General features: G+C 33.8%; 8 protein-coding genes and 1 long non-coding RNA gene across 10 annotated transcripts; 3 read left to right on the plus strand and 6 right to left on the minus strand.

The window, feature by feature from the left end:
- Positions 1 to 2,444: 2,444 nt before the first annotated feature.
- On the minus strand, positions 2,445 to 5,907 carry LOC112940681 (uncharacterized). Its single transcript, XM_069294756.1, has 6 exons — positions 5,361 to 5,907; positions 4,856 to 5,316; positions 3,867 to 4,738; positions 3,440 to 3,685; positions 2,633 to 3,386; positions 2,445 to 2,540 (listed from the first exon to the last, which is right to left on the minus strand). Exons 1-6 carry the CDS (start codon positions 5,905 to 5,907, stop codon positions 2,445 to 2,447), a joined length of 2,976 nt encoding a protein of 991 aa, XP_069150857.1.
- Positions 5,908 to 7,360: 1,453 nt separating this feature from the next.
- LOC138348963 (uncharacterized) lies at positions 7,361 to 13,138 on the minus strand. The gene is made up of 2 exons (XR_011221466.1): positions 9,773 to 13,138; positions 7,361 to 8,795 (listed from the first exon to the last, which is right to left on the minus strand). It is a non-coding gene; the product is annotated as an uncharacterized lncRNA (long non-coding RNA).
- Positions 13,139 to 37,212: 24,074 nt separating this feature from the next.
- Positions 37,213 to 38,971, plus strand: LOC101257508 (uncharacterized). The gene has a single exon (XM_004229204.5). The coding sequence runs from the start codon at positions 37,516 to 37,518 to the stop codon at positions 38,665 to 38,667; it is 1,152 nt and encodes a 383-aa protein (XP_004229252.1). The 5' UTR covers positions 37,213 to 37,515; the 3' UTR covers positions 38,668 to 38,971.
- A 10,969-nt stretch (positions 38,972 to 49,940) lies between these two features.
- LOC101257210 (phylloplanin) lies at positions 49,941 to 51,270 on the minus strand. The gene is made up of 2 exons (XM_004229203.5): positions 50,799 to 51,270; positions 49,941 to 50,412 (listed from the first exon to the last, which is right to left on the minus strand). Exons 1-2 carry the CDS (start codon positions 50,983 to 50,985, stop codon positions 50,129 to 50,131), a joined length of 471 nt encoding a protein of 156 aa, XP_004229251.1. The 5' UTR covers positions 50,986 to 51,270; the 3' UTR covers positions 49,941 to 50,128.
- A 4,121-nt stretch (positions 51,271 to 55,391) lies between these two features.
- On the plus strand, positions 55,392 to 71,225 carry LOC101256915 (eukaryotic translation initiation factor 2 subunit gamma-like). 2 transcript variants are annotated; one of them, XM_069298591.1, is made up of 10 exons: positions 55,499 to 55,576; positions 61,097 to 61,157; positions 61,694 to 61,842; positions 61,996 to 62,057; positions 67,975 to 68,087; positions 68,164 to 68,266; positions 69,186 to 69,413; positions 69,507 to 69,725; positions 69,929 to 70,189; positions 70,524 to 71,225. In XM_069298591.1, exons 2-10 carry the CDS (start codon positions 61,117 to 61,119, stop codon positions 70,824 to 70,826), a joined length of 1,479 nt encoding a protein of 492 aa, XP_069154692.1. In that variant the 5' UTR covers positions 55,499 to 55,576; positions 61,097 to 61,116; the 3' UTR covers positions 70,827 to 71,225. The 2 variants fall into 2 exon arrangements, with proteins under 2 accessions (XP_069154688.1, XP_069154692.1); XM_069298587.1 differs by lacking the exon at positions 61,097 to 61,157 and having other exon boundaries at positions 55,392 to 55,576.
- Positions 71,226 to 71,816: 591 nt separating this feature from the next.
- Positions 71,817 to 75,805, minus strand: LOC101256624 (UDP-glucuronic acid decarboxylase 4-like). Its single transcript, XM_004229201.5, has 8 exons — positions 75,365 to 75,805; positions 74,987 to 75,285; positions 74,744 to 74,891; positions 74,058 to 74,137; positions 73,471 to 73,554; positions 73,203 to 73,277; positions 73,019 to 73,111; positions 71,817 to 72,426 (listed from the first exon to the last, which is right to left on the minus strand). Exons 1-8 carry the CDS (start codon positions 75,648 to 75,650, stop codon positions 72,217 to 72,219), a joined length of 1,275 nt encoding a protein of 424 aa, XP_004229249.1. The 5' UTR covers positions 75,651 to 75,805; the 3' UTR covers positions 71,817 to 72,216.
- Positions 75,806 to 76,152: 347 nt separating this feature from the next.
- LOC101256324 (uncharacterized) lies at positions 76,153 to 78,534 on the minus strand. Its single transcript, XM_004229200.5, has 3 exons — positions 78,299 to 78,534; positions 78,121 to 78,211; positions 76,153 to 76,567 (listed from the first exon to the last, which is right to left on the minus strand). The coding sequence occupies exons 1-3, from the start codon at positions 78,363 to 78,365 to the stop codon at positions 76,432 to 76,434; spliced, it is 294 nt and encodes a 97-aa protein (XP_004229248.1). The 5' UTR covers positions 78,366 to 78,534; the 3' UTR covers positions 76,153 to 76,431.
- Positions 78,535 to 96,537: 18,003 nt separating this feature from the next.
- Positions 96,538 to 97,601, plus strand: LOC104647560 (uncharacterized). The gene has a single exon (XM_026030535.2). The coding sequence runs from the start codon at positions 96,593 to 96,595 to the stop codon at positions 97,493 to 97,495; it is 903 nt and encodes a 300-aa protein (XP_025886320.1). The 5' UTR covers positions 96,538 to 96,592; the 3' UTR covers positions 97,496 to 97,601.
- A 99-nt stretch (positions 97,602 to 97,700) lies between these two features.
- Positions 97,701 to 106,163, minus strand: LOC101256034 (putative E3 ubiquitin-protein ligase LIN-1). Its single transcript, XM_004229199.5, has 17 exons — positions 105,006 to 106,163; positions 104,620 to 104,692; positions 104,076 to 104,312; positions 103,894 to 103,964; positions 102,634 to 103,803; positions 102,078 to 102,219; positions 101,417 to 101,662; positions 100,728 to 101,022; positions 100,510 to 100,631; positions 99,647 to 99,766; positions 99,333 to 99,464; positions 99,122 to 99,244; positions 98,908 to 99,018; positions 98,679 to 98,825; positions 98,490 to 98,615; positions 98,127 to 98,243; positions 97,701 to 97,866 (listed from the first exon to the last, which is right to left on the minus strand). The coding sequence occupies exons 1-17, from the start codon at positions 105,734 to 105,736 to the stop codon at positions 97,849 to 97,851; spliced, it is 3,981 nt and encodes a 1,326-aa protein (XP_004229247.1). The 5' UTR covers positions 105,737 to 106,163; the 3' UTR covers positions 97,701 to 97,848.
- Positions 106,164 to 144,179: the final 38,016 nt, after the last annotated feature.

Consider the following 144,179-nt stretch of genomic DNA (forward strand, 5'->3'; position numbering starts at 1 on the left):
CAAAAGTGGAGCTATCATTTAATCTTTGTTGTAAGCTGACTGCTTGTTGAGAAGAAACTTTTGGTGAAATTTTGAGTAAAAACTCAAAATTTCTGCCCCAGTATGAAGATGTGACAGGAGAAATCTTGATGGAATTTTTGAGATCCTCTCAAAAATTCTGCCCCAGTTATCAATAGAATAGGGGGAAATGAAAGTTTTAGTTATAATAAGACCGAACACCATAGGAGCGCCTACGTATCCCCTCTTAAACGGGAATCAGGTCTGACGTAGTTCCAATTACAAAAAGCATGAATCAATCTCTAGATGTAATACTTTTTCACAGAATCTGAATTGATAGGTTTTGGCCAAACTTCTCCATCCATTTCTGCAAGTATGAGGGCTCCGCCTGTCAGTACTCGAGAGACTATGTACGGACCTTGCCAGTTTGGTGAAAATTTACCCTTTGCCTCGTCTTGATTTGGAAAAATCCGCTTCAAAACCAGTTGCCCAGGTGAGAAATGTCTGGGTTTAACCTTCTTGTTGAAAGCTCTGGCCATTCTATTCTGATAGAGCTGACCATGACAAATGGCGTTAATTCTTCTTCCATCTATTAATGCCAAATTCTCTGCCCGACCTTGTATCCAATCAGCATCACTCAACTTTGCTTCTTGGATGATCCTCAACTTCGGGGGGTATCACAGTTTCAGTGCCATATACTAAGAAGTAAGGTGTGGCCCCTGTGGAAGTTCTGATTGTGGTACGATACCCCAGCAATGCGAAAGGTAGCTTTTCCTGCCAGTGTTTGTGATTATCGATCATCTTGCGCAATATTCTTTTGATGTTTTTGTTTGCCGCCTCAACAGCCCCATTCATCTGTGGCCTGTATGCTGTAGAGTTTCGATGACTGATCTTGAACTTCTCACACATTGATCTCATCAAGTCACTGTTTAGGTTGGTGCCGTTGTCGGTGATGATTGACTCAGGAATTCCAAACCTACAAATAATGTTGTTTTTGACAAAGTCATCCACAACTTTCTTTGTCACTGATTTATGGGAGGTGGCCTCAACCCACTGGTGAAATAGTCAATTGCGACAAGAATGAATTTGTGCCCGTTGGATGCTGTTGGCTCGATTGGACCAATGACATCCATGCCCCATGCTGCGAACGACCAAGGTGAACTAGTGACATGGAGTTCGTTGGGAGGTACTCGAATCATATCTGCGTGAGTCTGACATTGATGACATTTTTGGACGTAGCAAATGCAGTCTGTCTCCATAGTTAGCCAATAATATCCCGATCTCAGAATCTTCTTTGCTAATGTAAAACTATTCATGTGAGGGCCACAGGTGCCTGCATGTATCTCTTCGACCAGCCTGCGAGCCTTTCTTGCTTCGACGCATCTTAGCAGTCCCAAATCGGGAGTTCTCCTATAGAGGATTTTCCCACTTAAAAAGAATTGGGTTGCTAACCTTCGAATTGTATGCTTTTCTACACTTGTTGCATCTTCTGTGTATTCACCACTCTTCAAATATCTTCTAATGTCATCGTACCAGGGCTTTCCATCAGGCTCTTCCTCAACATGGAAACAATAAGTTGGTTGTTCATGTATATGAATGTGAATAGGATCGATGTAATTGTGATCAGGGTGTCGAATCATAGAAGACAGAGTGGCTAAGGCGTCTGCGAATTCATTTTGGACCCTTGGTACATGTCTAAATTCTGTTTTGACAAACCTTTTACATAGCCTATGCACGCATTCAAAATATGGTAACAACTTTCAATTTTTGTTGCCCAATCACCTCGAACCTGATGGATCAATAGGTCTGAATCCCCTATTATTAGCATTTCCGGGACATCCAAGTCGATCGCCCGTCGGAGACCTAGTATGCAGGCTTCGTATTCGGCCATATTATTTGAGCAAAGGAATCTGAGTTTTGCTGATACTGGATAATGTTGCCCAGTGGGTAAGATCAAAACAGCCCCGATGCCGGTTCCATTCAGATTTTTAGCTCCATCAAAGAACATTCTCCATCCATCATATTCTTCAGAAACATCCTCTCCCACAAAGGCCACCTCTTCATCTGGGAAGTAAGTTTTCAACGGCCTATAATCATCATCCACGGGATTCTCTGCCATGTGGTCTGCTAATGCTTGTGCTTTCACTGCTTTTTGTGTGACATACACTATGTCAAATTCACTCAACAATATCTGCCATTTTGCCAGTTTACCTGTGGGCATGGGCTTTTGAAAGATATACTTCAAAGGATCCATCCTTAAAATCAGATAAGTAGTATGAGATGAAAGGTAATGTCGTAACTTTTGGGCAACCCATGTTAGAGCACAACAGGTACGCTCTAGTAGAGAGTATCGAGCTTCGCACGATGTGAACTTCTTGCTCATATAATATATTGCCTGCTCCTTCCTCCCTGTTTCATCGTGTTGTCCCAAGATACAACTGAAAGCATTATCCAATACTGAAATATACAGGAGGATTGGATAGATAGTCTTTGATCTTGTCAAATGCCTGTTGACATTCACTTGTCCATTTCACTGCAGCATCCTTTTTAACAGCTTGAAAATAGGTTCACAGATGACAATAGACTAAGCAATGAAACGACTGATGTAGTTAAGTCACCCTAAGAAACTCATTACCTCCTTCTTGCTCTTTGGTGGGGGAAGATCACGAATGGCTTTGATCTTCGACGGTTCCAATTCTATACCTCGACGACTGACAATGAAAACTAAAAGCCTTCCAGCAGGCACACCAAAGACACATTTTGCCGGATTCAGTTTCAGATTGTACTTATGTAGCCTGGCAAAGAATTTCCGTAAATCCTCCAAATGATTTGAACTTTCCTTTGATTTGATAATGACATCATCCACATAAACATCAATTTCCTTATGGATCATGTCATGAAACAAAGTAGTCATCGCCCTCATGTACATAGCCCCAGCATTCTTTAGTCCAAAAGGCATCACCTTGTAGTTATAGATGCCCCACGGCGTGATGAAGGCAGTTTTCTCAGAGTCGTCTTTGTGCATCTCAATTTGATGGTAGCCGGCAAAGCAGTCCACAAATGACTGAGTTTCGTGCTTAGCACAATTGTCAATCAGTATGTGTATGTTTGGTAATGGAAAGTTATCTTTAGGGCTAGCTTTATTAAGATCTCGGTAATCCACGCAAACTCTGACCTTGCCGTCTTTCTTGGGCATTGGAACGACATTTGCAAGCCAAGTTGGGTATTCTGTCACTTGGAGTATCCCAGCATCTAATTGTGTTGATACTTCTTCTTTGATTTTCAGACTCATCTCGGGCTTGTATTTTCTCAACTTCTGTTTTATCGGAGGACATGCTGGATCAGTGGCAGTCGATGGGCTACGATTGAAGTACTTAGCCCTGTCATGTCTGCGTAGGACCACGCGAAAATATCCTTATTCTCTATGAGAAACTCGGTGTACTCTTTCTTGTCTTCTTTTGTCATGTGGATGCTTACCCAGGTTTCTTGTATCACCTCTGCATTTCCCAAATTCACCACTTCTGTCTCTACCAAATTTGGATTGGGTTTTTCCTCGAACTCCTCAAACCTTTTGATTAACTCCTCGGGAACCTCATTGTCTTCGACTTCTTCTAAGTCATTAATGTTAAGTTGAGCAGTCTCATTGTATGCTATAGTCTCAGATTCGACATTTTTATAATGAATTTTGCTGGTGAGAAAAAAAGTAGCAAAAATTAAATATAAGACAAAAAATGGGGAAAAGAACTTTATTCATAAAGATTTGAAAATTTCATAAGTCCTCATTCGAAAGCAATACAGGGGATGGGAATTAAAACGTTTATTAAAACTCTTTTATTAAAACTTGATAGAAAAACATCTTCCAAGGCTACCCAGATGCTCGACGAGGTCTGGATGGAGTCAAGGTCCAGTTGCTGACGCTGATCTTTGCTTCCTTGCTTCCACTAGGGCCCCCTTTCTCCTCCTCGTTGATCACGACGTTGCAAACTTTCCCCTCTTCTTTGGTTAGTGATAACCCCTTCAAGTCGTCTGAGATCTCATCAATACTTCCTCCCATGAAATCTGCTGATCGAAATGATTGATACAATGGCGGTATGGGTTTCTTCAATGGATAGTAGTACCCATCTCTAGGTGGTCGCCAATCGAGCCATTCTTCGGTGGTGTACTTATACCCCAAACCAAAAGTGGTGGAATGTCGAACAGGCTGTATAGGTTCGACTATCCCTTGTAATTCAGCCCCCAAACCTTTCCCAAGCTTGAAACCGAACCAGGCCATCATATCTATGATTTTTTGACTGAACCAAGGTTGCAACTCAATATTACCAACAAGCTCCACTGTATGGTACATTTCGCCATCCATGTTCTCTCTTCCTTCAATCGTGTATACAGGATGCCCCTTTTCCCCATGGACTACAGCCTCTTCGTAATCCCATTCGAACTTCAGGCATTGGTGATGAGTAGATGGAACCGCTCCAGCCATATGAATCCATGGACGACCCAACAATAAGTTGTACGATGAAGGGATGTCCAAAATTTGGAAAGCTATGGGGAAAGTTACGGGACCAATGAGCATGTCCAAGGTTATCTCCCCAATAGTGCCTCTCTGAGAGCCGTCAAATGCCCTCACATTCATCTTCCATGTCTGAATTTTTGCACTATCCACACCCGGCCTTGTCAGTGTGCTCAGAGGGCAAATGTTTAAACCTGAACCTGCATCAACTAATGCTTTGTTTATCACCTTATCCTAATACTGAACCGAAATGTACAAAGCTTTATTGTGAGTGTTTCCTTCGATTGGCAGCTCATCTTTGTGAAAAGATATTTTGTAAGCCTCAAAGACCTGCCCCACCATTTGGGATACCTCTCCATGAGTGATGTTAGATGGGACATAAGCTTCACCAAGGATCTTCAGAAGGGCATCTCGATGAGTTTCGGAAGATTGCAGTAACTCCAGAATTGATATTTGGGAAGGGGTTTTACTCAGCTGCTCAATGACAGAGTATTCTTTAGCTTTAACCTTTTTCCAAATACTTTGATCCTCAAGCTCTACGACTGGTGCTTTGGATTTGCTAGAGCTTCCCTGAACCAAATTTTTAGAAGTGTAAATTCTTCCAGATCTGGTGACCCCTGTTGCAACATCTGTCTCTTCCACATTTGTTTCTTTTTTGTTGTAATCCCAAGGTACAGCATGTGTGTCACATTGTATTGGGGAGGATGCCTTATAGACAGCAAACGGTGATCTGGGTGCAGCAACTTCTACTTCAAATGGGGCGAGTCCTTGCACTATTAGTGGTGCTTGGGCAGTGGTAGACATGGCTTCTTCTGTTTCGACGGCCCAGATAGATTCTTCCAATCCCAGACATCACCAGCTTCCACCATGTTGACTTGATGGTTAGGGAGAGGATTATTCGCAACATTCGGTGTAGGATCCTTCAGTTGGATGGTTTTTGTATCAATCAACATTTGAACTTTATCCTTAAGGGCTCTGCAAACTTCAGTGGTGTGGCCCTTCATCCCAGAATGGTAGGCGCAGACCTTGTTAGGGTCGTACCATTTCGCGCAAACATCCACACGTAATGCAGGAATTGGAGAGACGTACCCAGCCTGTTTCAATCTCTCATAAAGTTGTGCTATGGGTTCAGCCAAAGGGGTATAGGTTTTTGTAGGTCTTCTTTCATAGGAAGGTTTGTTTCGGTAATTTGGTGTTTGAGTAGGTGGTGGAGTTTGGAAGTGTGTTGGTTGAACATTATAGACAGGATATGAGGTATGCAAATATTGAGGAGGAGCGTTTTGGTAATATATTTGCATGGGTTGGGGAGATATAGGGGGTGGAGCTGAGGGATGTTGAGGGTATGGGGATAGTGGTGGGTTTATTGTCTTATGCCTAAAAGGCGTTCTAGTTCCATGAGCCATCATTACAGAACCTGTTTTCTTTCGACTCTCTGTCATTCCACCAGATGCAGAGCCTTGTTGGTTGCTTGTAAAGCCTCCAAGTTGATGATAGTCCCATTCTTTATGCCTTCTTCAATTCTTTCGCCTAGTTTGATGATTTCAGCGAAACTCTTTTCAGCCACCAGCATCATTCGGTCATAGTATTGTGGTTCTTGGGCACGGATGAAATAGTCTTTCATTTTAGATTCTTCCATAGGGGCTCTGGCCCTAGCCGCCTCAGACCTCCATCTTATGGCATATTCTCTGAAGGATTCAGTTGGTTTCTTCTTCAGATTTTGAATGTAAAATCAATCAGGTGCGTTTTCAAAATTAAAACCAAACCTATTCATGAAGTTAGTTGCCATATCAACCCATTTTATCCATTTCCGCGAGTCTTGCTCAATGTACCATGATAGGGCCTCCCCAGTAAGACTCCTCATGAACAACTTCATGAGTATCCTCTCATCTCTCCCTACCCCTACAAGTTTGTCACAATACATTCGTAGGTGGGCTTTAGGATTCCCAATGCCATTGAACGTCTCAAATTTTGGGAGCTTGTAACCCTCGGGCAGTTCTACATCAGGATGCATGCACAGATCCTCACAGCTCAATCCTCCCAACTTCTTGTTTCCTTCGACGTGTTGTACCTTGTTGGTCAAGTTGTCTAATCTCTCAGTCAGGGTTTTTATTAGGAGATCTTTCTGATGGGGCTCTGATTCATGGAGGTCATGGGTCAGAGGGCAGTTTCAACGTATATGGGATTGGGATTGTTGTTCCCAAAAGTATATGGGATATTTGCGTTTGGGGTTGTCTCTGGGAAGGTTGGTTTGGTATGTTGGTAATAGTGGTGAAATGGAACTTGGGTATTTTGGGCGTGGGGTGGTGGAAAGGTATTTGGACGAGTGGGTTCAGGTGGGGATATATGGATTGGAGGATTGTTTGGCGTGGCTGTTTGGTTAGGAGGATTGTCTATGTTTTCTCCAAATTGAGTTCCAAGAGAGATAGACAACTTGGCCAAATCACGCATGTGAGCTACCTCTTCTTCCAATTGCGAAATCTTGCGCTCAAGTCTTAGGACAAGATCATTTTGAAGTTGTCCTCCCTGAGAAGCTTCTACCCTTTCAGTGGTGTTGTTGTCGTCAACCATTTTACCTTTGTCTTTGGAGCTTGCTCTTTGAGAAGAAGGAGAAGGGGGGGTCCCTTTTGATCGTGTATGTGCCAGGATGAAGGACAGATCAACCTTGGGAAATGGGAAAACAATAGAATCAAAAGAAAAGAGTTAGGGGGTTAAGATAATATCACAATATCAACACGTTATTTTGAGATAAACGCCCTAAATGCACAGAACCTCGTTGAGCCAGAGGTAGGCCTAAGCGACACATATGTGATGCATAATAATTAATTCAAGCCTTATTTGTCAATTTGGAATTTAGAGTTAGACAATAAAACGACTTTCAATTATTGAAATAATTTCTATTTATTACATCAATCTAGAGATAACTAAAGGGCTAGGGATAACACATGGGGAATAAAGAGAAATAAATAATAAAAAAAAACTTTAATCATGTTGCTCTCCAATGTTAGGCACAATCTGCTTCTTCATTTCTGGGGTAACGTCATAATTAGTGTTGAGGAGGTTGCGAGCCCACCTTCTCTCTTTTTCATTGCCAAAACCAGGAAGACCTCATTCGCTCAAATCTCTATGCTCTGCATCTTCTAAAAGCCATACATAATATTCAGGTGTGCAGAAGGGTCGGTGCTCTTGAACATCGATAGTTATCACATTCTTCCATCTTCACAGTATAATGTTCACTTGCGGTAATTCTGACCCAAAATCATATCCATAGTGGCTCATGTGGGATCGCAGAGGTATCATTTGGATCTGTTCGAATTGTCGAAGGACTCGAAGTGGTGCGTATGGTTGCACACCATTCAAACCGATAAGCTCAATGAAGTAAAGTTCATTTCCTCTTATGATGGCACGTCGTGGCTTCAACCAATAATACTTCCATTGGATTTCAACGGCTGAGCGCTCCTTTAGGTATGTGAACCAGTCCTCCGTTCCCATAGGGGAGATAAAATGTTTCATTCTTAGGGGATGGTTGATAATTTTGTTCCCCATAGTCCCTCTAACAATGTCTACTTTATTAGCTCTTTGGTAGAAATGTTCGACGGCCCAAAGTTGCAGCAGAAAGTTGCACCCCTCAAAGTATCTTTTGCCTTTGGTGCATGCAGTCAAAGCTCTTAGAATTTCTGCAAGTATCATGGGGACCAAGGTCTTCCCACCTCGAGCCAACATACGAACCACATAACACAAGCCGGTGTGGATCTTTCCTCCTTCTCTAGGAAAAACCAATGAGCCTAATAGGGCGACGGCGAATGCATTAAGACGATACCTTTCCCATTTTGCAGAAGAGCAAGCAAATTCTCTATGAAAGTTTTGATGACCTTCCTCATCCCCAAAGCGTGAATATAAGAACTCTAAAGAAATTCAACCTTCTTTCAGACAAAGTAGATTTGGATTATGACACATGCCCATTTGCTTCAGAAAAGATCTTGGACTTGGCTTGTGTGGAACAATCATTTCCAACTCTTTGTATGCGAGACCCATGAATCCTCCAACTTCTTCGATTATTGGGGTTAACTCGAAATCCTTGAATTTGAAGACTAACCTCTCAGTGTCCCAAAATTTCAACAATGCCTTGATTAAGTGACGATCTGACTCTACGGAGATCAAATCAGTGAGGCCGCCTAACAATTCATTTGCTTCTAACTCTCAATTTTTTTAAATATCCTTCCACCAAGTCTTCAAAATGGGATTAACTTTGACCACAATTTGCGTGTTGGGAAAGTGAGGGTGAGCCATGACTCTGCAAACAAAGTAACAAACAACTTCTAAACTCCATTTTGGCAATGTTGACTTGATTTAATTATTATGATCACGTTGACACATAAATATGCAATTTGTCTAAGGGTGTTGGGGCCCTTTAGACGAGAGGCTGGCTACTAATTATATGGATTGACGCCAAGGGTCAAATCACTTAGGGCTTATGCAGCATGTATGACTTAACCAGGACTTCTAAGAGTGGCTTGACACGGACTTGAAAGAGATTCTATGCGAGAGGCTCGTGGCTTCGCGGTAGTAAAACTATCCACTACGTCCACGCATATGCCGACTCTCTATAATGGGTATTTGAATAAGATGGAGTAGTTGTGAGAGGTGCAAAGGCACAACATCACGAGAACAAAATAAAAAAAAGGAAGAGGGTCCCAATTGGGGGAAGTATGAGCGGGATGCCAATTATCAAAGCAATAAACATTTAGCATTCAAATTGGAAAGCGGTAACATATAGGCAACTTATAAACAATAAATAAATAAATAAGCATGAATAAAGGAAATTAAACATATAAAGATATGAAAACTACACAAATAAAGCAGGAGAATACGAGACTAAACATGTAAGCAAATAAGGGGAAAGGGAAGAGGTGAAACATGATAATAAACAATTAAGGAAAAGGGAAAGAGTGGAACATGGAGAGAAGACAATAAATAAGGAAACATGGTAAGCACCTAACAAATAGTGAAATGACCAAAAATGAAATAAACCCCACATAAATAAGCAATTAACACGTAATGGTAAGAACCTAATATCCCCAGCGGAGTCGCCATTCTGTCGCGCCCCATTTTCGCAGAAAACGGGTTTTGTGCACGACCTAACAACTCTTTTGGGATTTTGAGTTTGGAGTCGCCACCTAACGAATTAAGGCGCGTTAGGGCACCTATCTAACCTAACTAAGTCTAAATAAGGTCAAAGAGCCAGAGAATTAGGGTAAGGGTTCAAATTACCTCGAGGGGAAGGTGTTAGGCATCCTTCGAGGTCCACAAGTGTGGGTCCCGGCCGTATCTCATGCAATCTATGTAGGGATTACAATTAGCAAACAAAAGTCACTTCATTTAATAGTTTATTTAATCTTGCTTAGTGATAACAAATACAAAACATTTAATACTATTTTTTTCATTAATTTAAGCATGCAAGGCTAGGTTATAGCAATAAATAAACAATCAAATTTTTAATTTTTTATTTAAGCATATGAAACTAAGTTATAAACAAAGTTTGTAAATATTAAGCAATTAACATATGCGAAAGTAAAGTTTTGAAAATTGAGCAAGTTTTGAATATGAATTTTTATTTTTTGAAAAAAATGTTTGTTTCTTTATAGGGATGATGCCACGATATTGTTGATCGCGCTCCTCCACCGTAGAAACAATTTTGATTTGAGGTCGGTTTTAAAAAAACAAGAGTTTATTTTTTGAAAAAATGATTAAAAGATTTAGTTTGCATATAGGCACATAAACATATAGATACACATAATTCCTTTTGAAATTCAAGGGTAGGTGGTACTTCCGAGGATGCGTCGGGTTTAAAAATTGGAACTAGACCTCGTAGTTTCTTTGACTTTCCCACTAACGATATGTTAGGAGATAGTGCTTTATAATTTATTTCAAAAAAAATAAACAATGTCATAATCAATCCAAAATTTTAAAGGAAGATTGAATAATAACTTTTTAAGCCAAGTTAAATGCATGAAATGATTCTAAATTAGTATTATTAAAAAAAAAAATTGCATCATGAATGCGGAAAACAAATAGGATTACTAGTTAAATAATATTAACTAATTTTAGGGGGAGGGCTCAAATATGCACAAACAAATTTTATTTTTTATGGATATGCTGAAAGTTTATTTACAACCCTATAGACATGATTTCTAGGTGTTAAAAAAACAAAGTAACATATATATGCATGATTTTGTAAATGATATGAACAATTTAATACTTAGGCATAGTTTCTACGTGATAAGACAAATGAAAATTTAAATTTTTAACATCTAACAACCTACTAGATTATTAGGATTTGATTTTAACATTCAAAAAATTAATGGAATCTAGTTATTATTTTTTAAGACTTATTAACGAAAGCGTCAAGCAAATTGAAAATTGATTAGATTATAACACCTACAAATATCAAATCTAGGTGGTTAAAGACAAACCTAGGCATGATTTCTAAAAAAAAAATTATAATGAACAAGTAAGCATATAAATCCCCCTCCCCTAGATGACCCCCCAAATAAATTTATATATATGATCTTTTAGAGTTACAATTGTTACAACATTCGAATAAATAAAATAGGCAAAAAAAATAAAATATATATATATACATTCAAATAAACAAATAAATCTTTCTTCAATTAATCTTCAACTTGAACTTCAAGTTTGAAACCTGTCAAAGTAATCAAATAACTATACAAGTAATCACACTTATTAGTCAAGGTGAGACAATATGCAATTATTCAATGACGAATTCTACAAAAAAAACAGACAAAAGCTTACACAAATATGTGAATGTGAAGATAGTATAAATGTTAAGAATACTAACCGGTTAAGCAAAACAAATTGATTCAACTTTTAAAGTAGCAAAATAGCGAAGAAGAACACTTGAATATTTACCGGATTCTTAATGTGTTGTTAAAGTAGCAAGAGAGCAATGAGAGAAGGGAGAGTGATGAGAGAATTTTTGGTTGAGAGTGAATGAGTGTGTGAAATAATGAAGGGAGGGGGTCTTATTTATATAGCAAAGAGGGGAAAACAAATAAGGAAAATAAATATTTCAAGGGATCAATTAAAATATAAATTATTTTCCTTATTATAAATGAGGCCCAAATCAGAAAATTTTAAAATAAATTATTACCATAATACAAACAAGTAAGGAATCAGTATGTTTATTCATAAGGAAAAATAGATCAATTAGACTTATTTTCCTTAACTAGTGGAGAGTAAAATCAGTACAATCATTTTTACCTTAATTAAATATCACTTTTCTAAAAATATAACAACTAAGAATATGAAGTCAATCAAGGTAAAAATAAAAATAAAATAATCAATTAAAATGACAATAATATTTTAAAAGATATAAGAAATCTGCAACTACTATTGAAAATTACAAGACTTACCATGACAAATAATAATCAAAGTGAAACCAATATGCATTTAGCATGTCAATACCCAAATCACATTTAGCAGACTTACAGGAACTGATTATCACACAATATTGTTTTCAACATGGCTAAAACACATGTACTTTGCAAATTTTCAAAAGAAAATCAACAAGAACAGTCCATAAGATCAAGCAAATCACAATATATTTTCATATTCATAACAAAAATTTCTGAAAAACATGCAGACATTAAACATCTAAATGAATAATAATAATAAAAAAACTAAAACAGAAACTAACCCAGACAGATCTATCGAGATCCATCTCAAACAAAAGCTCCAGCACCTCATGTGATATTGCTGATTGCCGTTGTTGTCGCCACTGGTTAAAGCTGTTGTTCGTCCTGTGTTGCTGGCCGGAGCAGCTATTGTTGTCTCGCTAGGCTGCTGCTAGCCGCTACTGCTGGTGGTTGACGCCGGGCTGCTCGTCTGGTGGCTGTCGCCGGATTGTCCTGTGACTGTTTGACCCTGCAAAAAGAAAAGAAGAGGAAGGAGAGGGGGAAGGGAACGAGCAGAACGAGAGGGAGAAGAGGAGAGAAGGAGGGGATGGCGGCTGGTGAGATGGAGGGGAGGAAGAGAGAAGGTGGGGGATGGGGGCTGGTGAGATGGAGGGGAGGAAGAGAGAAGGTGAGGAGAAGAGAGAGAAGAGCAGCGGTGCTGCGGCGGCCTCTGTCCGGCTGTCTCCTTGCCGGAAAAAATGGAGGAGAGGGAGGAGGAGGAGCGACGGGAGGGAGAAGAAGAGAGGGAGAACGACGGGAGAGAGAGGTGCGCCTGGAAGCTGCTGCTTCCGGCGGCTGCTGGTGTCTCGTCCGGCTGTCTCCCTCGCCGGAAAAATGGAGGAGGGGGAGAGAGAAGGGAGAAGGGAGGCGGCTTCTTGGAGAGGAAGAGGGGGCGAAGAGAGAGAGAGAGAGAGAGGAGAGGCGGCTTGGAGAGGGGGAGGAAGAGAATGAATTAAAAATTTAGGTTTTAGGTTCTTTTGGTGTTGAAGAAAGAGAATGGGAGATTTAATCACAACCGTCGGTTTAGATAGAGATGAAGGGTTAGGATTCGATCTAGGATTTATTAATTAAAATGGACGGATGAGATCAAAAGATCAAGTCTTGAAATTAGATGAGTTAGATATGGAATGACTAAAATTGCAATTAAAATTGGCTAGAATTTAAAGGAAGAGATGGCTATGATTGTAATAAAATTTTAATTGGAGTGGTTAGAATTGAAAGAAATTAGAAAAAATAGGCTAGAACTTAAATAATTTCTAAAATATTTTTGTATAATTGAAAATCATTTAAATTTTAAAACATTTGAAATTCATTAATAATTTTAAAAAATATAATAATATTTACAATAATTCTATAAAGTAAATGATACTAAAATATATAATTTTGAGAAAAAAATTGATTAAAACTTTAAAATACGTATTTAGTCGAATATAATCCTTAAAATGGTTAAAGGTCGGTCAAAATTGGGTGTCAACAATCAAGAAAAATAAAATAAAATAGTTACAAAATCAAGCTCATAATATAATATATAAAGAGAAGAAGGCAAGATATGGAGATGAAGAGGATGATTTTTCTTCTTATTCAAGTTTATATTCCAAATGGTGAGTGATATCCCTATTTATAGTGTTGAAATATCACTCTCAAAGGTCACCAAAGTAGCATATACATAAATTATCCCTTAAAGTTGTTATCACCTTGGAAGCACCCATACATGAATTTATTTAATTCTTGAATAAATCTAATGGACAATCTAAACAATGCTATGGATTTATAACACTCCCCCTTGAATATCCATAAATTATGTGCCTCGCTAAAACCTTATAAGGAAAAATTCAGTGAAAAAAAATCCTAGTGAAAGAATAATAATACACATACTTTTTTATACACATTATTTGTTGCCTTATTAAAAATCTTACTAGGAAAATTAGTGGGACAAAATCTCGATCAAGAAAAAAAGAGTGCAATGCATATTATACTCCCCTTAATTAAAACATCACTTAATTTCTTGAGATGATATCATCCAATCATATATACCAACTTCTTACATATTGACAGCGTCTTTGTGATCAAGTTACATTTACGAAGAAATTGCATGATTAAGCTCATCTTGATATATCATTTTCTAGTTTCATGAATATGGTGAGGCTTCGAGCTTAGCCGAATACATTCTTGAAATCACTCTATTTGTGGCTTCGTTGTTGCAAGTAAATTGTCATTCAACTTGTTCATAGAAATAATCATCTTCTGGACACTTTCATTTTGCAGTTTACTATGTTTGTACATTGTGATTGGTATATTCTTTTTCAAATAAATACTACACATTTTCATAATATGGTGTGTCATTGATCTCAATCAGACACACTATCAACTTGCTTCATAAAGAACTATTATTTCTGCATGGGGGTTACAAACGTTTGATTCATTGATTGCCAAGATATTAGTGTGCCTCAACATATAAATAAATAGTGTGTTTGAGATCGCGCTTTAAGTTGGTCAGATAAATATTCTTCATCTTCATAACGAATCAGTTTTGACTTGGATTCTCGAAATAGAATAAATCAATTTCTATGATCCTTCGAGGATATTCAAGCATGTGATTAACACCATTTCAATTTCCTTTTGTGGGGGAGGAACTGAATCTTACTAGTAAATTTATTACAAAATAGATCTTTGATCAAGTATTGCTAGCAAGATGCATTAGTGTTTTGATTACACTAAGATATGGAGTTTCATCACCGAAAAACTCTTTATCCTTCTTTTGAGATCAAAGTGAATCATTATTTATGTCAAGCGATCTCAAAATAATTGGAGTACTCAATGAATATGATTTATCTATATAAAATTGCATCAAAACTTTTTTGTGTATGTTGATCGATGGACAAATATTTCATTCGTCAAATTATCAATATGTAGGTCAAGACAAAAGTTTATCTTTCCGAGATCTTCTCATTTTAGATTCTCTTCTCAAACACTCAATAGTTGTTACAAGCTCTTTAAGAGTGCTAATAAAATTCAAGTCATCAACATATATACACAATTATTATAACAAATTCAGATCCGGACCTTTTTATAAAACATGTAATGATAATTAGGGTCTTTTTTTTAATGCTTTTCTTCCTTGATTATTTCAATCCATATAAAGATTCTTGAAGTTTTATTGAAAAAGCTTCTTTCAAACTTTTATACGCTTCTAGCACCTTGAATGCTTCAAGAATTTTTATATAACCTTCATTGTCTACCTAGACATGAGAATTATTCATTATATGCATTCAAGTTTTTCATATGTTGTCAGATGAAAACAAACCTCATTGCATCTATACACCATAGGAGAAAACATCTCCAATAATGTCAGGATATTTGCGACAAACCTTTATGCCTCAAGGCACAAGTCGTACTTGACATCTTACGATTATATCATCGCATAATAATTTATTTGTACTCCACTAACATTCCTTAATTTATGGACTATTAATCCAAAATATCATTTTTCTAAGTGGAGACAACATATACTTGAATTATGTATTTTACTTGATCAATCATTCATCTGTCCACACTACATGATAGATTTGAATTCAAAATCTTCGTCACAATTTATATCATTGAGCGTTACTTCATATCATATATAATGTCGATGGTTATTTGATATCGATTCCAATATGACATAACTTATCTAAATCTCTTCATTTTCATCATTTTTCAAGTACCTGAACCTTTTCCAAGGTTTTATGGAATGTTATATCGAGGTGCTTTATAGCACTTGCCTCATTATCATGACCATATTGATCATTTGCTCCTCTCTTTCTTCAAGAAATTTTACATTTGAAATTGATTGGTCTATTATGCTTCATGTGAATCATAGACTTTGTCCTTCAAGGAATTCTCATTGAAGCATTTGCAACTGAATTACAACATAGGATCAGTTTATTCATCTGGCAATAGATTGCAACATTATGCAAATGAACTACCACTTGAACTTCAATTTCACGTTTTCTTTTAATGATGATCTAGATAATTCATAATTAACCTCACACATAAGTTTAAGTTGTCAGTCATCTTGCCCCCTAATGGTAGGAAACTTTAACATTCATCCCCAAGTCATTTAGGAATCCATTTTTTTTCGTGGTGGAGCTATTAAATCAAATATCACACATTCAAACTTTAGATGAAAATTATTAGGTTCCTGACCCCGAACCAATTAATTATGATGGAAAACCTTGTTGGCTTGATGCATACATGTGTTGCTAAATATTAATTAAATTTATCTTATATCAAATCTTATTTGGGAGTTTTACTCACATACCGATGATTTGGTTATGATTGGAGGCATATAATTTCTTCTAAACCAACCAACATTATCATATTATTTCATCATTTGGAATTGTGCTCTTGATAACAATTCGAGCAAACAACCTAACAAATATATTTTTGTAAGTTGACAACAAAGCACATGTGACAATCCCATAGATGCATCGATCATATAGTTGCAAACAGTTCACATGACAGGTGAACGAACCCATATTCACTTTTTTTATATGTTTCAAAAAACTTCAAGAGATTACAATCTCAACTTTAGCTGGTACAATAATCATTTATCAAGAGAACAAATAACACAAGAGAATTCTTGAAGAATCTTTTATTTCTTCATCATATGAGTCACATAAATTCTCAATTACATTTGCATCACATTTAAACCAGAATGGTCAATCAGTCATGCCAACTAATCTTTATTTCAATACACTTATAATTTACTTTTGCATGTGATTTATCAGCATGTCCATGTTTGTGTGCAACAAACAAGAGGAAAAGTGGGTAATCTTTTACATAAATATTTATAACCCGCTTCGATTGTAGTAATATGAAGGTGATAAATCTTTTCATAATTATAGTCTAAATATTTCTTTTCAATTCATCCGAAACTTGAAAAAGTTTCTTTTGAGACTTACTACAACCCCAATGTATTCCTCTGATAATAACACAACTCACTAGAGCTTGCAATTAATTTTGTATACTATCACATATTCCATGTCACCATCTATATGGTGAACATCTCCTTCAATAAAAAAATTATATTGTCATTGTCATGGTCAAAATTGTTACGAGCAAGACATGTTTCTTGCTTTACTTTTGTCATATCATAGGGTACACAATTAATGACAAATTTGTATTGCCACACAATACTATTATTTTGGTTATGGCCACAACCTTTATAAGCAAGAATTGTTTCTTTATTTTGCCCTTTTGGTAGTTCACAACAAACATGCCATAATATTTTTAACGTATAAATGTACACAATCATAGGTCGTTTTTGCCAAATAAAATTTATTTATTTCTCTTAAACCTCTCGTAGAGGTGAGTTGTGACATATATCAAACCTACATGAGTATGTTTTTATTCATATTTTTTTCTTCATTTTTTGAGACACTCACTTTAAAGAATGGACAAACATTCAGGATGTTTATTACAAGTAACAATCTCATACCATAACCATTTAAACATGTCATACCTTTACACTTGATATATTCACATGATGCATCTCAACATCAATTCGAAAGATAAAGAACACCGTCGCTTTACATTATTTCTTTTGACAAAAAATTTATAAACTTATCAAATTAGGTCGCACGATAACCGCGTGTCCAATGACCTTTAATACCATTTTGATGATAAAATTATTTTTCATAGTTTGAAGGACTATTTGAAGAACTCATATTATTCTTCCTTTTTATAATAAACACAATGATAACTACGCTAATTTGTCCCTTCATGCTCCTATTCATACATTTAATCACATGTCGTCTTTCATACTTATTATTCACTGCTATCACATTCGTACTATAGAATGGGGCAATTGTGCAGATTTCAAGCTTATCGTTTACTGCTACCACATTCTCTTTAGGGAATGGAGCAAATTTAATTTCAAGATTTTTCATCAAAAATATATTATTTTGTCTTAGTCATCATTTTATCATCACTATGGTACATTGACTCAAACTCAATGTCTTACCCAAATAAGCGTGTTACGCCATAATTCTATGGGACTTGAACCCAATCATGGTGCATCAAAACTCAAATGTCTTACCCTCTTGGTTCGATAAAACATAAATATACCGTCTTATCCTCAAATATTTTTTCACTATGGTGCATCCGGACTTTAACCTAATGTACCATTTTTGGTGCGACGGGGCTTGAATCTACCGTCTTACCCTCAACCAACGGTATAATAGATCGAAGTACAACATAACTCAACCTTTGAGTATTTCAAAATAATATTCAAATAAATGCTATTAAAACTTTTATCTTATTCCATTTAAGAAACTTTATGTGGCATGTCATATATCAACTGATAGTAGTATGTCTTTGGTTCTTGATCAATATTAGTGACTGAACACTATTGTATTCTAAATCATAAAATATTTTAGAAAATACATACATGATTTATGCATATAAGACCTTGATTCTCATAAAGAGATCAACCAAAACATGAGCTAAAGAAAAACTAAAACTCACTCTTAATTGCTAGAGTCTCGTGCTAATAACGTGTTATAAAATCAAACTCATAATATAATATATAGAGAAGAAGACAAGATATGTAGATGAGGAAGATGATTTTTCTTCTTATTCAAGTGTATATTTCAAATGGTGAGTGATATCTCTATTTATAGTGTTGAGACATCACTCCCAAAGATCACCAAAGTAGTAGATACGTAGTTATCCCTTGAGGTTCTTATCACCTTGGAAGCACCTATATATGGATTCATTTAATTCTTGAATAAATCTAATAGATAATACAAGCAATGCAATGAATTTATATGTAACAAAAATGATTAAAATGAATTAAGTGATATTTTTATCTTTACATAACTTATCCCATAGTAATCATATAAATTACTAATACCTCCAAAAATAAAATATTACTAATACATCTAATACCATATAGGTTGTCATGAACTTAAATTCTTACCAAACATAATTTTAAATAACACCATACAATATTACACGAACTAATTTTCATCATACTCCCACCAAATGATCCCAAAAGGATAATGGCATAATTGAAGTAGCAAACCATCAACTTGTACGTTTACAAAATTTAAAACTATATGAAACTGAAAAAAGGCGACCAACCAGTAGCATTGTACTTATGTTTGATGACTTTCATCTTAGCATCTATTTTGTTGATTAATTTTGTTCTTTTGCTTTAATTCACTTTCTAGGAAAAAGAACAAAAAAGAAACTTGAAGTTCACGTAGAAGGCAGACTTGTCAATTCCAAATTGTAAAATAGTTTTATTACACCTATTATTAAATTAGAAGGGAGCTATATGTAATATTTGATATTTAATATATAATATAAGACAGGAATGTATTATATTTATATATAAGTCAAAAGCTTAATATTAGAGGTTAATGTAACACGATTATTAACATGTCACGACCCAAAACCGAGCCGCGACTGGCACCCACACTTACCCTCCTATGTGAGCGAACCAACCAATCTAAACCTTAACATTTCAATGTAATATCAACATAAAGTAATGCGGAAGACTTAAACTCATTAATAAAAACCAATTCAATAACTATTATTTCCCAAAATCTGGAAGTCATCATCGCAAGAACATCTACTTCAAATTGCTAAATCTAAGAGTTTCTAAGAAGCTAAAAATACATAAAAGCTAGTCCATGCCGGAACTTCAAGGCATCAAGACATGAAGAGGAAGATCCAGTCCAAGCTAGAAGCATTAGCTCACCCTGATATCCGGAGTAATGAAGACTGGCTAGAGTTACTGTTGAGTCGAAGATGACGGCACGTTTGCTGCACTCCACAAATAAACAAGAAGAAAACATAAAAGTAGGGGTCAGTACAAAACACGGGTACTGAGTAGATATCATCGGCCAACACAAAATAGAAATCAATATATACCAAGTAATATCATAAAATCAACTATGATACTCAACATGTAGCAACAGCAAGTACTATATCATTAACAATTTCCGTCAAGTGCACACATAAGGACTCAAGCCTCAATACCACACTCATTTGGGAATTATGTTCATTAGATTGAGTATACTAACATCTTTCAAGATTCATTATCTTTATTTCTCTTGTGTTGGTACGTGACACTCCGATCCCCTAAATCTACGTGTCGGTTCGTGACACCCGATCCCCTAAATCTACGTGCCGGTTCGTGACACCCGATCCCCTAAATCTACGTGTCGGTTCGTGACACCCGATCCCCTAAATCTACGTGTCGGTTCGTGACACCCGATCCCCTAAATCTACATGTCGGTTCGTGACACCCGATCCCCTAAATCTACGTGTCGGTTCGTGACACCCGATCCCCTAATCTCCTTCTATCAATTCATCAAGCCTTCTTTCTTACCAAGGCATCATCAATCTCATTATTTTAGTTCATCGCGCCTTCTTTCTTACCAAGGCATCATCATTAACAAAGAGATTAGGGTTTTGCAAGATTTGGGATTCAATAACTTCATCATGCTTATATAATCACAATTATATAATTACATTCATGCAAGCATACAATTAAGCACATAGCAGGGTTTACAATATTATCAATACATATCATTCGCTATTAAGGGTTTACTACGAATATCGTAAGAGAAATCATAACCTACCTCCACCGAAGACTAGTGATCAAGCAAGCAAATTCCCAAAGCTTTGTTCTTCTTCTCTCCCTGTTCGTTCGTTTTCTCCCTCTCTTGTGTTTTCAAATTTTCTTATTCCAACCCTCTTTCTTTTACCCTAATTAGTATATAATTAAGAATGAAAGATGGCAATAATAACCCACTAATTAACTTAAGGTTACCTCTTTTAACCCCTAAGTAATTAGACTTATTAACATTAACCCACTAACTTTATAATTAAAGCAGGAATAGTCAAAAACGTTCCTTAAAACGTATAAAGAAATCCGACCCAGACTGGGATTACGCAACCTGCGACGGCCCGTCGTGCCTGCGACGGTCCGTCTGCAGGTCGTCGCAAGATTCAGAGACTCAATTTCCACCAGAGTCTGTGACGTCCGTCACACATGTGACGGTCCGTCCTGCCATTTCGTTATGAAGTTCAGAGAGCCGATTTTCAGTACCCAATTTCAGATTTTCTAAGTGTTTTGCAACGAGACCCTGCGACGGTCCGTCGTGCCCATGACGGTCCGTCATGGGGGTCCGTCGCCTCAGCCTGTTTTCCCAGAAATAAAATCTGCTGTTCAAAACGACTAAACAGGTCGTTACATAACATTAATAGACCAAAGCAAATTAAAGGAGGAATTTCATCAAAAGAAGAAAGGACAGTTTAATTTGTTAAATATTGATTGCTAGGTCTTGAGCAAAGTACAATACAACACAACATATTCAGGAAAATTTCATAAATAAGATCTGAAGAGATAATTAAACATACAATATAATAATATTTTTTTTTAGCTTTAAACAAATTTTATTTTGATGATAGTATTCAATTGAAATTATGTTATGAAGATATATAGTTTATTAATTAAGAAATTTCCGTAGTTAATAATTAAGAAGCAAATTAAAGCATCTTCCTATAATAGTGACAAATAAAACTGAAGGTTTTAACCAAATTAAGCTATTATATAAAGTCATTCACCAAAATAATATATTTTTTTAAAATTTTACAAAACTAGTATAAACGTATTCCACAGTAACGTTTTAGGATATATTTTATTTTTTAAAAGTTAATGACGTCAGATTGATATACGTTATTCACAGTAACGTTTTACTCCTAAAACGTTACTTACAGTAACGTATATCAACCTAATGCTGTTAGTTTTTTTAAAAAAAATATATACCCTAAAACGTTACCGTGAAATACGTTTATACTAATTTTGTAAAATTTTAAAAAAATGTATTACTTTAATAAATTGTTTTATATAATGGCTTAGCTTGGTTAAAAATTCAATAAAACTCATCCGTGGATCACTCAATTTCACGTGTGCATAAGATTCCCAACTAAAGAAGAAGGAATAATTCCATGCATGCATGAATACCAACAAATTAAAGAATTTTCTTTTCTCTTCCATTATTTCTTTATTTCTGTCTTCTTTTTTCTTTATTGGTTTTACTAAATATGCTCACAGAACATAAGACAGTAATTAAGCAAGCGCATATGCTTTAGTACTTTGCCTAGTATTTTATTTGGTTTCTCATCAGGTACTTTTATTTTACATTTGTGTTTCGATTAAATTTTAATTCACACAATTAGATTTGTTTTGGGATACATTCTCAACATAATTTTCTTCAAGTTGAATCAAAAACTTCTAATTAAGGATGAAATAGTTTTACCAATACATCACAACCTGCACTATCATAAAGGTGTGAATTATATGAGGATTTTCTTGGGGATTAGTAAGAAAATTTGTAGGATAATAAGTTTCGTGCAGATTTTCATACTAATCCCAAAAAATTCTCATGTGATTCACACTTTTCTTGTAGTGTAATTGGTACTTTGCCTAATAATTATCGCAACATGAAGTGAGACTTGCATAGTTACCGCATGAATATAAAACACCTTCAGATTATTGAGGATATTACCTTAGATATACGTAGAGGACATGTATTAGCTAGAGTACTAAATTAGTATGTAGTCATGTAGTGTTAGTTTTACATAGTATGATTTGATGTTTATCGTTGTACGAATTGTATTATTATTTAGTTTCTAATATTAATTATTAATTATTAATTATTATTAATAATCTATTATAGTACGTTGTTTATTGAATGTGCTTTGGATATTCTACACTGCTTTGTTGTTGTTTTTGCACCATTCTGGTAGGCTTTGCATGTTTCTTTGTTACTTGCGACTATATTTTTTTTTAATTGTCTCCTATTTTTGTGCTTGAGCTTTGTTTGAGTCAAACATCTTTCGAAAATATTTTTTTTTTTAATTGTCTCCTATTTTTGTGCTTGAGCTTTGTTTGAGTCAAACATCTTTCAAAAATATTTTCCCTATTAGATAATATAATGATGCGATCCGTGTATATATTAATTTTCTTCGCTCCCCACTTTGTAATTTACTAGATTTATTGTTGTGGTTAGAAAATATAAAATGTCTGCTATGAAAATCATCATTTTGAGACATAGACGATATATTGCAAGTGCACGTAGTACTTCTATATAATCCTAGGGTGAAATAAAGTTACTCCTGTCCATTTTAGTCGTTCATTATAAATCAATATATCGTTTAAGAAATAACTAAAATAAAATAATATTAATATATAATCGTTTAACTGTATTAAATTTAACACTTTAAACAGTATATTAGATAATACTCTATGCACTTACAAAATTATCAAATATAATAAATAACTATTGCTAGGCATCCTTCTCTTTTATTTTCAATTACTCATCAAAAAATTACATTTAGCATGAACAGGTCGAGATGCGACATCGATCACATCGGGTGAGGCCATTCTACTTACTCAATTTAATTAATTAAAGAAGAGAAAATGAAAATAAATAAGTAGAAAAGACAGAAATCCTTGGAAGTAGGAAGAAAGATCCATTGATGTAGGCGTGTAACGTGGAGTAGTGACAAACCAATTAGCACGCACCCGGCGCAACTTAGAAATTTCTGCTTTATTCTCTTAAAGCTTCACCGTGCATCCATATCATTATTCTTTTCTCTTTTTTTTTTCTTTTTTTTTTTGGTTACAAGAGACAAAACAAAATGCACATATATCCCCATGTTCGATACAAAACTTGTGACTAAATAAAGACATTCATTCCCCTAAAAGTAGTTGTTAATACGAATAAGAGAAATCTCTATTATAGTGATTTTTATATAGTTAATGTGTCTGAAATTTAGTTCAATGTTTGATGATTATGTGAAAATCATGATAAGTTGTTCTTTTGCATTAATTTTTTTTAATTTTTTCAGATAAGTATATAATCAATCGAGTTTGAAGACGAAATAAATAAGTACATTATAAATTTATCAATAATTGTTTAGGGGGAATATATATAATTCTTCACTCTACAACAAAGTCGATGATACTTATATACATCTATATGAATTTTTCCAGCCGAGGATATATTTCGATATGCGAGTTCGAAGCCTAAAGGGTATAAACTATTAATAAAAATTTAAAACGGTATATAAAATTTTATATTAACAAAACAGCAAAAATCGCTGAATAATAGCGATTTCCTCTGCCGAAAAAATCAAAATCATTGCTACTACAACGATTTTACAAAATGTGATTTTTAAAAAATAAAATAAAATCAAATGAAGGTGTGTGCCGTCAATTTTCATGATTTTTTTTTAAAAAAAAGAAATGAATATAGTTGCTTAGGCAGCGATTTTCATAAAAAAAAAATAAAAATAAATGGTAATCGCAGCCTTAAAAAAAAATTAAAAAATCACAATTTGTAAAATCGTTGCAGTAGTAGCCATTTTGCTTTTTCCAACGAAGAAAATCCCTGTTGTTCCAGCAATTTTACCGCTTTAATCAATATAAAATTTTATATACCATTTATAAATTTTTGTTAATATTTTATACCATTTAAACTTTGGACTCTTTGAAATCCTCTAATACTTAATTAATTGGAAGAGTTCCCGGAGACTAAGCCTCAATCTACTTCAGCTTTTGGTCGTTGAATTTACTTGTTTGATCGCTCATTAATGTCATTGCTATATGATTTTGAGGTATATATGCTCGTTTAAAGTTAGATATTTTATTATTATTATTTACATTATTTTACCCTCGAGGCCTAACTCTATAACCACTTAGGTTCTGTTTAATTCCTGGACCCTTTGGGACTGTACAATTAATGATTCAAATAATTACATTATGAACTATTAACACTAAATATTTTAAATCAACGTTAATCTTGAGCTTAGCCATAAGACCATGAAAGATATGGTCTAATAGTATGTTCAATAAAATGAAATAATTTACCTTAATTGTGGATTATTTTGTTTTCAATTTGCAGATGTCCTAGGACTACAACAAATATATTGGATTAATGTCATTATATTCAAAACTCAAAATAGCGTTGATTATATGTATCATAATATTATTATTATTATTATTATTATTATTATTATTATTATTATTATTATTATTATTATTACGAAAAAGTGCCTAAAATAGCCTTAAAGTATTAAAACGGTATAAAATTACCATTCATCCACCTATTGGCTCCAAAACGCCATCTTCATCCACCTATTGGCTCCAAAATACCCTTGTCATCCACCTTTGAATACAAAATTGACCACTTATTTAATAATTTTAAATTTAAACTATTTAAATATTTTTTAAAATACTTGATGCTCAACTATTGGTTATAATTTAATTTATTTGTATCATTTATAAATCAACTCACTACCCACTCATTACTAACTAAACTCCACCCAATTAGTAATCCAACTATTATATCAAAATCGTCATAAACACTACTAAAACACGATGAAATTATGATTCCTGAAAATGATATCCAAAATTATTCGAGTCCGAATCAAAGCCACAATTAAATTTATGTTGAGCAGCTTAATTTAGGAGGACACTTTCAATAGGATTTTCTTTTAAGATTGAATTAGAAATGTATGATTAAATGTAAAGAATTAATATATCCCGAAAATTCATGCACTTTTTTAAAATATACTTTTATAAATATTTATGATTTGTTTTAAAACTTTTAATATATTATTTTAAAAAAAAGTTACATATGAAGTAACATCACGTAATTGAGACATAAGAATAATTAAGATGAACATAGTCAGACTTTTAAATTTGTCGCTAATTTTTATTTAAACACTTGAATGTATGATAATTTACTTCTATAGATATTTTCGTCTCAAATTTTAAAAAACACTCAATTGGCAGTAGATTTTCTGTTGTTGCAATAATAATGTGACGGGTTTATTAATTTGGTGGTTTTAATTAGTAATGGATGGGTAATGGATTAATTTATAAATTATACTAAATAAGTTAAATTATAACAATAGTTGAGCGCCACGTATTTTAAAAAATATTTAAATAGTTTAAATATAAAACCGTTATATAAGTGGTCAATTTTGAGCCAAAAGGTGAATGACAAGGATATTTTGGACCCAATAGGTGGGTGGGATAAGTATTTTGTAGCCAATAGGTGGATGGAGGATAATTTTATATCATTTTTAATACTTTGAGGATATTTTAGGCCTTTTTCGTTATTATTATTATTATTGAGTTTTCTATTTATTGCAGCATATATTATTGATGAATGCATTGACCAGTTTAAACATCAATCATATATATTAGCATACAAGTTTATGCAATTTTAACTTAATGTATCTAAATATGTTTTTGAACTTCATTATTTTAAAACATAAAATATTGAGCTCGTGCTCAATACGAGCCATCACCCTCTAATATATTTATATAATAAATCAAAATACGACTAATGCAATGAACAAATAAAATCTCCTCAATACGAGCCATCACCTCTTAATATATTTGTATGAATCAAAATACAACTAATGCAATGCACAAATAAAATCTCAAATAAATTAAAATAGTGTGCCGTTCAGAATATTAATTAAATTTTCCCATGACGAAAGAATTAATTGAAGTCATGAAAAGAATGCAAAACAATTCACCGACAGTTTGAACCCATTTTGTTAAATCTTTTGTCAAGCCATTGGTAGCTCCACTACTTCTGCACCTTGCGTTTTTTGACTTTTTATTTTAATATGATAACATATTAAATAAAAATAATGCAATTTTTGGTAAAACAATAAAAAAAGCGATTCCTCAAATAAGTGCGTCTTATTAAATAAAAAAATACATGCTCTAAATTATAACAAATTTAAGAAAGAATACGTGCATAGATGAAACTATTTAAAGATAAAATCATGTCTTTAAATTAGATAATCTATATGTACATAAGATTCCACGTACGTATTATATATATATATATATAAAATATAAACCATGTCGTATGCGTTGTACAGTAATATTTTTATTATTATCATTCAAGCATGTAAATCATAGGATTCCTCAAAGCTTAAAATTGTACTTCAACAATTTAGAGTAATAGTCAATGGCAATTTATTTGATGATCAGAAGAAAAGGGATCGTTTGCATATGCTATACAAAATCACGATTTAAAAATATGAAATAAAATCAAATTGATATAAAGTTAGAAATTTATTTGACTTAAGACATGTGCATTATTTTGCATATTGTAATTAAGTTGATTTTTTAATCAACACGAAAATCTTAAATTAAATTATTATTTTTCTCAAGAATCATCTTATCAAATAAAAAAAATCATAATTCACAAATGAGATGTTAAAATATCTGCAATCGCATATCTTTATATTTCTTTTATGAATAAATATTTGCGGTTGCATATTTCGAATACACTTAAATTAATAAAAATCTACTAGACAACAATAATAATTAATCAATTAATTTTTAATATAATTTTTTCACATGATACAAATACATATTCACGCTGAATATTCATATATATATTTTGTAAAATTTAAAATAATTTAAAAAAGTTACAAAATATAAATTTTTGTGTCAATTTTTTTATTTAAAAACTAGATAAATTAAAATTATATATATATCATAATTTCAAGCCATATATTCTAAAATTGATTTGAAATGATGATTTTATATGGGTATATTGTTCAAACTTGTGTCCTTTTGGCCTACATCTAGAGCTGCATTATTCAGTATTTCTTGGGACTTTGGAGAAACAATTTGACAGGTCTAAGATTCTTCTCTCTTTTCTTTTTCAGTTAAAGGCTGTATATATGTAGGACTGCACATATAAATTTGTAACCTAATTAAGTATACTCATAATAAATGTATGCACACACAAAAATTAATTAATTACTCTTTTTGTTTTATTTATGCATCATAATTTTTTATTTCACGTGTATTAAAAAATTAAATAAGTTTATTATTTTATTTTTTTTTAATTTTTTAAATCAATGATTATTAAATTATTTATTTTGCTCAATTAGTTTAATCAATGATATGAATTATTCATTTTATTTTAGGAAATGGGTTAAAAATACCCTTCAACTTTAGTTTATTATTTAACTTTATCTTCGCTGTTAAAATAAAGTTAAATTTATCCTTTCCCTTTAAAATAAAATTAAAATTACCCCTCCCATTATTAATTTCATCATAATTATTCCTCATTTAACAGAATCTTCAAAATTGACCCCAATTTTTGAATTATAATGGTGAGGGTCAAGGTTAATATGTACATTTATTTTATGAAATGATAAATTTTATGGATGGATCATTCATAATAAAGTTGACATATAAAAAGAAGCGGAGGGAATAATTAATTAATTAATTAATGCCTTAACTATGCTTTCACCTCCTACGGTAGACGTCCTTCACACAATGTAGTTCCATTTTTATTTTTACCTTGACCTATTGTGTGTCAGTGATTCAGTAAAATGTTGGAATTCTCTATTTACTTTATAATTCGAAGTGTAATAGGAAAATTTAGGTGTAAAACGTGCACGAATTATAAAATGTTATTGATAATAATATTTTATGTCTTTTTATTTTGTTAAATTTTTGTTTTTTTGTTATTAAATTTTTTTGAATAAAATATTACCTAAAACTTTATAGAGAGTTATGTTTATACTAGCTTTGTAAAGTTTCAAAAAAATGAGTCAATTTCTTAAGTGGTGATCATCCAAGTTTAGAAATTTGCTTGAAATATCACTTATATTTTATTTAGGATCAAAATATCATTTAACTATCACTATTTTCCTCCAAATATACTTAACACTTCAAAAGTTTCACTCTCTCCTAGTTGACATGACATGTCATTGAAACCTTTTTTTTAAATGATAGAATTATTTAATTCATCAAACTCATTTAACTAAAATAATGATCTTATTATTTTCTAAAAAATATATATTGATTTATTAAGAAGAAATTTTCATGCTTAAGTGTCTTTTATCATAATTAATTTTATTTTTTTTATTTATGCTATGAAGAATAATTTTTAATGATTTACTATAATGTTATCAATTTTGAATAATACATATTTCAAAAATATTGATATATGAATCACTTATGAATGTCAATTTACATCAACTAATCATATATTATATAACGAATTAATAATATTAAAAGTCAATTAATTATTTAAAATATTCAATTAGGTGCTTTTAAATTTATATACTTACGTCTTTGTTTTTTTTTAAAAAAATAGAAAGTGAATAATATTTATATTAGAAAATAAAATTTTGATCTTGATTTATCAGTATATTAATCTCCTATAAAACATATAGGCAATTCAATTAATTATTACTTGTATTTCATGAATTTGGGATGAGATAAGAATATTTATTGATTTTTAATTTTTATGAGAAGTTAAAATATAAAATAATATAGAATAAGAGAATAAAAATAAAAATTAAATTTTAAAAAGATAGATAATAATTTTCTCCCTCTTACCAATCTCTTTTTTTTTTTTTGTCAACTTTACAAACTTATTTGATACTTGTATGAAAAATTGCTCTAAATTCAAATAATTTACTTAAGAATTTTAAAAATTACCTGGTGATAGTTGCGCATAGAGATTTTTTTCATTGAATTTTGTTTGGTATAAAAATATAAAGGAATTAAATTTTTTAATTTTTTTTTAAATAATCTTCATAATTCTCATGTAATTCATATATTTGTTTTGTATTAGAGACTTAAATTTGATGAATTCGATCTATTATTTTTAAAAATAATGATTTAATGACATGACGTATTAAATAGAATAGAAAGAGACTTTTGAGGTATTTAGTTTTTTTCTTTTTGGATAAAAAGTTAATATTATTCACTTTCTATTTTTTTTTTTAAAAAAAAAGTAAGCATGAATTTCAAAATACACAATTTACATTATTTTAATAGTTAATTGAGTTTATGACTAATTGATGTAAGTTAGTATTCATGAGTGTTTGTATATTAATTAATATATTTTTTAAATATGTGTTTATAAGTATTTAAAATTGATGATATTATAGTACATCTTTAAAACTTACTCTTCATAACATAAAAAATAAAAAGTTTAATTATGATAAAAGATTCTTAAGTATGAAAATTTATTTTAAATAAACTATTTTTCTTTTATTTTTAAATAATAATATGATTATTATTTTAATTAAATGACCTTAATGAATTAAATTAATCTATTATTAAAAAAAATGACCATGTCATGCCAAATAGGAGAGGGTGGGCCTTTTGAAGTGTGAAAGTATATTTGGAGGAAAATAATGATAGTTGAGTGATATTTTGGTCCTAAATGAAACATAAATGATATTTCAAAGCAATTCTCTTAAGTTGATGACCATTTAGGGAATTGACTCCAAAAAAACATGTTATCTTGGTAAACTAGTTTTAATAATGGTTTACATTGGTGAAAAGTTCCTCAATTCTTAGGAGGCGTTTGGTAGGATATATTAAAAGAAATAATTCATGTATTAGATGTGATATAATTTAATACTGTCTTTGGTAGGAATGTGAGTTTATGTATAACTAATCCATGGATTAGTTAATACATCCCACATGGAATTATGTAATGTATTGCTAACACCTTCAATTTGGAGGTATTAGCTCTAATACCATGGACTATTCTAGGTAAAGACAAAAATACCCCTCAAATCCTTTTAATATTTAATTTATTTTTTTGATTTTATATTTTTATATTTTATATTTAATTTAATAAAGTTGTTTAAATAAATTAGCTTACAACTTTTATTATTTAGATATAATTTTTGTTTCTAAAATATGAATTACTTAATCTATTTATTATTTATAAAATATTATAATCCGACGAATATGTTAATGTTGATGTATGAAATTAAGAACAATTCATAAGTAAAATATTGTCTCTTAATGAAAGTTCATTAAACATCACACAAGTAGTCTAAAACAAGAGTCTGTGTATATATATACACACACACACATCCGAGTATAAAAATAGTTTAATTTATTTTTCTATATTTATTTTATTTTATGATAAAGAGTTTTTTAAAATTTATTGATACAAAACAAAGTTTAATAAATTTTCTCTGTAATCATTATAGTTGTGTGACCTTTTGAGTTATTAACTCTAATTTATTAAGATGACAATTATTTACTCTCAAATAATTTAAGTGAGAAAATAGTGAACATGACAATAAAAATTTTATTCTCCTAACTAGTTAAAAATATTATAAAAAAAATAATATTCTCCGTTAATTATCTACTTTGACTCAATTACATGAAATACAAAATCTCATAATAACTCTAGGGTATAATTAGAAAGTTTTTTTTTAAAAAAAAAACAAACATTTAAACCACACAAAATTAGATAAGAAACAATGAACCAAACACTTGATAAAAATAATTCCTGCATTGCTAATCCCTGCATTGCTAATCTCTGCATTACTAATCCCTGCATTATTCATTTTTGTACCAAACGACCCCTTAGTACTACCAGACCCTTATCTTTCTCACACCCACAATCCTTCTTGCTCTCAACCCCACATGCACCACTTCTTTCTTCTTCTTGAACCCCGTACCTGTTTCTCCTTTTTTTGAAACCATCATTCTGACTTTATATTTCCTCTTTGAACCCTATCCCGACCCTCTTTCTTTCTCTTCGAACTCGCCACCTCAAACACCACTTGACTTGCCTTTTTCTTTTTCTTCTTCGATGATCTTTCCATTGTCTTTCTCTTTCTTTGAAACACACTCATTTTGAACCCCCTTCCCCTTCCTTTTTTTAATCGGTAAAATGGGGTGTGATGCACACGATAAAATAAAAAAGTCAATAATTTTTATTTTGCTTTTAAATTATTATTTTTGGCAGAATTTGAATGCGATGAATTTGAAGCTTTTTAATGAAAAATCTATCATTTCTTCATCTTAAATTAATTTTTCACCCATTTTTTATTGTTTTGTTGATGTCTTCAAAATTGAATGTGTTTTCGTGAGATTGTGAGAATAGTTTTGAGATCTTGGATCAATCTAACTGAGTTTGTTTGATTGCGATTGTAGCTGAGTTGTTTTTTTAATCAAAGGGGATTGTGACTCAACAAACATGAAGTGTGAGTTAAAGTGACTATTTGTTAGTGAGAATAATAAATTTTATGTCGGTAAGAATAAATTTTTAAAAAATAATGGTGTGATTATAAATTTTATTTACATGTGAAATAAATGGTTATTAAATATAAATGTGGAGTTGTTTTAACAAAATATAAACTTTTGGATCAATTTTTATATTAAAATAACTCAAATCATGATATGATATTCCCATATGATTCCATATCATGGTTTTTGGAGAAATATAGAATCATGAGTGAAATCAACAGAAAATGACGTGTTCAAACGATGGTTCCATCTCACGTTACTATATTGTGATATGGTTTCACATGGCCAAACGCCTACTAAATTTTGCTTAAATGGTGATTTTGAGATGATTTCAATTCAGTTTTTTAAATAATTCTCACCGTGAATTTTAATTTTTTTGGATAACGTATTTTCATATTGATCCTTCATTTTTGGGTCGATTTGGTTGATTTTTTCAAATTACTTTATATAATCCAACTCAACTTAAAATCTTTTAGGCCTCGATCTATCTTCACGCTTCCAACCTATTGTTAATTATAATGTGTGTTCACTAAATCAAATAGTATTGTCTACAAATAACATATACCAATGGACTTATCATGAATTTGTAAAATGAATTCATCAATCACCTAGGGAAACAGAAATTGACTAAGCGCTAATCTCTGATACAATCCATTTCAATTGAAAAGTAGTTTGAATCTCCTGTACTGTTCTTATTCTATTAACTCCATCATACATATTTCTAATCGCTCTATTGTAAGCCATCAATACATCCTTGGATTCAAAGCATTTTTGGAGGATTGAAGTTTACTGTAGACCTTCTCCATGTTAATAAACACCATACCTTAGTCAGTCAGCTTTTTTCCCCTCTATTAGTCTCTCCAGAAGATGAATAATTTTAGTACCTGTTTGGCCCCAAGAATACTTGGCAAAAACTTCAAAAAATCTTGTGAAGTGGTGTTTAGTCATATAATTTGACAAATATTTTGTCTTGTCTATATTATTATTTCATAGGAAAAATCCTTTTGGCCAGAAAAGTTTGGTCAGAATGGTAAAATGATATGTTCACAGTATAATCTAGTTTACTTTTAGACATTTTTGCCCTTTAACTTAAATATTAAATATATTATTCAATTGTATTTTCAAGACATTGAAAATGATTAGTGAAATTAATTATTGACGATTTCTTAATTAAACATGGAAAAAGAACTAAAAAATTCACCAAACAAAATATACTTCAATTTTCCTCATTTTTACTTATTCTTTTTAGTTTATTTTTTTCATTTCTTATTCCTTAATGATAAGATTTTTTTAAAAAAAGTATGAAACAGAACTAAGGTTAAATTATCTATTTTAATTTATAATTTTTAATCGCGAAAAGATAATTTTTATCTAAATTAAAATATTAAAACTTATATAAAAATAAAAATATGAAATTAGCCGAGTTGGCTAAAGAGTTACTCTCATTTATTCAAAGGAGTTGTTGTTATACACCGATTTTCTAGGGAAAAAAATTAATGATAAAAATATATTTTATCCAATTATACTCAAAATTATGTGAGCAAAATAAGAAGAAAAGTAAAATTACCATCATATTTCCTCTATTATGTGATTATCTTCATATTTTCAATAACATATGAATCATGTCATACACAAAAAAGACTCATTAAAATTAATTTTTATTTATTATTTCAGTACTAGAGACATATACAATTGTTTTTATAAGAACTTTGATGGTGCTTCATTAAAATTTTTTAATAACATAAAAATGATAGAAAGAGTTTTTAATGATTTCAAAATAAACTTTTATAAAAAAAAAAATTGAAAGAAAAACATCTTTATAGTTCTCCGATGACAATGACAATACAAATTTAACATGAACTAGATTTAAGTTTTATCACGTATATATTTTTCTTTATTAGTATTATTTGTTATTTTATTAAAAAATGTTTGCTATTCTATGATTTGCTAAAATATTAAGTATACATAGTTGTAGTCACAATATTTTTTCTTCTTTTAAATTAATATTTGTTTTGAACGGACTAATAATTTTTGAAATTAAGTAATTTTATTGCATTTATTATATAAATAAATTTAAATTACCTATTTAAATAATTATTCAAATTACATTTTAAATATTTTATATATATATATATATATATATATATATATATATATATATATATATATAATGTAAATAATTCAATAATAACAATCAAAAGTCAAAATACTACACATAAGAAATACTAAAAGTCATATGGTTTATAAGTGTCGATCCTATTTAACAACAACCCAAGATAACTACACATTAATGTTGAAAAATTACATATTTAAAGTTTATGTTTGGTAATTATGTTTTAAAAAATTAAACTACATATTTACAAAAACATGTTTAAAAATTAAACTACATATTTAAAAAATTTAAATTACATATTTGATTACTATGTTTTAAGAAAATTAAATTATGTATTTTAAAATTAAATAAAAATTATACAAGGTATGTTTGACCCTTTCCATAGTATTTTGAGGTATGTTTGAAGAGCCAAAATCATTTTTCGCTGATGAAAGTGAAAAACATATTAAATCTTTTTAATAAAATAAAAATACAAAAGGTATATTTGACCCTTCTCGAAATATTTCGAGTTATATTTGATCTCTTCATACATGAATTTTTGTCTTTTTTATTTATTTTTTTATCTTCTTTAATTCCATGACTAATTTTGATATACTATGTTAATGATCAAATTTAATTTTTCACTTATCTTCCTGCAAAATCTATTCTAGGTGCGTCAACATTTTTACAACTACAAACTAAAATTCAATATAACCGCAAAAAAGTCATTAATTTTAGTTTGTTTTTATTTTTATTTTTTTTATTTCGTTCACTATTTCTTTTTAATTCTTTTTAATTCTCATGTTTTCTACATTAAAGAATGAAAGAGAAAAATTAAACATGAACAACAAACTCAAATACTGATAAACAAATATTCATAAGGGAGATAAGTAAGACCAAATTAGCTGTTGAATTCAAAAACTCTAAAATAGAACCACGTGAAAAAACAACCTGATTTTCCTCTATGTGATTGGTTAAATAATTAGAGTAAATAAATTAAAAATCTAAAGTATAACTTTCGTTAGTCAAAAGAGGATATATAAGTTATTTAATTTGCTCATGTAACAATAAATGTGTATGTGACATTTTCTTTACGAAATATATATTATCTCTATATCACAAAATTAAGGAGTATATCAAATCTTTTTCTCCTAATAATAATTCAACATAATTTGCACAATTTATTATCATGAAGATCAAGCAAACAATGTGATATAGTAATGAAATGTAAAAAATATTCTATATCTTATTTGATTATTCTATATATATCAATGTTAGTATTATATTAAAAAGAGAGTAGCCAACCTTGATATTAAGACAATTATATAATAAGAAATAACTTTCTAAATTCAAGGCATCACTACGAAAATTGCATTATTATTAATAGTTATTTAAACTATCTAAGTCCAAGATTATGTTATTATTTTTCTAAAAGAAAAACACACACGATGTATAAACAGTTAATTAATTGGTATAAAATTATATTAATCATTATCATTCAATTCTAAATTTCATAATCGATATTTATTTTACTTATATTGTATATTGCTGAGAATCCCTGAAAGTAACGTGTTAATGTTAATTATAGTCTTGTATCCGCAATATATCACATCAATTTGATAACTTATAGATCATTAATCATATTTATTATTAATATCAAAATTATATAATTTTATAAATTATTATGTTTAAATAAATTTAGGCTATTTATTTGAATATTTTACATATAACCTAAAACTATATTAATAACGACAATCAAAACTCCAAACATCTTAGAGATGCAAATATCACAATATTATAAGAATCATATAGTTCATCAGTGTCGATCCTATTTAACAATAATCATATTGAATATGTGATAGTTTTGCACCCTTATATTATATTGACTTGATAATATGTGAACTATTACTTATTTATTATTATATCATTAATATGAGTTCTAACTAAATAAGTTTACGAAGTTGTATTCAAATAAATTTAAAGTACATATTTAAATAATTTTGTATGTATAATTTGAAAATATTTCAATAAAAGTCATGCAAAACTCAAAAAACTTTATATATGATAAACATCAAAACACAGAGAAATCATAATTTTTTTATTACTTAGAAGTATCAACACTAATTAATTTTGTAAGAATAACGTTTAAATTTTTTTTTATATATATTTTAAGTTTATTATTTGATAATTATATTTTAATATAATTAGTTATGGATAAACTTAGTTGGAGGTGTAAGTGTATATTTCATATAGTACATAAAGTATAAATATTTAAATTTGAAATATAAAGCGTATATTTAAAACCGAGTCATATTATAAAAAAAATTAATGTATTAATTATACATACATAGAGCATTTGACATTAAAACAAATAAATTATGCTTTTTTTCTAGAAAATTATGATTTTCTTTATACTCTTAAAAAATATTTTACATTAATGAAGCTCCAATAGATACATAAAATAAGTTCTTTTATTGTTTCATTCATAGGATGAATTTAACCAATTTAAATACTTAAATATAATTATTTATTTCCACTATATTCTAATTTTTTTTATAAGAAGAGAAAAAAAAAGTGAAGAAGGAGAAATGAAGTGACAAAAAGAAAAAGAATTGAAGAAGTAATAAAGTATGAGACCTAGAGAATTAATTTTATCAAAATAATTAATGTTCATACTTTTTTGAAAATAACAAAAAGTTAATTTTATTTTGAAGAAAAAGACTATAACACTATTCAAATTAAATTCTGATCACATTTTTCTGGCCATTTAACACTTCTCTATTTTATATTGTTGATTGTTATCAATTATATTATAAAATTATTTTTATGACATGTTCAATATAAATAATGATATATAATTATGAGCATTTTTAATAATTTTTTAAAACCTATTAATATAGATCATACTTTTTTTGAAATAATCAAATAATTTTTTTAAAAAATTAAAATTAAACACATAGTAAACTTTAATCCAAAAGTTTAGTCGACATGAATAGTTGAGAAGTTGGGGCCAAATCGAATAATATGTTGTTGATACATATTTTTAAATACGTACATGTATAGCAGTAATAGGTGGTAGGGGTTCCTCTTGTCTTGTTTCATCAGTTCAGTTCGTCAGGTTGGCACGTGCTCCTGGGGACTACCATTTCTTCCTTCCTTCATTCAATGCCATTACTTCTCTTCTATTTTCTGCATTGCTTTCATTTACTCCACCATTTGACTGACCATTTTTCCCTTACTTCTTCTTCTCCTCTTGTCTTCAACTTATTGTTTTCGTAAGATAACAGAGCAGAGTTGAAAACAGAGTTCGTTAGTTAAAGCTTCAATGGTGATGGAAGGGATTGAAGAAGACATGGGTGATGGTAATATGATATGTGCAAATCATCCTTACAAGAATAATACCCCAGGTGGGATCTGTGCTTTTTGCCTTCAAGAAAAGCTTGGAAAACTTGTTTCTTCCTCTTTTCCTTCTGCCATTTTCCCTTCTTCTTCATCTTCTTCTACACCTTCTTTTAGATCTGATCAGTTGGGTGCACCTACAACTTCCACTACTACTGCCTCAACTCTACCATCAATCCAAACAAACCAAGCAAATGTTCACTATGGGAAAATGAGGAAATCAAGAATGCCTTTTCTCTTGAGTAGCCATTACAACAAGAAGAAAAAAGATGGCTGTAACACTAGTGTTGTTGCTACTATGAAGAGAAGCAAGTCTACAACCACTCCTAGAAATGGTATGCATTTCTTGAATGAAGAAGAAGAAGAAGACTGTAATACTCCTCACAGGAGAAGGTTCTGGTCATTTCTCTACTACTCATCTTCTTCTAAGCAGCAACATTCCAAGAAGACTGAAAGAAACATGACTTTTCCTTCAGTTGGGAATGGTTCTATGAGGTCAAAGAAGAAAGAAGAAGAGTTTGTTGTGGTGGAGGAGAATGAAAATGAGACTAGTCCTGCTTTTGATAGAAAAGTATCTAGATCTAGATCTGTTGGCTGTGGAAGCAGAAGCTTTTCAGGTGATTTCTTTGAAAGAATCTCAACTGGTTTTGGAGATTGTACTTTGAGAAGAGTGGAGTCTCAAAGAGAAGGTAACAACAAGTCCAAAATTCATCATAGAAACAGTGGTGCAGCAGGAGCAGGGGCAGGGCAAGATTGTATCAAAGAAAGAGTTAGATGTGGTGGACTATTTAGTGGTTTTATGATAACTTCTTCATCATCATCTTCATCTTCTTCATCTCATTGGGTTTCATCTGAGGAAAATATGAATGGAAAATCCAACATAGCTCCTGTGGGACATCAACAACAGCAGCAGATTGTACATGGAAGGAACAGAAGTTCTTGGGGATGGGCATTTGCAAGTCCAATGAGAGCTTTCAGTAAGACATCATCATCAAATGGGAAAAGAGGTGCATCGAATAAGAATGCTAATACTCCTAATTTGGCAGCTATTCCTTCTTTGCTCACTGCAAGAGGCTAAAAAAAGGGCTCTCTTTTTTTCTGTTCTACTACTTTTTATTTACTAAGTTTAATTAGCTACTGATACTACTATAGAAACTTTACATTGTTCTTGTTTGAAAACTCTGTTTATTTGTCAAGTGTGATCCATGCTCATCTCTTTTGGTAGAACTACCTCTTTTTTCTCCTTCTATTGAGGTTGATGTTGATCTTTTGTTATTGTGGAGTAAATAGGATACCACTTCTTTTTTATGTCTATTGTAAACTTGAAATAATTGTTTGAATGAAAATGCATGTAGTTTTGTTGAGTGGTGGTAACTCACAAATGATGAGTGTGTACTTTTTTTGTTCTATTATTGGGAATATTTTAAGAGTGATTCATTCCAATCATTAACTACATGTTTGTTGTTCATGGCAAATTGCTTATAGGACTCTTTTTGAATGGAAATAGCTGTTTTTGTTGATGCTATAACTTGGCCTCAAAGAGGCAACTTTTTGAATGGAAAGTTTTTTTTTTTTTTTGCTGTTGTTATGCAATGTTATTATGGCTAAAATTAACCTTTGTTTTTATTGATTTTGGTGACCTTGTGTTAGGTAGTGTGTCAAAATTTGAATTTGCTAAAGATGTTTGGTTGGAATTCATATTTTTGGTAGAGTTTTGATTTATATGCAGGGTTGGGACTATTAAGAAGAAGACCATTAGAGAAGCAAGTCATTTACTTTTAATCACATTAGGGATCAAATATGGCTTATCCCTCCCCCTTCTAACTTTTAGTCAATATGTAATCTCATTACCTTTCTATATGTGATTTTAAACAAATTTTATATATGTTTCTTTTCCTCTAGACAGTTGAGGGTAATGTGCAATTTTCTTCTTCTTCTTGTAGTTAGAAGAAGAGAAAAAGAAAAGAGAAATGATTGTAACTAGTTGCATGTGTGCAAAGAGCAAGTTTAGGATCTTGATGGAGATAGTTGGAGTGAGTCCTTACTTTAATGCATGGCTTTTGTAGTAGAAATTTTTATACAAAATAACAATATATATTTGGATTGGGTATTGTGGAACCCTTTCCCCCCTAAGTTGTCTCCATCTAGGAGTCTCACTAGTTTATGTGCCACCCTTTTAGCTGGCCAAAAGTCAAGAAAATCCATTAATAATGAGTTGCTAAGTATCATGTCACTTAACTCATGTGCAAGGATTCATAGACACATCATATCATTGTTAATATAAAAGGGTGTTGAGAATTATTAGAAAAGAAAGGTTTTGTAGAATCAAAGACTCAAGCTTTGGGTCAAAATATAAGCACATGCTTGGTAGATAGGACACATGCCAAAAGGTCTAAATCAAAGTAACAAATGAACAAAACACCTAATGTAAGCTTGTCATTAGTGTATGCATTCACTTAAAAGTCTTTCTCTATTCTCTTTGTCACTAGTTGTGAAATTTTTTTTAAAAAGGAAAAAATATTAGTCTTTTTCTGGATCTTAGATCCATCAACAACTTGCCTTATCTAAACCTCTCACTCCAGAAGTTGGATTCCAAAAATTGCAACTTTAACCAATGAGAGAAGTGGTTATGGTTTGGTTTTAGTGGAAAGACTTTGTTAGGGTTTACCTTGAATTCCTATCTTATTTGGATTTTACCCAATTGTGTTTTAATTCAAAAGGTTTTCTTGGTGGAAAATGACTTTTCTATCCTTTTCTTGGAGAAGTTTTGGACCTTTATAAATAGATCTTTCTTCTAGTACCATAATACAATAGCATTCACAACTAGTCTTGTTTAGCTCAATTGTATTATGCTTTCATTCATACTAGTTTTCTTGTAGATCCATTAGTCAAATCATATCAATATATTATGCTTCTTAAAAATAGTTTTCTTTACTTTTCTTTGTTGTTTGACTTGTTACTGACATAACAAGTGGTATTCCAATGATTCAACAAGGTTGAAGACACGTTTAAGGCGGGTTCAAATCAAGGTAAAACAAAATTAATGATAATGAAAGTTTTTGGTGAGACACTACATGTGGAGAAGAACAATTTTTTGTAAAGTAAATTAATTATTTGCTAATACAACCAAACAACATGAATTTTCATCAAATTAATTGATGTCTAACCAGTTGTTTCATACCAACTCATAAACAGAAAGTTTCTTTATCCCTTTGCTAATAATCAGCACTCAGTATTTGATACTCTACTTACTTAAAATGTCAAAATATAAATAATGACCTCTTCATTATTATTTGAAGCAATAGATAGGCCTATAAATAATAGAAGAGATAATGAAGATGAAAGGGGTATTATGATTGGAAAGGAGGGACCCCAAATGCATAAAGACAAAGGAAAAAAGGCTGTTGGAGAAAAATAGTGATGTTGTTGGAGCAGGACAATATACATGATATGATCTATCTAATAAACTCCACTCCAAAAAGGACCTGTACTTTTTAGCACCCACCAATACTGTATAAAAAGAGACAACACATCACTTGGTTAAATATTTTGTGGCCCTCTTTAAAGTGTTTGGTATTGATGTGAGATACCCAAAGTTTTCTTCACTAACATTGAATGTTAAGATCTTTACTCCCAAAACCCAAAGATCTATCTTAGCTGCATGCAGCACATGGGACAGACTTTAAGCCTTGGACTAGGCTCCTCTCCATTTCCTCAAGTTTCTATTTGGATAGAAGCCATGTGTCATATTTAAAAATTAAGGGTGGAGATTCAAAATAACAAATAAATCTTCACCCTTAATTTTGAAATATGACACATGGCTTCCATTCAAGTGGGTGCTTGGAGAAATAAAGAAAAGAAGTAACGGAAAGGAGCCTCCTCCGCAAGCCTTAGGTCCCAACATCCACACTACAATGTTTTCCCCTTCTATATACCTTCTGTTTTTCTTATAGTAGAGTATTAATTAAGTGAGACGTTTTAAAAAAAGTAAAGGATAATTTAGAAAAAAAATTCTCTCAGAGAGCGTTCGTTATTCATCCTCAATAGGAGGTACAAATTATAAAATTACAATCTCAGTATAACTAATATCACAAGTTATCAAGTGATTACATCACATTCAAAAGCATATGGCAAACTCATTCTAAAATTAAGCTTGTAATTAATTATTTTTTTGTCATTCACACCTAACAAGTTCTTAATTAAATGATTAAGAGTGTGTTTTAAGGGAGGTATAAAAACTTCAAAGATTTACAAAGAGGAAATACATCATTATCCGATTCAACTACAACATTTTTTAAAAAAAGATACTAAAATTTTGAAAAGGTTCTAATACCCCCCTATTCTTATTTAGAGTGAATTTATTGTCCCATTATGATCCTATGTGACACATGGAATGTAGTTCACTCGCCACTAGCGAGTGAGACAAGTAAGAAAACATTATTTATTTATTTTTAATATTTATTTAATCAAAAATATTATTTTCTTTTACTTTATTCTTTTTGTTTTATGTTATTTTCTATTTTTTATCTCCTTCAATGAAATGTTAGATTTAAGGTTATTATAATTATTTGTGAAATTTTGGCGTTAATTTTATATTTTTTTTTTCATATTCTTCCTATTTTTTATTAATCAATCACTCATTTGCGGAATTTATCGAAAAAAAATTAAACAATATTGTTGAAAATCGTACGGATAATTTATTTAAAAGGAGGTTGATTCATGAGTCGATTTAGGTGTTTATGAGTTCAAATATCTTTTCATTTTCATATAAATGACATGTGGTAAAGTCAAAATGACATGACAATTTCATGTGACATTTAAAGAAATGAAAAATGAGTTGGATATATCCAACAGAACAACTAACGCCCATAAAGGCATATTTAGACCAAAAGTTGAACGTCGAAAGCATGAGTGAAACGAACTTCAAACGGAAGGTATATCTAGACCTTTTCGAATAGTTTAGGGACATATTTAACCCTTTTCCCTATTTTTAAATTGTTAACTCCTATTTTAAATTTATTTTAATTCGTTTAAATTGAACCCAAACATGCATGTTCATTTGATACTCTAGTAGATATCACTGGCCTATATATAACACCTTTTTTACTTCACTCAGAAATAGAAAGAAAACAGCACAAAATAATTGTAGTTACATATATACCCTACTTGTAAATGCATGTGGAAATAAAAAAATTTGGTTGCCCCACACTGGGGCGGAGCTTGCAAGAATTGATAGGGTTTATCCGAACTTTCTTTAATTATATATTTATACGTAGTTAATATCATATTTTGGTATATATATATTTTTTTCGTCCCAAATTATTTGTCATGATTTCTATTTTTAGAGTTAAATTATAAAAATTTTGATTAACATTTTAAGATGTATTTTTTTAATCATAATAATATGCCAAAAATTATAATTCATAGTACATGTAGTTTTAGAATATCTATTTTTTTTATTTAAAATATCGAATTAATGTGATCTAATTTACCTTTGAAAATTAGTCAAATTGACTTTTGATAAGTGCAACATGACAAACGATTCCGGACGGAGATAGTATTTAATAGATGTTGAAACCATTAACCTCTTGTGTGTTTACTTTTCATATATCGAACCTCTTCATGAAAATTCTGACTCCGTCCGAGAAAGTTAATTTAGGGTGGGTGGATTTTTCTGCTCGTTATGTCTATTTCACATTTGTTAGAGGTTACGTACATCAAGAGTAGACAAATAGTGGAAAGCAACCATTCATGGCCAACTTATCAGTTGAGGATAACTCACAAGATCGTCTGCTACTCTTTGTTTATGGCACAGCATTTCAAGAATTTATCTCTTTTCAAGTGCCACTTAATCCAACATATCACTATTTCAAATTCACATTGATGGTAAATTTGTATGAACTATCTTGTTTGACAAAAACTTGTAACATGAGTTATATGATTCAAAACATCTGTACCAACTTGAGTTAAAATCTTAAAATCAAATTATTTTGATGTAATATTTGATTTATTATAAACATTAAAATAAAATATGAGAAGGTTTTTCCCTTATCATTTCTGAATTTTGTCTGACAACTTTCGTCATTCAAAATGTCCTTTAAATAATACTTTTCCTTAGATATTCTATTTTTTGGGACTATAATTAAGTATTTGAATTTTATGGAGAAAGTGATAAAGCAATATATGTAGCTAGCGTTTGGCCATAGATTTCTAAATATTCTTGGCAAATATTATTTGAGTGAAATTTCACCATGTGTTTGGCCATGAAATTTGGGAAATATATTTCACCTTTTTAGAAAAATATGATTTATACACACAAGTTTTAAAAACTATCAAAACTAACTAAAAGTTTGTATTACAAGTCAATTGAATGTTAGTTACAACAATAACAAATAATGTCCATGACACTGAAGCAATGTGGTAATTTGGAGTGAGTGCAACAAGAATTATTCCATACATCGTGAAGTAGATAAAGTACATGACTTTGTTACCTAAAGCCAATTTTTAATAATTTTCATCAACAATCATATCATTATTTAATATTCACTAAATATTTCATCACTATTTTGGTGTTCACGTAAAAAATGATGTAATACAACACAAGCAAATACTAGAGAGGGTGTTTTTGTAAAAGATAAAAGATTGGGGTAAAATTTTAATTTTTAAAATATCCCAAATAATGATATTTGGCCCAAATACTAGTATTTGGAAATTTGGGATATTTGCCAAAAATATTTGCCAAATAATGATAAATTGTATGGACAAACATTATTTGCCAAATTTTTCCCAAATATTATTTGGAAAATTTATGGCCAAACGGGCCGTAGTGAATGTGCTTTTTGTTTTTTTGCAATTATTAATTTCACCACATGAAATTCTAGAACTAAAATAGCCACAGTAAACTTTGTTTGGAGCTTGGGTGTGTTTAATCACAAGAAAGAAAAAAGAGTCAAAATGAATGATCAAAATAGAATTGAGGATTATCAACACTTGTCCAAAACCTCTTGCTTCTTATTGAATTTGAATGAATGTAATTTTTTGCTGATGATTGGAATTTGGAGCCATAGTAAAATTAATTTTACCCAAATTTTATTAAATTATATTAAACTAAATATAAATTAGTCTAGATAAATATTGTGGACTAATTTAAGTTGAATGACCTTTCAAAATTAGAATCCAATTTTGTTGGGCTAATCCATCAAATTGGACTACAAATAATGAATTGAACCTACTCTCCTAAGTCCAAAAAATAATCTTATCCTAGGGGCTCAATTTGATATCACGTATCATGCCAAATCAAATTGAGGAGTCAATAAAATAATGTCATATATCAAAGTGACTCAACATGTCTAGTCAAATTAAAGGATCAGTGAGAATGTGTCATGTATATAAATGACATGTTTTAACCAATCAAATATTTTTATATAAGTTTAAATTTAATTGACTAACGAGTTTGTTTTCATCACAATTCTTCTATTTCACAAATATAAATAGAAAATTTCATAATTCGAAAAAAGACACCAAACTTATAACAAGAAGTTAGGAAGAGCTCATGCATCAAACACTACAGAGTTCTAATCCACAAACATTTTCTAGGTATTTCTTAAAACGTTGTAGAGATCAAAATAATAATTCAAAGTCAAGCTTAAAGTACGTTGATCTCAAGCACAAGTCAACTAAATTCAAAATTAAGCTCAGAGGTCCTTGAGTTTACTTTTCAAAAGAAGAATAGGATGATTCGCAAAAATATAATATCCACTATATTTAAAATCAAATACTATGATTATTGTGATATGTTTCTATTATTTTTCGATACAAATCTTATTATCTACGCTACAAAATTATAGTCTCTTTTATCTTATCATTTGAGTAATTATGGGTCACTTAGTTATAATATGGTATAAGATACATTTTATTTATGTATAAAAAGTAGTATTGGTTTTACTATGTCTAGTAGAAGTTTTGTATTATGTATAAAAAAAACACAACTTATACCATGTTTGGTTGGTAGGATCCTAAATATTGTATAAAAGTTATTTACATAATTAATATCAACATAACTTATGGAATAAGTTATGTGGATATTTATGAAATTAGGTCTTAGGCCTAACTCACACCCAAAAGTTAGCTCAAATGGATGAGGATTACCCAAGCCTTATAAGAAGTCCATCCATCTCATTAACCACCCATGTGGGACTTCTGTCATTCTTTAACACCCTACTTCACGCCAAGTTCTTAGCATCTGATGCATGGACAACAAGCACACATAATGTAGGGGGCATTCTAGAGCCAGCTACATTGTATGCTGGAAGAAGCAATTACCAAAGGAAATCGCAGGTGAAGAAGAAATGTTGGGATCAAATATATGACTATTGTAAGATTCAAGGTCATATTAAGGAGAACTGTTTCAGATTAGTTGGATACCTCCTGATTGGAAATTCAAGAAGAAGTCAGGACCAATAGCTACTCAAGGCAATCAACCGGAAATGGCAAAAAATGTGACTAATAAAGGACATAAGGCAGATCTTGCTGATGCTTTTGCACCTAGGCACCAGGATCAAAACATGTATCAACAGTACATGCACATAATGGATAAGGAGGAACCAACTTCAAGCTCAGGAGGTTCAATTGGCATGGTCAATATGGTAGGTATATCATCTATGATTTATCTGTAACAATTGATGAAGCAAAAGGGGAACAAAGGTGGATAGTAGATTGAGGAGCTGTATGTTATATCACATCTAAACTCTCTATATTGAGTTCTGCATATAGTTGTGTAGTAAGAATGTGCAATTACCTAATGGTGGATATACTTCAGTAACACATATTGGACAATGCAAAGCTGTTAATGATGGTGTGTTGAAAAATGTAGTTGTGCCTACAGTCAACTATGATTTACTTTCAATCTGAGAGTTAACAAGACTACTAAGATGCTTAGTTTTTCCCCTGAGTTTTTTTGTCATTCAGGACCTCTCCAATGGGAATGTTAAGGGGACTGGTAAGGAGATTGATGGACTGTACTACCTTTCTGGTCAGAGAAAATGTAAAAAAGGCAAGAGTAATGAGATGGTATCCATGATACAACACTCAACTTCACACAACCTGACTTGGCATAACAGGCTAGGACATCCTTCTCCAAAGGTGTTAAAACATATATGTAGAGACATTACTGATTTTAGTGCATGTAATAAGTGTATAATTTGTCCTCTTGCAAAGAAAACTAGGTTACCTTTTCTAATAAGCATGACTAGAGTTGTAGTGTTTAATTTACTTCATCTAGATGTTTGGGGTCCATATAGGACTGCTACTCATAATGGTTGTAGATTCTTTTTTACTATAGTTGGTGATAATTTTAGAATGAACTGATTGTATTTGCTGAGAATGAAAAGTGATGTATTCCCAATGTTGAAATCTTTCCTTATGTTAGTCTAATATCAGTTCAATAGAAGTGTCAAGAAGATAAGATCACACAATGGTATAAAGTTTTTTAGTAGTGAAGTCAATACATCGCTTACATCTCTTGGTATTATTCATGAAAGTAGTTATCCACATACCCTACAACAAAATGGAGTTGTGGAGAGAAAACACATGCATATACTTTAGGTGGAAAAGATACTCATATTTCAAGGTGGTATTCTTGTCAAGTTTTGAGGAGAATGTGTTTTAGTTGTTGTTTATCTTATAAATAGCCTTTGAATGTTGTCTTATAATCTTTCTCCCTTACTTTGTCATACCTAGTGTTAATAGTTTTATCATATTGCTCACAACACTCATTGGTGTACTAGAGTTAAGATAATCTTTAAAGTATTTATTCATACTTTCACTTCTTTGAGCTGTTGACATTCCAACACAAAAAGTAGTTCGCACATATGCTGAAATCCATTTCTCGCGAGTTGTGTATCTCCTATGCAACCAACTATGCTCTTCTAAACTGTACATTTTCATTATATTAATCCAAGAAGTTTCAAATTCTTCAGGAGTTGTTGTAAAATGTAAACACTTACTAAAGTCATTTTTAAAATTATCAAATTCATGAAAAACATGACTTAGATATTCAGGAATCTTCTTCTCACTGTGCCACATACAAAATTGGAGTCCGAAGCCTAAAGGGTAAAAAATGTTAACAAAAATTCTAAAACGGTATATGAAATTTCTTTTAAACCAAAAGGGCAAAATCGCTGCTATAGCAGCGATTTTGTTAAATTTGATTTTTTTAAAAAAAATAAAATTAAAATAAAATCGCTCCCGAGGGAGCGATTTTCAATTTTCAAAATTTTTTTTATACCTTTTTAAGTAAGTCGCTGCTTATGCAGCGACATTACCTTAATTTTTTTTTTTTTGCTTTTTTTATTTAAAAAAGTTTAAATGAAAAAAATAGTTTTTTAAAATTACATTGCTGCAATTTTTAATTATTTCTTTTTTAATTTTTAAAAATTAAATCACTAAAAAAAATGGCAGCGATTTATTTATTTTAAAAAAATTAATTAAAAATCATTGCTTTGGCAGCTATTTGATTTAAAAAATTGATTTAAACTTTTTTTATAAAAAAAAACAAAAAATATTAAGTAAAAAAAATTATACACAAGTGCCTAAGCAGCGACATATCAAAAAAATATTAAAAAAAGATTTTTATTTTGAAAATCGCTCCCGAGGGAGCGATTTTGTTATAATTTTTTTTTTTAAAAAAAAAAGCAAATTTAACAAATCGCTTCTATAGCAGCGATTTTGCTTTTTTTAGTGGACAAAATCGCTACTTCGCGAGCGATTTTGCCCTTTTGGTTAAAAAGAAATTTCATATACCGTTTTGGAATTTTTGTTAACATTTTTTACCCTTTAGGCTCCGGACTCTACAAAATTGGTGTGAACTATTTGGGAACACCTTTGCAACTGCATTTGTTATTGCAACATCTTGATCTGTAATTATTGTACGAGGGAAAATACCAAACATTGCCTCTTGCCAAGTATGAAATAGCCACTGAATTGTTTCTTCCGTTTCATCCCAAAGAAAAGCACATCAAAATAAAGTAGATTGGTGATAGTTATTAACTCCGATAAATGGAATAAAAGGCATCTTATATTTATTTGTCAAGTATGTAGGATCAAATAGGACGACATCTCCAAAATTCTTGTAAGCTATCCTAGACCTAGCATTCACCCAAAAATAATTAGCTAAATGACCCTCCACATCCATTTGTATTGCATAAAAGAATCCTACCCTATCAGATTGTTGCTTTTGAAAGTATTTCAACATCAATTGTGTATCTCCTTTCTCAAGACAATTTTACCTTTTAGTGCTCAAATAATTCTAAATATCTCGTCCAGTTAGATTGAGATTCTCTACGCCCCCTGCCTAAGTAGTTAACACTGATGCAATTATACTTGGAGGAATACCAGATTGTTTAAGAGATCAATAAAATTTTTCTGAGCCTCTGATTTTTTTCTTTTTGATCGCAAGAATTTCTGTTTGTTAGGAGAAGTAAGTTCATGATTATGATTTGAGACAAGCCTGGATATAACCCACTTTTCTTCTTCTTTCTTTGACATATATATCATCACTTTGCACCCCTCTTTAGTCTCATCTCGTTGCTTCTTACTTTCAAGACATTTTTTGAACGAAATCCTTCTTTTGAACAAACAAACTCTTGACCAATAATGAATTTATCTATACTTGATCTACTAATTCAATTTTTGTGCACACTAAAACCATTACGATGAGCATAATCAAGATAAAATTTAAATCTAGTATCAAGTGATTGAAATTCCATACCGATGTAAGGCTTAATTCTTGGTCACCTAGTTGAGGAATAAAATGTACAACTACATTCATGTTGCTTTCTATATCCTCCAAGGAATCTTCAATTCCTTCTGCATTTTGCTCTTTTAAATTAGAGATTTCAAAAGTTTTCTACAATACACAATTACTAGATATTAGACTGATAAGGTAAGTTAGCTTAAAATTTTTAAATATTTTTCATGGCTAATGTATTGAACTTTTTCAATTTGCTGAAAAGTTCTAAAAAGTATTCTTTAAAATCTTCGTCATCACAAAACATAAAATTCTTCATACATTAAAATAAGAAAATTCCTTTGAACGTTTAATTTGTTTTGATATATGGACTTTGAGTACTAGTTAGATTGGACTACATTACATGAATTATTTTAGTTAATTTGTTGTGTTGTTGATCGAATGAGAAAAGAAAATTAATTTTGAAGCAATGAAAATACTATCTAAACACTTTTTCATGTTGCGAAAAAGACTTATAAGTTATGTAAAAAAGATATACAAGAAAACTCTACCATGATAATTTTTTTGCGCAGATCGTATTTGGAAATATATAAAGAAAATAAAAATGAAAACAATACAAGTAGAGTAATATTACACTTAACTTGTATAATGACAAAACATTGAAACAATTACAGTGGACAGAAAGAAGAATCCTTATTTATGCCATCAGCAGCAACACTAACTAGCTGATGCATCACTAGGAAACATTAATTAATAACGTAACACATAATATAAAGGAGTAGCATTTATTTATTTAGTTAATAAGTTGAAAAGCACCAGTAACAAGTTTGACAATATTAAGAAGTCCTCCACCAGCGGTTTTGCCAACAATCTGCAAAGGTGCCTGCAGAACCCCAACGGATGGTAAGGTAGCGTTACATGTTGAGAGCGGAGTTGTAACCACTATGTTGCAGTCAGACAACAATGATGATAATAAACTTTGTACAGGACTCGTCACCAACGAAAACGCTCCTGATCCATTTGTTGTTGTACTTGATACTACATTTCCTGCTCCACACCGCAGCTGCACCGATGCATCTGCAATAAACAAACATGCTCACTAACGACATAATTCTTACGTACATGTGTATGTATACTCACAAAAAAGCAAGAGTGGGAGACAAGTGAAATGTACATGTATATTGGTTATTATACATATGTATTTGTATATATGATAAGTCAGATTGGGGAAAGAGGTCAATTGTATATGTATATCGGTTAGATAATTGTATATTATACATATGTGTTTGTATATTCTGGCGAATTATACCTATACAAACGTGGTTTATCATACAAACTACATGATTAATGTATGATTTTAGTCGCGAGTGATAATTATAGCAAACTATAGTTATGATGAGTAAATTAGTAGTACAAATTTGTTTAACCGCGTAATTTCCCTTACAAAGAATTAAGGAACTTACCGGGGAAAATTGGGGTGGTAGCTCCATTGAGGACATCTATTTTGCCGTTAAGGCTACAAAACAGAACCCCTTCTATACTTGTTGGGGCAAGAAGGCCACCCAGAAGTCCTCCTAATTGGGCTACGGCAACAGGGGTTGCAATTAATGCAGCCAAAATGAAAATCAAGAAAACTTTTGATGAGGCCATAGCAACTTCTTATATATGTGTGGTATGGCTAATTAATTAAGTTGTTGTTGTACGAATTTAGGTGTGTGTATTATGATCAATTTATAGGAAAAGTAATCGTATATTTAGTGGCTGAAATTTCAATATCCTAATCCACTTGCTGTTTCTTTAGCATGTATGTATGAATCAAGTAAATTGAAGTCAGAAGAGGCAATTTGGTTGTTTTTTGTCTGTGTTGAGAGAATTAGCTATTTGATCAAATATAACTTTGCGTACAGTTCATTGCTATATTAGATTCCAATTTTTTTGGGTGGTGGTCACCCTACATAGCTACATAACTACAAATTCCTCTAATATATACAATAGCATGCTTATTTTGACCTTTTTTTAAAAAAAAAATAAAATTCTTGAGCATGCGTATGTGAATATGGTCCAATGGGTTAATTAGTAAAACTACATACTATATCAAGGCACCTCTAACGTGTTTGGAAAAATCTTCAGTGTTTTATTCATTTCACTATGCCTTGAGCAACTTTCGCATTTTGCGCTAAAATTATCCCTTCATATATGGGAGTATACGTAGGTTCATTTGGTTCTTCAAATATATTTAACTTGAGCATTTTTAATTTCTTAACTTTGCTAAAGTGGAGCACTTTTGATCTTCTTAACATAAAAGTAGCGTGTTAAACTCGTGTGACTTGTAAAATATAAAATTCATTGGACAAATTCTTTCGGCTTTCTAGATTGTGTTATCTGTGAAATTAGGTCTTAGGCCTAACTCACACCCCAAAAGCTAGCTCAAACGGGGGAGGATTGTCCAAGCCTTATAAAGAGTCCACCCATCTCATTAATCACCGATGTGGGACTTTGGTTATTCTTTAACATTATCGCACTTAACGCCATTTTGTTACTAAGGAAAAATATATTGTGTCTACTATATTATATTATATATATATATATATATATAACAATGTTAAAAACTAATACGGCAAGAATAATTTTTCTAATGGTGCAAATTTTACTAACAATGTCTCTTTCTTATTTGATGCACATTTGATTTTAACCCAAAATTCAAAAACTTTATTTCAATTTAAAATGCATACAAATTTTCTACGAAATAACAAAGTATTAGCAGAACTGGAGATTCAAACAAGAGCATTGAAAAAATTTCAGAAATCACTAAAAGAATAATAATTTAATTTGAGGATTACTGATTAAGGAAATTATTAAGGGTATGTTTTGGCTTGATTTGATGAGATTTTCATCAATAAAGGATATATATATAGGGAATTTTTTTGAGGGAGTACTAGTATTTGGTGATATGTAGGGTGAGGCAGCATAGACATTCTATATATTGTGTTGTTAGTTAGCCTTCCCAAATGTTAGTTTTAGGACATTCATATGATCTTATTAGTAGAGATGTTTTCTAAAAGTAGTTATACAAATATGAATTTTGGATCGACCATATTTGGTGGACAATTCATTCAAATTGATTAAATCATTTCTTCGGTACAAAAACGAATCGAAAATCGAACCAAACCGCAAATCGAATCAATTCGAAAATAAAATTCGATTAGTGGTTTGGTTTAACTTGGTTTGATATTGAAAAAAAACTCGACTATATATGAGTTGATTTGGTTTTAACAAAAAAAAAAAAAACTCAAGGTCAAACCAACCCGACATTATATATGTTATTTTAAAATTTATTTTATACATAAAAATATTTACTTTGATATAGTTTTAATAAATTCTTATACTATTTTATAGTTTTATCTTTTAATATATTATTTCAAGTTTAAAACTTAGAATCCGAAATGGTCCAATAAAGATTATAGTTCATAGATGTTGATAATTATAATAAAACTTAAATCAAAATCAAATTAATACTTAATGCAAAAAGAAAATTAATTCAACACGAAAAATGACAATAATATTGAATACTTGTTCTTTAGTTTTACATTGGTTTATAATCAAAATACATAATCTAATTTTAATTTTCCTTAAATATTTAGCAATGTAACTAATACTTATTAAACTTATTTTAGCACGATTTAGTACTTTTAAATTATGATCATTTTCATTATGACTTTGTAATATTTATTTTATATGATGATTTCATGCATTATTATTTTTAATTGAATATTTTTGTGCCATCAATATTCTTCTCATATTTTGTATTATTTTTTAAGAAGCACCTTAGATAATTGTATTTTGGTTGGACTAAAGAAATATTTGAAGCACAAGTTAATTATATGTTTGTATGCAAACTTTATCAAAAAAATCCAAAAATCTGGAAAAAAAAATTGAGATTTATTATTTGGTTTGATTTATAAATTTAAAAATTTGACACAATGTTTGATTTGGTATTTGAAAACCCAAAACCAACCTGAGGTTGAAAAACTCAAAAAAAATTTAAATTTTATTAGTTTGGTTTGGTTTATAAATTTAAAAAATTTATACAAATAATTTGATTTGATATTTGAAAAACCTGAACAAACCCGGTCATGTACACCCTAATGCAGAGGCGACTCAATATAATTCGAGACCTAAAGCGAAATTTTAATTAGAGTCCTAAAAATATTTAAAAAATTATTTGTATTTATTTATTTTTCTAAAATTTTTAAATGTAAATTATCACTTAATATCTTTTTTATAAATGATTTTTTCAAATACTATTTTAGAATATTATTTTTAAGCAAGATTTTATCAATTCAACATTGAAAACATCATTTTATTGAGAAAATTATTATATGAATCGAAAATATAGTTTTATAAGCAATAAGTTGATAAATATTAAATAAAGATAAGAGTTAGAATTATAGAATCTGATTCATAAAGTTGATAACTTGATATATATCCTACTTTAATATAAAAATTATGAAGAAATAAAAGAATATTTGTAATTTACTTGTTCAACACTTTTCAGCTATTGATTCATATTTTTGATAGAATATTACTCTAACAATCAAAGATTTGAATAAATAGAGTGCATAAGGAGTAAAAAAGATTTAAAAAAGAATGTGAATGTTAGCAATATATATGTATGTGTATATATATATATATATATATATATATATATATATATATATATATATATATATATATATATATATATATATACATACATAATTACTTTTTATTATGATTTTTTTTAAAAAAAAAATTAAACATGATTTTTTTATTTATAAAAATTTTGAGGCCCAAAAAATTGGGACAGGCAAGAGCCGGCACTGCTCTAATGTCTTTTGTTAATTACATCTAGGAAGCTGAACTAACAATTAAGCATCTCAAATGATTCAGATTTCAGACCATAGTCTTTCAACAACTTTCCTTCTATATACTCTTTTAGTAAATGACCAATCTCACTAGAGTTAGGGCCCATTTGGATGAGCTTAATAAAAGTAGCTTTAAAAAATTAATTTTAAAAGTGTTGAAACTTATTTTTAAAATAAGCAGTTATGTGTTTGGATAAAAGTGCTGAAGTTGCTATGTCAAACGTGAAAAGAAAAAAATGAAAGAAAGAAATGTTAGGGTTATATGGGTAATTTAGAGATTGTATAAAAATATTAAGGGCAAAAAGATAAAAATGTGGTCAACTTAAAACAACTTATAAGCTAAAAAAAAAGCACCCCTACCCCAGCTTTTAACTTTTGGCTTAAAATAAGTTTTTTTTAGCTTAAAATAAGTTATTTTGAGTATTGCCAAACAGTTAAATAAGTCAAAAAACTAGCTTTTAAGTCAGTTTGACCAGCTTTTAAGGTGAGCCAAACAGGCTCTTAAAATAGAATTACTTCCAACTTCCATTTCTCCATTTCCCATAAATAAAGTGTTGGCATAATATAATACAAGTATAATAAGTAATCCTTGAAATAAAATAAATAAACAAATCTTTAGGATGAGACGCGAATAACTTGCTCTCTTTAAGGAGATTCAAGTCTATTGCGGTATGATTTGAGAGAGTTTTGATAATAGCTCATTGAATATCAAAAGCATGTATTACATATATTTAGAACAAGGATATAAATTCTAAGAGATTCGAACCCTTGTTGCTCACATTGAAAGTTACAATGCCTGCCAGTTGCACCATTCAACGTATTATTTACTGAGTGACAGATGTAATATATACTGAATTTATTTTACTTGTAACACATATATACAGAGTTTTAACCAAGGCCATTAGATGTCGTGACACACCCACCCATAAAGCTAGATCTGCCCTTGCCCGTGCATTGTGCGCGCATATATACTAGTATAACTTAAGAGTTTAAGTTGAATATTTTGATAAAACTTTAACTTAATCTCATATAATTTTATATCACAATTTCTTCTCACATGATAAAATCGACTCTACAATCCAAAAATAACTCAATACATTTTACCAAATAAGCAAAAATCCATATAACACACTTTCTTCAAAGTAAAAGTCCCCCCAAGTCATTTGATATTATTTGTTTTTTCAAACTATGATATATTAGAAAGTAATGGATCTTTTTGTAATTTAATTTGTAAGAAATTGGTGGTATCAAAGTAAATATTATCAGCCAAAATTACACCTCATTCTCTCTCTCATTTGCACTCCGACGGCTGTCCGCACCGTTTCCACTCTACTCCGGTGAGTCCACCGTCCTTTCTCCGATGGCGGCGTTGCCGCTGAGCTTGTCTTCAAAGATTTATTTTCCAATCGATTTTTATTTGTTGTCTTAATTTCACTGTGATTTTTCTTATTCATTTGCTGTTATAAATGTATTCTAGTTTTCATTTGATTATGGAACTCTAATAGGATTAGTTTGTGTAACGATAAAGTATTTGGAGATAATATTTTTGCGATTAGGGTTTGTGAGTGTTTTAATCTGAAGTTGTGCTCTCTTGCTTATTGAAATCTGTTAAGTTTGTTTGTCAGTTCTTTGTACTGGCTGGCTATGCTAACTGGAAAGAATACGGATTTCCACCATCTTTTTTCGGATGTGAATTAGGTAGCAAAGAAGCTCTAATAGATGAATCATCAATGGTAGTCCTTGCTTTGATCTCGTGATGATATTGCATTTCTATTTCAAACATAGAGTTTCGTCTTCACAATTGCAAATAGTTTGTGCTCTTGTTTGAAATATTGCATCGGATGATGGAAAGGAGGTAGTGTTGCTTGGGATGCCCACCTTATCCACCACATGCTGTCTAGTAAGGGCTTATCTTTGTGAATTGCCATGCTTGTTTGCACCTATTGACTACTTTTATTCCGAGTGGAGGCACAAACAAAATGAGAGAATAAATGTAGGAGGGGAAATTTTCTAGTACCTTTAAGTAATTCTCATTTTGAGTGGTTGTTTTGTTCTCTTATTTGGACTGAAAGAAAATAGAAATTTCCCCTAATATATGTTGCAACAATGTAGTTTCTAGCATTTTTGTTTGTTGCACTGCCATGCTGTCTCTGATCGATTGGACATGTTTGGCAAATTTATAACAAGCTCTATCAACTCTTAAAATACATCATATTATTGATTTTGTTATGAAACTATATAAATTTAGAAGAAGAAGAAAGTAGGGAGAAGAGAAAAGACTTCTTATTTCTCTTGAAGTATATTCAGGATTCAGAGATCTTTTACAAATCTTGTTTACAATGAAGGAAAACCCTTTATTTATAGGGAAAACCTTACTTGGTCCCCAAGTAGGATTCCTAACCATATCCTACAATTACTCCACATAATTAGACATTCACTATAATACAAATTGTTTATAACACTCCCCTTGAATGTCGGTAGATTATGTGCCTCGTTAAAACCTTACTAGATAAAACTCAGTGGGAAAAAAATCTAGTGAAGGAAAAAGAGTACACATATCTAATAATATGCATTATGGATGCCTCATTAAAAATCTTACAAGGAAAACCCAATGGGACAAAACCTTGTGAGGGAAAAAGAGTACATCGCATATTAACTCCCCCTTATGAGAACATCAATTCAGAGACTAGAATCTTTGTTTTCCAATCTTGTGCATCATCTTCTTGAAAGTTGTAGTTGATAGAAACTTGGTGAATAAATCAACAATAATGTTACTTGAACATACCTCTTGCATGTTGATATCACCATTCTTGGGAGCTCATGAGTAGAAAAATCTTGACGAAATATGTTTTCTTCTATCTACTTTTATGAATCTTTCCTTCAAGATCAAAGATTTCTGCAAGTTCCTTACTTTAACTTCTTTAAGCAAATAATCTATTGCCTTTTGAAAACTCTTCAAGAGTTTCAATTCTAGTTATCAACTTGCACAACAATATTTGTATATGCTTCATGCATTTTGAATCGATTTAATTCTTATAAAGATTATAAACAAGTTCTCCAAAAACTTGCACATACTTTAGATTTTGAACCCTTCATGACTTTTCATATTAATTTTGTCAAGTGATAACATTCAATATTAAATGTATGATATATTGTAGTGACTAGATTGCAAGTCAAATAAGCTTTACGCTTACCAAGATGCATCATTCCACTTTTCACTTGATAATTATTTCTATACAAGTATGCTTTAATAGATGTAGAATTCATATCCTCATAATCTTTTACAATATTGCACGCTATTGTATCAAAGATATCGTCAACGATATATCATTTTGTATCGATTCACAATACGACAAAACTTATTGAGATCTCATCACTTCATTATTGAGATCTCATCACTTCATTATTTTTAGGTAGCTACCCCTCTCATGAGGTTTCATAAAGAGTTATGTCGTAGGCTCTCCAAGAGCACATTGTATCCTTATTATGATCATTTTGATTCTTTTATCCTCCCCTTTTTCAAGGATTATTTTATTTAGAATTGATTAGTCTATCATGCTTCATGTATGTCATAGACTTTATCCTTAAAAGACATTCAATAGGAGTATTTACAACTTTTGTGTTGCTTCTAATCTCCCCCTTATGTTAGACAACCTAACATATATCTCAATCTTTTGGAGAATCTATCTTTGTGCATCATAGTATATTCATTGATTATATACCATATATCAAAATAATCAGATGAAAAATATTTGGTCCCTGACCATACCTGACCATAAATCAATTAAAAGAAAATTTGATCATAATTTATCAATATGATGCGTACAATTACTTTTGTATGCGATATCGTATTTCATATCAACATATGCAACTTTATTTTCACAAGCAATGATTTCACTATCTCAGACACTTAATGTCACAACATCTTGAGTATTTATCACTATTATCAAGATAAATTGTCTTGATTACATATTCTGAAATTGTGCTCTTAACTCAATTATTTTTGCACAAACAATTTTGTGAATGTCAAACTACATGTTGACAACAAAAACACATGTGATTATCTTATAGATGCATCTTTTTATCATATCACATGATAGGTAAACGGGCCCATATTCGCCATTTATACTTTTCAGAATTTAGGGATTTAGTCCCATCTGTAGTTGATCCAATCAACTTTATCATGAGAACAAGCAACGTAAAGAATTCTTGAAGAATCTTCTAGTTTTTCAATGTATGTCCATTACTCAGTATGCACATCTTTGGGATGATCAAATTATTCATGCCAACTAATAAAATTATTAGTACTCGTAAACTCCAAGTTTACTACGTCATGTGCCTTTTGCTTTAGTAAATTTCTAATTTACTATTATACGAGTAAATTTCAATTTTATTACTCCAAGAGTAATTTTCAGATTTATTTCTTCTCAATTACTTCACCCTTTAGGTGAGTCATGATTCCATCATTGAATGAACTAATCTGAAGAAAATTGTGCATGTAACATATTATTTGTGCCAATATTTTTGCAATCTTTCTCATGCCTAGCATGGTGGCTTACACCTCATTCCCTTTGAAGAATGAATTTATATTTTTACCATTTATCAAAATTTCTCATTCTTCATGAATGAAACACAAATATGTGAGCATATCAAATAATGATAGCTTTAGTACCTCATTCAATATCTATGTGCATTATTCAATCACTTGTCTTCTTTCAGACATATTATGCACTACAACCATATTGACTTTACGTAATGAAACAAATTTAGTAAATTTCATGACTTCTCATCAAAAACACATTAGTTTTTCTTTAGTCATTATTATATCATCAATATGGTGCATAAAGACTGACATTCAATGTCTTATCCATATAAAAGTGTTTTAGGTCATAAATTGATGGATCTTGAACCCAATATCGTATCATCATGGTGCATCAGGACTTTAACCCAATGTCTTACCCTCTTTTTGCGATTGGACATAAATCCATCGTCTTATTCTTTTGGTGCGATAAATCTATCGTCTTACCCGTAATGAGGCTCAACCTCAAACCTTCAAGATAATTATAATTTTATCACTTTTGATGATCATCAATATGATCGTACATTATAATTATACACAAAATTTAGATTATTGATTTATTATAATCAACATTAGTAGTTAATATATATAGCTTAATAGATCACATGCCTCATATAAAGGTTGAAAACATACCTTTCACTTAATTGTGCTTATTCAATTATTAAAATAAATTAAGGAATTCTCTTCCGAATCGATTAAAATTAAACGTATAAAAAGTCAACAAATCTCTTTAAATACTTAATTTAGATGGTACCTCCAGATCTGTCACACAAATAATTATAACATAAAGATAAATCATACCTTGAAGATATAAGAATCTTATTGCATAACTTATGCACTTTTTTCGTCTTCTTCATAATTCTTTAAGAATAGAACAATCGTGTTGATAACGTGTTATGAAACTATATAAATTTAGAAGAAGAAGAAAGTAGGGAGAAGAGAAAAGACTTCTTATTTCTCTTGAAGTATATTCAGGATTCAGAGATCTTTTACAAATCTTGTTTACAATGAAGGAAAACCCTTTTTTTATAGGGAAAACCTTACTTGGTCCCCAAGTAGGATTCCTAACCATATCCTACAAGGACTCCACATAATTAGACATTCACTATAATACAAATTGTTTATAACAGATTTGATATATTGGAAAATATGATTAATTCCTCTTCAATTGGAATGTGTTCATTTAATTACTGTTTAGTCGATAAGGTTCTATTTTCTACTACTTTTGAAAGAAGTTTCTGCTGTATATATATATACATACACACATATTTGGATTAGGTAAGTAGGGTTTGATTCAGTAAGCACCCAGAAGACACAAATGTTGAAAAAAATGAGTTAGCTCACCCTTCGGAGTGGCTCAGTGGTTTGGGCTTGGACTACCATGTCGGAGGTCTCAAGTTTGGAACCCCTTGCTAGCAAAAGCAAGGATTTGCCTTCTGGTTCTGGCTCGCTGCACCGGGTTTGCCTAGTGCGGTTTACCTCTTCTATGTGGTTCGCGAGCTACTGCATAGAAGTGGGGCTTACACTGCACGCACCCAAAGGGTATCGGCTGCGGTTTTCCTTGTCATGAAAAAAAAAAGGGAGTTAGCTCTTGCTCAAAATCACATATCTCCAACTAAAATTTAAGGAGCTTAGAAGATCCAAAAATATATGAGAATTATCTACACTATTCAGTTAACAACCAAGCAAAAAGATTAGGAAATCATCTATCTCTCAAAAAGATCTAAAGATATGTGAGAACTATCAACACTATTTTGTCTGCTTAATCGTCCTATTTATGCTGGCATGAATGATTAGCTACAGCCTGCATAAGCCTCTTTGAGGTTGCAGGACATTGCCCAAGTGACTCTAAACAAGCACATAACCCATACAAATTTTATTATTGGGTAGTGCAAAATACGTGGTGTGCACTTTCTGTCATATTTATGAAGTATGTATTGCGCAATGCAATACCAGCTCTACTCAACTGTCTCGACTGTGAGAAGCTCCCCTGACAGCTATCCAATTAAGGCATGCTACTTTTGTATGGATCTTGGTTTCAGCTTCAGGGCCATTTTTCAATCATATTTTGCATATAGATATCTACCATAACATCCCTTTACTGTCAATTGTCCCGTCTCCTCCCCCCCCTCCCCCCCCCACACACACCCACACACACACACAAATACAATCTGCCATTTTCATTCATCTGAATCTGAGTGCCAGCAATATTCTCAGAAATTCCTGCATGCTATTTATCTCCAAATCCTTGCAATTTCTTCTGAAATGAACATTCCAGGAGTGCCCTTCTCTCATCTGATGGAAGTTGCCTCTGAATTACTTGCAATAAATAGGACAGGGTAATCCTCCTTCAAGCTATTATTTCCAGCCCATTTATATTCCCAGAATGATGTTTGTTTTCTATTTCTTATTTTGATATGAATCATGCTACTGAATTCATATTGCCTACTAATGTATTTCTATGGTGTCATACCATGGAAAAAGAACTGGTACTGGTACACATGTATCTTTTTCCTCCATGCTTTGCTTCGATGATCTTTCTCCATAAAGTTTCCTCTTCATCCTTGTTCCTCCAATGCCACTTCATCAGTAGGTTTTTGTTGTGTATTTCCAAATTCCGAATGCCAGAACCCCACACTCCTTCGGCTCTACTATTTCTACCGTAAAATATAGAAACAAACCTTTCTATAAGTGATTAAAATGAGGAATAAGAAGGAACGATATTCTTCTCAGTCTAGCAAAACGATAATTCTTTATGAAATTCTCTTATTTGTGATTCTATACCTTGTGTTTGTTATTAGACTGCTTGGTTATCTCTAGAAAATCACCTGCAATTTTGTTGATGACGTTCCCTTTCTTCTGTTCCAAATTACAGACTCACGAATTGCGGACCTCTAAATTATCGAAGAGCAGCCAAAATGTCTCGAAAAGGACTAATGGAGCAGGACCTGAGCAAGTTGGATGTAACACAGTTGCATCCACTTTCTCCCGAAGTGATTTCTCGTCAGGCTACGATCAACATTGGTAAACTGTCTGTTTAACCTTAAGCTTCTTTGTTATTCTGTATTCTGTATATTGGAGTGAAATATTCTGATTTTTGTCTCTCTAACTTTCTTTTTCTGGTCAAGCTTTTTACAAGTTACTAGAGATGGTGCTTAATTTAATTTCATTTGCCAGGTACCATTGGCCATGTGGCTCACGGAAAGTCAACAGTTGTAAAAGCTATATCTGGTGTGCAGGTACTTTGTTATTTCAGGCTTATAATGGCATTTAATTGAAGTGTACAAGGTTTGTTCTTTTAGTTCATAAGATTCTTGTTGGATGTCAGTGCTTCTTTTAATCTACTTTCTCTTACTTGGTTACAAATCATACGCTGATCTTACTAAAATATCACCACAGTTTCGTATTGCACCTTTATTGTAGATAATCCATTATGAGTATAACCATACATTCACACCAACTATTAGCGTTTCATTTCTACATTGTGTAGTTGGTCATTTTTTGAAAGAAGCTTCTTTCCCAGGGTTCCTCATTTTCTTTTTGTTCTCTGATGGTGAAAAATAATAAACTCCTTGCAGTGTTTCCCTTAGATAGCATGGTGAAGTATACCATATAGCTAAGTTGCTACATGAGATGGAGCCTATATTAGAAGTTCCGCTAGAGTTATCAACTTTTGAGGTCCTTGATGATATTAATGTTTGTAATTACGTACCTCTTAATGATTGCTTCAGCATGGTGATTACAGTGTTATCAAAGGCAAAAAGCACAAAAAAGCTCTAAGGTCCATGAGGGCTTTAAGCGCAAATAAAGCATGGGCTTTAATGAAAAAAAGCACAAAGGGAGAAAAGAACACAAATATATATATTTAGTCAAAGACTAATAACTGTAAACATGAATGACAAATATATGTTCAAAGAAATTGAAAAGAAATTATGATAAAATGAAATATCAATTATATAGTGTCATTTCTTCATACGAGGCTCATTGGCAAGGAAATATTTGCCTTAGAACCTTGATGATGATGCTGAAGCGCACATAAAGCGAGGTGTAGCGCTCAACACGTTTTGAGCCTCGCTTCAGGGCTTAAGCGCGCCTTTGATAACACTGGGTGATTATCAAGTCTTTAGTTATATTTTGTTGTTGGGTAAAGTGTAACTTTTATTTAAGAATTAGCATCACCTTAAAGAGTTACAGCCAAAAAAAGATGCTGTCATTACAAATCGTGTATGAGCTAATAAAGTCGAGTCCGGAGCCTAAATGTCCACTTTTTTCTTTCAAAATGAATCTAGGCCCATTGATTTATTTAACTAAATTGGACACCTCACTGCCCAACGAGATCCTTACTTACCTTTAAAGCCGTGAGAGGCGTCAACATCTTTCTCGTGTAGGGGTAGTGATTTTACCTTTTTATAAAAAAAAATCGTTGCTGGGGCAGCACGTTTAGTTTATTTGTTTATTTGTTTCACTTTTAAATCGCTGCTTCCTTAAATATTTTTTAATTTTTTTTTTGGCACGCTTTCACTTGAAAGGAAATTTCACATGTATAAACAAAACTTAAACATCACATGTATTGATTTACAAAAAGAAGAGTTCATGTGTTGAACTTAATTTCCTTATTTATATTCAACATTGTTCATTGTTCAAGTACCTAACTTCAAAGTTCTCTTATACTAATTTTTGAAGTCTTCATTTTGTAGGTATATTTTGATTTATTTTATTTTAAAATTTAAGAATTAACTATTAATTATTATTGTATTGTGAAAAAAGTTTGGGGGCTTTTTGTGACTGTCGTAGTTCGCATGACGTTCAAAGATCCTGTTGATCGTTTTGTCAAAAGAAGTAACCTTGTTGTCGCATTACTTCAAAGTAAAATGCCATGGCCTCTCGCAATAGATGAAAAAAAATTATTGATTATTTTCAAAGAGCTCAAGGGCACACTGGTACAATAATAATTAATAGCTAATTCTTAAATTTTAAAATAAAATAATCAAACTTTACCTCCAAAGTAAAGGCTTCTCCAGAAAAATTAAAATTTAATCGACAAAAAGAAAATTAGTATAAGAAAAGTTTGTAGTGAGGTACTTGAACAGTGAACAATGAAGAATATTTTTATAAATAATGAAATTATGCTCAACATGTGAACTCTTCTTTTTGTAAATCAATACATGTGAAGTTTAAGTTTTGCTTTTTCACGTAAAAGCATGCCAATTTTTTAAAGAAAAACAACAAATTTTAGGAGCGGGGTTTTTACCCTGTGTGCACGCAGGTTTCCCTTGTCATAAAAAAAAAATAAAAAAATAAACTAAAATCGTTGCCCCTGCAGTGATTCAACCAATTTTTTTCAATTTAAAAATCTCTGCCCATGCAGCAATATTAAGAAAAAAAAAATTTCCAACTAAATCGCTGCCCCAGCAATGAGAAAGATGTAATTTTCAGCGTTAAAGTCAAGCATGCCCAAAAGCGAGATGTCCGATTTGGTTAAAAAAATCAATGGCTCTTTATGCATTTTGAAAGAAAAAAGTGGCCCTTTTGGCTCCGACTCTAATAAAGTCAATAATGCACAATGCATCATGTACATCTAATGGAGTCATGTTGCACCAATGGCTAAGCAAGAATATAGGATTGTTCTTCATGATGGGTACAAAATCTTCTTCTTTCTCAGAAACCTATAGTTCCTTTACTTCCAAATGACCCACCAAATAGGCAAGGGTCTATAGCTATGCATTGAACTTGCGGTGTTAGAATAGTAATAGGTATATACAATCTTACTTAGAATAGGAATAGGAATAGTAATAGGAATAAGAATAGTATATAGTGTGCTAGTTGGAAAAGGAGTATATTGTAGTATCTATAAATAGGGTCTCTCTAATAATATAGAGACAACAATTCAATAATATTCTTTTCCTATATTTCTCACATGAATTAACTAAGAGAATCATTCAACCTTGTGCGGTGCCATGATCTTCCAATTGGATTTTCAGGGCTATTATGGGTTGGTAATCGGGTTAGCGAGCAAAGAGTAGAAGCTCTTCACCCGTTCACCGTGGATGTACCTTTGGAGAAGCCTTTCCATGGAAATTGGTCTGTTTGGGTTGAGGTAGTAAGTTAAGCATTTGCAACAAATGGAGGAAAATGTCAAGTTTTCAATATTTAGCTATGGTAGTCAATTTATTAGAAGAGCTGATAAGAAGAGATTCTTTAGGGGTGAATGGCCAAGCCATGAAACATGGAAGAATTTAATTTTGCCCATTGTGAATTGAATTTACCAAGAATACTTCCCATAAGTCTGTAATATGCTTTTAGATACTCAACCGGAGAGGAGGGAGATTAGATTTTGTGACTCAATGGTTCAACATGCCAAACTTGGAGACAATAAAATTCCTCACAACTGAACCTCGTAATCCATTTGTAGCACTCATTACTAAGAAGACAAGAGCAAAGGAGTTGGGAGATTTTACGCCTGTTAGTTTGATTGGCTGTATATACAAGGTGATTCCAAAGGTGTTGATGGAAAGACTAAAGAGGGTGATCGCTACGATAGTGGACTCCCAACAATGGCTTTTACCAAAAGGAGACAAGTAATGGATGTTGTTTTGATAACTAATGAAGCTGTGGACTCTAGTTTCAAGCAAGAACCAGGAAATTTATATATTAACATGGCATATGACCATGTTATTGGAGTTCCCCTACTAATATGGCAAATAATAGGTTTTCGGTAGAAATGGATCAAGTGGACAGACATTGCATTTTTACTGTCAGGTTCTCCACTACCATAAATGGATCTCCCAAAATGATTTGTCCTTGCTCATAGAGGTTTTGAGACTGGAAACCTCTGTCTTCCTTTTTGTTCATATTAGCTATGGAAGGGCTCACCTACATGGTTAAGACAAGAAAATTAAATGGATAGATCAAGGGTTTTAAGGTGGCCAAGAATGGCTGTAGCTGCTTGGAGGTTACGATCTCCAATTTGTTGATGACTCTTTAATCTTTTGTGATGCAAAAGAACAACTACTGAGGTTCTTAAAAGTTATTCTGGTCCTACTTGAAGGCATGTCAGATCATGTATGCACATCAATTGGAGGAAGAGCTATCTTATCCCTATCAATGAAGTAAATGACATGGGGTTATTTACACTGCTTATGGGAGGAACAATAGGTAATTTACCTACTGTTTATTTAGGCACGCCATTGGGTGCAAAATCTTAGTCCAAGGCTGTTGGAACAATGTTGGTGAGAAGTGTGAAGAAGTTGTCTAGATGATGTCCTTATTTCCCATTCCAGTAGGGATTGTTCAAAGGAAAGGAAACAAAGAGAAAAGAGGTTTTCATTTGGTCAAACAAAAATCTCTGATAGTTGGTAAACCTCATGGTGGACTAGGAATCTGGAATCTAAAGGTGCAAAACCAGACACTCAAGATAAAATGGTAAATGAGGTATTTTCAAGAACCTCAAATATTATGAGTGTGATTAAAGCAAAATGTTGAGATTAAGACAAGTAGATGTCAAAGGAAGTTAATGCAGCCTATGGGTTCAGTTTATGGAGATCCATGAGTACACTCTGGTCTGATATGAAGAACCAAACATCAATTGAAGTATCAATGGACACAATATACTATTCTGAAAATAATTGTCTAGGGGATGAGTTTTTTGAGGCACTTTTCCCTGATATCTTCTGTCTAGTGCAACATCAGCAGAATTACGGACTTCTTAAGATTGGGATATAGTATTTAGTAGAATGCTAAATGGTTGGGAGGTGACCAGAGTGGCTGAACTTTACAAGCAGTTGGAAAAATTTAAAGGACTACAGAATGAAAGCGACAAATTGTGGTGGCAAGGTTACAGAAGTGGTGTTTATATGGTGAATGTAGCATACAAATTGATGAATCTATCTAACCACCATATTGCTAATTGGCCATGGAAGCATACATGAAAAAATTTAAGATTCCATAGAGTAGCCTGTTGGTTACTAAACGAAGGAGGCTATTTTGACTCATGACAACCTCGTCAAGAGAGAATTTCACTTTGTTCAAGGTGATACTTACGTTGAAAAGAAGCACAAATAGTTAGCCATCTATTCCTACATTGCAATATAACAAATCAGCTATGGTATGTCTTTATCGATCTAAGATGCATTCTTAGATAATGCGTGACAGGATTATTGAAGTTTTTTTACGTTTGGATGAAGCAAGAGCCCAAACAAGGGACAGAGATAGATGGAGAACTGTCCCAAACATGCATATGGTGGACAATCTGGAAAGGAAGGAATTCCTGATGTTTTGAGGACAGAGGCAGCTTGCTGCAAAAGATCAAGTTGAATTGTATTTTGCTTTTTTTGTTTTGTTTTTGGTGTAATCAGTTCTATACAGAAGATACTGTTACAGTTCTAGATGTTTTAGGTTCCACCTAGGATTTATAACATTGTTCTATTCTGCACATTTTTAGTTATGGTTCCCAGTTCAACCAATGTTCTGTTTTTATTCAAATATACATGCATGTTACCTTCTCGAAAAACAATAAATTATTTGGACTCTTGACTCTTGTTGTGGCTCTTCAAATCTCGAATCCCCAAACATCCCTGTTTCTTCTATTCATGTTTTGTTTGACTAATCTCCTTGATACCTTGCCATAAGTGATCTCTGCACAGTTCGTCAATTCTTTCAATTACGGAACCCGGCATTGAAACAGACAGAGTGTACGTAGGCAAAGAGTCCAGAACTCTGTTATGAGAATCAGTCTACTACGTAAAGAGAGATATTACCTTTTCTCATTGGAGAGTTTCCTTACAAACCTCTCTAGTACACCATCCCTAATGGAAATGGTATTGGACTAATCAATATTGCACCCAAAGTGTCAGCCAATAGATAAAAGGCTGATGGGTGGACTGGTTTCTAGAAAGAATGGAGAGCCTCTCTCTCTCACCCTAAAAGCTCACACATGATCCCATCAAGTCTTTGTTCCTATTTAATTTTCCTTGTGCAGGCTGCTTCCATAATATTGGTCTATTACTATGTCTATGCATAAATTGTAGAACTAAAAATAGTGCTTACAATAAGAATAATATTTCACAATAATTGTAAAGCTGAGAAGATGTTGCTTTAGGTGGCTTTACACTATTATCCTGGAAAGTAACCATTCATTATTTCCCTTAAATTCTGCAGACTGTCCGTTTTAAGAATGAGCTAGAGCGTAACATTACAATCAAGCTTGGATATGCTAATGCCAAGATTTACAAATGTGAAGAAGAGCGCTGCCCTAGACCCATGTGCTATAAGTAAGCTCTTGAAATTTAGAGAAAGTGTACTTTTGTTTCATCTGATTTATAGTAAGTTAAACAAAATTCCTTTCAGGGCATATGGAAGTGGAAAAGAAGACAGCCCCATGTGTGATGTCCCTGGTTTTGAGAGCTGCAAGATGAAATTGCTGAGACACGTGTCCTTTGTTGATTGTCCTGTAAGTATTTCACATATGCCTATCTATCTAGTGTGTAATCTTGTTGCATTTTGGAGTTGATATACAAGGTGACTAACCTTTGCTGTATACAAGTGGGTATATACCATGGAATATCTTCTTAGCTATAGCTAAACATTTTGGACCCTTCGAGTTTTAGGTGCTTATCATATTGTTCCGTTGACTGAGAACTTCTGCATCTATTTGATGGTTTTACTTACCAGTATGTGAGCCTGTGTGATTTGTCAGTTTATCCTCACTTGTCTGTGTTTTGATACTGTATTCTTTAGGCGTAAGGGTGCAAGCAGATGTCATTTATATCATTGAAAAGGCACTTTTCATAGAAGAGGAATCTATTTGAATGTTTTAAATTAAATGGAATTGTGTTGTATCTCTTAGCGTTTTTGGTGCAAAGAACAAATTGTAGATGATGAAGTGAAGATAGTAGATTTCCTAGGAGAACTGCAAGTACCTTTTTCTTATTGTTATGTTTATTTGCAGCCATGTTTTTGGAGGTGGCCAGCATATCCTTAATGCTGGGGAATACAAAGTTAAACAGTTTCAAAAAAAAAAAAAAATTACCATTGGCTGCATTTTGTTTTCTTCAACTTTTTCCATTCTAACTTACCATTGGATGCTTTAATGCAATTATGCTGAAGATGGCTGAGCATATATTCTGCATGCAGTTTATATTGCATCTTTTTTGTCTGTAATTTAATTTCTGTTTTCTTCACTGGAAGTTCCAAGCATAATTTTTTTTCTTTTTTGATGAGGAAATTGTTGATTGATATTACCGGGCATAAAACTTTTCCCTACGTTTGTTATTTCATTAGCTCTTTAGGTTGTCGTATGATAAAATTGTCTATAAGCTATTGATTTTTTTGGGAACGAGTATGTGTTTATTCTGTGTCTTTTGCTGCAGGGTCATGATATTCTCATGGCTACGATGCTTAATGGAGCAGCCATTATGGATGGAGCATTACTTCTAATTGCTGCCAATGAGAGCTGTCCCCAGCCTCAGACTTCTGAACATTTAGCTGCAGTCGAAATTATGAGACTCCAACACATAATAATTCTTCAAAATAAGGTTGATCTTGTTCAGGAAAATGTTGCCATCAATCAGCATGAAGCTATTCAGAAATTTATTCAGGTTAGTGGTATATGGTATTGGTTAGACTTGCACTGTTTTGGTGCTTGATCCATGAAGCTAAATAATGATACTGTACTTCAACACCATGTTCAGGGAACTGTAGCAGATGGTGCCCCAGTTGTACCAATCTCTGCTCAACTGAAGTATAACATTGATGTTGTTTGTGAATATATTGTGAAAAGAATTCCGATTCCTGTGAGGGATTTCACTTCACCACCAAATATGATCGTTATTCGGTCATTTGACGTTAATAAACCTGGTTTTGAAGTTGATGAGATTAGAGGTGGCGTTGCTGGTGGCAGTATTTTAAAGGTATGTTGCTTATTTCCTTTTAACTAGCGAACACGCTATGCTTACAACATCTCCGTGGTCAGAGAGCTTTGTGATTTTACCTGAAAGACCATTCTTGTTTTTATCATTTACTGTAGTGGGGTGTTTATTCTTACATGTACATTTAAGAAAATCTTGTAGGAGCAGTTACATACTTGGTGTCAGCAGTTAAATTTTTTGTGCAGGGTGTGTTGAAGGTAAATCAATTGATCGAGGTTCGTCCAGGTATTGTTGTCAAGGATGAAAGTGGCAATATTAAATGTACCCCCATATATTCAAGAATTGTGTCACTGTTTGCCGAGCAAAATGAACTACAATTTGCCGTGCCTGGAGGCCTTATTGGAGTTGGAACGACCATGGATCCAACACTGACACGTGCTGATCGATTGGTGGGACAAGTTCTCGGGGAGGTTGGGTCGCTTCCTGAAGTTTTCGTCGAATTAGAGGTAAATGACTTGTTCAAAACAATCCAGAATAGGATAGTTAAAGTGTGACTGTTAGATATCTCCTATTAACTGTTTTTTAGGTAATGAAATGTTGCACAAAAGTTTTATACTCCGTTATCTGTTGTACACAGTTGCCATTTTCTTTTCTTAATCTATTGTTTTTGAGCTAATTTATAGTTAAGTAGGCCCTACCCAGACCCCACTTTGTGGGACTATATTGGGTATGTTGTTGTTTTATAGCTAAGTCGGCTCACTTGTTAGATCCATTTAATTTTCTAAGGCCATGTGCTCGCATATCCTTCATTGAATGTACCGTTACTCCTTTGTAATGCAGGTGAATTTCTTTTTGCTCCGTCGTCTTTTGGGTGTGAGGACAAAGGACACAGAAAGGCAGGGTAAAGTTTCAAAGTTGGCAAAGGGAGAAATCCTTATGTTAAATATAGGGTCTATGTCAACTGGGGCTCGCGTTGTAGCTGTTAAAAATGTATTTGCGAAACTGCAATTGACGTCCCCAGTGTGTACCAGCAAAGGCGAAAAAATTGCTCTAAGTCGGAGAATTGAGAAGCACTGGCGTCTTATTGGTTGGGGTCAAATCCAGGCTGGTATTACTCTTGATGTACCACCGTGCCCCATCTAAGTGAATCGAAATAGTGAGTTACTGAAAGAAGAGGGGGATAAAGTAGTGAAGCAGCATAAGACAGTATCAGATGTGGGAAGGCAGGCAGTTGCTGGGAACAATTTTTGTAAGGTGGAGAAGAGAACAAAACATTATTTGGAGTTTTTCGAAACGTTATGATCCGTCTTTCTACCTCTCATTTTCTTTTCCTTGTTGGAATGGTGTTGTACCTTTGTGTAATTCATTAGTTGCGGCGGATGTTAAAATGAGTTCCATCAGAAATATTGAGCTTGCGGCAGAAAATTTGAACCACCTTGTATCATCTATTTCTTTGCATCATCTCAGACTTTGGAAGACAAATCTGTGTTGATACTAGCAAATTCTTTTCTTCTTAGTCTATATAACTAAGGTTGTTAATCATATGAAGAGTACACAGCCTACTGGTTTACATTAGAAATAATTAATTTGCTTGAAGTTTACTAACCAAACTTATAAGACTAATTGTTTAGTGGTGCTAAAATAATTATAAAACAGTATGTGCCATGTGAAGAATTATGACTGCCAGTTTTTACGTGCTAATTCATCTCCATAAGTTAATTAATTAGGTATTACTGACCTGGTTGATTGAAGGGTTTTACAGGTATACCTGCCGGATCTAAAGATGAAGTAAATATGAGGAGATGTTAGGCTGACTCATCTTTGCGTGTATATTCAGGCTGAAACGATTGGTAATAACGAGTGTCCAGTAAATATGTTATAATATCTTCTCTAAAACTCTCCACTCTTGATTACAACTGTATGTTACTAGTATCAATGACTTATCTTTAAAAGATTAAATATCCTTGGCGGCAAAATCAAACTCAATCTGCTTATTTATTAGTTCAACCCCATGTCATAATCATGGTTTATATTTCATCATCGTATCGTAAAATCATAACGTTCTTACAAATTGCATTTCATAGTTTGTCATGTTTTCTTGATAAGAACAATGAAATTCATAGAATAGGAATATAATGAAAATATAAGTTCATGACATTCAGAATGAAATACATAACATTTCATAGCTTAAGCACGAACATGTCTCATGAAAGAAAATTACACAAGTATGAAGAAATGCAACGTATAAAAGTCTCACTATATTCTCATCAATGACTTTCAAAACTATTGTTCTTGATTTAACTAATACACAGAAACACACCTCCCAAATCAAATATCCTCTAATACACAGAAAACAATTCAATTATCCTCTTGTAACGGAGAACTTTATTCCGAAATAATTATTAATGAAAAAAAAAAGTATAGTCTATATAACCTATATAAGTAATTGTACGTATTCATCTTCAACTAGTGATCTTTGTTTCATCCATAACCATATTATGGGAAGAGTATAATAGTATAGTAGTACTATTTACTATAAGCCAGAATCGAGCTTATCATCGCCAAATATACGTCGTCGAAAGTCATCAACCATGCGAGGTAATCCTTGTCGAAGGGAGACTGTTGGTTCCCATCCTAAAAGTTGTTTTGCTTTTGAAATGTCTGGCTTCCTTTTGTGGGGATCATCTTCTGTGTTTGGCTTAAATTCTATCTTTGCATTTGGATCTATTGTTTCTTGTACTACCTGCAAATAAATTATGATACATCTCCATCTCAACCTTGTATTGTAGGGCTAATACTTATTGAGGAGAATTTAATTAGGCAATTAAATCTAGTCGATTAAGATGCCACACACGTCAATATGATGTCAAACTCAGACTCATTTCAGTTCTTGATTTACTGAATGTTAGACACACATGTTATATATTGCTCACTCTTTAGTTGACAGGTGCATAAGTGCTGAGTCTCATATTAGTAGTAGTGGGATGGGGGACTTGGTCCGGTCTTTGACAAGTCTCACCTTTTTGTGCTTATATTTGAGGTTGATGTTAGACCTAATATATTCATTTTTTATTATGATACGTACCAAAGCAACTCACCACGACTCATGATTATAAAAGAGTATACACATACTTAGCAATGAAAAAAGAATTAGATCAACATATAAAAATGTGTTAGGAATATAATTATGTAATTAATTAAATTAGGTTTGTCTGTAACACCCTAAGCACAATATGTAAACTAATACTAGTAGAATGGCTTAATAATTGTTTAATGTTTACACACTTATTAATGATGAAGCACACATCCAAAAGACTTAATTAGTGGAGTGATACCTTAGCTAGTTCAAGCATGGTAAATTCACCAGGGTTGCCAAGATTGAAAGGACCTACATGATTTCCTTCCATCAACCTCATCAATCCTTCTACCTATTTATTAATTATAATATCAAAACATTAGAGGCCTCAAAAAAAAAAAACATCACAAATTTGAATAGGAAATATGTGGAATATAATTTACCAAATCAGAAACATATTGGAAACTTCGAGTTTGCTTTCCATCTCCATAAACAGTTAATGGTTGCTTTCTCAATGCCTGCAAATTTATATTTCTAATTTATATAGCACACTAAATTAACAAATCCACATGACATATTAGTCGTGTTCATCGATCTCCTTCGTGATTTATTAATGGAAATTTTATTTTAGATGGACAGAAAAATTTGTTCATTTGTCTGAAAAAATGATTTGTTTTCGATTTATATATGGAATAATGTATTAACACATACCTGTGCAACGAAATTGCTCACAACTCGACCATCATCTATGCACATACGCGGTCCATATGTGTTAAAAATTCTAGCAATTCTAACCTGAAAAAAAAACAAGAATATTGTTCTTAAAATAATAAGCTCTCATATTTGAATTAAACCTTGAAGTTTTTAATTCTATTATATATATGCAAGGAAGGTAACTTTGCTTTTAAAAATGAGAAGCATAAAAAACAGTCCTAAACTCGGCACAAATTAACTATTGACAGCCTTAAAAATACCACTCTATTTAACTAACTAAACTCAGATATACCTCCATACACTCCCAATATGCGACATGACATAACAAATGGTCTCAAACTCGTTTAGGAGCATGGAGTTCTCAATAAAAATCGAGAGAAGTATTGAAAACACCCCTTGACGAGAATTTAAGGGTGTATTTCACTATTACAAGATCCGGGCGTATTTAGCTTTAGTTAGTTAAGAAAATAGGTGTTTTAAAGGTCGTCAGTAGTTTGGGAATGAAACTAATAATTTTCGTCAAGTTTAAAGGTGTTTTTGATACTTCTCTCTTTAAAAATTGAAGTGTTGAAGTAGTAGTAAACCTCAACGTTAAGTCCTCTATGGTAATCCATGGCCAAAGTCTCAGCTGTTCTCTTTCCTTCATCATAACAACTCCGGACACCTGCTCAATCATCAAACCAAGTCTAGTATTATCGTTAGATAAGTCATAGGATTGGCAAATGAGTGGATCGGATGGAATATGAACGGATCGAAAATAGGTTAAATACAATGATCCAATAAAATATTTGACTCGTCCATATTAAAATGGGTTAACAAACAGATAGTAAAGACTATTTACGGTTACATGAATAGTCAAGTGAAAATACAAGTTAAAAGTCAAAATAAGCTTAGACTCCAATAAAACAAGAACTCATGAACAATAACAAGCAGAGAAATGAATATAGTTAATGTGGATTATTCATATTTATGGTTACTTGTTTTTTCTAACCATCTTGTCAGCCCAATTGATTAAGATAACAAAGATGAGAAGAGAACGCTTTGAGAATCTTATAGCTCAGTTGATTGGTTATCTGAACTTTCATCTTGTTAATAAAGTTTAATTCTTACCTCATAATCCCGTCTCCCATCTCCCATTTTCCCTACCCAAAAAGTTTTTTTTTTAAAAAAAATGAATTACTTAGTTATATGGTCCATTGCCATGTAAACAAACTATAATTACAATCTGGAGTACAAGAATAATAAAATATGGATGAAGAAATGGACTAACCAATGGGGTTAACATTGCCCCAATAAGTTTCAACTTGAGGATGCTGCAAAGGATCACCATACACTTCACTTGTGCTAGTTATCAGAAATCTAGCTCCTACTCTTTTTGCCAGCCCCAACATGTTCAATGTTCCCATCACATTTGTTTTGTAATCTCTTTCTACTTAAGTCAAGGAAATTAACTTAAATCCTCCAAAATATACATAAATAATTCTCCAAGTTATTAGTCGTAGTAAAAGGATATAATGGTCTTGACGGGATTATACTTGTAATGAACCGGAGAAGCAGGGCACGCCAAATGATAAATATGATCAACTTCAAGCAAGATAGGCTCCACCACATCATGCCTAACCAACTCAAACTTAGGGTTATTGAGATGGTGCAACAAGTTCTGTTTCTGACCAGTAAAGAAATTATCAACCACAATCACACTATCCCCTCTCTCTATCAACCTATCCACCAAATGGCTCCCCACAAACCCTGCTCCACCTGTTACCAATACTCTCAAGTTCTTCCTCTTCAATCCCAACGGCACCTTTCCACCTACAAAAACATTTAATAAATCTAACGTAACACGTTACATAATATATGAAATATAAATAATAATATGTTATTTACATGCCTGCATTAATGTTGCGGTTAGATTGATCATGATCAACCAACTCATACGTTATTCTTCGAGGAATCGGAGTTGATGAGACATGATCAACGGACACAGAAGCACTGCTGATGGTACGTGGGGAGAGATTAATGACACTGAGAGCGGAAACTGAAACAACGATTCCGATGAATAAACAGATGAGTCGCTGCTCTCCAAGCACGTAATTAACGATGGAAGAAGATAAAGCCTTCTTGCTAATCATCGTGTGTTTTTTTACACTAGTTTTCTCAAGATGTTCAGCTCCCATGCTGGACAATTTTTTAATTTTTTTGTTTTTGGTTTTGGAATATGGATCGATGGGTGTAATAAGAGATCCGATATGTGGGTTGTTAAAAGGAATGAGTCATGGAATTGCTTTGAATTGTTCTAAAGTTGTTACTTTCTGTGAAAAAGACTCAACTAATTAATTAATGGCTTTCAATGACTCTACCTTTCTACCTATTTAAGCTAACCTTAGCTTTCTTTACTATAGTCTATGTTAGATTAAAAGATTCTTTTTAAAATGTTTAGATCCCTAACGTATAATGACCAAGTCTAACCATGTATTTCTTGTTTTGCTATAAAGTCTTGTTTCTACTCTATTTGGTATTTTTTTTACAAATTATTTGTAGAGTTTTGCTAGATTTGGAGCGTGACTATTTTGTGGAGGGCTGATGAAGAACTGTAAGTTCATTGAATTTTGTTAAGATCCTTTCTATAATATAGATATCCATACTAACATTTTTTTTTAATCCGTGCTCAATTGAATATTTTGTTACTGCTACAAGAGCAACTTTATATGAATCATTATCATTATCGTTAACACAAAAATCAAACTGAATAGACAATGATGTCTAATTTTAGCTTTACCGATAAAGTTATAACTATAGCCACAAAGTTCATTCGCCCTTGAGAAAAAGTAAGGGGCAACATGCCCACATTAATCACATATCCTAAGGAGGAGACGCAGTACTAAAGATTTGATATAGTAAAACTCTTCCATACAACTGTGCCTAATCAGTTTGGTTTTTATTCATTGAATTGGCCATTCACTCCTTGTGAGAATGGGCTTGCGGTTGGAGGAACTTGGCAACACGTTCTGCTTTAGCTCCTGAGCTATGGTCATAGTACTCGACGACTGCAGCCCCTGCTAATGCAGCAAGGGTGAGCGCTTGTGCGTGCAGCCTGATTACCAACAAAAAAACATTCAATTACTCATGAGGAAAGCTCAAAAAATGTTCCAATTAAACAACAAAAAATAGCAAGGCAGTTCTTGTTAAAACGAAGTATGTAACTGTCCCTTTTTCAAGACCACAGGCATTACATTGTAGAGTGCACCAGACTCTACTCTTATAAGAGAGTAACAAGCAAGATGTACAAATCGCAAGAATCTTAAAAACAAAGCATTCAAGATCTGTCCAAGTAGGATGTCTTCTCAATACTAGGAACACATGCATATCCTAGTATCCTACTAGGTTTCTCGTATTCAACATTATAACCATAAATCTCATTTAACGAGCATCAATACATGAACTAGAACAATCACAATTCACAACAAACTAGGGCATTCGAACACAACACAAGGAGAATGGAGACCATAATTTTCAACATAATACAATGATAAATGGAACAGTCGGGGCATTCAAACTTAACACGAGGTCATCCATATCAACATAACACAATAAATAGGCACGGCATGTACAGGAAGTACTCAGGCAAGTATTTTCATGGAACCTTGTAATAAGAGCTTGTTCAATTAGAAGAATGTTCCAAGCATAGACAAAATCCAGAGAACTATATTAGCAACACCCCTTTCTCCCCGTGGTGTTCTTGTTAAAGTGAATGGGAGATATTGGTGTCAGCTTCAAAAATGTGAAGAGTAGCAACCAAAATAATGAATTTTCTGAAACAGAAACGTTTTCCCCAATTGAAAACCAAGAAAAGACAGTTTTTTTTTTTTTTTTTGTAAAAATTGAAAGAAAAAAAAAACCTTTCTTGCTGTTTGATGAAAAACAGTTTTGAAGCAAAACACCAGCGTGCTACCCCCGGCTAGTTTGCAGATTAAGACACATTGATTTTCACAAAATTGTGGAAAAGGTTAAGACAATCTCCTATGAGAATCTATGATAGTGTCTCCCAATAAGATTGGTTTATGAAATTCTGGACATCTTAAACCAAATGGACACCGCCTTTTAAATCCAAATACTCAGCATAGTTTTTGTACAACATTTGAGTTGAAATCAAAAGAGTAAATACCCTTTCTGAACCGAATTCGGAGGGTGAAGAAAGGAAAAGCGGATCAAATGTCCAATCAAGTCCCCCCTTCTCCACTAAACAAACCCTGAACTCTAAAGTTGAAAAACTGCTTATGAATATGAAGATCTGAAAAACTTGCAAGCCTATGCGTGTGTGAGCAATCTAGAAGTATCCATACCCGAATTCGCGCTCTCATATCCAGTAGCCCTAAATCTCAAAAATTAGATTACCAAGTCCGAGCAACTTTAGTTTAACCCACAATCCGAACTCAACAGAGTAAAAGACACAGCAAGCAAATTCAACAATTAACATAACTAGGTCCTGCTAAGGAACCCTAGGTCAGAAGTTTACTGTTTACAAGTAGAACCAATCTATGAATCGGGTAACACATAAACCCGATCGTAAAAATAAAAACCTATATTTATAGTCGTCAATCCCTTCCGCAATCAAACAGAAATTGGGGATTAAAGAGAAGAAATTACCTGGCATGAATGATCTTAACACTGGTTTTCATATGGGGTTGAGACCAGTTGTAAGCAATTGAACCCGCAATTCCACTAAGCCACAAACACCCTTCAACAAAAACCAAAAACCAAAAGAGTTGATTCACATAAGATAAACCATATCAACAATCAAGATTCAAAACCACAAATAACTTACCAACTGTTCGAAGTTTGTGTTCGACAACCCATTTCCTCACAGATTCCATAGAGTTATTCTCTGCCATTTTTTGTGTGTATAGACAGAGGAAAATCAATGGAGGTTTTTCTATATTATGATGGTTTCTCTGTTTTATATATTTGCAGTTGCCAAAAGAGAGTAGAATAGAAGCACGTCACGTTTGTGAAGGTGTTTGACAACACGCGTTTGAGTCAATAAACCGCCTTCAATATGCCCCGGCCGCCAACTGGAATCCCCAAATACTTTCCAATGGGCCTTCTTACCGCGGTAAATATCGAATTATTAATATTGAAATTGAAATATTAATATCGATTAATGTGATGGTATTTGGTAAATATTATGTATTTAAATGTATTTGGGTTTGATATTCATAATAATATCAAGAGAAACTTATAAAAATATACGATAACAAAAAATATTTATTATTTATATCAATAATATTTTTTTATTTGATCACTTTTAATTTATTTATAATACAAGTTCAATAAATATTACAAAAAATAATTTATCAGTCACATATAATACAAGTTTTAATTATGGATAATATATTTATCATACATTTTAATACACTTATAATGTAAGTATCAAATTTTTATCAAACAAACATAATATATTTCAAAAAATAATTATAATTTATATATTACATACATAATTCACTTTTAATACATATTGCAGATTTAACATAGTATTATAATAAATAATAACAAATAAAAAAATATCACTAAAGTCAATTATTTATTAAAATGTACCAATTCATGTAATTTTTCCTAATATCAAATACCGTGTATTATGAATATCGAAATTGTCGCGCCCCATTTTCGCAGAAAACGGGTTTTGTGCACGACCTAACAACTCTTTTGGGATTTTTGAATTTTGGAGTCGCCACCTAACGAGTTAAGGCACGTTAGGGCACCTATCTAAACTAACTAAGTCTAACTAAGGTCAACGAGTCAGAGATTTGGGTAAGGGTTCAAATTACCTCGAGCGGAAGGTGTTAGGCATCCCTCGAGGTCCACAAGTGTGGGTCCCGGCCGTATCTCATGCAATCTATGTGGGGGTACAAGTAGCAACCAAGGTCGTTTAATTTATTAATTTATTTAATCTTACTAAGTGATAACAAATATAAAACAATTAATACTATTAATTTAAGCATGCAACGCTAGGTGATGACAATAAATAAACAATCAAGTTTTTTTTTAAGCATGAGACTAAGTTATAAACAAAATTTATAAATATTAAACAATTAATATGTGAGAAAATAAGGTTTTGAAAATTAAGCAAGTTTTGAATATGAATTTTTTATTTAAAAAAATGTTTGTTTCTTTATAGGGATGATGCCACGATATTATTGATCGCGCTCCTCCACCATAGAAACAATTTTGATTTGAGGTCGGTATATAAAAAAAATAGTTATGTTTTGAAAAATGATTTAAAAGATTTAGTTCACACGTAGGCACATAAACATTTACACATAAATGCACATAATTCTTTTTTGAAATTCATGGGAAGTGGTACTTCCGGGGACGCGTCGGGTTTAAAAAATTGGAACTAGACCTCGTAGTTCCTTTGACTTTCCCACTAACGATAGGTTAGGAGATAGTACTTTATCATTTATTTCAAAAATAAGCAGAGTCATAATCAATCCAAAATTTAAAGAAAGATTGAATTATGTTGCAAGGTTTTGATATGAAATATTTTTAAACTAAGTAACTTGCTAGATGCATAAAATGATTCTAATTTAAATAAAAAAAAGTTGCATAATGAATGCAGAAATCTTCAAGAGGACAAATAGGATTTCTAATGATATTAACTAATTTTAAGGGGAGGGCACAAATATGCACAAACAAATTTTGTTAAAAATTATTTACAAACCTATAGACATGATTTCTAGGTGTTTAAAAAAACAATGTAACATATATATGCATGATTTTGTAAATGATATGAACAAATTAAACCTTAGACATGGTTTCTACATGACAAGATGATGCTAAAATTATAACATTATTAAAACACCTAATCGGCCTATTAAGTTACTATGATTTGCTTTTAACATTAACGGAATCTAGTTTATTATTTTTTAGACTTCATTAACAAAAGTGTCAAGCAAATTGAAAATTGATTAGATTATAACACCTATAAACATTAAAAATATAACGAACAAATAAGCATATAAATCCCCTTCCCCTAGACGACCCCCAAATAAATTTATTATATGATCTTTAGGGTTACAATTGTTACATCATTCGAATAAATAAAATAGCGAAAAAAATAAAAATATATAGATATATATATACATTCAAACAAATAAGTAAATCCTTCTTCAGTTAATCTTCAACTTGAACTTCAAATATGAAACCTGTCAAAGTAATTAAATAACTACACAAGTAATCACACTTGTTAGTTAAGGTGAGACAATATGCAATCGTTTAATGACGAATTCTACATACAAAACAATAGCTTACACAAATTGTGAATGTAAAGATAGTGTGAATGTTAAGAATACTAACCTGTTAAGCAAAACGAATTGATTCAACCTTTACTCGAACAAAGTAATAAGATAGCAAAGAAGAACCCTTGAATAATTACCGGAATATTAATGTTTTGTTAATTAGCAAGAGAGCAAATGAGAAAAGGGAGAATGATGAGAGAGTTTTGTGATTGAGAGTGAAAATGAGTGTCTATGAATAAAAGGAGCTCTGGGAAACAAATAAGGGAAATAAATATTTAAAGAAATCAATTATAATACAATTTTCCTTATTTTAAAGGATATCCAAATCAGAAAATATGCTATTACCAAATATAAACAAGTAAGAATAAATTAATAGAGCAAAATATTTATTTTCCTTAAATAACAAAAGGTTAAAATCAGATTTAATTTATTGTACCAAAACATGAGCAACTAAATATGACAAGGAAATAATAAGGTTGTCATAAACAAACAAGTAAGAATAATTAAGCCAAATATTAAAGGAAGGAGATATTAATTAATATTATTATTATTTTTTTATTTTAAAGAAGAGCCAAATTAAAATTTTAAAATATTTAAAAGTCAAATTAAAATTTTAGAATATTTGCTACCAATTAATTATCAACAAATAAATATACGGGAAGAACACCAAACATGAAGGATGAATAAATCAAAGACCGTAATCAATAATATGCTAGCAGCTATTCAACAATCATATGAAATTAAAAAAAAAATTAAAAGGATGACAAGAAATCAATATCCGCCAAGGTTATTCGAATTGATCAGACAATAATCAATTAAACATACCAAAGCATAAGCTAGTATTAACAAATTGACATCATTTGAACATTTATAGCAAGAATAATGAGACAGTAGATAAATATTATTAACAAGCATGTACGAATTAAACGAATGTAGTAACAACTTAAAACCTTCGAAACTTCGCCGGAGTTGCTTCTCGCCAAGCTGTTGTCCGATTGTTCTTGTCCTCGCTGCTGCTGGTGGCGCTGGTGTCGGCGTTGTCGGAGCTGCTGTCACTGTTGTCGGACTGCTTCCCTGTCAAACCTGCAAGAAGAAAAAAGGAAAAAGAGGACGAAGGAGAAGAGGAGACGAGAAGAGGGGAGAAGTAGAGAATGACGGGAGAGGGAGGAAGGGGCGGCGCCGCCTGGCTGCTGCTCGCCATGGCTGCTGGTCGCATGGCGTTGCTGGAGGCCCGCCGGAGGCTGCTTGGTTGCTGATGGGAGGCGCTGGTACCTGCAAACAAGAAGAAGAAGAAGAGAAAATAGAAGAGGAAGGGGAAGAAGGTGAGAGAAAGGGGGAGAAGGGGGACGACGGGAGAGGGGAGAAGAAGGGGAGAGGAAGAGACGGGAAGGGAGAAGAGGGACGAAGGAGGAGACGGGAATGGGAGAGACGGGAGGGGAAGAGAGAGAGGAGAGGCGGCTTGGAGAGGGGGGGAGGAAGAGAATGAGAATTATTTTTAGGGATTAGAGTCTTTTAGGTTAAAATATGTAGATTAAATCTGGACCATTGATTTTAGAAGAGATGAGGGGTTAGGATTAGATCTACGAATTAATTAAGATGGACAGATGAGATCAAAAGATCATTTCTTGAAATTAGATGAGTTAGATACGGAATGGCTAAAATTGCAATTAAAATTGACTAGAATTGAAAGGAAGAGATGGCTTTGATTGTAATAAAATTTTAATTGGAGTGGCTAGAATTGAAAGAAATTGGAATAGAATAGGCTAGAATTTAAAATTTAAGGAAAGTGTAGGATTACTATTTAATCAAAATACTACATATATTAAAATATTTTTATATAATTGAAAATCATTTAAATTTTAACATTTGAAATTCATTAATAATTTTAAAATATTTTAATAATATTTACGATAATTTTATAGAATAAAACATACTAATATATAATTTTCAAGCAAAGTCGATTAAAAATTCTAAAATTTAAAATACGTATTTAATCGAATAGTATTCCTAAAAATGGTCAAAGGTCGGTCAAAATTGGGTGTCAACAGAAATGTATAGTTGTAACGACCTCTTTAGTCGTTTTGAGCAGCAGATTTTATTTCTGGAAAAACAGGCTGAGGCGACGGACCCCACGACGGACCGTCATGGGAACGACGGACCGTCGTAGGGTCTCGTTTCAAAACACTTAGAAAATCTGAAATTGGGTACTGAAAATCGACTCTCTGAACTTCGTGACGGAATGGCAGGACGGACCGTCACAGACTCTTCAGAGAAATTGAGTCTCTAAACTCTGTGACGGGCAGCAGGACGGACCGTCGCAGGACGGACCGTCGCAGGCGCGACGGGCCGTCACAGACTGCAAAATTCTAGTCTGGGTCGGATTTCTTTACACGTTTTAAGGGACGTTTTGGACTATTCCTACTTTAATTATAAAGTTAGAGGGTTAATGTTAATAAGTCTAATTACTTGGGGGTTAAAAGAGGTAACCTTAAGTTAATTAGTGGGTTATTATGGTCATCTTTTATTCTTAATTATATACTAATTAGGGTAAAAGAAAGAGGGTTTGAATAAAGAAAATAGAAAGAACAAGAGAGAGAGGGAGAATCGAACGAGGAAGAAAGAAGAACAAAGCTTTGGGAATTTGCTTGCTTGATCACTAGTCTTCGGTGGAGGTAGGTTATGGTTTTCATGCTTTCATAGTAAACTCTTAATAGAGAATGATATGTATTGATAGTATTGTAAACCCTGCTATGTGCTTAATTGTATGCATGCATGAACGTGATTATATAATTGTGATTATATTAAGCATGATGAAGTTATTGAATCCCAAATCTTGATAAAAACCTAATCTCTTGTTAATGATGATGTCTTGGTAAGGGAGAAGGCTTGATGAACTAAAGTAATGAATTTGATGATGCCTTGGTAAGGGAGAAGGCTTGATGAGTTGATAGAAGGAGATTAGGGGATCGGGTGTCACGAACCGACACGTAGATTTAGGGGATCGGGTGTCACGAACCGACACGTAGATTTAGGGGATCGGGTGTCACGAATCGACACGTAAATTTAGGGGATCGGGTGTCACAAACCGACACGTAGATTTAGGGGATCGGGTGTCACGAACCGACACGTAGATTTAGGGGATCGGGTGTCACGAATCGACACGTAGATTTAGGGGATCGGGTGTCACGAACCGACACGTAGATTTAGGGGATCGGGTGTCACGAACTGACACGTAGATTTAGAGGATCAGGTGTCACGAACCGACACGTAGATTTAGGGGATCGGGTGTCACGAACTGACACGTAGATTTAGGGGATCGGGTGTCACGAACCGACACGTAGAATTAGGGGATCGGGTGTCATGAACCGACACGTAGATTTAGGGGATCAGAGTGTCACGTACCGACACAGGAGGATTAATGAATATGACGGAGCGGAGTGTCACGTACCGACAAAGAGAAATAAGATAATGAATCTTGAAAGATGTTAATATACTCAATCTAATGAACATAATTCCCAAATGAGTATGGTATTGAGGCTTGAGTCCTCGTGTGTGAACTTGACGGTAATTGTTAATGATATAGTACTTGTTGTTGCTACATGTTGAGTATCATAGTTGATTTTATGATATTACTTGGTATATATTGATTTCTATTTTGAGTTGGCCGATGATATCTACTCAGTACCCGTGTTTTGTACTGACCCCTACTTTTATGTTTTCTTCTTTGTTATTTGTGGAGTGCAGCAAATGCGCCGTCATCTTCAACTCAACAGTAACTCTAGCCAGTCTTCATTACTCCGGATATCAGGGTGAGCTAATGCTTCCAGCTTGGACTGGATCTTCCTCTTCATGTCTTGATGCCTTGAAGTTCCGGCATGGACTAGCTTTTATTTGTTTTAGCTTCTTAGAATACTCTTAGTTTAGTAATTTGATCATAGATGTTCTTGTGGTGATGACTTCCAGATTTTGGGAAATAATAGTTATTGAATTGGTTTTTATTAATGAGTTTAAGTCTTCCGCATTACTTTATGTTGATATTACATTAAAATGTTAAGGTTTAGATTGGTTGGTTCGCTCACATTTGAGGGTAAGTGTGGGTGCCAGTCGCAACCCGGTTTGGGTCGTGACAAACTTGGTATCAGAGCATTAGGTTCGTTGGTCTCATCACACAAGAACGAGTCTAGTAGAGTCTTAAGGAACGGTAGGGGGACGCCTTTACTTTTCTTTGAGAGGCTATAAGACTTTAGGAAAATTCCATTCTTCTTTCTTTCTTTCGTGCTATTACTTGGGTCCAATTGGTATCTAGGTGATACAAATTGGTATCTGACCATCTTCACTCTATTTCGCAGATGGTTAGAACTAGAGCAACGACTACGCCAACACCAACACCAGCACCAGCGGGACAGGGTGCGTCTGAGCCAGCCACTGGGGCTGTAGCTCGAGGAAGAGCAGCGGCAAGAGGCCGTGGTAGAGGTCGTGGGAGGACGTCCTCTAGGGGAAGAGGACGAGCACCTAGCCCATCTGATACTAAGGCGGTGACTCCTCCACCGACTGAAGAAGTAATAAGAAAAGGGGAGGATGGGGAAAATGAACAAGTGCAGAATGAGGGATTGCCACCCCAACCTACCCCAGAGATGATCAATCAGGTTCTCGCTTATCTTAGTGGGTTGTCTGATCAAGGTCAGGCACCTCCAGTGTTTTCTGCACAAACACCTCCGGTTTCAGAGGTACAACATGCAGTCACTATGGCTCCTCGTATGGATGCTTCATTGGACATAGGCACGTTTCCACGTCTGACTACTGGGCCTATAATGACAAATGATCAGCATGAACTTTTCAGTAAGTTCTTAAAATTGGAACCTCCAGTCTTCAAGGGTGCTGAATCTGAGGATGCCTACGATTTTCTGGTTGACTGTCATGAGCTATTACACAAGATGGGTATAGTAGAACGGTTTGGTGTTGAGTTTATGACTTATCAGTTTCAAGGGAACGCCAAAATGTGGTGGCGGTCACATGTTGAGTGTCAACCAACAGAGGCACCACCTATGACTTGGGCCTCATTCTCTAGCTTGTTTATGGAGAGGTATATCCCCCGGACTTTGAGGGATAGGAAAAGGGATGAGTTCTTGATCCTAGAGCAAGGTAGGATGTCGGTCAATGCATATGAGGCTAAGTTTCGTGCACTATCCATATATGCCACTCAACTTTGTTTCAGTCCACAAGAGCGGATTCGTCGTTTTGTGAAGGGGTTGAGGTCAGAGTTGCGGATTTCAGCCTTACAGGTAGCGGCTACGACAAAATCCTTCCAAGAAGTGGTAGATTTCGTGGTAGAGGTGGAAGGAGTGAAGCCAGATGAATTCACCATGGCATCGACATCAAAGAGGTTTCGAAAGGGAGGTGAGTTTAATGGTTCTTACTCTAGAGGATAGGGTTCCGGAGGTTACTCAGTTCGACCCATTCAGTCTTCACTACAGACTGTAGTTGGGGGTCCACCTCAGACCGGTCAACACTTCTCTGAGAGACCTATGCTTGACTCTAGAGAGTGTTATGGATGTGGGGAGACGGGACATATTAGGAGGAATTGTCTCAAACAGAGTTATAGACCCCCAATAGTTAGAGGTAGAGGTGGTCATGGTAGAGGCCGTCATTCTGGAGGACGCGGTGGTCGAGGTAATGGTGGTCACCAAAATGGCCGGGGTGATGGGAAAACTGGAGCCACTACATCACAACATGGTAGGGGCCACGGACAAACAAACGAAAGAGCCCATTGTTATGCTTTCCCTGGGAGATCAGAGGCGGAGACATCTGATGTTGTCATCACAGGTAATCTTTCGGTTTGTGATTGCATGGCTTTTGTATTGTTTGACCCTGGCTCTACATTTTCATATGTATCTTCCGCATTTGCTAATGGTCTAAATTTACATTGCGAATTACTTGATATACCTATTCGTGTTTCTACTCTGGTGGGCGAGTCTGTGATAGTTGAAAAGGTATATAGGTCTTGTTTGGTGAACTTTGTGGGGAGCAACACTTATGTAGATTTGGTTATCTTAGAAATGGATGATTTTGATGTAATTCTGGGTATGACTTGGCTTTCTCCGCAATTTGCGATCTTGGATTGTAATGCTAAAACGGTGACGTTAGCCAAGCCTGGGACAGATCCGTTAGTGTGGGAGGGTGACTACACTTCCAATCCGGTGCATATCATCTCCTTTCTTCGTGCTAAGAAAATGGTTAGTAAAGGGTGTTTAGCTTTCTTGGCACATCTCAAGGATGACACTACCCAAGTACCTTCGATTGAGTCGGTTTTAGTGGTCCGTGAGTTTCTGGACGTGTTCCCTGCAGATCTTCCTGGTATGCCACCAGATAGGGATATTGACTTCTGTATTGATCTTGAACCGGGTACTCGCCCCATTTCTATACCCCCTTATAGAATGGCTCCCGCGGAGTTAAGAGAGTTAAAAGCCCAACTTCAAGAGTTGTTGAACAAAGGCTTCATTAGAACAAGTGCATCTCCTTGGGGTGCTCCGGTTTTGTTTGTAAAGAAGAAGGATGGGAGTTTTCGAATGTGCATAGACTACCAGCAATTGAACAAGGTAACTATTAAGAACAAGTATCCTCTTCCTCGCATTGATGACTTGTTCGATCAGTTACAAGGTGCTTGTGTCTTCTCTAAGATTGACTTGAGATCCGATTATCATCAATTGAAGATACGGGCAACGGATGTGCCAAAGACTGCTTTTAGAACCAGGTATAGGCATTACGAATTTGTAGTGATGTCCTTTGGTCTTACGAATGTCCCTGCTGCATTCATGAGCTTGATGAACAGGATTTTTAAGCCATATCTGGATATCTTTGTGATCGTATTCATTGATGATATATTGGTATACTCAAAGAGCAAGGAGGAACATGAGGAGCATTTGAGAATGGTATTGGAAATGTTGAGGGAGAAAAAGCTTTATGCCAAGTTCTCCAAGTGCGAGTTTTGGCTAGATGCAGTGTCCTTCTTGGGGCATGTGGTTTCTAAGGATGGAGTGATGGTGGATCCATCTAAGATTGAGACAGTAAAGAATTGGGTAAGACCTACTAATGTGTCAGAAATAAGGAGCTTTGTTGGGTTAGCTACTACCGCCGATTTGTCAAGGGATTCTCTTCTATTGCTTCCCAACTGACGAACTTGACTAAGCAGAATGTTCCATTTGTATGGTCGGACGAGTGTGAAGAAAGCTTTCAGAAGCTCAAGACTTTGTTGACTACCGCACCAATCCTTACCTTGCCAGTGGAAGGTAAGAATTTCATTGTCTATTGTGATGCATCCTATTCGGGTTTGAGTGCAGTGCTAATGCAAGAGAAGAGTGTGATTGCTTATGCTTCAAGACAACTAAAAGTGCATGAACGTAACTATCCAACTCATGATTTGGAATTGGCCGCGGTAGTGTTTGCATTAAAGCAATGGAGACACTATTTATATGGGGTTAAGTGTGAGGTCTATACTGATCATCGTAGCCTACAGTATGTCTTTACTCAGAAAGATTTGAACTTGAGACAGAGGAGATGGATGGAACTACTGAAGGACTACGACATCACTATTTTGTATCATCCGGGGAAGGCGAATGTTGTAGCGGATGCTTTAAGTAGAAAGGCGGGAAGCATGGGGAGTCTAGCTCACTTGCAAGCTTCTAGACGCCCATTGGCTAGAGAAGTTCAGCTTCTGGCTAACGACCTTATGAGATTAGAGGTAAATGAGAAGGGAGGATTGTTGGCTTGTGTGGAGGCAAGATCTTCCTTCCTTGACAAGATTAAGGGAAAGCAGTTTAATGATGAGAAATTGATCCGGATCCGAGATAAAGTGTTGCGAGGAGAGGCTAAGGAAGCACAATTTGATGAGGAAGGTGTTTTGAGAATCAAGGGAAGGGTATGTGTACCCCGAGTTGACGATTTGGTCAATATTATTCTGACAGAGGCTCATAGTTCAAGGTATTCTATACATCCTGGTGCAACCAAGATGTACCGTGACCTAAAGCAACACTTTTGATGGAGTAGAATGAAGCGTGATATTGTTGACTTTATTGCCAAATGTCCAAACTGTCAACAAGTAAAGTATGAACACCAAAGGCCCGGAGGAACACTTCAGAGAATGCCCATTCCTGAATGGAAGTGGGAAAGGATTGCAATGGATTTCGTGGTTGGTCTTCCAAAGACAATGGGTAAGTATGACTCTATTTGGGTGATTGTTGATAGGTTAACTAAGTCTGCTCATTTCATTCCGGTCAAGGTGACTTACAATGCAGAGAAGTTAGCCAAAATCTACGTCTCAGAAATTGTTCAGTTGCATGGGGTTCCACTCTCCATCATATCAGATAGAGGTATGTAGTTTACTTCTAAGTTTTGGAAAACATTGCATGCGGAATTGGGTACTAGGTTAGACCTTAGTACTGCATTCCATCCTCAGACCGATGGTCAGTCTGAGCGAACGATTCAAGTGTTGGAGGATATGCTTCGTGCATGTGTGATAGAATTTGGTGTTCAGTGGGATAGCTTCTTACCCTTGGCAGAGTTCTCCTACAACAATAGCTATCACTCAAGCATTGATATGGCCCCATTTGAGGCACTATATGGGAGAAAATGTAGGTCTCCCATTGGGTGGTTTGATGCATTTGAAGTTAGACCTTGGGGTACTGACCTTCTGAGGGAATCGTTAGATAAAGTGAAATCTATTCAAGAAAAGCTTATAGCGGCGCAAAGTAGACAGAAGGAGTATGCAGATCGGAAGGTTAAAGACTTGGAGTTTATGGAGGGTGAACAAGTCTTGTTGAAAGTTTCGCCAATGAAAGGGGTGATGTGGTTATGTGGTTTGGTAAAAGAGGCAAGCTAAGCCCAAGGTACATTGGTCCCTTTGAAGTACTTAAGCGAGTAGGGGAGGTGGCTTATGAGTTAGCCTTGCCTCCAGGGCTGTCCGGAGTACATCCGGTATTCCATGTGTCGATGTTGAAAAGATACCATGGGGATGGAAACTATATTATTCGTTGGGATTCAGTCTTGCTCGATGAAAATTTGACTTATGAGGAGGAGCCTGTTGCCATTCTAGATAGAGAAATTCGCAAGTTGAGATCAAGGGAGATTGCATCCATCAAAGTTCAATGGAAGAATCGACCCGTTGAAGAAGCCACTTGGGAGAAGGAGGCAGATATGCGAGAAAGATACCCACATCTGTTTACAGATTCAGGTACTCCTTTTCGCCCTTGTTTTCCTTCTTGTGATCGTTCGGGGACGAACGATGGGTAAATTGGTATCTATTGTAACGACCTGTTTAGTCGTTTTGAGCAGTAGATTTTATTTCTGGAAAAACAGGCTGAGGTGACGGACCCCACGACGGACCGTCATGGGCACGACGGACCGTCGCAGGGTCTCGTTTCAAAACACTTAGAAAATCTGAAATTGGGTACTGAAAATCGACTCTCTGAACTTCGTGACGGAATGGCAGGACGGACCGTCACAGACTCTTCAGAGAAATTGAGTCTCTGAACTCTGTGACGGGCAGCAGGACGGACCGTCGCAGGCGCGACGGACCATCACAGACTGCGAAATTCCAGTCTGGGTCGGATTTCTTTACACGTTTTAAGGGACGTTTTGGACTATTCCTACTTTAATTATAAAGTTAGAGGGTTAATGTTAATAAGTCTAATTACTTGGGGGTTAAAAGAGGTAACCTTAAGTTAATTAGTGGGTTATTATGGTCATCTTTTATTCTTAATTATATACTAATTAGGGTAAAAGAAAGAGGGTTTGAATAAAGAAAATAGAAAGAACAAGAGAGAGAGAGAGGGAGAATCAAACGAGGAAAAAAGAAGAACAAAACTTTAAGAATTTGCTTGCTTGATCACTAGTCTTCGGTGGAGGTAGGTTATGGTTTTCATGCTTTCATAGTAAACTCTTAATAGAGAATGATATGTGTTGATAGTATTGTAAACCCTGCTATGTGCTTAATTGTATGCATGCATGAACGTGATTATATAATTGTGATTATATTAAGCATGATGAAGTTATTGAATCCTAAATCTTGATAAAAACCTAATCTCTTGTTAATGATGATGCCTTGGTAAGGGAGAAGGCTTGATGAACTAAAGTAATGAATTTGATGATGCCTTGGTAAGGGAGAAGGCTTGATGAGTTGATAGAAGGAGATTAGGGGATCGGGTGTCACGAACCGACACGTAGATTTAGGGGATCGGGTGTCACGAACCGACACGTAGATTTAGGGGATCGGGTGTCATGAACCGACACGTAGATTTAGGGGATCGGGTGTCACGAACCGACACGTAGATTTAGGGGATCGGGTGTCACGAACCGACACGTAGAATTAGGGGATCGGGTGTCATGAACCGACACGTAGATTTAGGGGATCAGAGTGTCACGTACCGACACAGGAGGATTAATGAATATGACGGAGCGGAGTGTCACGTACCGACAAAGAGAAATAAGATAATGAATCTTGAAAGATGTTAATATACTCAATCTAATGAACATAATTCCCAAATGAGTATGGTATTGAGGCTTGAGTCCTCGTGTGTGAACTTGACGGTAATTGTTAATGATATAGTACTTGTTGTTGCTACATGTTGAGTATCATAGTTGATTTTATGATATTACTTGGTATATATTGATTTCTATTTTGAGTTGGCCGATGATATCTACTCAGTACCCGTGTTTTGTACTGACCCCTACTTTTATGTTTTCTTCTTTGTTATTTGTGGAGTGCAGCAAACGCGCCGTCATCTTCAACTCAACAGTAACTCTAGCCAGTCTTCATTACTCCGGATATCAGGGTGAGCTAATGCTTCCAGCTTGGACTGGATCTTCCTCTTCATGTCTTGATGCCTTGAAGTTCCGGCATGGACTAGCTTTTATTTGTTTTAGCTTCTTAGAATACTCTTAGTTTAGTAATTTGATCATAGATGTTCTTGTGGTGATGACTTCCAGATTTTGGGAAATAATAGTTATTGAATTGGTTTTTATTAATGAGTTTAAGTCTTCCGCATTACTTTATGTTGATATTACATTAAAATGTTAAGGTTTAGATTGGTTGGTTCGCTCACATTTGAGGGTAAGTGTGGGTGCCAGTCGCAATCCGGTTTGGGTCGTGACAATAGTTATGCGTATAATTTATGTATATTATTTTAAATTAGCATCAAATAAAAATGATTATTAATTAATGAAACTTTAACCATTTTATTTAAATTGAATTGTCTTTTTATGTGATTATTTACAAATGTTTTTTAAAATTATGTTGATTATATCGAAATCAAACTTAAAAATACTAATAATGTGGTACAATAATGATATAGTATTTTTTAAAAAGAAAAAGTTAAAATTATGAAATCAAATTGTACATATATTTTATATTTAGTTATAAAAACTAAAAATAACTTATCAATAATACTCATTAATAATAATAATATAAAATATGAAAAGTGATTGAATATACTTTAATATTTTTTATTCACTATTTGAGAAGCGTTGCGATATTTAAGTAATAGTCAGTTGGACAACACCCCGACCCTAGATAACAAAATCATTAGAGGTAGTTTTTTCTAGCAAAAGTAGCTCCCATAATGTGCTTATCATTCGTGTAATGCGTACATCGGAGGAACTAGCAAAACGATTGGTATGCCGAAATTTCGTTCCTTTGCCAGTCGATCCGCCATTCTATTTTGTTCCTTCAATATGTGTATCATCTTTAGGGCACCCAACTCCTGTATTAATGATCTGCACCATCAATAAGGTTATCATAGAGTAAAATGGCCATGCTTAATCATATGAATGATATCAGTGGATTCAGTGTAGATTTTCAACGGAGTTACGTTGTGATCAACTTGTACTATTAATTATTTCTTACTTATAGCCCAAGTTTGCTTGTAACCTAAGGAATATCATAAATAGTATTTAATAAAAAATAGATCTGTTCTGTACATTGGTTACTTGATGGACGTATCAGATTAAATCATAACCTCTATAATTGGTCCTCCCTCCACCCATTAGGGTTACCACATATTCTCTACAATGATTCCATCATTGACGGTTGTGGCAACAAAAAATTAGGGCAAGGAGGTAGAAATCAATTTACAACTAACGCTTCCGCTTTTGTATGTGATGATGTCTTTCTCATCAGGTATGTACTCATAACGATCTCTATGTAAGATTATCGTGTTCAAGATCCTGATATTATGTATTCAAGTATTTAATCTTACATGTGGCATCAGAGCCTAGATTATTTAAACCGATAATCTTCGTATATAAAATAGGCATATTTAGAAAAATTGCATGAGGGATAGATCCAAAATTTTCTGTGAGGATGATCTCAAAACTTTTCGTCATTACTGATAATATTTGGAAGACTAATAGTAATTTTAACCTCGAGCTTACAATACAATATGTTGATGCAAAGTAATGTTCAACTAATAATTGAGAAACCTTTTGCCTTAGCCAATAATTGATGTCCTAATAAACTTTTACACGGGGATATTGTAATATTAAAGCGTCATTACTTATAGATTTTTGTAAGTTATCTTATGATCTATTAAGAACAAGTGGTCAATGGTTAATCAAGTAATGCTTTGTTATCATCACTCATGAAAAGTTTAGAATTGGTGTTTGCAACCCCATGATGTAACAATTATGTTTTATTTTAGATTGTGCAATCAATTAAAGTGGTCATTATACTAAACAATAAATAATATGTGTATTATATTTTTATAGTTTGTTAGTCACCAAAGTGGTCAAACTAAAGAAATTAACGTCTACACATATCATGTTTATAATTATTTGATGCATGTAATATGTTTTTATATTTTGTTAGTCACCGAAGTGGCCAAACTAGAGAAATTAACGTCTACAAATATGTTTATGGTCACTTGATGTATGTATTATGTTTCTATAGTTTGTTAGTCACCAAAGTGGCCATACTAAAATATTTGAAATTGTTCACATGCACGAATTTTTTATGATGTTATGTGTACTTCGTATTTATATAGTTTGTGAGTCATCAAAGTGGCCAAACTAGAGAAAAGTAACGTCTACACATATCATGTTTATGATCGTTTGATGCACGTATTATGAATCGATAATTTGTTAGTCACTAAAGTGGCCAAACTAAAATATTTAAAATTATTCACATGCACAAAATTTTATTAGATTATGTATGCATTTGTATTCATATAGCTTGTTATTCATCAAAGTGGCCAAACTAGTATGGTTATATAAAATATGCACTCATAAAATTGTCATTTATCTATGAAAGTTAATTAAATGCCTATTTTGAAAAATAAATACATTGACTTTCACTATTGCTAGAACTTAAAAAATATATCCAAAGGTGAATCTATCATTCTACAAATAGTGAAAAATTATGAGGTTAATTAATATTTTCAATCAAACATATATTGTATATCCAAAGATGTCGTATATGTTTGGTTAAAATTATTTAATTTCCTATTAATTTTTTTAAAAAAAATAATGACATTTAAATTATGATAGTGTGTCGTAGTATCTACCCAAAGGAGAATTACAATGAATTCACGCTATTTTTTTTTATATGTGAGCATATATTTATTTGCAACTATCCATTTTCATTCACATGCTTCATATGTTAATATGTGATGGGTCTTGACTTGACTCTGCTGAATGACAAATTCACTGTCATTATTGATAAGAACAGTGAAGATGAGAAATCCTTTCATAAATCATAGGAGCGCTCTAACAGATTGAGCCTTATGTTCATGTGAATGATTGTTGCTAATAACATTAAAAAGTACTATTCCACAAACATAAAGTGTCAGAAAATACTTGAAGTTTGCGGAAGAATGTTTTAGAATAACCGCAATATGGGAAAATTGGAATGAATGAATTATTACTCTAATATTACCATGCTAAAAGGTTGGTTTAATGTAGCTCCATTATTATTTTGAAATATATATATAAGTAGACATTCAAATTGTTTATGATATAGTAGGGGTGCATCAATTTGGTTTATTGGTTTTCGATTTTTAAGTACATAAAATCAATAACAAATTAATAGGAATTTTTTTTTATCAATCTTCGATTTATCGATTTTTGGTCATTAATAGTTAGGTTTTTAGTTTACCCAATAAAAAAATGCACATAAAATTGGCAGAAACTTATCAATATACTATATTAAGAAAGTATTTACTATTTATAAAAATTAATATTTTTTTCACTTGATAACTTTTAATACATTTATGATGCAATTTTAGTACACATTACAAAGAATAATTTATTATTCACACATAGTACAACTTTCATAGATTAATAATACATTCATCACACATTTTAAATACATTTTTAATTCAATATGTCAATTTCTTACCAAATAAGCATAATATATTTAAAAACAGTTATAATACATATATATTAAATATATAATTCACTTTTAATACATGTTACAAAATTAACATAATATTGTTATAAATAATAATAAATAAAAAGTATCACAAAAATCAATAATTATTTATTTAAATGTATCAATCCAAGTAATTTTTCCTAAAAAGAAATATGACTTCTTACTTCTTTAACAATTTAACATAATACATTGAAACAACCAAACAACTATAAGAACCCGTTTGGTAGGAAGTATTAATCAAAACAATCCATGGACTAAAATATAGTCCAACAAAAACATTGTTTGGTTACTTTATTTAACCTAATCCATGGATTAATTATACCTCATACAAGGTCTTATTTTATCCCTAGGAAAGGGAGGGATAGCTAATACAAGGTTTAGCAATCCTTGGATAAGACCCCTTAAATGACTAAATCATCCCCAAATCTTTTTTCCTATTTTTTTTTGTAATTCATGTTCTTTTTTTTAATTTATATAAGAATATTTATAAATGTTCGTTTAATTCTCCAAATTTATTTCATCTAATTTGATGATTTCACAAACTAATATTTTTTTCTCCATGTTTGAGTTGTTATATTGGGTTGATTTTTATTTTTTTTTTGTATTTAAATGTAGTTCGTTAACTGACCACGTGAACTATTTTTTTTTTTTAAATAAGCTAAGCGTATTTGAACAATTTAAGTAGCCTTAAAATCATGTTAAGTTCAAGGTATATTTGACCAACAAAAAAATTAGAAATATACCATGTGACATATCACACCAAAATTAATAATATTTTAATATATTTTTTAGTATTTAACTTGACTAGTTAAAAGAAACATAATCTTACAATAACTAAAGGGTATAATAGGAAATAATTTTTTTCTAAAGTTTTAAACCAAACATAAGACTAGGTAGGAAATAATGAACCAAACACTTGCTAAAAAATAATCCCTGCACTACTAAATCCTGCATTACTAATATAATGAAAAATTACATCAATAAAAGTAGATGTAGTATAAAAACTACAATTACATGTTACAATTAAAATATACTATGAAAATTTTGGTGTGAAGTATAAATACCCTAAAATGTGAAGTGTGTACCCTGTATATAAAGTATGGATTATCGTCTAGTTATGTTTATTATCAATATATTTAATACATTAGGAAGAATAAGTAGTAAATTACTATCATCTTAATTGGTTATTAATTTAGTTAATAATCCAATATTAAAAATTATTAATTAATCCAATAATATTTTTATTAAACTGATAAAAATTTGTTATATTTTTATTTGATTTTCGCGCAACTCTTTTTTTTTTTTTTTTATACACATGCTTCTAACTCATTTTAGATTTTTTGGTTAATATATACCTGCACATTCGTAGTAGAGAACAGTTATACTTGGAGATAAAGGAAGAAGACGGATGGGTAAAGGGAAGCAGAAAATTGAAATTAAGAAAATCACTAAAGAATCAGCAAGAAAGGTGGCATTTTCGAAGAGACGCAAAGGACTTTTCAAGAAAGCTGTGCAACTTGAATCCAAGACTGGTGCTAAAGTTGCCATTCTTGTTTTCTCTTCCTCAGGAAAACCCTACACTTGTGGGGACGTGGAAACGCTTTGTGGTATTTCCGATTCATTCAATCTTCAAACGCATTCTGAGTCAAATAGTATTTGGGATTCATTCAATCTTCAAACGCATTCTGAGTCGAATGGTATTTGGGACTCATTCAATCTTGAAAGGCCTTGTGAGTCGAATGGTATGTGGGATTCATTCAATATAATTGAAGGGCCTTGTTCATCCTCTGGGAAGAATGGTATGTGGGATTCATTCAATCTTGAAAGGCCTTGTTCATCCTCTGGGCAGAGTGGTATGTGGGACTCATTCAATCTTGGAAGGCCTTGTGAGTCGAATGGTATGTGGGATTCATTCAATATAATTGAAGGGCCTTGTTCATCCTCTGGGCAGAATGGTATGTGGGATTCATTCAATCTTGAAAGGCCTTGTTCATCCTCTGGGCAGAGTGGTATGTGGGACTCATTCAATCTTGAAAGGCATTGTTCATCCTCAGGAATCCCATCTGGGTCGAATGGTATTTGGGATTCGTTCAATGTTGAAACGCATTGTTCATCCTCTGAGTCGTGTGGTATGTCTGATTCATTCAATGTTGAAACACATTGTTCATCCTCTGGGCAGAGTGGTACGTGGGATTCATTCAATGTTGAAGCATGTCATAACGTGAATGAACTCTTGCTGTTGAAGGCACACTTGGAAAGTACAAGAGAAAAGCTGCTGGAGTCTCAGTTTCTTGACTCTCTCTGGTCATGATCAATTTTTTTTTATTTTTTCTTTAATTACTTCCATGGCTGTGAATTAACTTGTAGATTTTTTGTGAGAAATTCTTTAAATAAATATTCAGTCTTTGCAGGTTTTACTTCTATTGTCGTGTAGCAAGAATTAAGGTAATTCCTTTTTAGTCTTGCTAACATCCCTTTATAAGTAAGAAAAAGAAAGAAGCAAAACAGGCATAGCATTCATCTAAGATTGATTTAGCATGTAAAATTATTTGAAGTAGAATGATATAATTACACTGCACTTCTCTCTACATAATATGGAATCAGATTGCTTCTTCCTTCTGTACTATGTTTTTGCTACACTTATCCTGTACCTGCAATATACCACTACAGGGGGATCCAACCCTGCCATTTTTAACAATAGAAGTCAAAGAAATTAGTTAGTACCGTTATGTTAGAAAAAAAAACCCAATAAACATTGCGCCCTTCTTCATTAAAGAGTTCTGAAGGGAGGATACCAAAAAGGTAGTGGAAGTTTTGACACTCCATATAGGAAGGTGTGTATTACATGATAAACATGTTTGTTTGGCAATGTGGACTGTCAAGAGTTCCATTTGCCTTATAATAATTCTTTGTTTTTTTGAGTAGAAGTTGAATAGACAAACCTTAATCATTCCTGTTTCTGTACCACATATAATTATGTCATTTGCAGTTAGAAGACTTGTTATCTTGCTTCCTGCTGATAATCTTCCAACTTTGTGCTGTGTTCCTCTCAGCCAAATCTGGTTGTGTCATGTATTCATCGGTTAGTATGCAGCAGATTGTTTAGAGATGAAGGTTTACTTAACATGGTAGATTTTGTGCAAGTGAGTTGAGTAATGAGCATTTATTTAGTACTCATTATTGAATCATTTACTGCCCCAAGGTGATTTTCATCCAGTAGATAGAGCTTCATTTTTCCATTGGGAACGTGGTTTTCTAGAATTATCAAAATTAAATCTTAGTTTCTATGTAAGATATGCCAGTACCTGGATGTTGCTCATTGACACACTGCAATTTAAATATATGAAGTCCTCCACTACTTCCATTGCCAACACATTGCCTCCCTTTTCTGGCGACATTGATATTTGTGGTTTCTTGTTTTTTTTCCAGTCCTGCATCAGTGGGGGTGTCAATGGAAAGGTACTTGCTCCACATCAACAAGTTGGATTTGTTACCTTTATATGTGAAGCTTCAATTGTTGAACTTGCACTGTATAACCAGTCCTTATATACAGCTAATGAGTTCACAGCCTTGTTTTTCATACTCCAACTCTTTGATGGTGCTTTGATCTCTTGCTGCCTGCTGTTTGGTATAGCTAACTCCTGTATTTAGTTATTATATATATGTAACTCAATTGCTGAATGAGTTGTATTACATGACATGAAACAAGATCTTTGATCTGACCTGTATGCTTGAGTCTGTGCAGCCTATATACAGCTTTCCGTTTATCAATGTTCCACACCTTATGGATTTATTCTTGAAATATTTACTGGCCTTCCGTGATCCATCAAACACCTATAATAGAACACGTCTTGGTAATTTAATGTAGCATCTTAAAAATAGTTTCTAAACTTGACTTAGGCTCTTTTGTCAGAATGTGATGATCATTTATATCTACCTTCATTTTGTGGCTCTGGGTAACTGCAAAAATTAGTTCCCCATGCGTGTTGATATTTTGAATTGGATCTTTGGTCAGTATAGTTTCTGTACATTCAAGCTTTCTTTCAAACATTTGCCAGATCTGCGGAAAAAGAAAAACTCATCCAATAAATGCATTTTTAGACGGATTCAATCATATTTAACATAAAATTTGATTGGTTACTGGTTACCTTTATTGATTTGTCAGCAGAACCACTCAACAGGCAATTCCCTGATTCAGAAATTGTAAAGCATGTCACAGCTTTTTTATGCTCCCTCACGTCCCTAACAAGTGTGGCTTCTTGTCCTTTAATGTCCCATGCCTATGATGTAAAACCATCAGATATGTTACATTACAAATCTAACACAAATGAGCACTCTACAGACATATCTAGGGACAACTTAACATCCCTGAATACGACTTAATGAGAGGTCATTATCCTCTTTGTTAATGTGAACCTTAAACTTAGAGGCAAGAAGTATGAAGCACATAAAAGTAGCTAACCTTGATTGAACCATCTGCATGTCCACTGTAAAGCTCTCCATTATAGTAGGTGAGCGATGTTACTGCTCCACTATGGTTACTACTCATTTCGAGAATTTGTGTGTGAACACAAGATATTCTCTGCTCTTACCATTGTGAAGAAAAACTGAGTTAGAAATGAAGAATTGTATCATGATATACTCTATTCCCTATGTCCCAAATTATGTAACACACTTTCCTTTTTGGATTGTCGCAGAAAAATGTCACATTTCTATCTATATTTAGAAACAAATAACTTCAAAATTCTCACTTTACCCTTACTGAAATGATTTACAACCACATGATATCCAAGACTTGTTTTTAGACCACAAGCGTAAAAAATCTTCAATTCTTTCTAAACTTTGCCCCCAGTCAAATAGTGTCACGTAAAATGGGAACGAGGGAGTAATTATTTCTCATGCATGCATCATGACAACACGACACCTCCATCTCTGGTGTTGACTCAGTGATCTACCAAACATATTTGTGAATGCATCTCTGCCTTTTGAAGTTTTCTGTAATCCTTATTCTACATTTTAGTGTTAAAGGATAAGTTTCGGTTCCTATGCAGGAAAAGGTCCTTGTAGTCTTTTTGACACTATGGAATTTATTCTAACATGTTAACTGATATAGTTGCCAACCTTGTTACAGCTCTTCCAAGGATGTGGCTAATTGTTAAGAAGTTATAGTTTACTTGTTTATGATGCAAGTTCTATACATTCACTTCTATTAGATGCGATGATCAGTTAGAGATGACTGGTATAAATGATTGCATTATGGTTCTGTTAACATCACATACAGGCTACAGCCACAATATATAAGAAAGAAAACTGGTGTCTACTTACCCATTTGTTTGGCTGGATATAGTCAGCAACCTTAAGTAATTCTTCTGCCATCCAACTCATGTTGGAAAGGCGTCTTAGTGACTCTCTAACTCCTTCTGAAAAGTTGACTAGCTTTTTCATCCCTGTAAGAGTTTCCAATCTCAGGCACAAATTTTAATTTTGAAGTGAAAGCAAGTCAACTTATGCATTTGGTGATTAGTGCATATTTAGATATTTACCTCTTCCGGAAGTATAATAATAGATACAAAGACATCCTAGTAGCCTTTCTTCAAGCTCCAGTCCTGGATGAACAAATTGCTCGATTCTACTAAGTAAAATCTCACAGGCTGCATATCTCAAATCATCAGGGGCTTTCGTGATTTCAGACCCCAGCCATGCAGTAGCAGCAAGATAATCTCGGGAGGTACTTCTTGATTCGCTCTCAAGTCCTTTCTCTAAAGCATGGAATAGAGGACTTCCAAACTTTAAGAAGCGCCTCGCTACTTTGCTACACCATGTCTCTATGCCATTGTCCTGTTAGTTAATGGAGTCTTTAGAACAAGTAAACAACTCATGCGTGCAGTAATTCAACAAGTGGGGTCTGGGGAGGGTAGAGTGTACGCAAATCTTACCCTTACCCCTACCAAGGGAGGTAGAGAGGTTGTTTCTGGCAGACCCTTGGCTCAAGGATTTGTAAAAAAAAATACATGGTAGCCAAGTTCAGTGTGGACCTTAGTGCCTCTAAGCAAATATAAACAGTATAAACTTCTTCACGAAGAAGAAAAAATCAAGATTAAAATTATTATTTCCGCATGGTAATGAATGGTAGCCCTGGGTAAATGCATAACCAGACAAAATTGAAATGGGGAGAATACTGGGTAATATTAGAGGGCACAAGGCTAAATTGGATCTTGAAAGAAAAAATTACCTGTAGACATTTATCCGAAAAGTCAACATTCTTTATCATGTTCTTGTGTGGCAAGGAAGTCAAACCGGCCTTTTTAAGCAACCATGGTATTGTGTAAGGTTCTCCTGACCAAGAGAAGGTTCCACCAAGGTTTGATAGGATGAATGCTGATAGAGCCTGTGTTGCAGAATTCTCTTCACACGATACTGACTCGAGTAGAGCTTCCATAGCCTCTTCACAATATACAAATTTACCTGATGTTTCTTCCTGAAAATTTGACATCATCAAAGGTTCATGGTGACACCTTATGGAAGTAAATGTAAAAGATATATGGATTCGTATAACCTTAGTTATATAGGGATGCAACCAGCTATAGGTAAATTGTGACTTTATGGCTGTAGAAAGAATTAAAAAAAATAAACATTTCCAGGTTTTCTGCTGTGTAGTGTTTCTTGATAACTTTCTTAAGCTATAAAATGTAATTTTTTTTTTGTTTTTCTGTTTTTCTTGTGTAATTCGGTGTCCAATATCATGAAATCGTGATATCCCTATATGTTGGGAGATCCTAAGCTCAAGATGCGCTGTTCTATTGCAGGTGTTTAGTTACGTAAACCTGCTCGTTCTTTTATCCTCGCACATTTTTTTCCAGATACTTTGAAAGACAACACTTCGATATGCTTACCAGCATGTCTAACTGAAGCAACAAATTCGCTGCCAAAATTTTGTACTCAGGTTGTGACTTTTGGATGAGAAGTAATAATGCACACTTATTGTTGTTGCTTCCGTCTTGTTGTATTTTCTGCAGCACCTCAATGGCTGATGACCTGATGCAAAAGAGATTAAATATGTCCTGAAATCTTCTTGATCACATCTATAAGGTATAAAAGTAAGCAGTAACTTACTTCTGAGAAGTATTCTGTATAAGGAAGAAGATATTGTTTATGGTCTCTTTGTTTAATTAGGGTACATTTTTAAGATGAGATAATAATTCGATTTGTTGGATTCGTTCATAAGGTAGTAAATTATGGTGAATTAAAACCCCGGTAAAGGTGTCACTGATTTGATTCTAAGAACAAAAGTTTAGCTTACATATTACGTCGCCATTATCCCCACTCCCATGCTGATGATTACCTTTCAGTTTTCATTTCTTTGAGAGTTCTTATCGTGATCAATCATCAATGTCATTATCTTCCCAGCTTAGAATAAAGAAAATGGTGAACAGGTAGATAGTTTCATACCTTGGAATTCTCAGCAGTTCATGGAAAAACTCCAATGCAATTGACGTTGCACGCTCATAATTGCTTCTCAAAAGAGAGATAAATGGAGCCAGTGGAGCAGAATGGTTTATCTGTTTTCTGCATTGACCGTCGAATTGCATACATCTGATAAGAACAGCTGCCAGAGCAATAATTTCTTCCAGGTTGTTGTTTCTTGAGACATCCAAGAGCCCTGAGAGTACTTCAGGTGAGCTGATCACAGCTAATTGTGTTTCACTCGATGTATAGTCGAATGCCGTGACTAGTGCTTCCATAATCATCAATGACGCCGCTGGAGGTGTTATCCGCAGTGTTCTTAGGCTACATTTGTAATTGTTTGAAGCACACACCACATCCACAAGACAAGGTAAAAGTTCTAATGTCTTGATTTCTGCAGGAGATGGATTTATTAAGTAAATTAGTATAGCCGCTTCATGAACATTTTTCTTAAGAGCAGTTGCTAAATGATTCAATTGTAACCCTTTCCTCTTCACATCATCAACAAGTGATCTGTTCCTTGAAATAATAATTGATAGGACTGATACTGATTCTCGTATCACATGTTCTTCTCTGGATGTCGATATAGCCCTCAAAAGTTGATCAATGATTATGTCTTTTAGCAAAGAATACTTGAGTCCTGTTTTGTTGTTCAGTAGTTCATATATTGTTGTAAGGTCAACTGTGTAGTCTTTATAATCCCCAAACTCTTCTGAGAAACACAACTTTGAAATTATTTTCTCAAGTAGTGCTGCTTGTTCTGCTTGAGAATTTTCTTCAGAGTATTCAGATATTTCTTTTAAGGTCTTCTTGCACCTGTTCTTTTGCCGTGAAGAAATCCTGGGGTGCTGTGTTTTACAGAGCTGATAATCACGTAAAGTCATGGACATCGGATATCCATCAGATCTACTATCAATCATCTGTAAGCCCTGTTGCATTATTGGTGCTTCATTGTTACCACTCATATGTATGTGCGTTTTGAGGCCTCTGATTCCTTCTGCGGATAAATCAGTATGACTAAATGAACCGGAGAATCTTCTGGAGAGCGAGTTAGTGATTTCTGCTCTGTTTCCTTCGTTGTGTCTTAGTCCTGAAACTTGCGATTTACAAACCAAGCTTTCCAAAAACAGTGAGGAGCGAGAAGATTTTTGGTTCCTGTATTCATTGAGTTAGTTGAGTTAATGTGAATTTCAGGCCTACTCAGGTATCAGGCTAAATTTTAAAACAGGTGAGTGGGGACTGAACTGATAAAAATCCTCTGTTTGCTGATTTTGTAGGCTCCGTTTTGAAGTGATTTCCATGTCTTCTGCATATTCCTGAATAAAAAAGATGATGAGATTGTGTGCATGCTTGTGTGAGTGTTTAGTTCTCAAAGGGCTATTCAATTCAACTTATATTTTTCGTGGCTTTCATAATCAAGATATTACCTCATGAAAATTTTCACTTGCAGAACTGCTGCTGCTGAAATCAAATGTCTCTGACTCTGAATCAAGCAATATATCTTTGAGGCATTTGGTGGTTATGTTCTTGGGTATTTCTGCTACACCACTCAGTTCAGTAATAGCTACCTGTTTTTCCTTTGTGCACTCATTGGATGTGATAATTGTCTCCTCTTTCTCGTTCTTAGCATCATTTTTGGCATTAAATGGATGCACCTTCTCAAACTGCATTCATGTTCTATTAATTTGAAAGTCATACAAACTGAAACAATTAGGGGCTGACTAAACATAGAAAAAGATGAGAAAACACTGATGAAAGTTTTGAATTTGAGACCCCTGTACATTTTGTTGTTTGCCCTCATCTTGACCATTACTAGTGTCTGTATAGATTCTTTTCTATTTTCATTTTTGTGACCTTCATATGGCCTACTCTACATGACATAACCATATCAAGTAATGCTCCAGTTATGTGTCAAAGGCAGAATTTTTGGCATCGTGCTCAGACTTATCCAAGAGGATCAGTTATACTTACATTTGAAGAGCTGCACTGCGTGTTTTCATTCTTACATGAATCTGAAGATCTTGTGCTTCTGGACTTCTTACTCCTGTTAAACAGACATAATTTGGATGAGAATGAGCTTTTGCTGAACTGTTCCAATCTTGTGCTTCTAAAATGTCAGTTTTAGAGCTTGGACTCATAAAATTGCTAAAATTTAATCATACTTTGACAAGAATCATCCGATCCATTTCAATAGGTCTTCTTTTGACTTCACCTAATATTATTCATTTCCACTGAAGTTTTCTCAGTATTAAAGCTTTGCCAAGGTTGTGTTCTTATCAGAAATGTTTAATACTCTAATTGCTAAATGTAGTGTGCAATTTAAAGACTGCTTATCTGTAACAGTCTAGAAAACTTACATTATCTGTTGTAATTCATGTTGAGTTGAAGTCACGCTGCTGGACTCACCATTCCTCAGAGAGCCGTCTTCTCCAGAAGACATAATTTGATAATACATAAGCCAAGCTTTGTATCTCCTGGCCATCTTTACCATCATAGCATAGACTTCATTCTCATCTTTGGAATATGGTTCCTTCTCAATGCATAAGACCGATAACTGTCTGCAGAGTTCGGTAGCAATTTCAGTATGAAGAAGCCTAGGAGAAACCGCAAGAGCTTGGAGAAAATGCATAGCAACCTGCCACTCATCCCCTTGGAGTTTTCTAACAACAGAGAGGTAAAAGTATGAGTAGCCTGTCAAATAACTGTTTGGAATTCCTGCTGTTTCTCCATGTTCATCAAGTGAAGCTGGCACTTGAAGCATAATCTCTGAATTCTGCAGCCTTGATGTTCTCTCTTGACTCCATTTTGCTTGAAGTGCTGCTTCTATACTCTCTATCCCCCAATAAAGATTTGACAATATCGACTGCTCCGAAAACTCAAGGTACCCTCTATTACTACAAACATCAAGCTTGGAACTGCATTTCAATTTCAATGATTTCCAAGATTTTGTATCTGCTAGCAATGCAGTTATGTGCTGATTTATAACTACAACGACTTTGCGTACCGACTCGAGGTCTAGTTTATCATCATCATATGAAAATACTGGAGGAGTGGAAGAAGAGAGAGTAGCCATTGAATTATGTGACATTTTGGCCTCATGAAGAAGAAGAAGAAATAGTGTTTTACAGATAAGTGTAGTAGAGTGGCTTTTTCTGTATTCTTTGCTCGTGATTGTTGCCAAATTCTGCGTCTTTTAGGGGACCCTATGCTACAGACAAAGATATGGCCGTTGCCCCCATTAATGGAGGGAAAGTTTTACATTATAGAAATAAAAAGACAAATGTTTGAGGTTATTGTCTTTACTCAGTAAACTTGAATTGTGTGGATTGATTTTGATTCATATAGTTAATGCCAACTAATTTGGTGTCGGTGTTGTAGAGTTTTTCGGTATAACCATGTCTAGTAAGAGGGTTTTTTCCCTTTTCGAGACTAGAGCTCGACTTCTAATTGAATTTTATTCATCACACCACAGTTTTCTTCGATAATTAATTGAACAGATCGCAAGATTCCCTCTTAATGAAATAATTGGACATTGCTAAGCGTGATTATTGTTTAATTCTATATTTAGGAGTGCCTTATTGTGTTATTGTCTCTTTCAATTCTAAGTGATAACATAATTATTAGCTTTATATCATGGTGCACCTGTAGAAGACGGTGGTGTTGTTTAACTTTAATATGTGGAAAATTATTGGTGGAAAAAGGTGTGGATATGGTCATTTAATTAGTTTAACGCTTTCCCCTTTTTTGTTATATAGTCATTTAATTAATAAAATATTAATTCTTTTTGTTATTTTTGGTACTTATTTATCTTCTTTACTGCTTCCGTGGCGTGGCATTCTGTCTAGTCTGAACTTTGTCGCTTTTCTAAATACTTGCGCTGTTTGACGCTTACATGTCCATTTCCTCCTTTTTCTTTTGATTTATTTGGAAATTGTCAATTAGTACTTTTATCTTTAAAGTATTAGTACTAACAAATATGCAATATAGATTAAATGTTCAAGAGTTAACTCTAATTTAATTAAAATGTATTTGAATTGTAAATAATTAAAAAAAGAAGTTATTTTTTACATGTGTAATGTATTTGTATGATATATTAAGATATTTTTAATTGTCGAAAATTCATAATACTCTATTATATGAATATATTTATTAAAGTTAAACAAATTATAATTATCAATTTACGTGTCGGTGTCCACAGGCACCAAAGAAGAGAAAAGCAAAGAAGATGCTCTTGTGAGAATGCTTTATATTAGAACAAAAAATGAAAAATAAAAACCAAAAAATAAGTCATCTTTTCCACAATAATTTGTTTACACCTTAGTAGTACCTCATCCAATATTAATTAATATTATAGTGTGCACAAAGTAGGTAAGTTTCGTAATGTGAAATTTTATTGAAAATTCTAAGCTCTTCATAATCCTCTCATTTTTTATTATGTGGAGGCAACAAATTAAAGTAGAATTGTAAGAAGAACTTAAAGTGCTTCAGTGACATAGTAATAATATAATCCTAATTTGTAAATTGTGGACTCTTCTCATGCGCAAACTATGACATTATAACAAATGCTTTACAAAATGTTTCCTAAAAGCAAAAGCATGAAAACAAGACGAAAAAGATATTGTAAATTTTTGACCGGGAAACTACAACTTCTAACCAAGAAAATCATTGTTATTCCCAATGTTATGATGTAAAAAGGTGCCATATATATATACGTTCACTTAACAATGATAATAGTTCGGGGCGAAATGAATTTTATCGCTATTTTTTAAATAGTTATTTTAAATTTAAATATTGAGTTAGTATACAAAAATCATTTAAGGAGAGTTTTTCTCCGAATAAAGCCCTATATTATGTGATTAATTTAAAATAATTGAATAGCTACCACTAAAAAATCAAAAAAATATAACAAGGATAATAATAAAATTAATTTAATGAAGAGCCACATGAAAACTACTCTGGATTTTAGAATCTTTGACTCCTCAGAAATCATATACTATTAAAATATTTCACGTGACCTTGTTGGAACCTTCTCACCTATAATATATATCTACTGTCCTACTTCCTCGATTCCTTGGCTCTTTCAGAAAAAAAAAAAAAAACATTACTATTTTTTTTAATTGAAAATTGAAAAGCTCCCCAAGAAAATACTACAATAATATCTATTCAGTTTTTTATGTTAAAAAAACAGAAAATGTTGTATTAAATCTTTGACATGCATATTTTAGTATTTCGGTTCGAATTTGTGTACCGCAAAGGAAGAAAATCAGGATTTTCAATTTTGTAATTATAGCGGGACTAGTTCTTTAAACGTGTTATACATAAAAAAATAAATAAAAAAATTCATATAAATTAATGAATTTTTAAGTATCGGATACACTAATATGAATATAGTTCAAAGGAAAAAAGAGATTTTGTAATTTTTTAAATAATAAATATTTTTTTAGAGATTATGATATCTTAAGTTATATATTTATGTAATTTTTTCCTAGAATGTACTAGCATGAAAAATGTTATTAATACTTTTAAATCAATATTTTTTATTGTCATATAATAAAGAACAAAGGGGTTTATGAAATAGTTAAATAGATTGTCACGACGCTGATCATCGTGATTGACATTCACGCTAATCCTTCAGTGGGAGAATCATTTATACTAATTATGTAATACGAAACCAAGCATTTAAAGATACGGAAGCAGGTTTAAATGACTAAGAACTGAAGTTCCTATAAACTTTCAAAAAATCTAACAACAAATTGTCGAATAAATGCCTAGAACTTGAAAGACAATGTACTAAACATCTAACAATGAACCAAAGTCTAAAGGAAAATGGGAGGTCACTGATCTTCTAAGCGAGATCTGTCAATAACCGCCTGAAGATGCCTTGTACTCAAGAAAGAAAGAGCAAGTGCGATATCAATACACAACCACAATGTACTGGTAGGATCACACGGCTATCCCACTAAGTGCAATATACATAAGCTAATACAGTATAATAGTAACATGCATACACCGAACATATACAATATCATCATCATTTAACGAACAACGTATAATTTCACATTTCTCAAGATATACGTTTATGTCAACTCATTGGTCCTCTCATGGAATCCAAACCCAAAAAGTTAGCATGTCGAAACGTGGTACCCAATCCAATGATTATGTTGAAACGTGACAACGGATCTCATATTTATGACAGAACGTGGCAACCGATCCAAGTTAGTGTGTTGAAATGCAACATCCGATCCATTCAACAAGTCACAATCACAATCACAAGTACATTCTTATAACCATACAATCAAGTCATGATTCATGGCATTCATCATTCATCTATCTCATTTACAACTATCGTGATCAATAATGCAACATTCACATATTATAATGAAGCAAGAACTAACATATATCACACAAGCATAAAATTACAATCATCACCTACCTCGAACAAAGTATGAACCCCTATAAGAAACTTGATTTTCCCTCTCCAGATTCATTCCACTTGTTCTTGGTCTACAAACGATCAATATAATACGGGAATCAATAAACAATAACTAATAATCTGAATTACTACAATCCTATCAACCCTAGATCAAACCCCTGATCCCAATCTCTCAATTAGGGTTTTTTCGACCCTAAATTCCATATCAAAATCTTTCCCCATTGACAATTACCCATTAGATTACGTTCTACGGATCGAAAAGCGGATTCAAGGAGTTAAAATTTTACCTTTAACCTCAAGAATGGTGGAAAAATGTCAAGAAAACCCTTGGGTTCGTTCCTTAGCTCTCAAGTTCGAATGTTGCAGAATAAAGACGTTTTGGGGGTTTATTTTGTATTTAAATCGCGACTGTCCTGTTATAGCGGCCTCCAGCCCGCCATAATGCCCAAGCCTTGGTGGCAGAAATCCCGCCTCAGAGGCTTGCACGGAATCATCGAGTCAATTTAAGAATCCTAAACTCCTATTTGACAACACACCTTCAACCAACGACACTCAAAAACTACATGTTCACAGTTTGATCAATTACGAGAGTTCTACTCGCCCGAATTCAATTCCGTAAAGTCGTACGGATTCTTTAATGTCTTAGTTATCTACTAATATGATCAAATTCATAATTAGACCACCCAATTGTTATCAGATTTTTCTAGACGTTAATGACTTTGATTTCGTCCAAATTTAAACTACGTTGAAAAATTTTAAGTTATTACGAAAAAGTTTTCCGACCCAAAATTTTTTCCTGTTGACTTTTCTATTACGACGGAACCCAATCGTTACATAAATCGTAAACAAAGTAATTGAAATTTTAACTAATTTTAACTAGTCGAGAAACTTACTTATATATAGTTTTTCTTTGTAGAAGTACTTATAAATCCTTGTGGGGCATATATAAGATCAAAATGTTTGGTGTGAGAATGAAAGAATGCATTATGTAAATTTGTTTGATAGGAAAATTCCATATTATGATAGACAAGCCAAGGTGTCATGAAAAAGACTTGACTTCTGTTACATTGGTTAGTCCCTTTTTATCCCCTTCTATCTTCAAAATAATATAAATATAATCGAACAAAATCACAAAGCTCTTTTTTTCTACCAACTCTCCTCCTTTCCTTCTCATTATAGTAAAAGTAATGGTAATAATCAACAACAAATTATCAATCAATAATTCTCTTGTTGATTCATTAATGGCATAATTTGATACAGTTACTCTTCTAATATTTCAGATTTGTTGAGACATCTATTCGGCTTTTGGATTTAGAAAAGGATTGAGATATGAATATGTGTTTATATGGTCCAGATAATAATAGTTCACATCCAATATTCCTAAGAAAATGACATTCTGATTGACACTTATCTTCTTTTGCAGTACATCATTCACATAATATATATTATTTCGTGATATATTTAATTAATTGAAACTAACTCATAAGCGTTTGAGTAACATTATTGAATAGTATGAATAAATTTTGACAAATAATTAATTATGTATTTAATAAATAACTGCAATTACGAAACAAATGTAAAAAAATGATTTTCTTACTCAAATTTGTAAGTACAACTAGGGGTGTGCAAAAATCGAACCGACCAATAAACCGAACCGATAAAATGTTATTGGGTTTTTAATGGGTTTAGAAAAAATAATTATTGGGTTATTGGGTCGGTTTCGGTTTTTTCTATTGGGTTATTGGGTAAACCGATAACCCAATAAGACGATAGTTATTTACTACTTTACCCTTCCTTAATATTAAATATACATAATTTAATACATAAATAGATTCAATATTAGCTTTTCAGGCTATGTGATTTTTTGGTTAGGAAATTGGTGAGAACTTTGTTGATTATCTGGTGGATCAAGCAATTGTTCAAGATTGTCTCATTGAAATATTTTATTTTAGTTTTAATTCTAGTTCGTAATTGTAGGCGATAGCTTTTGCAAGTTTGTGAATGTTAGTAATTTGATCAACATTCAAAGTTTTCTATTATGTTTTGGCGGTAAGTTGGTAACATGTAATTATAACATATGTACTATATTATATTATTTGATCAATATTTTCTTATTGGGTTAACCGAAACCGAACCGATAATATCAAAAACCGATAAACCAATAAATCAATAAAAAATTTCTTATTGGTTTGTTATTGGGTTGACATATTTTAAAATCGTAAACCGATAAACCGAACCGATTATATGTAAAACCGAACCGAACCGACCGATGCACACCCCTAAGTACAACTCTGTGTATTCCCTGATTTTTGTCACTAATTTCTTTTTCTTGATTTGAGGGCTGAAACAACGTATTTCTCAAGCACAGGATGATGTGAACCTCCTTTACTTGATCGCCAAGAAGAGTTAATTATTTTAAATGCTACAATCATAGTTTATTTTATTTGTAATTCGCAACAAACATTTTTTTTCTCATCTGGTTCGATATACAATTAACAATTTTCGGTATACAATTATCCATTCAGTATACAAATGTATAAAATGTGTTTGTGTTTATATAAAACGAGAGAAAAGTATATACACAAATACACATATGTATATTTTCGCCCTATACACTTATAAATATACAAATACATATTTCGATGCATAAATGAATTTATACAAACTGTACAATTTGTATAAAACTGGATGTATCTAGCGAACTATACAAATTAAAAGTTCCATAGTAAACATAAAATTTACCATTAAACACAATTATGCAAACTATAACTATATTTGTTATATGTGAGAGTTGCTCATTTGTTTAAACGTGTAATGGTATGTATATTTGGTAAAAAAGAGTGGTGATAAAATATGAAGATGTGAAAAGGATGAATGACAAAATAGAATTGGGAAGTTAGGCTTATAATTTGTGGCACGTATTTTAGAAAAAATTACAAAAGATATTAACGATAAAATAATCTTTGATCAAATCAAACATATTTATAGCTAAAAAGTTGTAAGTTGATTGTTACAAATTTATGCTTTAATTTTGTCGAACTTATAAACAAGATATGTTTCTAGTACGTAGATAAATCTCTAAATCAAAGAGGTGTCGAACTTATTAAATTATACCCTCATATATACTATTTATTTATTACACTAATAAAAACCAATAAAATAGTCTTTGATCAATGATCTATATTATAAGAACGATGAACGAAAGGAGAGAAGAACATGAAACTAATCATCAATAAATCAAATCTGAGGAAGGTCCCAATACAGATGGGAATAGGGAAAGAACAGAAGTTTTTGTCAGTCACGGGAAAATATATTATTAGTCTATAATATTATTAAGAGAAAATTGTATATAATAATAAACAAATAACCTAAAATAAATGGAGTAGTTAGGGTTTGATTTAATTGTGTTCCATAGCAAACGTTTGCAAAAAATTGTCAAGCGCCACTCTCCTCCAATCTATTACTCGCTTCCTCACTTTTTATACAAACACAAGTGTATAAAAATTGTTTCTAATTGTATAAAGCAGAGAAAATTATATAAATACATATATTTTTGTCCCCCTCTTCCAGATCTCGCTTGCCACTCTCCTAAATCTCGCTCACCACCTCGCCTTTCTCACTTATACAAACAGAAGCGAAATGTATAAATTCTGTTTGTATAAAGCGTGAGAAAATTGTATATACACATGCAAGTACATATATTTTCGTCCTATACACTTATAATTATACAATAAAAATACTCTCTGCCCAGTTTCTTTTGCCTTTCTCTCTTTCTCGTTTTATACAATTTTCAAATTGTATCTAATTTCTCACTTTCTTGTTTTATACAATTCGATTCAATTGTATATTCCTTGTCAAGTCTCTTTTGTCTTTCTCTCTTTCTCATTTTATACAAATTCAAATTGTATATAATCATTCTATACACTTATAATAATACAATTCATTTTATACACTTTGTTTTTACACAGTTCTCTGTCCAAGTGTCTTTCTCTTTCTTGTTTTATACACTTCGTTTTGTACAATTTGCTTCAACTGTATATGCATAACAAATTATATAGTTTCCATGTTTGCTATGGAGCGCAATTATGCAAATTTTGTTATAGCATACAAATATGAATTTTTTATTTGCTATATGTGAAAGTTGCCCTATTATTAATTCCTCTGTCTTAATTTATACGATGAAGTTTGATTGAGTATGGAGTTTGAGAATTTTTTTAAAAAAAACTTGTACAAAATAAATCATAAATATTTATATAGGTATAAATAATCTCAATAGAAATGAAATGAATATTTTAAAATTAAATTGCTATAAAATATTAAGACGTGTTACTTTTTGTTTTCTTTGAAATTGACTAAACAACAAAGTGTACGTAGGAGAGGGTAACATTGTTTTTCAGATGCATGATTTTGATTTTCTTCAACTTTTTTTCTAAATTGCTTTTTATTTGGTTCAAACTCACATGTTTCTTTTGCAAATAAAACAAGATCTTTATGTGACACCCTAGGGGAGAAGGTGTATAGACTCTAAGCTCAATTATAGAGCTAATATTGGAAATTCTTGACGGAATATAATTAGTTTAATTAGTAAAAGTTCATAACAGTAAGTGTGTGTGTCTATATATATATATATATATAAATATAAAATTTTGTTATTTGCAAAAAAAAATGGTAATGACTTTGAATAGGTTCTCAAGTAAAAGACTTGGTAGTTGGCTAACTTCTATTTTTACAATATAGAGGATTGCTTCCAAGACTATTGAAAATAAATATTTTTTTTTGTTATAACTTAGATCATAAATACTTTCAAAAATGTAAAAGAAACGTTTCAAAGAGATCACTTCACTAGAAAAAGGAGGGGCCAAAAGTTTTTTTTTTCTTTTGAAAGTTTAAGATAGATATACCCATATTTACAAATTACAGGGTTTATCCGTTGATAACAAGTCAGAAATGTCACAATTATATAATTTATGAAGGAAAACTACGTATTATTCTTAGACTAGTCTGCATGAATTGGCCACTAAGCGTTTGGTGGGATGTACATATTAGAAAAAACTAGTACATATATATATTAGTTATACACTTTATGTGATTTATAATTACAACATAGCAAATTATGGTATTAATATTTTCATGAATAAGCATATGATTAATGTAACGACCTGTTTAGTCGTTTTGAGCAGCAGATTTTATTTCTGGAAAAACAGGTTGAGGCGACGGACCCCACGACGAACCGTCATGGGCACGACGGACCGTCGCATGGTCTCGTTTCAAAACACTTAGAAAATCTGAAATTGGGTACTGAAAATCGACTCTCTGAACTTCGTAACGGAATGGCAGGACGGACCGTCACAGACTCTTCAGAGAAATTAAGTCTCTGAACTCTATGACGGGCAGCAGGACGGACCGTCCCAGGCGCGACGGGCCGTCACAGACTGCGAAATCTCAGTCTGGGTCGGATTTCTTTACACGTTTTAAGGGACGTTTTGGACTATTCCTACTTTAATTATAAAGTTAGAGGGTTAATGTTAATAAGTCTAATTAATTGGGGGTTAAAAGAGGTAACCTTAAGTTAATTAGTGGGTCATTATTGCCACCTTTTATTCTTAATTATATACTAATTAGGGTAAAAGAAAGAGGGTTGGAATAAGAAAAAGAAAAGAACAGAAAGAGAGAGAAGGGGAATCGATAGAGAGAGAGACGATCGAGAAGGGGAAAAACACAAAGCTTTGGGAAAATTTGCTTGCTTGATCACGAATCTTCGGTGGAGGTAGGTTATGGTTTCTCTTACGATATTCGTAGTAAACTCTTAATAGCGAATGATATGTATTGATAATATTGTAAACCCTGCTATGTGCTTAATTGTATGCTTGCATGAATGTAATTATATAATTGTGATTATATAAGCATGATGAAGTTATTGCATCCCAAAATCTTGCAAAACCCTCTTGTTAATGATGATGCCTTGGTATAAAAGAAGGCTTGATAAATGAAAGTAGTGAGATTAGGGGATCGGGTGCCACGTTCCGGTACCAGGATAGAATGAGGATCGGAGTGTCACGTTCCGACACCAGGATAGTATATGGATCGGGTGCCACGTTCCGGTACCAGGATAGAATATGGATCGGGTGCCACGTTCCGACACCAGGATAGAATATGGATCGGGTGCCACATTCTGGTACTAGGATAGAATGAGAATCGGAGTGTCACGTTCCGACACCAGGATAGTATATGGATCGGGTGCCACGTTTCGGTACTAGGATAGAATATGGATCGGGTGTCACGTTCCGACACCAGGATAGAATGAGGAGCGGAGTGTCACGTACCGACACGAGAGGAATAAAGATAATGAATCTTGAAAGATGTTAATATATTCAACCTAATGAACCTAATTCCCAAATGAGTATGATGAGGAGGCGTGAGTCCTCATTGATGAGCTTGGTGTTGTAACCAAGGGTTATGGTAATTGTAAATGCTGCATGCTAAGGATATTAGTTGATTTTATGATATTATCTGATATATACTGTTTTCTATTTTGAGTTGGCCGATGATATCTACTCAGTACCCGTGTTTGTACTGACCCCCTACTTTTATGTTTTCTTCTTTGTTATTTGTGGACTGCAGCAAACGTGTCGTCGTCTTCAACTCAGCAGTAATTCTAGCCAGTCTTCGTCACACCGGATCTTCAGGGTGAACTAATGCTTCTAGCTTGGACTGGATCTTCCTCTTCATGTCTTGATGCCTTGAAGTTCCGGCATGGACTAGCTTTTATGTATTTTTAGCTTCTTAGAAATACTCTTAGTTTAGTAATTTGATCATAGATGTTCTTGTGGTGATGACTTCCAGATTTTGGGGATAATAATAGTTATTGAATTGATTTTTATTAATGAGTTTAAGTCTTCCGCATTATTTTATGATGATATTACATTGAAATGTTAAGGTTTAGATTGGTTGATTCGTTCACATAGGAGGGTAAGTGTGGGTGCCAGTCGCGGTTCGGTTTTGGATCATGACAAACTTGGTATCAGAGCATTAGGTTCGTTGGTCTCATCACACAAGAACGAGTCTAGTAGAGTCTTAAGGAACGGTAGGGGGACACCTTTACTTTTCTTTGAGAGGCTATAAGACTTTAGGAAAATTCCATTCTTTCATTCTTTCTTTCGTGCTACTACTTGAATCCAATTGGTATCTAGGTGATACAAATTGGTATCTGACCATATTCACTCTCTTTCGCAGATGGTTAGAACTAGAGCAACGACTACGCCAACACCAACACCAGCACCGGCAGGACAGGGTGCGTCTGAGCCAGCCACTGGGCTGTAGCTCGAGGAAGAGCAGCGGCAAGAGGCCGTGGTAGAGGTCGTGGGAGGACGTCCTCTAGGGGAAGAGGACGAGCACCTAGTCCATCTGATACTAGGGCAGTGACTCCTCCACCGACTAAGGAAGTAGTAAGAGAGGGTGAGGAAGGGGAGAATGAACAAGTGCAAAATGAGGAATTACCACCCCAGCCTACCCCAGAGATGATAAATCAGGTGCTCGCTTATCTTAGTGGGTTGTCCGATCAGGGTCAGGCACCTCCAGTGTTTTCTGCACCAACACCTCCGGTTTTAGAGGTACAACATGCAGCCACTATGGATCCTCGTATGGATGCCTCATTGGACATAGGCACGTTTCCACGTCTGACTACTGGGCCTATAATGACAAATGATCAGCATGAACTTTTCAGTAAGTTCTTGAAATTGAAACCTCCAGTCTTCAAGGGTGCGGAATCTTAGGATGCTTACGATTTTCTGGTTGACTGCCATGAGCTACTACACAAGATGGGTATAGTAGAATGGTTTGGTGTTGAGTTCGTGAGTTATCAGTTTCAAGGGAACGCCAAAATGTGGTGGCGGTCACATGTTGAGTGTCAACCAACAGAGGCACCACCTATGACTTGGGCCTCATTCTCTAGCTTGTTTATGGAGAAGTATATCCCCCGAACTTTGAGGGATAGGAAAAGGAATGATTTCTTGAGCCTAGAGCAAGGTAGGATGTCGGTTACTGCGTATGAGGCTAAGTTTCGTGCATTATCCCGGTATGCCACCCAACTGTGTTTCAGTCCACAAGAGCGGATTCGCCGTTTTGTGAAAGGGTTGAGATCAGAGTTGCGGATTTCAGCCTTACAGGTAGCGGCTACAGCGAAATCTTTCCAAGAAGTGGTAGACTTTATGGTAGAGGTGGAAGGAGTGAAGCCAGATGACTTCACCATGGCAACTACATCAAAAAGGTTTCGAAAGGGAGGTGAGTTTAATGGTTCTTACTCTAGAGGACAGGGTTCAGGAGGTTACTCAGTCCGACCAATTCAGTCTTCACTACAGACTGTAGTTGGGGGTCCACCTCAGACCGGTCAACACTTCTCTGAGAGACCTATGCTTGACTCTAGAGAGTGTTATGGATGTGGGGAGATCGGACACATTAAGAGGTATTGTCCAAAACAGAGTTACAGACCTCCAAATGTTAGAGGTAGAGGTGGTTATGGAAGAGGTCATCATTCTGGAGGACGCGGTGGTTGAACCAATGGTGGTCACCAAAACGGTCGGGGTGATGGGCAAACTGAAGCCACTACATCACAACATGGTAGGGGCAACGGAAAAACAAACGAAAGGGCCCATTGTTACGTTTTCCCTGGGCGGTCAGAAGCGGAGACATCAGATGTTGTCATCACAGGTAATCTTTCGGTTTGTGATTGCATGGATTCTATATTGTTTGATCCTGGATCCACATTTTCTTATGTATCTTCTTCATTTGCTAATGGTCTAAATTTACCTTGTGAATTACTTGACATACCTATTCGTGTTTCTACTCCGGTGGGTGAGTTTGTGATAGTTGAAAAAGTATATAGGTCTTGTTTGGTGAATTTTATGGGGAGCAACACTTATGTAGATTTGGTTATCTTAGAAATTGTTGACTTTGATGTAATTCCGGGTATGACTTGGCTTTCTCCGAATTTTGCGATCTTGGATTGTAATGCTAAAACGGTGACGTTAGCCAAGCCTGGGACAGATCCGTTAGTTTGGGAGGGTGACTACACTTCCAATCCGGTGCATATCATCTCCTTTCTTCGTGCTAAGAAAATTGTTAGTAAAGGGTGTTTAGCTTTCTTGGCACATCTCAAGGATGACACTACCCAAGTACCTTCGATTGAGTCGGTTTCGGTGGTCCGTGAGTTTCTGGATGTGTTCCCTGCAGATCTTCCTGGTATGCCACCAGATAGGGATATTGACTTCTGTATTGATCTTGAACCGGGTACTCGCCCCATTTCTATACCCCCTTATAGAATGGCCCCCGCGGAGTTAAGAGAGTTAAAAGCCCAACTTCAAGAGTTGTTGAGCAAAGGCTTCATTAGACCAAGTGCATCTCCGTGGAGTGCTCCGGTTTTGTTTGTGAAGAAGAAGGATGGGAGTTTTCGGATGTGCATAGACTACCGGCAGTTGAACAAGGTAACCATAAAGAACAAGTATCCTCTTCCTCGCATTGATGACTTGTTCGATCAGTTACAAGGTGCTTGTGTCTTCTCTAAGATTGACTTGAGATCCGGTTATCATCAATTGAAAATACGGGCAACGGATGTGCCAAAGACTGCTTTTAGAACCAGGTATGAGCATTACGAATTTGTAGTAATGTCTTTTGGTCTTACGAATGCCCCTGCTGCTTTCATGAGCTTGATGAACGGGATTTTTAAGCCATATCTGGATCTCTTTGTGATCGTATTCATTGATGATATATTGGTATACTCAAAGAGCAAGAAGGAACATGAAGAGCATTTAAGAAGGGTATTGGAAATGTTGAGGGAGAAAAAGCTTTATGCCAAATTCTCCAAGTGTGAGTTTTGGCTAGATGCAGTGTCCTTCTTGGGGCATGTGGTTTCTAAGGATGGGGTGATAGTTGATCTTTCTAAGATTGAGACAGTGAAAAATTGGGTAAGGCCTACTAATGTGTCAGAAATAAGGAGCTTTGTTGGGTTAGCTAGCTACTACCGCCGATTTGTCAAGGGATTCTCTTCTATTGCTTCCCAAGTGACGAACTTGACTAAGCAAAATGTTCCATTCGTATGGTCGGATGAGTGTGAGGAAAGCTTTCAGAAGCTCAAGACTCTGTTGACTACTGCACTAATTCTCACCTTGCCAGTGGAAGGTAAGAATTTCATTGTCTATTGTGATGCATCCTATTCGGGTTTGGGTGCAGTGCTAATGCAAGAGAAGAATGTGATTGCTTATGCTTCAAGATAATTAAAAATGCATGAACATAACTATCCAACTCATGATTTGGAATTGGCCGTGATAGTGTTTGCATTAAAGCAATGGAGACACTATTTATATGGGGTTAAGTGCGAGGTCTATACGGATCATCGTAACCTACAGTATGTCTTTACTCAGAAAGATTTGAACTTGAGACAGAGGAGATGGATGGAACTACTGAAGGACTACGACATCACTATTTTGTATCATCCGGGGAAGGCGAATGTTGTAGCGGATGCTTTAAGTAGAAAGGCGGGAAGCATGGGAAGTCTAGCTCACTTGCAAGTTTCTAGACGTCCATTGTCTAGAGGAGTTCAAACTCTGGCTAACGACTTGATGAGGTTAGAAGTAAATGAAAAGGGAGGATTGTTGGCTTGTGTGGAGGCAAGATCTTCTTTTCTTGACAAGATTAAGGGAAAATAGTTTAATGATGAAAAATTGATCCGGATCCGAGATAAGGTGTTGCGAGGAGAGGCTAAGGAAGCAACAATCGATGAGGAAGGTGTTTTGAGAATCAAGAGAAGGGTATGTGTACCCCGCGTCGATGATTTAATCAACACTATTCTGACAGAGGCTTATAGTTCAAGGTATTCGATACATCCGGGTGCAACCAAGATGTACCGTGACCTAAAGAAACACTTTTGGTGGAGTAGAATGAAGCGTGATATTGTTGACTTTATTGCCAAATGTCCAAACTATCAACAAGTAAAGTATGAACACCAAAGGCCCGGAGGAACACTTCAGAGAATGCCCATTCCGGAATGGAAATGGGAGAGAATCGCAATGGACTTCGTGGTTGGTCTTCCAAAGACGATGGGTAAGTACGACTCTATTTGGGTGATCGTTGATAGGTTAACTAAGTCTGCTCATTTTATTCCGGTCAAGGTGACTTACAATGCAGAGAAGTTAGCCAAAATCTATATCTCAGAAATTGTTCGGTTGCATGGGGTTCCACTATCCATCATATCAGATAGAGGTACACAGTTTACTTCCAAGTTTTAGAGAACATTGCATGCTGAATTAGGTACTAGGTTGGACCTTAGTACCGCGTTCCATCCTCAGACCGATGGTCAGTCTGAGCGAACGATTCAAGTGTTGGAGGATATGCTTCGCGCATGTGTGATAGAGTTTGGAGGCCATTGGGATAGCTTCTTACCCTTAGCGGAATTTTCATACAATAATAGCTATCACTCAAGCATTGATATGGCTCCATTTGAAGCATTGTATGGTAGGAGATGTAGGTCCCCCATTGGTTGGTTTGATGCGTTCGAGGTTAGACCTTGGGGTACTGATCTCTTGAGGGATTCGATGGAGAAGGTGGAATCTATTCAAGAAAAGCTTCTAGCGGCGCAAAGTAGAAAAAAAGAATATGCAGATCGAAAGGTTAGAGACTTAGAGTTCATGGAGGGAGAACAAGTCTTGCTGAAGGTTTCGCCCATGAAAGGGGTGATGCGGTTTGGTAAAAGGGGTAAGCTAAGTCCAAGGTACATTGGTCCCTTTGAAGTACTTAAGCGAGTAGGGGAGGTGGAATTAGCCTTGCCTCCAGGGCTGTCCGGAGTACATCCGGTATTCCATGTGTCGATGTTGAAAAGAGACCATGGGGATGGAAACTATATTATTCGTTGGGATTCAGTCTTGCTTGATGAAAATTTGACTTATGAGGAGGAGCCTGTTGCCATTCTAGATAGAGAAATTCGCAAGTTGAGATCAAGGGAGATTGCATCCATCAAAGTTCAATGGAAGAATCGACCCGTTGAAGAAGCCACTTGGGAGAAGGAGGCAGATATGCGAGAAAGATACCCACATCTATTTACAGATTCAGGTACTCCTTTTCGCCCTTGTTTTCCTTCTTGTGATCGTTTGGGGACGAACGATGGGTAAATTGGTATCTATTGTAACGACCTATTTAGTCGTTTTGAGCAGCAGATTTTATTTCTGGAAAACAGGCTAAGGCGACGGACCCCACGATGGACCGTCATGGGCACGACGGACCGTCGCAGGGTCTCGTTTCAAAACACTTAGAAAATCTGAAATTGGGTACTGAAAATCGACTCTCTGAACTTCGTAACGGAATGGCAGGACGGACCGTCACAGACTCTTTAGAGAAATTGAGTCTCTGAACTCTGTGACGGGCAGCAGGACAGACCGTCACAGACTCTTCAGAGAAATTAAGTCTCTGAACTCTATGACGGGCAGCAGGACGGACCGTCCCAGGCGCGACGGGCCGTCACAGACTGCGAAATCTCAGTCTGGGTCGGATTTCTTTACACGTTTTAAGGGACGTTTTGGACTATTCCTACTTTAATTATAAAGTTAGAGGGTTAATGTTAATAAGTCTAATTAATTGGGGGTTAAAAGAGGTAACCTTAAGTTAATTAGTGGGTCATTATTGCCACCTTTTATTCTTAATTATATACTGATTAGGGTAAAAGAAAGAGGGTTGGAATAAGAAAAAGAAAAGAACAGAAAGAGAGAGAAGGGGAATCGATAGAGAGAGAGACGATCGAGAAGGGGAAAAACACAAAGCTTTGGGAAAATTTGCTTGCTTGATCACGAATCTTCGGTGAAGGTAGGTTATGGTTTCTCTTACGATATTCGTAGTAAACTCTTAATAGCGAATGATATGTATTTATAATATTGTAAACCCTGCTATGTGCTTAATTGTATGCTTGCATGAATGTAATTATATAATTGTGATTATATAAGCATGATGAAGTTATTGAATCCCAAAATCTTGCAAAACCCTAATCTACTTTGTTAATGATGATGCCTTGGTATAAAAGAAGGCTTGATGAATGAAAGTAGCGAGATTAGGGGATGTGGTGCCACGTTTCGGTACCAGGATAGAATGACGATCGGAGTGTCACGTTCCGACAGTAGGATAGTATATGGATCGGGTGCCACGTTCCGGTATCAGGATAGAATATGGATCGGGTGTCACGTTCCGACACCAGGATAGAATATGGATCGGGTGTCACGTTCTGGTACTAGGATAGAATGAGGATCGGAGTGTCACGTTCCGACACCAGGATAGTATATGGATCGGGTGCCACGTTCCGATACCAGGATAGAATATGGATCGAGTGTCACGTTCCGACACCAGGATAGAATGAGGAGCGGAGTGTCACGTACCGACACGAGAGGAATAAAGATAATGAAATTTGAAAGATGTTAATATATTCAACCTAATGAACCTAATTCCCAAATGAGTATGATGAGGAGGCGTGAGTCCTCATTGATGAGCTTGGTGTTGTAACCAAGGGTTATGGTAATTGTAAATGCTGCATGCTAAGGATATTAGTTTATTTTATGATATTATCTGATATATACTGTTTTCTATTTTGAGTTGGCCGATGATATCTACTCAGTACCCGTGTTTGTACTGACCCCCTACTTTTATGTTTTCTTCTTTGTTATTTGTGGACTGCAGCAAACGTGTCGTCGTCTTCAACTCAGCAGTAATTCTAGCCAGTCTTCGTCACACCGGATCTTCAGGGTGAGCTAATGCTTCTAGCTTTGATTGGATCTTCCTCTTCATGTCTTGATGCCTTGAAGTTCCGGCATGGACTAGCTTTTATGTATTTTTAGCTTCTTAGAAATACTCTTAGTTTAGTAATTTGATCATAGATGTTCTTGTGGTGATGACTTCCAGATTTTGGGGATAATAATAGTTATTGAATTGATTTTTATTAATGAGTTTAAGTCTTCCGCATTATTTTATGATGATATTACATTGAAATGTTAAGGTTTAGATTGGTTGGTTCGCTCACATAGGAGGGTAAGTGTGGGTGCCAGTCACGGTCCGGTTTTGGGTCGTGACAATTAAAGATAAAAACATTCTTATTACATCGAACCAAATAATTATCAACATCATATACTTATAATATATATCACATTCAATAATACATTCTGCCAAATGATCTCAAAAGTTTCGAGCATCACCCTTTGAAGTCATAGTCATGGATGGTCCAAAGGTGCATCCTAGTGTCTTTTGAGATCATCAATTTTAAGCCAAAAGATTGGTTCAAAACATGATGAACTTAAAAATATCCGTTTAAGAATTAACAATTTACGGAGTTACTCAATGTTTGAATTCTATATCACTAATTAATAATGCTGGTAAAGTATCTTGTATCTTAACGCAGGTGCACAATGCAGAGTTTATGCTATAAAATAATCGGAGTAATAGTGACGATTTCAAGATGTAGCATTCTATTATATAAAAAAAACAATAGTATTAACATACACAAACATATAAGAAAAGAGTAGTCAAACAAATCAATCATCATATATGAATAATATAAGCATTTCAAAATTACATAATAATATTCTAAAAATATTAAGAAATACTAGTAGTATTTTATAGGGCAACTTTCACATATAGCAAACAAAAAATTCATATTTGTATGCTATAGCAAACTTTGCATAATTGCGCTCCATAGCAAACATAAAACTGTATAATTTGCTATACATATACAATTGTATAATTCGCTGGCCTAAATTGTATAATTCGCTGGCCTAAATTGTATAATTCGCTGGTCTATTTCGCTGCAATTGTATAATTTGTTTTGCATACAGTTGAATCGAATTAAAATGTATGTATATTGCATAATTATAAGTGTATAGCAAGAAGATATATGTTTTTCTCGCTTTATACAAAAACAGAAACACAATATATACACTTCTGTTGTATAAAGCTAGAGAAAATTGTATTTCACTGCAATTGTATAATTCGCAATTGTATATTCGTTGGTCTTTTTCTCTGCAATATTTGAAGTAAAATGATTGTAAATTGTATAATTAAGCGTATAACACGAAGATATACATTTTTGCATGTGTATATATAATTTTTTCTCACTTAATACAAAACAGAAACAGAATTATACACTTCTGTGTATAAAGCGAGAGAGGCGAGCGAGAATGGAGAGTGGCGAGCGAGATTTTTGGGAGAGAGACGCTGACAAATTTTAGCTAATGTTTGCATGGAGCACAATTAAATCAAATCCTAGCTATTCCATTTAATTTAGGTTATTAGTTTGCTATTATATACAATTTTCCCTATTTTATATCCATTTGAAGTGAAATAACCATATCATATTCTAGAAGTAATACTGTATGAAGACTCACATAATCTACGTTGGTAAGATCCATCCACTAATCTTCTTGGGCCTTGGCCCGTCACCTGCAGCATGTCATAAAATCATTTTGATAGATTCACCAACAGAGTTGCCAAAATGTCATGAAAATATAACTATTTATTTTTGAAATAACATGAAAGATAATTACTATATATAATAATAAAAAAAACTTAATGGGACATTTTTTTAAAAGTTATTATTATTTTTAACAAACTTAGACTTCAATTTCTAAATTATTTGCAACCCACAATTTCTAAGAACTTCCTAACCTATGAGCAGTCAAAAGAGGTGCCAGACAACTAAGAACTTGTAAAATTAATTCCAAGCTTACAAAATATACGATGGTTATCTCAAGCAAACTAGTAGTCAAGAAAGTTGAACACAAGTCATAACACAGAAAGAGATAATAAACGAAAAAAATATATTAAAAGAGCTTGATACTCAAAATTATAGCACGAAATATACATTTATGGAGCTTTAATCACTACCCAAAAAAATCTTTTTGTGGCAACACAAATCGCCTATGTAACTTGTCGTGGCAATCCATGAATCGTTGGCTATACTAAGTGGTTGATACTTTTTGTTAGTGAAAAAACTTACAAGATAATAAAATTGCAAGATTACAATTGAAAATAAAATGAAGAAAGTAATCTCTTCAGGCTGAGGCGCAGATATCTCGCTCTCTTTAAGGAGATTCAAGTCCACTGCAACAAATGTTTTCACCGGTCCAGCAGTAGTCCTCTTTGACTTGTCCCCTCCAGGATACAACAGTCTTCACAAAGTATAACTCAACAACTCTGGACAAGAGTTGAGTCCAAAGCTCCACAAAAAAGAACACCTCCCTTCAACTAATAAGAACTCTCTTTTAGACTAACTCTTTCACTCTTTGTTTTCTCTTGTGTTTTGTGTGTTCCAAACCAAATGAAGACCACCACTATTTATACTACAAGAAGTCTTCCTAGCAATAAATAGGAAGATAATGGAGGTAGTAAATAGTGAAGATAATGGCCTTAGGAGTTACATAGGTTACATATGTTACAATAAGAGTTACATAGGTTACAATAGGAGTTACATAGGTTACATATGTTACATAGGTTACAAAGAGTAATTGAGGTATTAAGAATGAAATAAAGTGATGGACAACCAATGCTAATGGATGATGTAGAAGTCATCCATTCCAATGTTCATTCTAATAACTCCAAAATAAAGCAATTTAATATGTTAAATATTAATATTAAAATGCTAATAATCTAACAATGCCCCGCTCATTTTAATATTTAGATAAGAGAGTATATCAGTTGAAGGAAGACTACTATGCATAATGAAGGTGTGCTCTGCATTGAACCTCCACTTAGTGAAACAGTAACTTTTACTCCAGAGTCGTAGTGGTCTCAGACTTGAACTATGACTGCTTAAGGAAAATAAAATATCACTGCTCACACATAATAATCAAGGTGTTGACATGAGCTTTAACAGCCAGCACGTTATGGTCATGTGCTATCCCGGTTTCATGAGTGCATTTGAGAATAAGCCCCATTCTCATAGGAAGCGACCTACTTCCACACATCACATAGGTGAAATCTGTCGAGAGTGCTCCTGTAAAATTTAACACTCCACCCATACGGGCTACAAATATTCATTAAGAGTTTTATCAACTCAACCTTTACAAACTACAGGAAATAATGCACTCACATCATAGGGAGGGGAAAAAATAGTGCATTTTTCACAACAAGTCATCATATGATTAGTTTTTCCCTTTGAACCTGGTTATAGGATCTCTAGTCCCCAGGTTGGGTTTCGTCATATATGAATCAAGGATTTGTAGGCTTCAATCCCATCCCCCTCGATGTGCTCCAAACCTTTTCTCTTGTTAAGGCCTTCGTAAGAGGATCTGCAAGATTATTACAAGATTTGACATAATCAACATTAATGGTACCATTTGTCAAATACGATCTTACATTACTGTGTTTCCTCCTTATAGGTCTGGATTTACTGTTGTAATAACGGTTTTGAACTCTACCAATTGCAGCGGTGCTATCACAATGAATTAAAATAGGAGGAATTGGTTTTTCAAAATAAGGAATTTGAAACAATAAATCTCTTAACCAATTCGCTTCCTCACTAGCTGAAGCTAAAGCAATTAGTTTAGCCTCCATGGTAGAGTTAGCAATTATAGTTTGCTTTTTTGATCTCCAACAAACAGCACCACCACCTAAAGTAAAGACATAACCAGTTGTAGAACAGGAATCACCTGACAAAGTGTTCCAATCCGCATCACAAAAGCCTTCAAGTACAGCAGGATATTTTTTATAGAACAAACCACAATTTTTCGTTCCAATTAAATATCTCATAACTCTTGTTATAGCATGCCAATATTCATTACCTGGCTTGCTTGTAAACTTGCCAAGTACTCCTACTGCATATGCAATATCAGGTCTAGTGCAATCAGTCACATATCTCAAACTTCCGATTATACTAACATATTCCTTTTGATTTATTACATCATTTTCACTTTCAACAGGAAATAAGTGAACACTTGAATCAAAAGGAGGAGCAACATGCTTGCAATCATGAAAGTTATATTTTTTCAAAATTTTCTCAACATAATGTGACTGGTCAAGGAAAATCCCCTCACATGTTCTTGTTATTTTTATTCCAAGAATAAAATTTGCCTCACCAAGATCTTTCATATCAAAATGGCTTCTAAGAACATTTTTAGCTTCATCAATAACATTCATGTTAGAGCCAAAGATCAACAAATCATCAACATATAGGCAAATGATCACATGTGAATTATTCCAAGACTTATGATATATGCACTTATCACTCTCATTTGTCTTAAAACCATTTTCAATCATGCAGGAATCAAACTTTTCATGTCATTGCTTTGGTGCCTGTTTTAAGCCATATAGGAATTTAGTAAGTTTACATACTTTGCTTTCTTGGCCTGCTTCAACAAAACACTCGGGTTGGTCCATATAAATTTCTTCATTTAGGTCTCCATTTAGAAAAGCAGTTTTTACATCCATTTGATGAATTTGCAAATCAAAAATTACAGCCTTAGCAACTAAAAGTCTAATGGATGTAATTCTTGTTACCGGAGAAAAAGTATCAAAAAATTCTAGGCCTTCTAATTGTTTAAAACCTTTTGCAACTAGCCTAGCCTTGTATTTATCAATAGAACCATCCGGTTTCAACTTTTTCCTTAAGACCCATTTGCAACCAATTGTTTTACAACCCGGTGGTAAATCAACTAACTTCCAAGTTTTATTAGAAATTAGAGATTGCATTTCATCATTTACAGCCTCTTTCCAAAAAATAGAATCATGTGAAGATAATGCTTCTTTAAAAGTTAGAGGGTCATTTTCAACATTAAACACATAAAAATCAGGACTAAAATCTTTTTCTACTCTAGCTCTTTTACTTCTTCTTAACTCAAAATCAACAACATCTTTATTTTTTAAAGTTGAAGTAGAAGAACTAGGTGGTGACAAAATATTTTATTCAATCCTTTGACCCCCACTATTTTTAGTATCAAAAGGAAATTTATTTTCATGAAAAATAGCATCACCAGATTCTACTACAATATTATCTTCAAGATTAAAAAATCTATAGGTTGTACTATTTGAAGCATAACCAAGAAAAACACAAGTAGTAACTTTCTTACCCAACTTTGTAATCTTGGGATCCATTAGCCTCACAAAGGCTAGACAACCCCAAACTCTTAGATAACCAAACTTGGCTTGTAACCTTTCCACAATTCAAAAGGTGTCAATTTAGACTTTTTATGAGGCACACGATTCAACACATAACAAGCAGTTAAGATAGCTTCACCCCAAAAATTTAAAGGTGCATGTGACTTAATTAGCATGGCATTAGTCAATTCAACCAAAGTTCTATTTTTCCTTTCTGCTACTCCATTAGACGAAGGAGAGTAAGGAGGAGTAGTTTCATGAATTATTATCAATGATCTAACAAAAGAATTAAACTCATTTGATTCATATTCACGGCCTCTATCACTTCTAAATTTTTTTTATTTTTCTTCCAAACTGATTTTCAACCTCCTTGAGATAAGTTTTGAAATTTTCAAAAGTATCACTTTTATTTTTCATCAAGTAAACATATGTAAACTTAGAAAAATCATCAATAAAAGTGATAAAATATCTATTACCTCCACGAGTTAGAATTCCATCAAGTTCACAAATATCAGTATGAACTAATTCTAACAAATCAGTTTTTCTTTCAACTTGAAAATGAGGCCTTTTAGTGATCTTGGCTTTACTACAAGCCTCACACTTTTCAAAATTCTTTTTAACCATTGGGATTAATCCTAAACTACTCATAATTCCAACATAACGATCATTAATATGACACAAACGAGCATGCCAAAAATTAGTAGAAGAAAGCATATAAACAGAAGTAGAAGTTTTATTTATTTCAACATTCAACTTAAACATCCCATCACATGCATACCCCTTCCCCACAAAAATACCTTTCTTCACTATTACATATTGATTAGATTCAATAATTTGTTTAAAGCCTGCTTTATTAAGAAGAAAACTAGACATCAAATTTTTTCTCATAGAAGGAGTATAAAGTACATCGTTCAATGTTAATATCCTTCCAGAAGTAAAACACAATTCAACATCTCCCTTTCCAAGCACTTGAGTAGTGTGAGCATCACCAAGCATGATAGTTTTGGGCTCCTCAAAATGAGTATATTTTTTAAACCAGTCTTTGTCATAACAGACATGACGGTTTGCACCAGAATCAGTCCATCATCTATCAACATTCTCAACCATGTTTATGTCGGTAATCACCGCCACAAAAGGTTCTTCGGTAACGTTTGCCTGAGGGTTAGGACCATGTTTCTGGAATCTGCAAAATCGAGCAATATGCCCACTCTTGCCACAAACAAAGCATGGTCCCTTTTCTTGAACTTGTTGATTTTGTGCTTGGTGTTTTCACCATTATTTTTCTTGGGAGGTCTACCATTATTTTTCTTGAATTTTTTCTTCTTAGGCTTTAAAGAAGTATTTTTGTGAGTTTCAGGAGAAGCATTATTCGAAGTAATTAAATTTACCTTCGATGTGATGTTGTTCTCTTCTATTTGTAAAAGTGCATCTTGGCCTCTTGCTTCTTCTTCCATGCGGATTTTCATTATCAAGGTTTCAAGAGAGGTTTTCTTTTGTTTGTGGCGCATAGTTTTTTGAAATTCCTTCCAAGAAGGTGGAAGTTTATCCACTATGCCACAAAAAATAAGGTTATCTCCAATTTTAACCTCTTCGGACCTAAGCTCTCCAACAATCATGATGAAGTCTTGAGCTTGATCTACCACTGATTTGTTGTCCAACATTTGGAAACGAAAAAATCTACTAGCTGCATTTTGTTGTCCACCATTTGGAAACGAAAAAATCTACTAGCTGCATATTTTTTCGCTCCAGCCTCTTCGGTATCATACTTACTCTGCAATGCCTTCCAAATTTTCTCTGCACTAGAGTAAGTTCTATCATAATAATCATAAAAATTATTAGATAGACAATTAAGAAGATAATACCGACACTTATAGGAATCACCATCGTACTTTTTCACTTTCTCTAGATGAGAAATAGTTTCATAATCATTCATAGTGGTGATGTCTTCTTTATTTGGATTCTTCTCGGTTAAAACGTAAGAAACATTGAGAAGACTTAAGTAGAAAAGTACTTTACCCTTCCATCTTTTGAAATGGTTACCATTGAACCGAAATGGCTTGTTAAGATCTCCCATTCTTGACATTCGCGGTTTTTTCAATTGTAAGCCATCTTTGAATCTCCTTAAAATTGTTAGTGAAAAAACTTACAAGATAATAAAATTGCAAGATTACAATTGAAAATAAAATGAAGAAAGTAATCTCTTCAGGCTGAGGCGCAGATATCTCGCTCTCTTTAAGGAGATTCAAGCCCACTGCAGCAAATGTTTTCACCGGTCCAGCAGTAGTTCACTTTGACTTGTCCCCTCCAAGATACAACAGCCTTCACAAAGTATAACTCAACAACTCTGGACAAGAGTTGAGTCCAAAGCTCCCGAAAAAGAACACCTCCCTTCAACTAATAAGAACTCTCTTTTAGACTAACTCTTTCACTCTTTGTTTTCTCTTGTGTTTTGTGTGTTCCAAACCAAATGAAGACCACCACTATTTATACTACAAGAAGTCTTCCTAGCAATAAATAGGAAGATAACGGAGGTAGTAAATAGTGAAGATAATGACCTTAGGAGTTACATAGGTTACATATGTTACAATAGGAGTTACATAGGTTACATATGTTACAATAGGAGTTACATATGTTACATAGGTTACAAAGAGTAATGGAGGTATTAAGAATGAAATAAAGTGATGGACAACCAATGCTAATGGATGATGTAGAAGTCATCCATTCCAATGTTCATTCTTATAACTCCAAAATAAAGCAATTTAATATGTTAAATATTAATATTAAAATGCTAATAATCTAACACTTTTCCGTGGCAACTAGGGGTGTACATAGGACGGTTCGGTGTGATTTTTTTATTGAAAAACTTTAAACCAATTATGTCAATTTATTAAATCTAAAAATCAAATCAAATCACATAAAGTTGATATTTTCAATACAGTTTTAGTCGATTCTTTCAATTTTTTTCGGTTTTTTATTTTTTTTTTATTTTGTACAACTATATTGTATTTGAAAAAGAGATCAAATATTATTTCACTTACCTGTGTGATAAGCTAAACTTAAAAAATGTTAAATGAATAAAAATCTTCGGAAGGATAAATTCACATGAGTACAATTCTTTTTTGAAATATCAACGTTCAATATGTTAAATTAATGAGATCAAAGGCTACAACCACACAGAATACAAAACGAAATAATTACAAAGTAAATTATTAACTTTGAATTTGAAAAACTATAACTATATTATTGTAATTTTGATCTTAATACAAAATAAAGTATTTACAAATTTTTACAAGCCCAAATTTAAAATAATATATACAAACATTGAAAAATATAAACTTACTAAAAGTATATTAACAAATAAGATTTTTAATCTAGAAATAAAATAAAATTATATATTTATATTATGTAGGTTCGATTTGAGTACGATTTTTACTTTTTTTTCTTTGAACTCCAAACCAAACCAAGAGCAGTCGATTTCTTTTTTTCCAACGCCAAACCAACCAAACTAGATCACAAATCAATTTTTTTTCAGTTTAATTTGATTAGCCAATACGGTTTGACTTGTACACCCTTAATGGCAACAACACAAGTCGCCACCAAATATTTAGTTTTTGTGGCAACTGATGCCGCCACAAAAAATGTATTAAAATTACTACGAAACCACCCAACAAAAACGTAAAATATTGGGAAAAACTGAACAATTATTTTATGGCAATTACTATACTTTTCCACTATTCAGGTATACAAATAAATTATTTTCCACATTACCCCGTCTTTTTTTTTAAACCCTTCTCGGAGTTTCTACATTTTACTTTAATTTTTTGATGACTCGAACTCACGACCTTAAGATTGAAATTCAGAAATGTTTACCATCAAATTAACTCTTTTATTACTCATCATTTATTTATTTTTTAACTTCTTTCACTTTTTTCAAACTTAACTTCTACAAAAATAATTTATTATATTATCATTACACACATTCACAAAATCTAATCACCCACACTACATTCAAACTTTTCACAATAATTTTTTTCAATATAAACTACATATTGTATTTGTTCATATTCAAATGTCTGAAAGCCTATCTCTCTTCTTATTTTATTTGCATACACTAAATCAAAGATGTACAATGTGTTAAATATTTTTATATTTTCTCATTCTTGTGGGTTTATATGTTCGTGTACACGTATATATTTTAGTTTCACTTCTATCTTATTTTTACTATCTATTTAGATAAATGAGTTTTCTTTTAATTTTTATTAACAAATATTATTGAATTTTCATTTAATTACTTATCCTATAAATAGATAATTTTTAAAATATATAATAAGGTCCACTACTATATTTATTAATTATTTTTTTATTACATGGTTGAAATATTAAGAACAAATAATGAATCAAACAGTACATTAGTAATGATACTTTGAACTTATCACGATCCAATCCACGGGGCTGTGCTGGCACCTACTCTAACACATAAGTAAGAATTCTCATATCTTATTTATTTAAATATGTGGAAATTAAAGAAAACATAGAGATAATTACACTACTATGATTTTATAAATAATGTCTTTAGACACACTTTTAGTTAAAACTCGAAAGTAATTTAATAACTCTCATGGATCTAGTCTAAGCAGGTACAAGAACTATTAAGAGTACAACTGGACAAATTAAATGAGAGACACAACTGCCACCATGCAGAAAAAGGAATAGAAGTTGTTGAAGAATTTCTTCGTCTTCACCAAAGGAAATATCACCAACTTGCATCCAAACTATGTCAAAAAGACATAGTAAGAGTAGTATCAATACAAACACACATACTGATAGACATCATTGGTCAACTCGACAACCACCACATAACATAAGAAATCAACTAGTAAGATCATGAATTAAACCACTCGTTTCTCCACATTTACTCTCGCTTAGAATACCTTCAAACTGCACCAGTACTCTGATTACTGACCACCTTCTCAATCAACCTACGTACCATGTTCTTGATCAAAACCTAATCGTTCTATCACATTACCAATCCCCAATTACACCCACAAGCACTATAACCAACCGCTCATGTCGTACCCTTAACCCCCCCCCCCCCCCCCTCTACATTACTCAACCATGGTCGCATAATACACTACATCAAATTTTTTTTCTTCGAACACAAAAATCAAATTACAATATAGACCAAAAAAATAGTTTAAATTTTTTTCTTTAAACTAAGGAATGAAAGAAAAAAAATAATAAAAACAAGAAACTCAAATAATTATAATAAAAGAAGTCAAAAAATAATTTATGTATGAAAAAAATTAAAATATACCTTGAACTTTGATCGAAGAATCATATATACCCCTAAATTATTTTTTTAAAAAATTAAAAGTAGAAAATATAAATTTAAAACTAATTTTTAACTTCCGTTAAATGAAAGGTATATTGAGCTCATTTTGTAACGGCAGGGGTATATGTGAACTATTTGTATAACGGTAAACACATATATGAGCCACTTTCATAATGAAGGGTATATCAGCTCCAAATGACAAAGTTGAGGGGTATATCAGACCCTTTTCCCTATTTCATATCTTGTAAAAAAATTTTGGGCTAGTAATCTGAAATAGACTAGTTCATAGGCCCAAAATTTTTGTTAAACACGGGAAAATTTTTAAAACAACAATATTTTAGTATTTACTAGGATTTCTTGTCAACACTTCCAATATTTATTTAAAATGACAATATTTTGATTTGCTATAAGACTGATTTTTGTATTTATTTAATTTATTTAATTAGAAAGAATACAAATCTTTAACATTAAAATGGAGAAAATATTTCAAAAAAGGTAAAAGTCGCTTAAATGTCTAATTACTAATTAGTTATAATTGGAAAAATATGAAGTGTCATCTCTCTCTTGTTCTTCCAAACACCTTTTGCCATTGTTCTACATATTTTCAATATTCATTTTCGAATAACTCCATTGAAATTGAATTTAAGTTTTCGTTGATTTACCCCACTTTTTGTTGGATATCTTTTTTTTAATTAATCAATTGTAATTCAGATTCCGTTATCGATTTTCGATTATCCATTGATAATCCTCATTTTCGTAGAAGTCAAGTCGATTGATCATCATTTATGGATCTATTGTAAGAATTTTTATTTTTATTTGTCAAGAGTCATGGATCATTGTTTAAAAAAGTTCATCACCCTTCTCTCCTAAAAAATACAAAATTGCATAACGATCAAAATTATGTGCATCATCGTTAAAATTCAAAATTCTATCTGCTCATCATCGTTTTTCTTGAAAAAATTAAAATTGTTGATAGATCTGGGAAGGAATTTTGAAATACAAAAGTAAAGCAATTCATTATCGGTGTTCCTACAAAATTCGAGATCGATGATTGATCAAAGAAATTCATTGAAATTTACAATTAAAAATCACATTTATTTTTCAAGATATGATCGATCTCGTATTATCTCAAAGAATTCATCAAAATTAGTGGTGATGCAACATGAGAGTAGATTTTTGAAATTTTATTCAAATACAATCTTATTGTTGTGATATTGTATATTGAATAATCGAAATACAAATTAGTTTAGATACAACTTTGATGATAATATGCATTGAATTAGTAGAATACAAATTTATTTTGAATATAATTTTGATGATGTTATCCTTATTTTATATTGAATTATTATGATTTTATATATTGAATGGTTGGAGTATAAATTTTACTGGAATATAAATTTGTTCAAGAATTATAGACAACAACTTATAAAAAACAACTTTTAAAATACAATTTTTGGAATACATATCAGGTTAGAATACAATTTTTTCTTAAATCGGAAGTTACAAATAAAAGTGAATAATGAATTTAATCAACAATTAGGAAACAACTATGTGAATACAATTTTCGAGGTACAACTTTTAAAATATAAAATTAGTTTAGAATATATTTTTTTGTTTAATAGGAAGCTAAAAATAAAAGTATACAAGTACAAATAATTGATATACAACATACAAAATATATTTATTTTGTATACAAATACAGTTGATAATTGAATTTAAACATAGCATACACAATGATTAATTTGAATGCACATGGATAAAAAAAATACTAACATATTGTCACCACCCAAAACGAGCCGCGAGTGGCACCCACACTTACTCTCCTATGTGAGCGAACCAACCAATCTAAACCCCAACATTTCAACCATAATAAACACAACATAATGCGGAAGAATTAAAACTCAATACTGAACATCGATTAAATAACTTCTAAAACTCAAACTTATTATTCCCAAAATCTGGAAGTCATCACCACAAGAACATTCTATCCTCAAATTTCTAAATCTAAGAGTATCTAGGAAGCTAAAATAAGTAAACAGATGGTCCATGTCCGAACTTCAAGGACATCAAGACATAAATGAGAGAGAATCCAGTCCGAGCTAGGAACAATAGCTCACCCTGAAATCTGATATACTGAAGACTGGCTAGAGTTGCGGACGAGTCGAAGTCGATGGCACGTTTGCCGCACTCCACAAATAACAAAGAAGAAATTACAAGTAGGGGTCAGTACAAGGCACAAGTACTGAGTAGGTATCATCGGCCAACTCAAAATAGAAAGCAATATATATCAGATAATAACATAAAATCGACTACCATACTCAACTGTTGACAACAACAAGTACCATAACCTTTGGACACAACCCAAGCACATCTATAAGGACTCCAGCCTCCACACCATACTCGTTTGGAAAAATAGGTTCTTTAAATCTGAGTATATTAGCATAATTCAAGATTCATTCTCTTTACTATCCTGGTGTCGGAACGTAACACTCCGATCCCCTCAATATTCATTCATCTTACTATCCTGGTGTCGGAACGTGACACTTCAATCCCCTACTATCCTGGTGTCGGAACGTAACACTCGATCCTCTACTATCCTGGTGTCGGAACGTGACACCCGATCCTCTACTATCCTGGTGTCGGAACGTGACACCCGATCCTCTATTATCCTGGTGTCGGAACGTGACACTCCGATCCCCTAATTCTACGTGTCGGTTCGTGACACCCGATCCCCTAATCTCATTCTTTCAGTTCATCAAGCCTTCTTTTATACCAAGGCATCATCATTAACAAAGAGGTTTTAAGGTTTAAGATTCAACAGCCTCATCATGCTAATTCATCACAATTACATAATCACATAATGCAAGCACACAATTAAGCATATAGAAGACTTTACAAAATTACCCAATACATATAAATCGCTATTTAGGGTTTACTACGGAATAGCATAAACCATAACCTACCTCCAATGAAGAATCGTGATCAAGCAATCTACTTCTCTAATGCTTTGCTTTCCTCTTCGTTTCTCCCTCTCTCGTTCGTTCTCCCCTCTTCTCTCTGTTCTTTCTATTTTTCCTTATTCAAACTCTTTTTCTTTTACCCTAATTACCATATAATTAAGTATAAAAGATGGTAAAATTAACCCACTAGTTATTTCAAAGTTATCTCCTTTAACCCCCAAGTAATTGAATTATTAACATTAAACCACTAACTTTATAATCATAAGCAGGAATAGCCCAAAACACCCCTTGAAAACTTTTAGCAGAAGTCCGACCCAGTCAGGGTTACGCAGCCCGTGACGGCTCGTCGTGCCTGCGACGATCCGTCCTGCTGCTTCCGTCACAAAGTTCAGAGAGTCGAATTCATTAAAGAGTCTGTGACGGTCCGTCGTGCCTACGACGGTCCGTCCTGCTCTTCCGTCGCGAAGTTCAGAGAGTCGATCTCAGTACCCAATTTTCCAGAGTCTAAGTGTTTTGGAACGAGACCCCCTCGATGGTCCGTCGTGCCTATGACGATCCATCGTGGGATCCGTCGACCCAGACAGCTATTACCAGAAATAAACTCTACTGCTCAAAACGACTAAACAGGTCGTTACAATAGATACCAATTTACCCATCGTTCGTTCTCGAACGATCACAAGAAGAAAAATAAGGACGAAAAGGAGTACCTGAATCTGTAAACAGGTGTGGGTATCTTTCTTGCATATCGGCTCCTTCTCCCAAGTGGACTCTTCAACTGGTCGATTCTTCCATTGAACTTTGATGGATGCAATCTCCCTTGATCTCAACTTGCGGACTTCTCTATCCAAAATGGCAACAGGCTCCTCCTCATAAGACAAATTTTCATCAAGAAGAACCAAATCCCAACGAATGATGTAGTTTCCATCACCTTGGTATCTTTTCAGCATAGACACATGAAATACCGGGTGCACTCCTGACAGTCCTGGGGGTAAGGCTAATTCATAAGCTACCTCTCCCACGCGCTTCAGAACTTCAAATGGACCAATGTACCTCGGACTAAGCTTACCTCGCTTACCGAACTGCATCACCCCTTTCATGGGTGAAACCTTCAGCAAGACTTGTTCACCCTCCATAAAATCCAAGTCTCTAACCTTTCGATCTGCATATTCCTTCTGTCTACTTTGAGCCGCTAAGAGCTTTTCTTGAATGCATTTCACTTTATCTAACGATTCCCTCAGAAGGTCAGTACCCCAAGGTCTAACTTCAAATGCATCAAACCACCCAATGGGAGACCTACATCTTCTCCCATACAATGCCTCAAATGGGGCCATATCAATACTTGAGTGATAGCTATTGTTGTATGAGAACTCTGCTAAGGGTAAGAACTTATCCCAATGACCACCAAACTCTATCATACATGCACGAAGCATATCCTCCAAAACATGAATCGTTAGCTCAGACTGACCATCAGTCTGAGGGTGAAATGCAGTACTAAGATCCAACCTAGTACCTAATTCAGCATGCAATGTTTTCCAAAACTTAGAAGTAAACTACGTACCTCTATATGATATAAAGAAGAGTGGAACTCCATGTAATCGAACAATTTCTGAGATATAAAGCTTGGCTAACTTCTCTGCATTGTAAGTCACCTTAACTGGAATGAAGTGAGCAGACTTAGTTAATCTATCAACAATCACCCAAATAGAGTCATACTTACCCATTGTCTTTGGAAGACCAACCACGAAGTCCATTGCAATTCTCTCCCACTTCCATTCAGGAATGGGCATTCTCTGAAGTGTCCCTCCAGGCCTCTGGTGTTCATACTTTACCTGCTGGCAATTCGGGCATTGAGCAACAAAATCAACAATGTCACGCTTCATCCTACTCCATCAAAAATGTTGTTTTAAGTCACGATACATCTTGGTTGCACCAGGATGTATAGAATACCTTGAACTATGAGCTTCTGTAAGAATAGTGTGAATCAAATCATCGACGCGGGGTACACATACCCTTCCCTTAATCCTCAAAACACCTTCCCCATCGATTTTTGCTTCTTTAGCCTCTCCTCGCAATACCTTGTCTCGAATTCGGATCAGTTTCTTATCAGTAAACTGCTTTCTCTTAATCTTGTCAAGAAAGAAAGATCTTGCCTCCACACAGGCCAAAAATCCTCCCTTCTCCAGTACTTCCAGCCTCATAAAGTCATTAGCCAGAGTCTGAACCTCTCTAGCCAATGGGCGTCTAGAAACCTGCAAGTGAGCTAGACTTCCCATGCTCTCCGCCTTTCTACTTAAAGCATCTGCTACAACATTAGTTCTTCCCGAATGATACAAGATAGTGATATCATAGTCTTTCAGTAGTTCCATCCACCTCCTCTGTCTTAAATTCAAATCTTTCTGAGTAAAGACATACTGTAAACTGCGATGATCTGTATAGACTTCATACTTAACCCCATATAGATATTGTCTCCATTGCTTTAATGCAAATACTACTACAGCCAACTCCAAATCATGGGTCGGATAATTATGTTCATGCACCTTTAATTGCCTCGAATCATAAGCAATTACATTCTTCTCTTGCATTAGCACTGCACCCAAACCAGAATAGGATGCATCACAATAAACAATGAAATTCTTACCTTCCACTGGCAGGGTAAGAATTGGTGCAGTAGTCAACAAGGTCTTGAGTTTCTGAAAGCTTTCTTCACACTCATCTGACCATACAAATGGAACACTCTGCTTAGTTAAGTTTGTCAATTGGGAAGCAACAGAAAAAAATCCCTTGACAAATCGACAGTAGTAGCTAGCTAAACCAACAAAGCTCCTTACCTCCGTAACATTAGTAGGTCTTACCCAACTCTTCACTGCTTTGATCTTAGAATGATCCACCATCACTCCATCCTTAAAAACCACATGCCCAAGAAGGACACTGAATCTAGCCAAAACTCACACTTGGAGAATTTGGCATAAAGCTTTTTCTCCCTCAACATTTTCAATACAATTCTCAAGTGATCCTCATGTTCTTTCCTGCTCTTTGAGTATACCAGTATATCATCGATGAATACAATGACAAAAAGATCCAGATATGGCTTAAAAATCTCGTTCATCAAGCTCATGAACGCAGCAGGGGCATTCGTAAGCCCAAAAGACATTACTAAGAACTCGTAATATCCATACCTGGTCCGAAAAGCAGTCTTGGGCACATCCGTTGCCCGTATTTTCAATTGATGATAACCAGATCTCAAATCGATTTTTGAGAAGGTACAAGCGCCTTGTAACTGATCAAACAAATTATCGATGCGAGGAAGAGGATACCTGTTCTTAATGGTTACCTTATTCAGTTGCCTGTAGTCTATGCACATCCGAAAACTTCCATCCTTCTTCTTCACAAACAAAACAGGAGCACCCCAAGGGGATGCACTTGGTCTAATAAAGTCTTTGCTTAACAACTCTTGAAGTTGAGCCTTTAACTCTCTTAACTCCGCGGGAGCCATTCTATAAGGGGGTATGGAAATGGGGCGAGTACTCGGCTCCAGATCAATACAGAAATCAATATCTCTATCCGGTGGCATACCAGGAAGGTCTGCAAGAAACACATCCAAAAACTCACGGACTATTGAAACCGACTCAATTGAAGGTACTTGGGTAGTATCATCCCTGAGGTGTGCCAAGAAAGCTAAACAACCCTTACTAACCATTCTCTTAGCATGAAGCAAGGAGATAATACAAAATGGAGTGGAAGTGTAGTCACCCTCCCACACTAACGGATCTGTCCCAGGCTTGACCAATGTTATAGTTTTAGCATTACAATATAAGATTGCAAAATTTGGAGAAAGCCAAGTCATACCCAGAATTACATTGAAATCAACCATTTCTAAAATAACCAAGTCTACATGAGTATTTCTCCCCACAAAAGTCACAAGACAAGACCTATACACCTTTTCAACTATCACAGACTCACCCACCGGAATAGAAACACGAATAGGCATGTCAATCAAATCACAATGTAAATCAAAACCAGTAGCAAATGAGGAAGATACATAAGAAAATGTGGATCCAGGATCAAATAATACAGAAGCCATGCAATCACAAACCAAAAGATTACCTGTGATAATAGCATCAAATGTCTCAGCTTCAGACCTTCCAGGGAAAGCATAACAATGGGCCCTATCACCTGTCTGCCCGTTACCCCTACCATGTTGCCCGTCATCCCGGCCGTTTTGGTGACCACCATTATCTCGGCCACCACGTCCTCCAGAATGACGGCCTCTTCCATGACCACCTCTACCTCTGATTATTGGGGGTCTGTAACTCTGTTTTGGGCAAAACCTCCTAATATGTCCAGTCTCCCCACATCCATAACACTCTCTGGATTCAAGCATAGGTCTCTGTGAGAATGACGAAGTCTGGGTAACCTCCAACTCAGAGAAATGTTGACCGGTCTGCGGTGGACCCCCAACTACAGCCTGCAGTGAAGACTGAATAGGTCGGGTTGGGTAACCTCCTGAACTCTGCCCTCTGGAGTAAGACCCACTAAACTCACCTTCCTTACAAAACTTCTTAGGTGTCGATGCTATGGTGAAGTCGTCTGGCTTCACTCCCTCCACTTCTATCACAAAATCTACTACCTCCTGAAAGGATTTTGCTGCAGTAGCTACCTGTAAGGCTGGAATCTGCAAATCTGACCTCAATCCCTTCACAAAACGGTGAATCCGCTCTTGTGGACTGAAGCAAAGCTGGGTGGCATACCTGGATAATGCACGAAACTTAGCCTCATACGCAGAAACCGACATCCTGCCTTGCTCTAGGCTCAGGAACTCATCTCTCCTCCTATCCCTCAAAGTCTGGGGTATATACTTCTCCATAAATAAGCTAGAGAATGATGCCCAAGTCATAGGTGGTGCCTGTGCTGGTTGACACTCAACATACGATCGCCACCACATTTTGGCATTTCCCTGAAACTGATAGGTTACAAACTCAACACCGAATCGTTCCACTATGCCCATCTTATGTAGCAACTCATGACAATCAACCAGAAAATCATAGGCATCCTCAGATTCAGCATCCTTGAAGACTGGAGGTTTCAATTTCAAGAACTTACTGAAAAGTTCGTGCTGATCACTTGTCATTATAGGCCCTGTAGTCAATCGAGGAAACGTGCCTATTTCCAATGAGGCATCCATGCGGGGAGCCACAATAGCTGCATGTTGTACTCCCGGAACCTGAGGTGCTGGTGCAGAAAACACTGGAGGTGTCTGGCCTTGATCAGATAACCCGCTATCATAAGCAAGAACCTGATTAATCATCTCTGGGGTAGGTTGGGGTGGTAATTCTTCATTCTGCACTTGCTCATTCTCCCCTTCCTCACTCTCTCTTAATACTTCCTCAGTCGGTGGAGGAGTCACCGCCCTAGTACTAGCTGGGCCAGGTGTTTGTCCTCTTCCTCTAGAGGAAGTCCTCCCGCGACCTCTACCACGGCCTCTTGCCACTGCTCCTCTTCGAGCTACAGCCTCAGTGGCTGGTTCAGACACATCTTGTCTTGCCTGTGTTGGTGTTGGCACGGTTGTTGCTCTAGTTCTAACCATCTACGAAATAGAGTGAAGATGGTCAGATACCAATTTGTATCACCTAGATACCAATTGGATCCAAGTAATAGCACGAAAGAGAGAAAGAATGGAATTTTCCTAAAGTCTTATAGCCTCTCAAAGAAATGTAAAAGCGTCCCCTTACCGTTCCTCAAGACTCTACTAGACTCGTTTTTGTGTGATGAGACCAACGAACCTAATGCTCTGATACCAAGTTTGTCACGACCCAAAAGGAGCCGCGAGTGGCACCCACACTTACCCTCCTATGTGAGCGAACCGACCAATCTAAACCCCAACATTTCAACCATAATAAACACAACATAATGCGGAAGACTTAAAACTCAATACTGAACATCGATTAAATAACTTCTAAAACTCAAACTTATTATTCCCAAAATCTGGAAGTCATCACCACAAGAACATTCTATTCTCAAATTTCTAAATCTAAGAGTATCTAGGAAGCTAAAATAAGTAAACAGATGGTCCATGTCCAAACTTCAAGGACATCAAGACATAAATGAGAGAAAATCCAGTCCGAGCTAGGAACAATAGCTCACCCTGAAATCTGATATACTGAAGACTGGCTAGAGTTGCGGACGAGTCGAAGTCGATGGCACGTTTGCTGCACTCCACAAATAACAAAGAAGAAATTACAAGTAGGGGTCAGTACAAGGCACAAGTACTGAGTATGTATCATCGGCCAACTCAAAATAGAAAGCAATATATATCAGATAATAACATAAAATCGACTACCATACTCAACTGTTGACAACAACAAGTACCATAACCTTTGGACACAACCCAAGCACATCTATGAGGACTCCAGCCTCCACACCATACTCGTTTGGGAAAATAGGTTCTTTAAATCTGAGTATATTAGCATAATTCAAAATTCATTTTCTTTACTATCCTGGTGTCGGAACGTGACACTCCGATCCTCTCAATATTCATTCATCTTACTATCCTGGTGTCGAAACGTGACACTCCGATCCCCTACTATCCTGGTGTCGGAACGTGACACCCGATCCTCTACTATCCTGGTGTCGGAACGTGACACCCGATCCTCTACTATCCTGGTGTCGGAACGTGACACTCCGATCCCCTAATTCTACGTGTCGGTTCGTGACACCCGATCCCCTAATCTCATTCTTTCAGTTTATCAAGCCTTCTTTTATACCAAGGCATCATCATTAACAAAGAGGTTTTAAGGTTTAAGATTCAACAGCCTCATCATGCTAATTCATCACAATTACATAATCACATCATGCAAGCACATAATTAAGCATATAGAAGACTTTACAAAATTACCCAATACATATCAATCGCTATTTAGAATTTACTACGGAATAGCATAAACCATAACCTACTTCCACCGAAGAATCGTGATCAAGCAATCTACTTCTCCAATGCTTTGCTTTCCTCTTCGTTTCCCCCTCTCTCGTTCGTTCTCCCCTCTTCTCTCTGTTCTTTCTATTTTTCCTTATTCATACTCTTTTTCTTTTACCCTAATTACCATATAATTAAGTATAAAAGATGGTAAAATTAACCCACTAGTTATTTCAAAGTTATCTCCTTTAACCCCCAAGTAATTGAATTATTAACATTAAACCACTAACTTTATAATCATAAGAAGGAATAGTCCAAAACACCCCTTAAAAACTTTTAGCAGAAGTCCGACCCAGTCAGGGTTACGCAGCCCGTGACGGCCCGTCGTGCCTGCGACGGTCCGGCCTGCTGCTTCCGTCACAAAGTTCAGAGAGTCGAATTCATTAAACAGTCTGTGACGGTCTGTCATGCCTACGACGGCCTGTCCTGCTCTTCCGTCGCGAAGTTCAGAGAGTCGATCTCAGTACCCTATTTTTCAGAGTCTAAGTGTTTTGGAACGAGACCCCCTCGACGGTCCGTCGTGCCCATGACAGTCCGTCGTGGGATCCGTTGACCCAGACAGCTATTACCAGAAATAAACTCTACTGCTCAAAACGACTAAACAGGTCGTTACACATATATACTAATATGAACACAATTTAAGTAAGAATATATATCATTTTAGTCGTCTATAATTTCATTTAAATAAATACAATATTCTGAAAATACAATTGACATATAAAAATA

Source organism: Solanum lycopersicum, chromosome 1 (assembly GCF_036512215.1).
Source record: "Solanum lycopersicum chromosome 1, SLM_r2.1".
In the NCBI taxonomy this organism is placed as follows: Eukaryota; Viridiplantae; Streptophyta; class Magnoliopsida; order Solanales; family Solanaceae; genus Solanum; species Solanum lycopersicum.

What these genes read in the sequence shown, in the direction of transcription:
- LOC101256624 (XM_004229201.5), bottom strand. Translation starts at nt 75,650, where the DNA reads ATGGGAGCTGAACATCTTGAGAAAACTAGTGTAAAAAAACACACGATG. An exon ending in ATAGAGGACTTAACGTTGAG is followed by an intron (nt 73,555 to 74,057) that starts GTTTACTACTAC and finishes TTTTTTTTTCAG; the next exon opens with GTTAGAATTGCTAGAATTTT. An exon ending in TCCAATATGTTTCTGATTTG is followed by an intron (nt 73,112 to 73,202) that starts GTAAATTATATT and finishes ATTAATAAATAG; the next exon opens with GTAGAAGGATTGATGAGGTT.
- LOC101256034 (XM_004229199.5), bottom strand. Translation starts at nt 105,736, where the DNA reads ATGTCACATAATTCAATGGCTACTCTCTCTTCTTCCACTCCTCCAGTA. An exon ending in CTGCTGACAAATCAATAAAG is followed by an intron (nt 99,245 to 99,332) that starts GTAACCAGTAAC and finishes CTTTTTCCGCAG; the next exon opens with ATCTGGCAAATGTTTGAAAG. An exon ending in CCCAGAGCCACAAAATGAAG is followed by an intron (nt 99,019 to 99,121) that starts GTAGATATAAAT and finishes GTTCTATTATAG; the next exon opens with GTGTTTGATGGATCACGGAA.
- LOC104647560 (XM_026030535.2), top strand. Translation starts at nt 96,593, where the DNA reads ATGGGTAAAGGGAAGCAGAAAATTGAAATTAAGAAAATCACTAAAGAA.
- LOC112940681 (XM_069294756.1), bottom strand. Translation starts at nt 5,907, where the DNA reads ATGGCTCATGGAACTAGAACGCCTTTTAGGCATAAGACAATAAACCCA. An exon ending in ACAAAAGAAGACAAGAAAGA is followed by an intron (nt 3,387 to 3,439) that starts GTACACCGAGTT and finishes GGTCCTACGCAG; the next exon opens with ACATGACAGGGCTAAGTACT. An exon ending in CACCAAAGAGCAAGAAGGAG is followed by an intron (nt 2,541 to 2,632) that starts GTAATGAGTTTC and finishes GCTGTTAAAAAG; the next exon opens with GATGCTGCAGTGAAATGGAC.
- LOC101257210 (XM_004229203.5), bottom strand. Translation starts at nt 50,985, where the DNA reads ATGGCCTCATCAAAAGTTTTCTTGATTTTCATTTTGGCTGCATTAATT. An exon ending in TACCACCCCAATTTTCCCCG is followed by an intron (nt 50,413 to 50,798) that starts GTAAGTTCCTTA and finishes TGTTTATTGCAG; the next exon opens with ATGCATCGGTGCAGCTGCGG.
- LOC101256915 (XM_069298591.1), top strand. Translation starts at nt 61,117, where the DNA reads ATGGAAGTTGCCTCTGAATTACTTGCAATAAATAGGACAGG. An exon ending in AAGCTATATCTGGTGTGCAG is followed by an intron (nt 62,058 to 67,974) that starts GTACTTTGTTAT and finishes TAAATTCTGCAG; the next exon opens with ACTGTCCGTTTTAAGAATGA. An exon ending in AAGTTTTCGTCGAATTAGAG is followed by an intron (nt 70,190 to 70,523) that starts GTAAATGACTTG and finishes TTTGTAATGCAG; the next exon opens with GTGAATTTCTTTTTGCTCCG.
- LOC101257508 (XM_004229204.5), top strand. Translation starts at nt 37,516, where the DNA reads ATGGTGATGGAAGGGATTGAAGAAGACATGGGTGATGGTAATATGATA.
- LOC101256324 (XM_004229200.5), bottom strand. Translation starts at nt 78,365, where the DNA reads ATGGCAGAGAATAACTCTATGGAATCTGTGAGGAAATGGGTTGTCGAA. An exon ending in ACACAAACTTCGAACAGTTG is followed by an intron (nt 78,212 to 78,298) that starts GTAAGTTATTTG and finishes TTTTTGTTGAAG; the next exon opens with GGTGTTTGTGGCTTAGTGGA. An exon ending in GTTAAGATCATTCATGCCAG is followed by an intron (nt 76,568 to 78,120) that starts GTAATTTCTTCT and finishes GTTGGTAATCAG; the next exon opens with GCTGCACGCACAAGCGCTCA.